Source organism: Ahaetulla prasina, chromosome 8 (genome assembly GCF_028640845.1).
Source record: "Ahaetulla prasina isolate Xishuangbanna chromosome 8, ASM2864084v1, whole genome shotgun sequence".
NCBI classification, from domain to species: Eukaryota; Metazoa; Chordata; class Lepidosauria; order Squamata; family Colubridae; genus Ahaetulla; species Ahaetulla prasina.
This window is the reverse complement of record NC_080546.1, coordinates 5,153,910-5,297,119: the sequence shown is the minus strand read 5'-3', so window position 1 is coordinate 5,297,119 and position 143,210 is coordinate 5,153,910. Positions and strand designations below refer to the sequence as shown.

The 143,210-nt window shown below is 45.7% G+C and overlaps 3 protein-coding genes across 7 annotated transcripts in view; 1 reads left to right on the top strand and 2 right to left on the bottom strand.

The window, feature by feature from the left end:
• Window positions 1-29,245: 29,245 nt before the first annotated feature.
• RNF24 (ring finger protein 24) lies at window positions 29,246-108,302 on the top strand. Of its 3 annotated transcripts, none has more exons than XM_058193518.1 (6): window positions 29,246-29,385; window positions 91,214-91,363; window positions 98,228-98,270; window positions 99,387-99,428; window positions 104,515-104,594; window positions 105,329-108,302. In XM_058193518.1, the coding sequence occupies exons 2-6, from the start codon at window positions 91,221-91,223 to the stop codon at window positions 105,468-105,470; spliced, it is 450 nt and encodes a 149-aa protein (XP_058049501.1). In that variant the 5' UTR covers window positions 29,246-29,385; window positions 91,214-91,220; the 3' UTR covers window positions 105,471-108,302. The 3 variants fall into 3 exon arrangements, with proteins under 3 accessions (XP_058049501.1, XP_058049499.1, XP_058049500.1); XM_058193516.1 differs by lacking the exon at window positions 29,246-29,385 and adding an exon at window positions 57,894-58,079; XM_058193517.1 differs by lacking the exon at window positions 29,246-29,385 and adding an exon at window positions 87,396-87,728.
• Window positions 108,303-114,982: 6,680 nt separating this feature from the next.
• PANK2 (pantothenate kinase 2) lies at window positions 114,983-137,392 on the bottom strand. Of its 3 annotated transcripts, XM_058193509.1 has the most exons (7): window positions 137,097-137,392; window positions 131,139-131,491; window positions 124,270-124,523; window positions 122,468-122,644; window positions 119,949-120,072; window positions 116,936-117,061; window positions 114,983-115,527 (listed from the first exon to the last, which is right to left on the bottom strand). In XM_058193509.1, exons 1-7 carry the CDS (start codon window positions 137,335-137,337, stop codon window positions 115,477-115,479), a joined length of 1,326 nt encoding a protein of 441 aa, XP_058049492.1. In that variant the 5' UTR covers window positions 137,338-137,392; the 3' UTR covers window positions 114,983-115,476. The 3 variants fall into 3 exon arrangements, with proteins under 3 accessions (XP_058049492.1, XP_058049493.1, XP_058049494.1); XM_058193510.1 differs by lacking the exon at window positions 131,139-131,491 and having other exon boundaries at window positions 137,097-137,386; XM_058193511.1 differs by lacking the exon at window positions 137,097-137,392 and having other exon boundaries at window positions 131,282-131,416.
• Window positions 137,393-142,742: 5,350 nt separating this feature from the next.
• The window catches only part of MAVS (mitochondrial antiviral signaling protein), a 24,157-nt gene continuing 23,689 nt past the window's right edge, over window positions 142,743-143,210 (bottom strand). Inside the window, exon 7 of the mRNA XM_058193501.1 lies at window positions 142,743-143,210. This exon is cut by the window's right edge and continues 769 nt beyond it. The gene's annotated coding sequence lies outside the window, so the exon portion shown is untranslated.

The window sequence follows — 143,210 nt, the reverse complement described above, 5'->3', positions numbered from 1 at the left end:
TGAGCAAAACGTAGAAGGCTGGGCGCATGTGCAGAAGGCAGAGTGCGCAGCAAACCAGTAGTAACATAGTGTGAAACCCACCGCTGATTGTTTGCGCAAAAATGGAAGGAAATCTACCATGGAAGAACGGCTGCAGAAACTGGGTAGGTCTAGTTTAATGAAAAGAAGGACTAGGGGACAGATGATAGCAGTCTTCCAATATCTCAGGGGCTGCCACAAAGAAGAGGGAGTCGGGCTGTTCTCCAAAGCACCTGAGGGTAGAACAAGAAGCAATGGGTGGAAACTGATCAAGGAAAGAGGCAACTTAGAACTAAGGAGAAATTTCCTGACAGTTAGAACAATCAATAAGTGGAACAACTTGCCTGCAGAAGTTGTAAATGCTCCAACACTGGAAATTTTAAAGAAAATGTTGGATAGCCATTTGTCTGAAATGGTGTAGACTTTCCTTCCTGGGCAGGGGGTTGGACTAGAAGGCCTTCAAGGTCCCTTCCAACTCTGTTATTATGTTAATTGATGGAGTTGGCTGAAAGGGCAAAATTGACCACTTTGATTAAAGAAAACACAAGTACTTTTGTTTCCACATGGAATCCGCTTCTGAACTTTGTGCTCGATGTGGAAAAGTATGAAACTCTGACTTTGGGTTTTAGAGATTACATTGATAGGTCTTTATGGAAAGACTTGTTCATACTATTCAGAGGTGGTATTCAGCCGGTTCGCACCGGTTCGGGCGAACTGATAGCGGCCTATCCACCCGCCCCGGCTCCAAGTTGTGCTATTTAGGCACGTCTTCGAGGCCAGATACGCACGAGTGAGCAAAGCGCAAGCACGGAAGACTGGGTCCGTGTGTGGACAGCACGTATGCGCAGGAAGCGAGCATGTGTTCGTGCGGCGAACCAGTGGTAGCGGTAAGTGAAACCCACCCGATACTGTTATGGAAAAGCAAAAAGCTGCGATTTGATGCCTTATTCTACTGCAATAGAGAGAGTTGGAAGTCAATGTTTCTTTTTCCTTTTCTTTTTCCTAAATTTCCTCACTTTTCTTTCCCCTCCCCGCTCGCTACTCTTTTATTCACTTTTGCATTTTGTATTGTATAACACTTCGTCACTTAATTAAAAAGCATTTTGTTTTTTTAAAACAAGAAGAGACGGAGGCACCGATGTAAATTTAATCCATTTTCCTGCTCACTTCGAAGGGCAGATCTCTGCCCGATAAACACGACCGGTTTCTTAAAATAAATTCACTGGGCTATCCGAGGACAGAAAAAAGAGCCATGCTTACATATTTTGCTAATTGGGGATTTTCTTTCCTGTTGGGTGAAAAAAACTTGCTTTGTTGGTTCACAGCACTTGGGGGGGAGAGGGCTTCTTTTGCAAGGTTTCCTGGACTTGCCAGCGGATCATGTGATCCAGAAATAACTTTTTAGAAGAGTCCAAACATGTCCAGGAGATTAAAGGCTTTTATTGAAATGATGAAATTAGCATTACGTTGGGCGTGATGCAAGTTCTGTTCCTTTTAGCCATGCATGTGATCGTCTGTGTTGGAAAGGACAGAGTTCGTCTTGCAATGACATAATTCGGGTGGTCCTCGTTTGGTGACCGAAATTGGGAAGCGGTTGGTCACTGTGATAACCATCTGAGTTTAAACTTTCCTTTGCTTTATTTACAGACTTTCGAAGGTCATCAATGCCAAGGATTGGTTGCAAAGTTACTTTTTCATCACCTAATTGGCAATGGTCACTAAACGAGACAGTCACTAAATGAGGACCAACTGTAATGCTTTTGACAGCCGGAAACCTCTGAATGAGCCCTTCCGTGTGGGGGTGCTTTTAGCTGGGAAAACAATGAAAAATCCAAGAATCCAACTCTCGCGTTTACCAAAATGTTGGATTTCCCCCACCTAAGACTAGACAAATTCAGCCCCACTAGAATTTCTTTTCTGCGGATAAACTAGCAAACAAAATTCTAAATCCCCTTTTAGTAATATAAATGATTTTAAATCTCTAATTCTAGGAGACAAAGGGCAAAGGGCAATTCTAGGTTCAAAGGGCAAAGTGGTTAAGGCTAGAAACCAGGAGACGGTGAGTTCTAGTCCTGCCTTGGGCATGAAAGCTGGCTAGGTGACTTTGGGCCAATCACTAGGAGACAGTGAGTTCTAGTCCTGCCTTAGGTATGAAAGCAGGCTGGGTGAGTCTAGCCCAATCACCAGAAAACTCTGAGTTCTAGTCCCATCTTAGGCATGAAAGACAGGTGGGTGACTGTGGGCCAGCATCTGTCTCTCAGCCCAACCCACCTGACGGGGCAGTTGTTGTAGGGAAAGTAGGAGAAGGAAGAAGCGTTGTGTCTGTTCATCACCTTGAGCTATTTATTTAAAAAAGATTAAAGGCAGGATATAAATAGATAGGCAGATAGGTAGGTAGGCAGATGAATTACCATTCATCTGGGTAGGTAGGTAGATACAGACAGACAGAAAGATACGAGATGGATGGATGGATAGATAGATAATTAAATGATAGATAGATATAGATAGACAGATAGACAGATAGATAGATAAATGATAGATTAGAGATAGATAGATAGATAGATAGATAGATAGATAGATAGATAGATAGGGATGGATGGATGGACAATTAAATGATAGATAGATAGAGATAGATAGATAGAGATAGATAGATAGGGATGGATGGATGGATGGATGGATGGATGGATGGATAGACAATTAAATGATAGATAGATAGATAGATAGATAGATAGATAGATAGATAGATAGATAGATAGGGATGGATGGATGGATGGATGGATGGACAATTAAAGATAGATAGATAGATAGATATGGATGGATGGATGGATGGATGGATGGATGGATGGATGGATGGATGGCTAGATAGGCAGGCAGGCAGGCAGGCAGGCAGGCAGACAGACAGACAGACAGACAGACAGACAGACAGACAGATAGATAGATAGATAGATAGATAGATAGAGATAGATAGATAGGGATGGATGGATGGATGGATGGATGGATGGATGGATGGATGGACAATTAAATGATAGATAGATAGATAGATAGATAGATAGATAGATAGATAGATAGATAGATAGATAATGACAGATAACGAAAATGATAGGTAGACAGTCTGTCTACCAGAATCATAAAGAGATTTCACAATCTCTTGGAATGAAAGTGGGGTGGAGTTTTCCAGAGATGGTTGAAGCATCCTACCTATTTTATTCTGCATATTTAGGAACCAGGAAAATTGCTAATTAAGGAAACAAAAGCCTGACATGGCATGCGAAGAAGTCAACACCTTTGTGGCCAGATGCGCTGCGGGTGGCGGTGGTGCAATCCGGGAAAGTAATTTTGCATTGCCAAGGGTAGCAAACAGAGTTTCTGCAGGGCGTGATTGTCTAACCGGCACAGAACGAGGAGTGGCCCTGCTCGCCCAAGTTTCGTTGTTCACACCTGATGCTGTCAACAAGGGTTACTTCACTCTTCCACTGGTCCAATGCATGCTGTAATATTATGTCAGGGGCCCCTCCCAGACTCTTCCTCAAGGCCTCCGTGGGACGCCTGGGCTGGGTCTTCCACCAGGAGGAGACCCAGCTTGTTCCTGGATGGCAGGAACATGGCAAGGTGTTCAGATGGCTGCAGAGACTGATTTGCAAGGCTGTCCAATGTGGATAAATTTAAGAATTCCCCAGGCAGGAGGGAGGGAGGGAGGGAGGATGGAAGTAAGGAAGGAAGGGAGGGAGGTAGAAAGGAGGGGAGGGAGGAAAGTAGGAAGAAAGAAAGAGAGAGAGAAAGAGGGAGGGAGGGAGGGAGGGAGGATGGAAGTAAAGGAAAGAGGAAAGTAGGAAGAAAGAGAGAGGGGGGAAGGAGAAAGGCAGGAAGGAGGGAGGGAGGATGGAAGTAAGGAAGGGAGGGAAGTAGGTAGAAAGGAAGAGAGGGAGGAACGTAGGAAGAAAGAGAGAGAGGGAAGGAGGGAGGAGGAGGAGGGAGGATGGAAGGAGGGAGGAAAGTAGGAAGAGAGAGAGAGAGAGAGGAAGGAGGAAGGAAGAAGGAGGAGGGAGGATGGAAGTAAGGAAGGAAGGAGGTAGAAAGGAAGGAGGAGGAAGGAAGAAAGAGAGAGAAGGGAAAGAGGAGGAAGGAAGAAGGGAGGGAGGGAGGCTGGAAGTAAGGAAGGAAGGGAGGAAGGAAGGAAGGACGGAAAGTAGGAAGAAAGAGAGGGAAGGGAGGACGGAAGGAGGGAGGGAGGATAGAAGGAAGGAAGGAAGTAGGTGTGTGGGAGATGGCAGGGAGGGAAGGATGATAGAAGTAAGGAAGGGAGGGAAGTAGATAGAAGGAAGGGAGGAGGAAGGAAGGAGGAAGGAAGGGTGGGGAGATGGGAGGAGGGAGGAAAAATGGAAGGAAGGCAGGAAAGCAGGAAGAAAGGGAAGGAGGGAGGAGGCAAGGAGGGAGGATGGAAAGAAGGAAGGAGAGGTGGGGGAGATGGGAGAGAGGAGGGAGGGAAGATGGAAGGAAGGAAGCAATAGAGGGAGGGAAAGAAGGAGGAGGAGAGGATGGAAGTAAGGAAGGAGGAGGTAGAAAGGAAGGAGGGAGGAAGGAAGAAGAGAGAGAGGAAGGAGGAGGAAGGAAGAAGGAGGGAGGGAGGATGGAAGTAAGGAAGGAAGGAGGAAGGAAGGAAGACGGAAAGTAGGAAGAAAGAGAGGGAAGGGAGGACGGAAGGAGGAGGATAGAAGGAAGGAAGGAAGTAGGTGTGGGAGATGGCAGGGAGGGAAGGATGATAGAAGTAAGGAAGGGAGGGAAGTAGGTAGAAAGGAAGGGAGGGAGGAAGGAAGGAAAGGAGGAAGGAAGGGTGGGGGGGAGATGGGAGGGAGGGAGGAAAAATGGAAGGAAGGCAGGAAAGCAGGAAGAAAGGGAAGGAGGGAGGAGGCAAGGAGGGAGGATGGAAAGAAGGAAGGAAGGAGAGGTGGGGGAGATGGGAGAGAGGAGGGAGGGAAGATGGAAGGAAGGAAGCAATAGAGGGAGGGAAAGAAGGAGGGAGGGAGAGGGAATGCCTGGCTGGGGAATTCCGGGAGTTGTCCATTCCTCTTAAAGTTGCCAAGGTTGGACACACCTGCGTTAACAGAAAAGGAAACCAGAACCATCGATGACTTTGCAATTTGTCTGCAGGTGGGAGGGCATCCTCGGGGCGGGGTCACCATCAGAGTGCGATTGGATCACCTGCCTGGGTTTTACCTGCCTCGCACTCCTGTCTGCCGACAGTTTCATCCGCCTTTGAAACACCGAGCAAAAACCGATTTGTTCTGAACTCGGAGCAGGAAAACCCCCAGGGCGCCAGGGAGATGCAGGTAGTCCTCAACTTACGACCACAACGGAGCCCCAAGATTTCTGTTGCTGAGTGAGACTAGTCCTTTAAGTGAGCTTTGCTCCCATTTTACGAACTTTTTTTGCCACCGTTGTTAAGTGAATCCGGCTTCCCGGTGGACTTTCTGCGGGTCAGAAAGTGACCCTCCTGGGACCCTGCAACCGTCATAAGTACATGCCAGTTGTTGGGCTTCTGAATTTTGATCACATGACCCCAAAATGAACATGAAAAGCGGTCCTAAGTCCCTTTTTTTCGGGGCTGTTGTAACTTCAAACGGTCACTAAACGAACTGTTGTAAACCGAGAACGGCCTGCATTGCCGCATAAAAATCAAGGAAGATAAGGAGGGGGATCTGCTAGATCAGGGGGTCTCCAAACTTGACAACTTTAAGCCTGGAGGACTTCAACTCCCAGAATCCCCCAGCCAGCAAAGCTGGCTGGGGAATTCTGGGAGTTGAAGTCCTCCAGGCTTAAAGTTGCCAAGGTTTATTTATTTATTTATTTATTTATTTATCAAACTTCTATACCGCCCTTCTCCCGAAGGACTCAGGGCGGTGTACAGCCTTCATTTAAAACAATTAATATACATATTAAAATAACCATTAAAAAGCTTATTCAATAAAAGGCCAAATTAAAACCGTCGATTGACCATAAAAATACCCAATAAAATTACCATTAAAAGTTTAAAATTTAAATTTAGAATTTAAAAAGTCAGGCCAGTCCTGCTTGTATAAATAAATAAGTTTTCAGTTCCCGGCGGAAGGTCCGAAGGTCAGGCAATTGGCGTAAACCGGGGAAGTTCGTTCCAGAGAGTAGGTGCTCCCACAGAGAAGGACCTTCCCTGGGGCCAGCCGACACTGCTTGGTGGACGGCACCTGAGAAGACCCTCTCTGTGAGAGCGTGCGGGTCGGTGGGAGGCATGTGGAAACAGCAGGCGGTCCCGTAAGTACCGGGCCCTAAGCCATGGAGCGCTTTGAAGGTGGTAACCAAAACCTTGAAGCGCACCGGAAGACCACAGGTAGCCAGTGCAGACTGCGCAGGAGTGGTGTTACCCGGGAGGAACGCGGAGCTCCCTCAATCACCCGCGCAGCTGCACTCTGGACTAACTGCAGTCTCCGCGTACACTTCAAAGGTAGCCCCATGTAGAGAGCATTGCAATAATCCAGTCGAGAAGTGACGAGAGCATGAGTGACCGTGCATAAGGCATCCCGGTCAAGAAAGGGGCGCAACTGGCGGACCAGGCAGACCTGGTAAAAAGCTCTCCTGGAGACGGCCGTCAAGTGATCTTCAAACGACAGCCGTTCATCCAGGAGGCGCCCATGGTCGCCCTTTCCGTTGGGGCCAGTGACTCGCCCCCAACAGTCAGCCGCGGTTGCAGCTGACTGTACCGGGATGCCGGCATCCACAGCCACTCCGTCTTGGATGGATTGAGTCTGAGTCTGTTTCTCCCCATCCAGACCCGTACGGCCTCCAAACAACGGGACAGCACTTCGACAGCTTCGCTGGGGTGGCCTGGGGTGGAAAAGTACAGCTGAGTATCATCAGCGTACAGTTGGTATCTCACCCCAAAGCCACTGATGACCTCGCCCAATGGCTTCATGTAGATGTTGAACAGGAGAGGCGAGGTTAGAGACCCCTGTGCTAGATGGCCTCACTTAGGACCCAGATTCTTGGCTTAGTTCCAAGAGAGAAAAAAAAGAGAGAAGCCATCGAAAAAGAAACAAAAAATGGAGCTAATAGGATCCAATATTTGGGGATTAAGGCCGTAATCGTCATTATCTGAATTGTCATGATTGCTAACGGAGCATCCGAGAAAGTTAAGAAGGCCTCCCTCATCACTCGCTAAGCTTCTTCCACCCCATTTAATTTTAATTTTTTTTCGCAGGCCCAACTCCTTTATGCAAAACTTAAGTTTCCCACAGTGCCTGGGAGAAAAGATAGCACAGGTAGTCCTCGACTTTCAACAGTTCGTTTAGTGGCTGTTCGAAGTTACAACGGCCCTGAAAAACATTCCTGGTACAAATCTGAAAAACGGCCGAAGGAGGAGGAGGAGGAGGAGGAGGAGAAAATAAGAAGAGCAGGAGGAGGAGGGAGGAGGAAAAAATAAGAGGAAAAGAAAAGAGGAGGAGGAAAAATAAGAGAAGGATGAGGAGGAGAAAAGGAGAGGAAGTGAAAAGGGCCTCTGGTGGCTCAACAGACTAATGCAGTCTGTTATTAACAGCAGCTGCTTGCAATTATTGCAGGTTCAAGTCCCACCAGGCCAGTGGTAGGATTCAAATAATTTAACAACCGGTTCTCTGCCCTAATGATTTCTTCCCACAACCAATTCACCAAACTGTTCAAAAAGTTAACAACCGGTTCTGCCGAAGTGGTGCGAACTGGCTGAATCCCACCACTGCACCAGGCCCAAGGTTGACTCAGCCCTCCATCCTTTATAAGGTAGGTAAAATGAGGGCCCAGATTGTTAGGGGGCAATAAGTTGACTTTCTTTATAATATACAAATGGATGAAGACTATTGCTTAACACAGTGTAAGCCGCCCTGAGTCTTCGGAGAAGGGCGGGATATAAATGCAAAAATAAGAAGAGAAGGAGGAAAGAAGAAGAGGAGGAGAAGAAAAGAGGAAGAAGAAGTGAAGGATGAGGAAGGGGGGAAAGAAGAGGAGGAGAAAAAAGAGGAGTGTGAGGGGGAGGAGAAAAGAGGAGGAGGAGGAAAATAGAAGAGGAGAGGAGAAAAGAGGACGAGGAGGAGAGGAGGAGAAGGAAGAAAGAGGAGAAGAGGAAGAGGAGGAGAAAAGAAGGAACGGAGGAGAAGAGGAGGGGAAGAAGAGAAGGAAGAGGAGGAGTAAGAAGAGGAGGAGGAGTAAAGAAGGAACGGAGGAGAAGAGGAGGGGAAGAAGAGAAGGAAGAGAAGGAGAAAAGAGAAGGAGGAGAGGAAGAGCAGGAGGAAAGAGGAAGCCGGGAAAGAAGAGAAGGCGATGGAGAAAAGAAAAAGAGAAGGAGGAGAAGGAGGAGGAGGTGAAGAAGAAGAACAACAACAACAACAGCTTTAAGTAGGGGCCAGTAGTACTGTTGCGCATCCACAATCCAAAAGGCATCAATCTCTGATAAGATATTCCTCCTTCATTACGACTGGGACTCAGCCAGCTAAACTCTCTTTGTAAAGTCTTAACAAACCTCAGCCGTTCTTCTGCGCTGCAGCCAGACTATCGATTGCAACCCATTAGGGAGCGCTGCCTTGGAACGGGTTTTTCCTCGACATAGCAAGCGAGCTAAGCCAAGAGACAGAGAGGGGACCAGGATGCCTGCCTTCGGTTGGCCTTCCAGGGACATCTGAAAGGGGGCAGCAGCAGAATTCACAGAATCCGGTCTGCACAGGGCGTCCTTGATTTACGACCGATCCCTTAGTGACAGTTCAAAGTGCATGATGAAAGCTCCCAAAAGACTCTCTTGCCACCTGGACTCGAAGTTATGGCAGCTGCATGCCTTTCGAGACCTTAGCGAGTGGTCTGCGTTTACGGCTGTTTGCAGCCCCCTGGGGTCATGTCACCGCGATTTATGCCTTTTTTTGGGCCAGCAATTGGCATTTAATTCCAGTTTCCATCAAAAAAAAAAACAACAACCCAAAAAAAGCATTGAGGATAATGGGTTTGCTTAAAGGGTTGCAGAGTTCACTTTACGAATGCTATATTCACTTAACAATAGATGCAAAGAAACAACCCCAAAGCTCATTAAATTGCCATGGTCATCATCCTGTCATCATCGTCTCCCCCTCCACCCCCGGCACAATTGTGTAACAACAGTGGCAAGAAAGGTCATAAAATGGAGCAAAATTCACTGACCAGCTGTCTCGCTTAGCGACAGAAATGTGGGGGGTTCAAACGTGGTCGTAAGTCGAGGATCACAAAGGGCAGGGCTTTTAACTGCACAGTCCCAGCCGCCGTCTTGACTTCACCGACTTCATTGACATCAATAGTACCATTAATCAATGAATTACAAAGGCTCAGTGGCGAAGACGCTGAGCTTGTCGACCAGAAAGGTTGGCAGTTCAGCGGTTCGAATCCCTAGTGCCGCGTAACGGGGGTGAGCTCCCGTGACTTGCTCCAGCTTCTGCCAACCTAGCAGTTCGAAAGCACGTAAAAAAATGCAAGTAGAAAAAATATGGACCACCTTTGGTGGGAAGGGAACAGCGTTCCGTGCGCCTTTGGCGTTGAGTCATGCTGGCCACATGACCACATGGATGTCTTCGGACAGCGCTGGCGCTTTGGCTTTGAAACGGAGATGAGCACCGGCCCCTAGAGTCAGGAACGACTAGCACATATTTGCGAGGGGAACCTTTACTTTTAAATGAACTACGTCCATGGACAATAAATGGACATATCCTGTAGACACCTGAGCTCTTAGCCCTGACCTAAAGAGGGAAAGTCCATGCTTAACATGAGAACTGCATGCATGACCATCTACCCACAGCTGCCCAATCACGTTGCTTTGGTCCCCTGCTCGAAGGACAGAAACTAACGATAAGGAAGTGATGGGTGTCAATTTTTTTTTTATTTGCATTTATATCCCGCCCTTCTCCGAAGACTCAGGGCGGCTTACACTATGTCAAGCAATAGTCTTCATCCATTTGTATATTATATACAAAGTCAACTTTTATTGCCTCCAACAATCTGGGTCCTCATTTTACCTACCTTATAATGGATGGAAGGCTGAGTCAACCCTGGGCCTGGTGGGGCTTGAACCTGCAGTAATTGCAAGCAGCTGTGTTAATAACAGACTGTCTTAGTCTGTTGAGCCACCAGAGGCCCTATCATGTGCTTTCCAGAAAGCCCTGCAGGGATGAAAGGAAAAGGTGGTTTGGTCTTGTGAAAGCCATCAGGGCTGATGATCGGGCAAGACAATGCTGGTTGCAGCCGTCATTCGGATCTTAGCCAGGGCTGACTCAGAGCAACCAGATACGGCCACCTCATTATCTTAACAGCTGCCGTCCAGAAGTTAAATCCATGTGCTGTGTTTCAGGGTTGTTAGTCACCGAAGCTTGAAGACTGTTCCCCAAGGAGAGAAACAGAGAATGCTAGGGCTGGAAGGGATCTGAGAGGTCTTCTAGTCCAACCCCCTGCCCAAGGAGGAGTCTGTTGGGAGTCCGCCAGCAGCCTACAGCGTCATCCAAACGAAATCAAAGCAAATTCTTCAAAACACAACTCTTCAGTCTTATCACCAACCTTGGTCTAATTAGGCAAACTGCCAAAGGCTTTTCTTGGCAAAAGTTCAAAAGCAGAAGATGCCAACAAGAAATAAATGCAGCAAGACAAGGAGCAAGGCTATTAATGTTGTTTTCCGGCAAAGAGCCCAAATGCTGTTGCTGGTCTTTTAAGCCTTATGGGAGGGGCCAATCATCTCTTGGCCCTACTCCTGAGTCGTCCTCTTTGCTTTAGCTGCTTTTGCCTTCTGGTAGCTCTTCTCATGCGTGCATTAGGAACAGGCTCCTCCTGTTCCTCTGCCTCTCTACTGTCAGCCTCTGGAGGCTGCGGAGTCCACACATCACTCCCAGATGGCCCTGGCCCCAGCTCTGCCTCCGATGCAGACCCCTCATCCGGGCCTTCCCCAGCCTCCAGGACTGGCCTATTCCTCAGTCTCATCGCTGTCTGACTCCTTTGTCAGCTCCGCAGGCTGCTGGCGGACCACAACAGGCTAGTCAAGTGAAGGACCAGGGGAAACATGATAGTGTCTTCCAATATTTAAGGGGCTGCCACAGAGAGGAGGGGTCAACCTGTTTTCCAAAGCACCGGAAGGCCAGACAAGGAATACTGGATGGAAACTGAACAAGGAGAGATTCAACCTAGAAATAAGGAGGAATTTTCTGACAGTGAGAACAATCAATCTATGGAACAGACGTTGCCTTCAGAAGTTGTGGGAACTTCATTCCTGGAAGCTTTCAAGAAGAGACTGGACTGCCATCTGTCAGAAACGGTGTGGGGTCTCCTGCTTGGGTGTGGGGTTGGGCTAGAAGACCTCCAAGGTCCCTCCCAACTCTGTTAATATCTGTCTTTTTTTTTATTTACATTTATATCCCACCCTTCTCCGAAGACTCAGGGCGGCTTACAATGTATAAGGCAATAGTCTCATTCTATTTGTATATTTATATACAAAGTCAACTTATTGCCCCCCCAACAATCTGGGTCCTCATTTTACCTACCTTATAAAGGATGGAAGGCTGAGTCAACCTTGGGCCTGGTGGGACTTGAACCTGCAGTAATTGCAGGCAGCTGTGTTTAATAACAGGCTATCTTACAGCCTGAGCCACACCGCGGCCCTAAGACCATTCCACCGCGGTCTTCTAATCCAACCCTCTGCTCAAGCAGGAAAACCTACACCATTTCAGACAAACAGTTGTCCAAGCTCTGCTTAAAAACCTCCAGTGTTGAGCAAGGTGACTCGCTACAAAGCCAGCTATGGTTCACCACTTTGTCTGGAGGATCACAATTGTTGGGGGCAATAAGCTGACTTTGTATATAAATATACAAATAGGATGAAGACTATTGCTAACATAGTGTAAGCCGCCCTGAGTCTTCGGAGAAGGGCGGGATATAAATGCAAATAATAATAATAAATAATAATAATACAAGATGGGAGAAGCTGATCTAAAGTCTCTTTTAAGATCTGCCAGGTCCTCTCCTGACTTGCAGTTTCAGCTCTCTGCTCTTCTCAACGTTTCCCTTGGATTACATAATGCAGACTTTCATTTCACATGAAGCTAAACGATGTCATTTGTCACCTTCAGTTGAAACAACTCACACCACATGAGAAGCTTTTCCTGTTTTAAAACGTACGTCACAGAGCCACTGTGCGTCAACCTCACTGCCTTTTCTCTCAACATCCGACATTTCTTGGGAAGAGCCCTCATTAAACGTTCTCAGAGGAAACACCTGATCTTAAGAAGTAAAGAGGAAACCCTACTCATCAACCCAACAGCATCTTCTGAGCGTTCACAGACATACCCACAAGACAGATGTAGGCCCACAAATGTAATTTGGTAGCTTGCCAAGTTAGCAAGGAACATCAAAATCAACAAGACACGGTAGAGTACAGGAAGAGTTGAGTCACCCCAAGGAAGGTCTCCAAGGCACTTCAGGAATGTGACTGGATTCAAGGAATCCATCGTTTCTTCCTGTCCAGATGTTCCTCAGTTTCATCTCTTCTTCTCCGTGAACGGAACTTGGGTGGTGGCCAAGAGTGATGGAACCACAGCGAAGGAGACCAGTTTACCAAAAGGAGAAGCCAATGATGTAAACTCTTTGTTTAGCAACATGTGGACGTTTTCCACCGAACAGGCGGTGTTTCTGGTTGAATCACAGGCAGGAAAGAGTGGAGATTGGCGAACAATCACGTAGAGATAAGAGGCTAGTTCGCCTTGTGATCCGGAAGCACGCGTAAAATCAACAAAAATTCCGAGTAAGAGGGGAGGGGAGACCTCCTCTTTGAAAACATTTGGAAAGGCAAACCGTGAAGCACACACAAAACACAGTTCAAGGCTGAGTTTCACGTCACTCAACAAACCTTCTTTAATTCATGGGTCTTCTCAATATCCTATGACTATCACAAAGTGTTGTATCTTATGATTCTTGACGAATATATTTTATTTTTTCTTTATGTAGACTGAGAGCATATGCACCAAAGACAAATTCCTTGTATTGGCCAATCACACTTGGCCACTAAAGAATTCCTATTCTCTTCTCTTCTCTTCTCTTCTCTTCTCTTCTCTTCTCTTCTCTTCTCTTCTCTTCTATTGTTCTTCTTCTATTGTTCTTCTTCTATTGTTCTTTTTCTATTGTTATACTTGTTATTCTTATTCTATTCTATTCTATTCTTCTTCTATTGTTATTCTTCTATTGTTATTGTTATTGTTATTCTAATTCTATTCTATTCTATTCTATTCTATTCTATTCTATTCTATTCTATTCTATTCTATTCTATTCTTCATTCCAATATTCTATTCCATTCCATTCCATTCCATTCCATTCCATTCTATTCTGTTCTTCATTCCAATATTCTATTCTATTCTATTCTATTCTATTCTATTCTATTCTATTCTATTCTATTCTATTCCAGGCTTCTAACTTTCTCTACCCATGCGGACAGAAGCTGGACTGGGACAACCCAACAATAGCTCAGCAGTTTAGAGATTTTGGACTAAATTTATTTTTTTAGGGAGGTTTTCCAAACTAGACAGAGCCATTTGACCGGGATGGAAGGCCTTGAGTAAGGGGTTGGACTGGAAGACCTCGGAGGTCCCTTCCGACCCTAAGAATCTATATTTTATATTGTGGTGATGTAGCAAAATCATTTAGCAAAATCACGGTTTATTTAGTGACCCTTCAAAGTAACAATGGCACTGGAAAAAGTGACTTATGACCGTTTTTCACACTTATGACCATTGCAGCATCCCCAAGATCATGTGATCAAAATTGGCAACTGACTCCTATTTATGACAGTGGTATCATCCCGGGGTCACATGATCCCTTTTCTGCGACCTTCTGACAAGCAAAGTCAATGGGGAAGCCAGATTCACTTAACAACCAGGTTACTAAGTTAACAACTACTGTGTTTCATTTAACAACGGTGGCAAGAAAAGTCATAAAAAGGGGGCACTTAAGAACTGTCTTGCTTAGCAACGGAAAGCTTGGGTTCAATTGTGGTCATAGGTCAAGGACTAACTTGTATCATAGCCATGACTTTCAAAAAGTATAATAGACTAACAAGAGTTGGAAGGGACCTTGGAGATTTTCTAGTCCGACCCCTTGCTAATTCTATTTTTATTTTATTTTTTAGTTCAATCTATATATAAAACATTTGCTAGACCAATTCTAGAATACAGCTCGCCTGTCTGGAACCCTCACCATATCTCTGACATCAATACAATTGAGTGAGTCCAGAAATATTTTACAAGAAGAGTTCTCCATTCCTCTGAAAACAACAAAATACCTTATCCCACCAGACTTGAAATCCTAGGCCTGGAAAACTTGGAACTCCGTCGCCTTCGACAAGACCTAAGTTTAACTCATAGAATCATCTATTGTAATGTCCTTCCTGTCAAAGACTACTTCAGCTTTAATTGCAACAACACAAGAGCAACCAACAGATTTAAACTTAATGTTAACCGCTTTAATCTAGATTGCAGAAAATATGACTTCTGTAACAGAATCATCAGTGCTTGGAACACTTTACCTGACTCTGTGGTCTCTTCCCATAATCCTAAAAGCTTCAACCAAAAACTGTCTACTATTGACCTCACCCCATTCCTAAGAGGACCATAAGGGGCGTGCATAAGAGCACAAACGTGCCTACCGTTCCTGTCCTATTGTTTCTTTTTTTTTCTTTTCTTTTCTTCTTCCTATATATATATTGATGCTTGTATCTCCTAATATTTACTCATATATATGTTTATATACTATATAATCCTTTTTATATGATGTTGTGACAAAAATAAATAAATAAATAAAATAAATAAAATAAATAAAATAAATAAAATAAATAAAATAAATAAAATAAATAAAATAAATAAATATCACACACTGCCATGGATCCTGTTTTTAATCACGGTCAGTGGTGGATTCCTACCGGTTTGGGCAAACCGGTAGCAGAGACGGGAGAAGGCTCCGCCCACCCACCCATCATCAAATACGTTCTGTGCATGTAAGCAAACTGGTACCACAGGTAAGTGAAACCCATCACGCTTTGACGAAATGTACCACTCTTTGCATGGATATCGTATAAAGTTAAAAGGAAACAATCTGTAGCACGATGGCTTAGCACAAGCCGTGAATCCTGGCTTTCCTAGTAAGGATTTCAGGAAGCTTATAGCACTTTTATGTCCATGAGGTCTAGAAACACCATTTCCTTTTTTTTTAATGGTGAGAAATTAAGGATGGCCATCCTTCGTTTTTCGAGTAGACGGGAAGTCGCGTCAATATCAGAAGTCATAGTCCTTGACTTACGACCGACTGCTTAGCGAACTGAAATTGCAACAGAGCCCAAACCCAGCTTCTTCCATGGACTCCGCTTTTCAGACAACGGCTGGGAAGGTCGCAACTGAGGATTAGGTGACCCCGTGATCGGTGGTGAGTTTCACATTTTGTTACCAGCGGTTCATCGCGCATGCGTGCCTTCCGCACATCCATCTGGCCTTCCACGTATGTCTTTGCTCTCTCTCTCTCGCGCCTTCTGCGCATGTGCTTTGCTCTTGTGCGCGCCTTCCGCGCAGGCGCCTGACCTCGAAAATGTGCCTGAATAAGACGGCATAGCTCTGGGGCGGGGGGGGCAGGCCCTCCCACGATTTCTGCTACCGGTTCGCCTGAACCGTTCCGAACCGTCTGAATTCTCCTCTCTGCCTGTGACGTTTCAAACATCATAGATATTTGCCAGGCACCCAAATTTTCAATCTTGTGACTGCAGGGATGCCGCGACAGTTTTAAGCGCGAGTGTTGTGACCCAGGCCCAAGTAGGTAGGAGGAAACTCAGTCCGTGGAAAAAACAAACAAACTTTATTCGAACAGCTGAGAAGTACTTCATTCTCAGTGTCGTTCAACTCAAATTAAAACAAATTCCTCCCAACACAAATTCCTCAGTCCTATCACAAACCTTGGTCCAATTAGGCAAACTGCCAAAGGCCTTTCTTGGCAAACGTTCAGAAGTCACAGAAATAAATGCAAGACGTAGACGAAGCAGAAGACGAAGCTACCAATGTTGTTTTCCGGCAAAGCCCAAACGCCGTTGCTGGTCTTTTAAGCCTTATGGGAGGGGCCAATCATCTCTTGGCCCTACTCCTGAGTCGTCCTCTTCGCTTGAGCTGCTCTTGCCTTATGTCAGCTCTTCTCATGCGTGCGTTAGGAACAGGCTCCTCCTGTTCCTCTGCCTCACTACTTTCAACCTCTGGAGGCTCTGGAGTCCGCACATCACTCCCCGATGGCCCTGGCCCCACCTCGGCCTCATCGCTGTCTGACTCCATTGCTAGCTCCGCAGGCTGCTGGCGGACCACAACAGTGAAAACCAGTTATAAGTCCCTTTTTCCAGTCACTAAGTGAATGGCCAAATGAGTAACTGCCTTCAGATTTCATTTCCAGCTACTGAACACACAACGTTGTCCGTGTTGGCCCCATATTTTAAGCCTTCCATGCCCCATGAGTTGCATTCCACCCCAAAACATTCAGCTACACAAAGTGACCAACTTTTCTTTGTACGTGCTGATGCATCCGCGGAGTTTTCAACAACTTAATTATGTTGTAGAAACGCAGAGAGTTGTACGTGAGAGACGCTTTGGCAACACACAAGAATGTGCTTAGAGTAAACCGAGGCCAAATGAGATCATACCGCAAACTGTCTCGACTGGTTCTCCCAGCCGGTTGGGAATTCAGAGAGCTGCCAATCAACCGATCTGTTCAAAAAAAAAAAAAAAAAAAAAGCTTTGCTGATTGAGAAGAATGGACGCATCATAAATAAAAATATGGAGGATTTATGGCTCTGGTCTGGCCTAAAAAGAGCCTCTGAATCTCATTTAAAATGAGATTAAAAATGATAAAAGGCTTTTTCCAGCCGGCGGATATTCTACGGCTGGTCCTCAACTTACGACCACAATGGAGCCCAAAATCTCCGTGGTTAAGTGAGAGGTTTGTTAGGTGAGTTTTGCCCCATCTTTCTGGCCACAATTGTTAAGGGCATCACCGCAGAACGTATTAAAGTTGGTAACCTGGTTTGTTAAGTGAATCTGGCTTCCCCATTTGACTTTGCCAGTCAGAAGGTCGCAAAAGGGGGGGGGAAGGGGGGGTGAAATGATACATGGATTGATTATTAATGTACAGTAATTTTTGAAGATATGAAATTAAAATTTTTTAAATGATATTGGGGATGCTCGACTGCCATTTCAGGAAGAAAAGGAGAGAGGAGTAGAAGGAGGGAAGAAAGTAGGTAGGAATGAGTAGAGAAGGAGGAGGGGAATAAGAAGGTTAGATAGGGTGGAAGAAGGGAGGAGTGGAGAAGGAGGAGAGGAAGTAGTAAAGTGAAGGAGATGAAGGATGTGAAAGTAGTAGAGGGTAGAGAGGGAGGTTGTGAAGAAAGGAAGTGGCAATCGGGCAGGCCTGAATCAGTAATAAATAAAAATTAATGATTAATGATGGATAATAGTTTGTACATAAATATGATGTTGGAAAATGGAAATAAAAATTATTTATTAAAAAAAAAAAAAAGAAGGTCGCAAAAGGGGATCATTGCGTGACCACTGGGACGTTGCGACCGTCATAACTATGAGTCAGTTGCCAAGCGTCTGAATTTTGATCAAGTGATCATGGGGATGCAAGCAACGGTCGTAAGTGTGAATAACAGCGGTAAGTCACTTTTTTTCAGTGCCGTTGGCACTTCGAACGGTCACCAAGCAAACTGTTGTAAGTCGAGGACTACCTATATTCCAAAAACAGCTGGTGGGTTAACCAAAAAAACATAAGAAAAATTTCATTAGAGGGTCAATATTGGAAGAAAGAAGACTTACCTATAATTGGAGAATAGATTAGTAAAAGTATCAAATTTAGCAGAAATGGCAAAAATTTCTGCCTATTTGAAAGATTGTACACAAGAAAAATATATTTTGGAATGGAGAAAGTGGATTGATTATATTCAAAATAGGTCTCAGATTAAAAAATATCAATTAGTTTTTGAGTGAAGTTAGGAATTGACATGTATTAGAGTTTAAGAAAGAAGGGAATTGATAGTGTGATGGTGTGAAATGGAATATGTTTTATGTTATATTTTAGATTATGTTTGTTAGTTACAATACCCTGTATTCTGTTCTGGGAAGTCTCGGGGGGGGGGAAATGGGGGGGAGGGGAAGATTATAAATTGATTGATTGCCATTGTACAGGAATAATGGTAGAATTAAACAAGTTGGAATGGTGTAAAGTCGGGACTGCTCGGTAACCACTCCCGAAGGGAAAGGGTAAGGAAAGAGGAGTAAAGAAGGAAGAAAGTAGGTAGGTAGGTAGGTAGGTAGGTAGGAAAGAAGGGAGGGAGAAGAAAGGATAGGAGGAGGAGGAGGAGGAGAAGATAGAGGGCTAGAAAGGATGGTAGTGAGAAGTGGGGAAGAGGAGGGGAAGTAGGAAAGCGAGGAGAAGGATGGTGGGGAAAGTTGAAGAAGGATGAGAAGGGTAGAAAGGATTAAGGGAGGGAGTGGCGGTCGAGCAGCCCGGATTGAGCATAATTTGAGTATAGGATCAATTGTTGTATAAGTGATTGTATTGTACACTGATTAAACTGTGGGAACTATTATGGAAAATAAAAAAAAAATTTTGCCCTAAAAATATATATATATATATTAGAGGGACTCCCTGAGTTACAACAGTTCGTTTAGTGCCACTTAACGACCGTTGCAGTGTTGCTAAGTTAAGAACTGCAGTGATTCACTTTACGACGGTGGCCAGAAAGGTCGTAAAACAGGGCAAAGCTCGCTTAAATGTCTTGCTTAGCAGCGAAAAATGGGTTCACCATTGTGATCGTAAGTCAAGGGCTTTCTATCCGTTTTACACAAGGACGTCATTTTTTTTTTAGTGCATCTTTCATTCGTTGGCTTAGAGCAGAAGTCTTCAAACTTGGCCGCTCTAAGACTTGTGGACTTCTTTTTTTTTAATTTGCATTTATATCGCGCCCTTCTCCGAAGACTCAGGGCGGCTTACACTGTGTTAAGCAATAGTCTTCATCCATTTGTATATTATATACAAAGTCAACTTTTATTGCCCCCAACAATCTGGGTCCTCATTTTACCTACCTTATAAAGGATGGAAGGCTGAGCCAACCTTGGGCCTGGTGGGACTTGAACCTGCAGTAATTGCAGGCAGCTGCTGTTAATAACAGACTGCATTAGCCTGTTGAGCCACCAGAGGCCCTTCATAGACTTCATAGCTATGCTGGCTGGAGAATTCTGGGAGTTGAAGTTCACAAGTCTTAAAGCGGCCAAGTTTGAAGACCTCTGGCTTAGAGTCATGGGTGAAATCCAGCAGGTTCTGAGTGGGGTGGGAATGGGGATTTTGCATATCCTTTCCCTGGAGTGGGGTGGGAATGGGGATTTTGCAATATTTCCCCCCCCAGGAGTAGGGTGGGAATGAGGATTTTGCAGCATCCTTCCCCCAGGAGTGGGGTGGGAATGGGGATTTTGCAGTATCCTTTCCCTGGAGTGGGGAGGGAATGGGGATTTTGCAGTATCCTTTCCCTGGAGTGGGATGGGAATGAAGATTTTGCAGTATCCTTCCCCTGGAGTGGGGTGGGAATGGAGATTTTGCAATATTTTTCCCCCAGGAGTAGGGTGGGACTGGGGATTTTGCAGTATCCTTCCCCCAGGAGTGGGGAGGGAATGGGGATTTTGCAGTATCCTTTCCCTGGAGTGGGGTGGGAATGGAGATTTTGCAGTATCCTTCCCCCAGGAGTGGGGAGGGAATGGGGATTTTGCAGTATCCTTTCCCTGGAGTGGGATGGGAATGGGGATTTTGCAGTATCCTTCCCCCATGAATGGGGAGGGAATGAGGATTTTGCAGTATCCTCTCCCTGGAGTGGGGTGGGAATGAGGATTTTGCAGTATCCTTCCCTCAGGAGTGGGGAGGGAATGGGGATTTTGCAGTATCCTTTCCCTGGAGTGGGGTGGGAATGGAGATTTTGCAATATCCTTCCCCCAGGAGTGGGGAGGGAATGGGGATTTTGTAGTATCCTTTCCCTGGAGTGGGATGGGAATGGAGATTTTGCAGTATCCTTTCCCTGGAGTGGGGTGGGAATGGGGATTTTGCAGTATCCTTCCCCCAGGAGTGGGGAGGGAATGGGGATTTTGCAGTATCCTTTCCCTGGAGTGGGATGGGAATGGGGATTTTGCAGTATCCTTTCCCTGGAGTGGGGTGGGAATGGAGATTTTGCAATATCCTTCCCCTGCCGTGCCCACCCAGCCACACCCACCAAGCCACATCACACCCACCAAGCCACGCCCGCAGAACCGATAGTAGAAAAATACCACCGCTTAAGAGTCACAAAATTGACTTGAAGGCACAAATGCGTCAAGGCATTTAAAGAGCCGTAATTTCGGCTACTATTAAAACGGAGACAGCCTTCGTAGGAAAAGTTTAAGGCTAGTTCAGACAGGTGGTCCGTTTGTCATCGCCACCAGTTCCCACGCCAGCGTCCAAGCCCGTTTAATTATTACCCAGGATAGTTTTCCATCGGTCTTTTAAGAGGTGAGTCAAATACTTAGGCCGGCCTGGGCTCATCGGATTAAAGAAGAATCAACGGATTAAACGGCTGGGTTTATTCTGAAATTATCCAGTCTCCATCCTTGGGCTCCTCGGATGTTTTACTTTATCCTAAGGCAGGGAGGGTTAACCTTTTTGGTGCATGTGTGCGAAAGCACGCACGCATGCCCAGACCCCCAAAATGCAATGTGAGCACACACACCTCGCACATGTGGGGCCCTTGGTGCTCTCTGAGCGTGGCTGTTTTCTTGCAGACGTTTCATGACCCAACTAGATAACATCATCAGTGCTAGAAGGGAGGGTATATAAGGAGGAGGAGGAAGAGATGGAGACTGTGGGGCCCTTGGTGCTCTCTGAACTGGGTTGTTTTCTTGCAGACGTTTCATGACCCAACTATATAATATCATCAGTACTAGAAGGGAGGAGGGTTTATCAGGAGGAAAAGGAGGAGGAGGAGGAGGAGGAAGAGACGGAGACTGTGGGGGCCTTGGTGCTCTCTGAACTGGGTTGTTTTCTTGCAGACGTTTCATGACCCAACTATATAATATCATCAGTACTAGAAGCGAGAAGGATTTATCAAGAGGAGGAGGAGGAGGAGGAGGAGGAGGAGGAGGAGGAAGAAGAGGTGACCGAGACTGTGGGGCCCTTGGTGCTCTCTGAACTGGGTTGTTTTCTTGCAGACGTTTCATGACCCAACTGGGTAACATCATCAGTGCTATAAGGAAGTATGGGAGGAGGAGGAGGGCTGTGGGATCTTTTCTGAGCTTGCTTGTTTTCTGGCAAATGTTTCATTACCCAACTAGGTAACAGGATCCGTGCTAGAAGGCAGTGGTGTATAAGGAGGAGGAGGAAGTGGTGGTGGAGGAGAAGACTGTGCGGTCCTTGGTGCTCTCTGAGCTTGGCTGGTTTCTTGCAAACGTTTCACGACCCAACTAGGTAACGTCATCAGTGCTACTGCACAGGAAAAGGAATCCTGATTCAGGAATTCTGGGAGTTGAAGTCCACAGGTAGGAAAGGGGGTTTTGGTTTCCTAACTCTGCCCTGGGATGTCAACATCCGAGAATACTTGGGCCTTTCTGAGCTTGGCGGTTTTCTTGGAGACATTTCATTACCAAACTAAGTGGCATCATCAGCGCTACAAGAGATGGGTTTGCCCTCTCTCTATACCAGGGTTCTCCAACCTTGGTCCCTTTAAGACTTGTGGACTTCCAACTCCCAGAGTCCCTCAGCCAGCAGGAAGCTTTGCTGGCTGAGGAACTCTGGGAGTTGAAGTCCACAAGTCTTAAAGGGACCAAGGTGGGAGACCCCTGCTCTATGTACAAGTCGCTTCCCGTTCACTATCGATGGTTTTGATTTCTTCTTAGTAGTTCTGTTGTTTACTGTTTGTTTGAATTGATAGCTCCTTCATTGGCTTGCTTTTTTGTACCGCTTAATTGTTGGTCTAGTGTTAATCTTGGTGTTAATTTTTTGCTTATGTGCTTTTTTTTTTTCCCTTCCCAAAATAAGTGAACAGGCAAACCCGACACCGCCCTTAAAGGAGACCATTCGCACCTAAACTGGATTATATCCATTGACGTCAAGTGCTGCTCGGCCAGATTAAATGGACTGCAGATCAGAATGGAAAGTTTGACTTTTCCGGTGTTTCCCAGTTGTGTGTGTGTGTTGGGGGCGGGATGCTTAACCAAGCCACACTCCTTTCCCCAGAAGAAGAAAAAGAAAAAGGCTGGGGGAAATATGGAAACAATTTCCTGAACCAGAAAGGCTGGGTTTTGAGAAGGAGAGGTCTGTAGAGCTCAAGCCTCTTGGTTTTCGCCCCTAAGAACCAGAAGTTAGAAGTCAACTTCTGGTAATTGAAAATTAGGCTGAGCTTTTGCAGAAGCATTGATCAAAAGCAAGGCTGGGTATAGAGAATTAAGGGTATATTTGGGGATATCTTTAAGGGGAACAGGAAGGGAGGGGGCGAGGGAGGAAGGAAGGAAAAAGATGGAAGGGAGGGAAGGAGGGAGGGAGGGAAGGAGAAAGAAGTCAGGAGGGAGGGAGGGAGGAAGGAGGAAGGAAGGAAGGAAAAAGAATTGGAGAAAAAAGAAGGAAGGTGAAGGGAAGAGGGAGGAAGGAAGAAGACAGGAAAAGAAAAGGGAGAGAGGAAGGAGAGAGAAAGGGAGAAGGAAAGAAAGAAGGAAGGAAGGAAGGAAGGAAGGAAAGGAGGGAGGGAGGGAGGAAAAGGATGGATGGATGGAAGGAAAGGAGGGAGAGAGGGAAGGAGGAAGGAAGGAGGGAGAGGAAAAAGAAGTCGAGGAAGGGAGGGAGGGAGGAAGGAGAAGGAAGGAAAAGGAAGGAAGGAAGGAAAAAGAATTGGAGAGAAAAGGTGAAGGGAAGAGGAAGGAAGGAAAGAAGGAAGGAAGGAAGGAAGGAAGGAAAAGAAAAGGGAGAGAGGGAAGGAAAGAGAAAGGGAGAAGGAAGGAAAAGGCGTGCGGGAAGGGTGGATGGCAGGAGAAAAAGTGGAGGGGAAGGAAGGAAGGAAGAAAAGAGAATGGAAAGAAGGAAGGAAGGAAGGAGACAGGAATAAAGAAAGGGAGGGAGGGAGGAGAGACAAAAGGAAGAAGGAAAGAAGAAAGAGGAACAAGGGAAGGAAGGAAGGAAGGAGAAAAAGAAGAGAGGAAGGAAGGAAAGAGAAGGGAAGAGGTTGGAAGGACGGAGGGAAGACAGCTGGAAGAGCCGCTCTTTGTGGAGGCTGATGGTCCTGTGAATTTGGAGAGCATCTGACTTGGAAGCTGGCTTGGCCTCAGGCTCAGCCCATTCCAGAAGTGCTCTGGTCGCCCACCTCGGCCTCCAAGGTCCATTCCACTCAACAGTAACAGAGTCGGAAGGGGCCTTGGAGGTCATCTAGTCCAACCCCCTGCTCAGGCAGGAGACCTGTACGAGGGGATTCGAACCGCCGAACTGCCGACCTTTCTGATCGACAGGCTTGGCGTCTTAGCCACTGGAGCCACCTAGTCAGACTCTTTATGGGCCCCCATTCCCAGGACCCCTCAGCCCCCTTCGGCAGCGTCTTCGGCAGCCTCCGGATGTGTCCGGCTTGCAACCCTTCGAGCCAGCCGGGCAGCTGGCTTGTCCGGCTCTCCGGAGGGGCTGCGGGTGAGGCAGGGCCGGGCCAGGCGCTCCCTCCGGGTCACTTATCAAGGACAGCAGATTGAAGCGCACATAAATCCTTTCCCTGTGATCCCGTTAAGCCCCTTGTGCAATCTGCCCTTTCTAGCAGATGGGAAGGAAAAAAGCTCCCACCACAATCGGATGCTCCCTCCGGCCGGATTCCCAACAACAACAAAGAGGCAGAGGCCAAAGCGTTAGCTTGATTGTCAAATGTACACTCCTTCCTTCCTTCCTTCATCTCCTTCCTTCCTCCCTTTCTTTCCTTTCTTTCTGTCTTCTTTCTCCTTTCCCTCCTCTCCTTCACCCTCCCTCCCTCTCTCCCTTCTTTCCTTCCTCTTTCTGCCTTCTCCCTTCCTTTCCTTTCTTCCTGTCTCCTTCCTTTTTTCCTCCCTCCTTCACCCTTCCATCTCTCCTTTCCTTCCTCCCTCCCTCCCTTTCCTCCCTTCCTTTCCTCCCTTCCTTCCTCTTTCTCCCTCTTTCTCTCTCTCTCCTCCCTCCCCTTCCTTTCTTCCTCTCCTTCTTTTATTCCTTTCTCCCTCCCCTTCCTTTCTCCTTCCTTTCTTCCTGTCTCCTTCTTTTCTTCTTCCTCCCTCACCGTTCCATCTCTCCTTCCTTCCTCCCTCCCTCCCTTCCTCCCTTCCTCTTTCTCCCTCTTCTCTCTCCTCCTCCCTCCTTCTTTCTGTCTCCTTCTTTATTCCTCCTCCCTCCCCTTCCTTCTCCTTCCTTTCTTCCTGTCTCCTTCCTTTTCTTCTTCCTCCCTCACCTTCCTTCTCCTTTCCTTCCTTCCTTCCTTCCTTCCTTCCTTCCTTTCTTTTCTTCCTTCCTTCCTTTTTCTTCTTCCTCCTCACCCTTCCATCTCTCCTTCCTCCCTCCCTCCTCCTTCCTTCTCCTTTCTCTCTCTCCTCCCTCCCTTCCTTTCTTCCTGTCTCCTTCCTTTATTCCTCCTCCTCCCCTTCCTTCTCTCCTTCCTTCCTTTCTTCCTCTCCTTCTTTTATTCCTTCCTCCCTCCCCCTTCCTTTTCTCCCTTCCTTTCTTCCTGTCTCCTTCCTTTTTTCTTCTTCCCTCCCTCACCCTTCCTTCTCTCCTTTCCTTCCTTCCTTCCTTCCTTCCTTCCTTCCTTTCCTTTCCTTTCTTTTCTTCCTGTCACCTTCCTTTTTTCCTCCCTCCCTCCCTCCCCCTTCCTTCTCTCCTTTCCTTCCTCCCTCCCTTCCTCTTTCTCCTTTCTCTCTCTCTCCTCCTCCCTTCCTTTCTTCCTGTCTCCTTCCTTTATTCCTCCCTCCCTCCCCCCTTCCTTCTCTCCTTTCCTTTCTTTCTTCCTTCCTTTCCTTTCTTTTCTTCCTTCCTTTCCTTTCTTTTCTTCCTGTCTCCTTCCTTTTTCCTCCTTCCCTCCCTCCCCCTTCCTTCTCTCCTTTCCTTCCTTCCTTCTCTCTTTCCAAGGAGTTCAAATAACATTCCATTTGATCCCAGGGATTGTTAGTACAGAGAGTCCTGGACTTACGACCATTCGTTTAGTGACCCGTTCAGAGTTACCAGCCCACTGAAAAAAGGGAGACCATCGTTTTTCACACTTGTGGTTTTGCAAGTCCAGGACTGCCTGTATTTGCAAAAGGAGCTCTTTTTTCATGAATCGTTTTGTAGGTTGACTCTCTTAATCAATCTGTTTGTTTTCTTCATTCGCTGACCCTCTTATCAATGAATAAACAGTGTTTAACCAGTTCCCCGTGTGTTGGTTGCTCACATTTCCGTGAATTGAGAATGGAAAAAGAAAGTTTGCTTAAGGGTACAGCTTCTGTCAGTGAAGCATTCGCAAAAATGTTTTAACAATGAAACTACGGATGTTTGCACTGTCAATGTATTACTGTGGCTGTTTTAGTTGTAATGTTTTGGTCTTACAAATCACCAGGAAATATAAATGTACCAATCAATATTGCGCCATCCAGACAAAAATAAGTCAGCGGGGAAGTTTGATTCACTTGACAACCGTGAGATTCACTTAACGACTGCAGTGAATTGCTTAACAACCCTGGCAAAAGGTTGTAAAATCACATGCAATTCATTTAACAACGGCCTTCCTTAGCCACACAAATTGTGCTGCCATTTTTAGTTGTAAGCTGGAGACTATCTTTACTAAGCCGATGTAAAACGATGGTTTGCAAACCATTCTAGAAGCAAATCCAGGCCCATAGCTTTATATTACTACAGGTAGTCCTTGACTTACAACAGTTTCACTTAGTGACCGCGCAAAGTGACAACGGCACTGAAAAAAAGGGACTTAGGACCGCTTTCCACTTACGACCGTTGGAGCATCCCCCTTGGTCACGTGATTGAAGTCAGCTTGGCAACTGACTCATATTTATGACGGTCGCAGTGTTCCGGGATCATACGGACCTTCTGACAAGCAAAGTCAACGGTGAAGGAAGATTCACTTAATGGTTGTGTATCCAGAATGGTATAGTGTCCAGGGCAGTGGTTCTCAACCTTTATAGTGCTGCGACCCCTTTAATACAATTCCCCACGATGTGGCGACCCCAACCGCAGAAGGGGGGAAAAAGCGGCAAACTGTTTTTTTGAATTTATCGCGCCTGAAGCCGTCTTGGCTAGCGATCTGAACTGCTTGCGATTGCCTTGAGGACGGAGGCATTAAAGCGGAGACTCCTCCGCTATTAAGTTTATGGCGCTTGAAGCCAGATTAGGCTAGCGATGGGGAGTGATTGCAGCTGGCTTGAGCGGGAGACATCAGAGCAAAGATTTCTCTCTTTTTTAATTCATCGCGCCTGAAGCCGAATTCGGCTAGCGATTTGAAGAGCCTGCAGCTGGCTTCTGGAGTCAACCATCAGAGCGCGATTCTTCGACTCGCAAGTATACTTCCCATATTTCCGATGGTCTTAGGCGACCCCTGGCAAATCGTCATTCGACCCCCAACGGGGTGGCGACCCACAGGTTGAGAACCGCTGGTCCAGGGGGTTGGACTAGAAGACCTCCAAGGTCCCTTCCAACTCTATTTTTCTGTTAGTCCCTTGCATTACCACTCCCTATAAGAGGTAGGGGGGGAAAAAAACACAGCGTGATAATATTAAAAGAGTTACCGTTTTAACAGGAAGCTACTGCGAAGGGGCAGCGAGTTGGGTTTAGGGTTGATTGCAGGTGAAGGCTGAAGTCCAAAAGTTCATCTGAAACAAAGATGCGAGGAGACACCAAGATTGGAATGTGACTGTAGCTGAAAATCTCCTACACACAGACACACACACACCAAACGGCTCTCCAAAACACAAAAAAAAGTGGGAACACGCTCTGTTATAAGGCAGCACAACTTGTTCCTGAGAAAAGAGACGGGCAAAGTGAGATATAGGCCTCCTCAGGGAACCTGCAGATTGATAGATTTTTTTTCCTTTGGTTTTTTGTCCCTTGTTTTACCCAGTTTTTGCAGCTCCATTTAGAAAGACAATCTGGCTTGGTCTGAGCCCGAAAAAAAAATTGTTGAAGGTAGCGTATACAGCTTACATATATATATAATCCATCTATGTATGTGTCTGTCTGTCTATCTATCTATCTCTATCTCTCTATCTATCTCTCTCTATCTATCTATCTATCTATCTATCTATCTATCTATCTATCTATCTATCTATCGACATACCCATCTATGTCTCTATCTATCATCCATTTCTCTATCTACCGTATATATCTTTTATCTCTGTCTGTCTGTCTGTCCGTCCATCTGTATCTATCTAATTATCTATCTCTATCATCATCTCTATCTATCTATCTATCTATCTATCTATCTATCTATCTATCTATCTATCATTTTACCTATATATCTATCATCCATCTCTGTCTATCTACCTACCAACCTACCTTCCAAATTATCTATCCCTATCATCATCTCTATCTGTCTTTCTATCTATCTATCTATCTATCTATCTATCTATCTATCTATCTATCATCTGTCTATCTATCTATCTATCATCCATCTCTGTCTGTCTGTCTTTCTGTCCGTCCGTATCTATCTATCTATCTATCTATCTATCTATCTATCTATCTATCTATCTATCTATCTATCTATCTATCTAATTATCTAAGTGTATCTCTATCATCATCTATCTATCTATCTATCATCTATCTATCTATCTATCTATCTATCTATCTATCTATCTATCTATCTATCTATCTATCACCTGTCTAGCTATATATCTATCATCCATCTATGTCTGTCTGTCTGTCTGTCTGTCTGTCTATCTCTCTCTATCTCTCTATCTACCATATATATCTATCATCCATCTCTGTATTTCTATCAATCTATCTCCCACCTTTATGGTTTTTATGAATAATGCAATGTGGCACACATATATAACGCTCCTACTTATTTTCCCCACCACAATCCTGTGAGGTAAGTTGGGCCGAGATAGGGGGACTGGCTCAAGGTCACCCAGTCAGGTTACATATCTAACACAGCACCAGAACTCACAGTCTCCTGGTCATTTGTCCAAAGTCACCCAGCTGGCTTTCCTGCCTAAGGCAGAACTAGAACTCACTTCCTCCTGGTCATTGGCCCAAAATCATCCAGATGGCTTTCATGCCTAAGGCAGAACTAGAACTCACTGCCTCCTGGTCATTGGCCCAAAATAAAATCACCCAGCTGGCTTTCATGCCTAAAGGAGAACTAGAATTCACCACCTTCTGGTGATTGGCCCAAAGTCACCCAGCTGGCTTCCCTGCCTAAGGCAGAACTAGAACTCGCTGCCTCCTGGTTCCTAAGCCAGCATGATGATGATGATGATGATGACGACGATAGGGTTGCTTTATAGAGGCAAGTTTTAAAATCTGGGTTCAGTGAGTTTTATGGAACTAATATGGTTTTCCTTTCCTGATTTCTAAACTTCCTAGAGCAGGGGTCTCCAACCTGGGCCACTTTCAGCCTGGCGGACTTCAACTCCCAGAATCCCCCAGCCAGCAAAGCTGGCTGGGGGATTCTGGGAGTTGAAGTCCGCCAGGCTGAAAGTGGCCCAGGTTGGAGACCCCTGTCCTAGAGCACAGGCGCCGTACACATTTCTGCACAGAGAAATACGTGCATTTAAAAAAAAAAAAAAGATTTATTCGTTGCCTTTCTGACAGAAGCCCAGGCAAGCTTCCCCAACCTGGCGCCCTCCTGATCTTGTTGGAGGGCACCCAGGTCAGGGAAAGCTTTACTCCCTCAAATAAAGTCATTTGACCGAAAAATGCATGAAAAATCCAGCTTGGGGATGAATTTGGATGAATTTTTATTATTATTATTATTATTATTATTTTTAAAAAGGAACCTAATTTTTATTCCCTCAACAAAGTCGCTCTGGCGCCTGCGCAGTGGGCGAGGACGAAGCCGTCCGACTTGCCCGTTTCCTGCGAGAGAGTCCAGGGCGGGTCAGAGCAAGGCACGACTGAGAGGGAGGGGCGGGGGGAGGAGGAGGAGGAGGAGGGCGGAGCGATCTACATCCGGGAACCTCCCTCCTCCGTTTGCGGTCTGTCGGTCTGAGTCGGCGGCGTCCTCGCGCCGAGCGCTGTAAAGCGGCATTGGAACGTTCGCGGCGCCTCAGTGCTCTTCCGCCGGCGCAGGAGCTGGAGCATCTTCTGCAGGTAAGGAGTCCCTCCGGCGCCCCGCTTTTCCTTTGAGAGGTTGCGGGGGGGGGGGGAGAAAGGACACGCTTCGCGCCCAGCCCCGCTTGCTTCATTGCCGGGTGGGGGGGCCCTCCCTTCGGTGCACGCTTGCAAAACTGCAAAGGGAGCTTCGATTCATTGCACCCCGGACCTTCGAGCTGCGAGAAAAAGGGGGTGAGTTTGGCCAATTGGGGCAGTGTGTGTGGGGGGGTGGGAATGTTTGAGAATCGGAATTGCGCTGGCTGATCGGCCTCTCTTGTCTTCCAGCGATGGACTGCAATGCCCATCATCCGCGGCTGGTGGTTTGTTTTTTTTCTTCTTCTCCTCCTCCTTCTCCCCTCTTTTTCTTCCTTTGGATTGCAAGAGGGTCAAATTAGCAGGGGGGGGGGGTGGAGGGGGGGGGTCTTCTTCTTGCAGGGGGAGATGGGAGTTGTAGTCCCATCTGGTGCTCTGGGAGAGGGTGGTCCAAGATAGTTTTTTTTTGGGGGGGGGGAGGAGATGGGAAGAAGCTGAAAAGAATCTACTGCTTCTCCCTCCCTTCCTTCCTCTCCCCCTCTCAAATCTACCCCAAAAGGGAGCTTCTGCCTTTGGGGGTAAGGGAATTGGGGAGAGGGGAGGGAGAGCTGGTGTGTGTGGGGGTGTCTGCTAGCAATTTGGGGCTGGCCTTGGCAACTCTATAGGGCAATTGCAAGAAAGTGGGGGGGGATCCGTCCCTGGCTTCCCTTCCAGCCTGGCATGCGGGGGTGGGGGGGCAGATCTATGAGAAGATGCTCCCCCACATCATAGACAGACCCCTTGAGCTGTCAAGATGGGGCTGTGGGGGGTGTGTGGATTTAGCTCCAGGACTTCATAAACTGGATTCTTCCCCTTGGCCCTATCAAGGGAAGCCCCCCCCTTTTTTTTTTCTCTCTTAGGAGAGCAAGAAATGGGGGAGAAGAAGCTCCCAGATTTCTCTTCTCCTCTAATCTTTGCTTTCTTGGGGGACATCTTTCCGAGTACACCTCATTTAGGGGGAGGGGGGGTCGCTGGAGTTGGGGGCACCTGATGGATCCCCTTGATTGTGTGTGTGTGTGTGTGGTGGGGGGGAGCAACCTTCCTTCTCTTTAATTGCATGATTTTCTTAAGGGGGGTGGGTGGCCGTAGGATCACCGCATTGGCATTGGCACCTGCTCGGACTTGCCTCTGGGATCTGGCTAGGAAAAGCATTGTGTGTGTGTGTTTGTGTGTGTGTGTTTGTGCGTGTGTGTGTCCTTCATTCCAGAGCAGTGGGGTGCATCGCTCCGATCAGGTCTGTTGGGTGGGGTGGGGGGATTAAAGCTGGAAAGGTGTAGATAGAAGGTATCTCTGCCTTATATTTATTTATTATTATTATTATTTTGCAATGCACTGTTTTGTCAGCTGGGACATTTTGTAGGGCTGGGCTCTCTTCCCTCTTCCTTGCCTGGGGGGAGGGAGGGAAGGGAGGGAGGGAGGGCAGCTCCCCACGGTACTGTCCTAATTTCTAATTCAGTCCTTGCTATTTGATTTGGCCGGTGTCCGAGCGTGTGCTGTCCGTTCAGCTCCGGGTTTATATTGATTTGGCTTCTAGAGCGAGAAAGCTACTCGAAAGACAATTTATTCCTTTCCCCCCCCCCTCCCACTTGAATTCCAAGAGATCCCTGCTCGCTTCCTCTCCATCTGGGCTTCGAAAGCCACGAAGCAGACAGACCACCCAGCTTCGCCTCTTTCAAAACCTGCAGGAGGAAAAAAGCTTCACCCCACCCAACCCCGGGCAATTTTCCTGGCTTTGGGCAAAGGGAGGCAGACACGAAAGATCCCTTGTGTGTCTGGACAGAGAGGAGGCCAGGCGTTGGCGTGGCAGGAAAGCATCTGCTTTTCTTGCAGGAAGGGGAGGGGAAGGAAGGAAAGAGAGAGAGAAAGAGAAAGAAAGGGAAACGGAAGGAAGGAAGGAAGGAAGGAGAAAGAGAAAGAAAGAAGGATAAAGAAAGAGAAAAAGGGAAATGGAAGGAAGGAAGGAAGGAAGGAGAAAGGAAAGAAAGAAGGAAGGAAGGTTAAAGAAAGAGAAAGAAAGAAGGAAGGAGAAAGAAAGAAAAAGAAGGAAGGAAGGAAAAGAAAGAAAGAATAAAAAAGGAAAAAGAAGGAAGGAAAAAGAAAGAGCAGAAAGAGAAAGGGAAGAAAGGAAAAAGAAAGAGGAAAGAAAAGGAAAGTTAAAGAAAGGGAAAGAAAAAAGAAAGGAAGGGAGGAAAAAGGGGATAGAGAAAGAGAAGGAAGGAAGGAAAAAGAAAAGGAAGAGAGGAATGAGAAAAGAAACAAGGTAGGAAGGAAAAAGAAAGAAAAGAGAAAGAGAAGGAAAGATAGAAAGAGAAAGAAAGAAAAGAAGGAAGGAAGGAAAAATCCATAGGCTGAGCTGAGAGAGGGAATTTTAAAATTGCAGCTGGAGAAAAGCTTAGCAGAACAGCTGGTTTTTGTTCATGGGTGTTCGTGGCTGGTGTGATTCCCATCCTTGAGTTGACTCCCTGATTCTTCCTTGTGCAAATAGCCAGAGTCCTGTCGCACTCAAGGTGTGTGTGTGTGTGTTGTGATGTACGGAGGGGTTAAAAGAACCCTTGGCAAGATTTGGCGATGGCTTAATGCCCTTCCTGCCTTTCCTCTCTTTTCGTCTCCGAAATCGTGCACAAACTGTGCTTAGCAACCCGGGCAAGAACATCGCGCAGGATCATCGTCCCTGCTAAATGCAGAAGAGAACTTTAGGATCTGATTTAAAAATAAAAAATTAAAAATTTGGGGACTTCTGTAGCTGCATTGCCAGACAGCTCTTCTCCTCCTTTAATGTCCGGGGGTCTTCTGTTTGTTTTTCTGTTGCTTTCTCATTTGTAACAAAACAAACAAAAAGGCTTTGAACAGCTCTGTCCGGGTAAATTTGTTTTATTTTTTTCTTAAGATTTTGCATGTCATGATTTACTTACGTGTTTGTTTATATGGCTGAGCCAGTTTGTTTATCTTTTCCAAGATGATCCCTTGGTGCATGTCACTTATTTGGCATAATTATGCCAGAATATTACATTTCAGAAAGTATTTTCTTTCCCTTTCCCCCTTCCTCTTCCTCTGTCTCTTTTCTCTTCCCTTCCCTTCCCCTTTTTTTCCTTTCTTTTCCCTCCTCTTCTCTTCTCTCCTTTCCTCTTCCCTTCCTTTCTTTTTCCTTCTTTTCCCTTCCCTTTTCTTCCTTTCTTTTCCCTTCCCTTCCCTTCTTTTCCCTTCCCTTCCCTTTCTTTCTTTCTTTTCCCTTCCCTTCCCTTTTCTTCCTTTCTTTTCCCTTCTTTTCCCTTCCCTTTTCTTCCTTTCTTTTCCTTCCTTCCTTTTCTTCCTTCCCTTCCTTCTTTTCTCTTCTTTTCCTTCCCTTTTCTTCCTTTCTTTCCCTTCCTTCCTTTCTTTTCCCTTCCCTTCCCTTTTCTTCCTTTCTTTTCCCTTCCCTTCCCTTCCCTTCCCTTTTTTTCTTTCCCCTTCCCTTCTTTTCTTTTCCCTTCCCTTCCCTTCCCTTCTTTTCTTTTCCCTTCCCTTCCCTTCCCTTCCTTTCTTTTCCCTTCTCCTCTCCTCTCCTCTTCCAGTTGTCATCCCTGTAGGGAGTTTACCTCACACCCCTTTTTCCTGCCTCATTTATAGGATGTTTTTTCTGCACACATTGAGAACTCGATGTTTTGTTGAAATTAAACATTAATAAGCGGTATATGGAGTAGATGTGTAGCTCTTTTAACCGGGCCTGGCGAGTTAATTTTCAAACTTCTTCCCCACCTCTGAACTGCTCCGTAAATTTATTTTTCTTCAGAAGAAACGCTTATTTGAAGGGAGTATTGATAAAGTAAACTTCCGAGGAACTAGCGGTCCGGAGTAGTGGTGTTGTATCCCAGTGATAGGAAATCCTTGATATATAGCCACGATAGGTAGTCCTCGACATACAATGGTTCATTTAGTGACCATTCGAAGTGACAACGGCAGCGAAATGCGTGACTTATGACCGTTTTTTCAAAGCTACGCTCTGTGCGGCATCCCCCATGATCATGTGATCAAAATTGAGGCGCTTGGCACCGGGTTCATACTTACGACCGTTGCTGTGTCCCCCCCCCCATGGGTCACGTGATCCCCCTTTTGAGACCTTCTGGCGAGCAAAGTCAACGTGGAAGCCGGATTCACTTAACAACCCGGTTACTAACTTACCAACTGCAGTAATTCACTTAACAACGGTGGCCAAAAAAAGGTTATAAAACGGGGAGTAGGGGGGAGAAATCCCCTTATCCGCTTTCTCGCTTAGCAACAAACTTTGGCCTCGCTTGTGGTCGTAAGTCGAGGACTCTCTGTCGAATTCTCTAAGCCCGTAATGGCGAACAGGTGGCACGCAGAGCCATATCAGTGGGCACATGAGCTCAGCTCCAGCATGCATGCGCTCACTGGCCAGCTGATTTTCGGGCCTTCTGGGCCCATCGGAAGTAAAAAAAAAAAAAGGCTGTTTCCAGCCTCTGAAGGAGAGGCTGATTTCACCCTCCCTAGGCTCCCAGAAAGGCTCTGGAGCCTGGAGAGAGCGAAACATGGGCCTATCGAGCCCACCATGCCAAAAGCAGGGAGGGGGGAGTGCAGAGGGAAGGTCTCGCGTGCATGCGGGGGCGTTGGGGCGCATAGAATTATAGGTGTGGGCACGCATGCACACGACCCCCTCAGCACTCCCCCGCCCCCGCTTATGGCACCCGATGTCAAAGAGGTTAGCTGTCACTGCTCTAAGCTAAAGATAAAAGATCTTGCCTCTGCCCCAAACTCATTACAACGCTTCAGACAAGCGGCTTTAGGTGTAACCAGAGATTCCTCGGAGCTCGATTGTAGGGATGGGCGATATTTTTATGACTGGACAAATGCTTCGTTTCGCGGCGGGGAAGAATTGTATCGATGGCATGACACGATGCTGCCAGAATATTCTGCCTCAGCAGGGATCAATTCGAGGGGATGTTTTTTTTTTGTGTTTGTGGGTTTTTTTTTAAAAAAAAGAAAGAATTCAGCTTATCGTTGTGCTTACACCACAGTTTTTATTATATTCTCCTCTTTTAAAACGGGGGAAACTTTCCTGCTGAATTTTGTCGGCAAAAGTGTAATGCCAGAGCCTCGCTGTGATTCGTCCCGGCCTTCTCGAGGTGGTTGCGAAGCGTCGGAATTGTAGTGCAGGGAGTCCTCGGCTTACGACCCACAACTGAGGCAAAAGTTCCTCCGCTGGGGTGAGCGAGACATTTCTTCCGTGAGCTTGACCTCCCGTTTACGACTTTCCTTGCCACGGTTGTTAAGTGAATCACGGAAGATGTTCAGTTAGTGACACGGTTGTTAAAGCCAACCTGGCTTCCCACGTTGGTTTCGCCTGTCAGAAGGGTCGCAAAAAGGGGATCGTACGACACTCCGACCGTCGTAAATGTGAGCCGGTTGCCAAGCGTCTGACTTTTCGGTCACGTGACCCTGGGGATGCTGCGACGGCCATAAGTGTGAAGATTTGTCATACGTCGCTTTCTTCAGTGACGGTTGTAACTTCGAATGGTCACTGAGGGAATCTTTATAAGTCGAGGACTACCTCTACCGCAGCTCCAAAGGGCCCAGATTTGCAGTGGTGAACTGAAGTTTCGGAGAAGGAAAAAGCTGGAACAAAATAATTTTAATTATCTTCCTAGAAAGAATGGCAAGAGAAGACAGTCTCTGTTGGACGAGCAAATTTTACTCGGAGGAGTGATTTTGAAGGGAGCTGCTTGCCAAATTTCATATCTTAATTCTGGCAGGATTTTAATATTTTGCCATCTTCTTCCCAGCTCGTGCAGTTCAGAAAACAAGATATGGCTATCGCATAACTTTTTTTAGAGTGTGGGTCATGTGCCCACTTCTGTCGTCTGGCAGCAGAAAGGCGAGCTAAAGAATAATAGAATAGAATAATAACTTCGAACGTACACGAATCGGCATATATTAAAATGAAATTTCGTGGCATACAGCTCTCAAAGGGTCACCACCTCCAATATACACTATTGCGTGAACATGACAAAATAAATAAATAAATACACCATTATGTATATACCCGCATATGTTATAGGGCACAGAGAAACAACACAGTCTAGTTCAGATGTATACATGCACGTGGCGAGAAAAATGAGTCTTGCGAATTTACTACACGGATGGCCTAGGGGAGAAAGCTGTTCCAAAATCTGGAAGTCCTGCTAGAAATCCTTTGAAACCCCCTCTGTCAAGTGGGTGTATGGGGGTCTCTAATGATGCTGTCAGCTCTAAGCACATAGCGCTGATGAGCAGTATCCTGAATGACGGGGAGCGAGCTTCCTATAATCTTTCTCCACTGTCCTCACTACTCTCTGTAGGGACTTTCTATCTGAGGCACTTGCTGCCACCATACCAAAAGGGATGCAGTTTGTTAAGGTGCTCTCAATTGCGCCTCTGTAAAAAGTGGCCAGGACAGAAGGCGAAAGATGTATTCTCCTCATCCGACGCAGGAAGTGCAGTTGACGGTTTGCATGCTTCATTAAAGATGACGTGTGGAGAGACCGGTTCAGATTGTTAGTTAAACTGGGGAAATGCATAGGCAGCTTTCAGACAATACAGCTAGTCCTCAATTTACGATCCCAATGGAGCCCAAAATTTGTGTTGCTAAGTGAGAAATTTGTTAAGTGAGTTTTAACTGTTGTAAATTGAGGATTACCTGTACCCTCAATCCAGGTATTAAAGGAACCCCAGGCCTGGCATTACACAATGGGTAATTATACAGTGGGTGTATAAATCTATAAATATGACCTCTGGGCTTCAACTCCCAGAATTCCCCAGCCAGCCTGGGGAACTGTGGCCCAGGAATTCTGGGAGTTGAAGTCTAGAGGTCATAAAGGGGCCATAGTTTCCCATCCCTGTCTCAGATAATCAGTGTATTTATTTTGAATCGGGAGAGGAGCTTGACTGAAGTGGTTAAAGGATGTGGGGGTGGGGACTCGTCTCCCCTCAACTTGGGGCCAGTTACTTTCAGTCCAATCTTTTTGATAAGATTTTTGTGTGCAGGAAGAAAATGAATGTGGGTGGAGGTTGGATGGATGATAAAAAGATACATGAATTGATGGTTGGATAGATGAATGAATGGACACATAGATAATAGATGGATGAATAGCTAGCTAGATGATAAATAATTGATAGATGGTACATAAATGATAGAGGATGGATGATACATTCAGTAGATGATGGAGGATGGATGGATGATAGTAGATAATAGATATAGACATATGAGATGGATGGACAGACAATGGATAAATGATAGATGGATGGGTATAGAGATGGATGGCTACATAGATTATGGATGGATAGCTAGCTAGATAATACATGAAACATAGATATTAACAGAGATGGAAGGGACCTTGTAGGTCATCTAGCCCAACCCCACACCCAAGCAGGAGACTCTACTCCATTTCTGATAGATGGCAGCCCCATCTCTTCTTGAAAGCCACCAGTGATAAAGCTCCCACAACTTCCGAAGGCAACTTCTGTTCCATTGGTTGATTGCGCTCACTGTCAGGAAATTTCTCCTTATTTCCACGATAGATGATAAATAGATGACGGATGGAGGGATGGATTGATAGATAGATGAGTAATAGATAATAGACATATTGGATGCATGGACGGACAGTAGCTGAGCTTCCGGATTCAGTAGAATCTTTCTCCAGGCCTGCTTATATAACTTAGTCCTCCTACACAGCTGCAACTCTCGGTCTTATTCTAATGATTGCATTTCATCTTCTGCCAGCTTGGCTGATGTTGGTCTCATCCCATTCTTTGTTTCTGGCATCTTGAGTCTTTGATGTTGGAGTCTAATCTTTTAGGAATGCTGAGTTGCTGGGAAAATGTGCCTCTGTCTCTAAAATGATCTCTGTTGGCTTCTCCAATGTCTCGGTCTCTTAGATTGTGTTCTCCAGTTTTTGTTCCCATTGTGGAACTCTTTCTGGATGGTACAATTCTGAGTGCATCCTGAGGTATCTCTACCATTGAATTATATTCCATTTTTATTTTTTTTCAAAAATGGCCACTTTCCACACAGGAGGAACTAGATCAGAAAGTTTGCAAATAATACTAGATGAATATAATAGAATAGATTTTTTTATTGGCCAAGTGTGATTGGACACACAAGGAATTTGTCTTGGTGCATATGCTCTCAGTGTACATAAAAGAAAAGATACGTTCATCAAGGTACAACATTTACAACACAATTGATGGTCAGTATATCAATATAAATCATAAGGATTGCCAGCAACAAGTTACAGTCATACAGTCATAAGTGGAAAGAGATTGGTGATGGGAACTATGAGAAAATTAATAGTAGTGCAGATTCAGTAAATAGTTTGACAGTGTTGAGGGAATTATTTGTTTAGCAGAGTGATGGCCTTCGGGGGAAAACTGTTCTTGTGTCTAGTTGTTCTGATGTGCAGTGCTCTATAGCGTCGTTTTGAGGGTAGGAGTTGAAACAGTTTATGTCCAGGATGCGAGGGGTCTGTAAATATTTTCACGGCCCTCTTTTTGACTCGTGCAGAATACAGGTCCTCCATGGAAGGCAGGTTGGTAGTTATTATTTTTTTCTGCAGTTCTAATTATCCTCTGAAGTCTGTGTTTTTCTTGTTGGGTTGCAGAACCGAACCAGACAGTTATAGAGGTGCAGATGACAGACTCAATAATTCCTCTGTAGAACTGAATCAGCAGCTCCTTGGGCAGTTTGAGCTTACTGGCAACGAAAAATTCTAGAAATTTCACATATTTTAGAGATGATCTGGATCAGTGGCTATCATGCTATTCAGGCTATGGAACTTTTTGATTTAAAATAATTCTGGAATTGGGATCAAAGACCTAATGATGGAAAACGGGCTGCATTTTGCCTTTTTGTGGACTTCTGTAGAAAACAGTTTAAAAAAAAAACTGATCTATATATCTGAGCTCAGATATGGTAGCCCTAAAACTCTTGGAAAAGTTCCCAGGTTGGCTGAAGTCCAGATCTCATTCAAAGCAGATCTTAAATAGGATCCAGGAGTCTACTAGAGAACTTAGACAAGGTGAGACTGCATTATTGCTTTATGTCCTACTTATCCATCTCTCTGTGCTTCTATAACTTTATTTATCTAGAACCGATGTGTTAACATCAGGGAGGGGTTATTGGCGCTCTCTGAGCTTGGTTGTTTCCTTGCAGACGTTTAGTTACCCAACTAGGTAACATCATCAGTGTTAGAAGGAGTGGGGTTTGCTCTCAATTAATATTCTAGCGGCTTGCCCTGTCAATACGGATTGGAATGGTCTGGTGTTTTTTGGGCTGGGCTGTTTACTGTTAGCTTGATTGTTGGTCTAGTGTAGCAATGGCTAATCTTTTTGCTGTGGCATGCCAAAAGTAGGGGGAGTATGGAGGGTCACGCGTGTGCGTACCCACATCCATAATTCAATTCCCCTGCGCCCCCCCCGCATGCGCGTGTGGACCCTCCCCCTTCCCACTTTTGGCACACGATGGCAAAATGGTTACCACTAAATGAACTATTGTAAAGAGAGGGATACCAGTAAAATGTCACAGTACCGCTTCTTCTCTTCCTTTTTTAAAAAAAAATATATTTATTAAATTTTTCCAACCTTTAAAACACAAAACACAAATTTACGCTCATTACAGCATATCTATATCACTATCCATATAACATTCGTATTTACATAAATTCTATTTCTGTAATTCGCTATCCTATATTATACCATCGTTTAAATTATAATATCTCCAATCAATGTTATATAGTTCTTATATATTATACATTAGAAGTTGTGAATGCTGAATCCTGCAGAAGCTGTGAATGCTCCAACACTGGAAATTTTTAAGAAAATGTTGGATAGCCATTTGTCTGAAGTGGTGTAGGGTTTCCTGCCTGGGCAGGGGGTTGGACTAGAAGACCTCCAAGGTCCCTTCCAACTCTGTTGTTGCTACCAACCTGACTTCCATTGAGGACCTGTATACTGCACGAATCAAGAAGAGGGCCGTGAAAATATTTACAGACCCCTCGCATCCTGGACATAAACCGTTTCAACTCCTACCCTCAAAACGAGGCTACAGAGCACTGCACACCAGAACAACTAGACACAAGGACAGTTTTTTCCCGAAGGCCATCACTCTGCTAAACAAATAATTCCATCAACACTGTCAAACTATTTACTGAATCTGCACTACTATTAATCTTCTCATAGTTCCCATCACCAATCTCTTTCCATTTATGACTGTATGACTATAACTTGTTGCTGGCAACCCTTATGATTTATAGTGATATATTGACCATCAATTGTGTTGTAAATGTTGTACCTTGATGAACGTATCTTTTCTTTTATGTACACTGAGAGCATATGCACCAAGACAAATTCCTTGTGTGTCCAATCACACTTGGCCAATAAAAATTCTATTCTATTCTATTCTATTGTTATCATTGGTTCTGAAGGAATATCTGCCAATTTCCAATTCTGCGGGAAAACGATTCTGCTTGCCGATAATATGTCTAATATTATGTATTGAAATGTTTTTATCTGTTTTTCAATCTAAAATGCCCAAAAGGAATAGTTCCTGCTTTCATTCAATATTTTTGTTTAGTTATGTCTTCTAACCATTTTCTAATCTTAATGCCAATATTTCTTGGCCTTCTCTTCCAAATAGTTTTTGACACCTTCCTTTTTCAAACAAAGTTTCGCAGTTGGCTTAATTTATTACCTGTCAGGTGAGAAAACTCCCATTGCCGGTTTGCTGTCCCATTAAAGATTAACCCTGACCTCTTGACTTCTTGACAGAATTGGAAAGATTAGTTACAAAGCACATTCTGGGATTTCAAGTGCAAGCGTTGTTGCCCAATGGTGTTTTTATTTGCAAAGAGAATAGGAATGGCAGAGTCGCCTTTGAACCATGAGATAACAAATTTGACAACAATAAGCCGGGTAGTCCTCAACTTAAAGGCCACAATTGAGCCCCAGATTTCTGCTGCTAAGCGAGACATTTGTTAAGTGAGCTTGGCCCCGTTTTACGACCCTTCTTGTCACAGTTGTTACGTGAATCATTGCATTATTATTTGTTTGACACCGCAACCGTCATAAATACAAGTCAGTTTCCAAGCCTCTGAATTTTGATCATGTGATCATGAAGATGCTGCAGTGGCCGTAAGTGTGAAAAACGGCCACAAGCCCCTTTTTCAGTATCGTCGTAACTTTGAATGGTTCCTAAAAACCATCGTAAATCGAGGACTGCCTATAATTGCTCTGTGGATAGACACAAAGTGAACTGATTTCTTATTTTCTGAATGGAGCATAAACGTTAATGTCCTAATATTATAGCATACTTATATCCTTTCCAACTTTCCCAGTGGCATTCTGGCTTTGAGTAACAAGAATGTAGTGTATCCCTTTTATGTGTTTGTAGTGTTAGGTGTCGGTTTATTTATTGCTTTTGTTTTTATTATTATTGTAGTCCGCCAGCCATAGTTGTGTGCTGTAAGGTGGGCAGCTATATAAATCTCTTTTATAAATCAATAATATCTGAAGATCACCAGCCTGGGGAGAGCCGAGGTTTGCATACACAACCGTAGTTAAAATATACAGGTAGTCTTTGTTGTACATTGAAACACAAAATTTCCCCTGCTAAGCAAGGCATTTGTTTGGTGAGGTTTGCTTCATTTTATGACCTTTTTCTGCTACAGTTGTTAAACGAATCAGTACAATTCTTAAAAGAATCACATGATTGTTCCACATGCTGGCTGGGGAATTCTGGAGGTAGAAGTCCACCAGTTTTAAAGTTGCCAAGTTTGGAGACCTTTGCTTTCTGTTAACAGTGATCTGTTTGGTCTAAGGCAGAGGTGGGGAACGATGACCCTTTAATGACATGTGGACTTCAGTACCCAGAATTCCTGAGCCAGCATGGGGAAATATGGCCCCTTTATGATTTGTGGACTTCAATACCCAGAATTCCTGAGCCAGCATAGGGAACAATGGCCCTTTAATGACTTGTGGACTTCAATACCCAGAATTGCTGAACCAGCATGGGGAAATATGGCCCCTTTAATGACTTGTGGACTTCAACTCCCAGAATTCCTGAGCCAGCATGGGGAAATATGGCCCCTTTAAGGACTTGTGGACTTCAACTCCCAGAATTCCTGAGCCAACATGGGGAAATATGGCCCCTTTATGATTTGTGTACTTCAATACCCAGAATTCCTGAGCCAGCATGTGGAAAAATGGCCCCTTTATGTGGACTTAAACTCCCAGAATTCCTGAGCTTCAAAGATTGATTCATCCTCTCCCAGGTTAAATTTTTCTCAACTTGGGAAGAAGGGAAAACTCCGGCCGCATAAGTCACGTATTTCTATCAACCTTGATCTTAAGGAAGCAATTAAATCCATACAATTCCTGGGGTTTGTGCCAGGAAGAAGGTGATGGAGAAGATTCCTGATTTGGCTTTGAGAAACCCACTCAAACAGATGGAGCTCTTCCAATCTTTTCCAGATGTTAGTCCTGGACCACCATCACTTCTCCAGCTGTTTAGTGTTCCAGCCAGACATGTGGAATACTTGAAACTGGCCCAGTTGCCTCAACATTTATTTTGCTTGTATCCATATCTCGTACAATGACATGTAATCCTCAGCTTATGACCATTCATTTAGTGAGCGTTCAAAGTTACAACGCCACTGTAAAAAGTGACTTAAGGACCAGTTTGTCACACTTAACGACCGTTGCAGCCTTCCAAAGCTGACAGTCCCCATGGTCACGTCATCCAAATTTGGACACTTGGCAACTAGCTCACCCAGCTAGCTGAACTAGCTAAACAGCTAGTTTAGCTAGCTCACTTAACAACTGTGGCAAGAAGGGTCGTAAAATGGGGCCACGCTCACTTAAAGTCAATGGGAAAGCCAGATTCACTTAACAACGGTGTTACTAACTCAACAGCTGCAGCGATTGCCAAGGTTTAACAGCCCCAAGTCAATGGGGAAGGCGAATTCACTTAGCTGCAGTGATTCACTTAATAATAATAATAATAATAATAATAATAATAATAATATTTTAATTTGTATACCGCCCTTCTCCCGAAGGACTCAGGGCGGTGAACAGGCAGATAAAATACAGGCATACACAATAATTAAAACAACCCTTAAAAAACTGATTTAAATTTGCCCAAAAATTAAAATAATATACACCCCCATAAAATTACAAAAATTTAAGAATCCATCACATTCAATTAAAATTAAAGGTAAAAATCAAGCTAGTCCAGCCATCCGAAATAAATAGGTTTTAAGTTCGCGGCGAAAGGTCCTAAGGTCAGGTAATTGTCGAAGCCCGAGGGGAAGTTCGTTCCACAGGGTCGGAGCCCCCACAGAGAAGGCCCTCCCCCTGGGGGCCGCCAGTCGACACTGTTTGGCTGACGGCACCCTGAGGAGTCCCTCTCTGTGGGAACGCACCGGACGATGGGAGATAGAGGCCGGCAGTAGACGGTCCCGTAGATAGCCCGGGCCTAAGCCTTAGCAACTGTGGCCATCGTAAAATGGGGCCAAACTCACGTAGCAAATGTCTCGCCTAGTTAGCAACAGGAAATTTTGGGCTCAGTTGTGGTTGTACGTCGAGGACTACCTGGATAAGACTTAAAAAGAGGGTGTAAAGTTGACCTCTTGGTACTGTGTTTCACCGAAAATAAGACCCTGTCTTATTTTTTTTTTGAACCCTGAAATAAGCACTTGGCTTTATTTTTGGGGAGGTCTTATTATTTTGGGGTGCATGGAGCCAGATGGGGGCTCCTCTTGCCATCTTAACCTGATTTCCAGCTCTGTCTCCATAACCCTATCCAGTGGAAATGACAGGGACTGGCTGTGCGTGTGTTTAAATATTTTCGGGGAGGGCTTATTTTCAGAGGAAGGCTTATTCTGGAAGGGAGGGCTTATTATCAGGGGATGTCTTATTTTCGGAGAAACATGGTATATATCCCTGGGGATTTGTGAACGGGACGTTTGCCTTGTGACTCATGTCCACTTTTGATTATGCCTTCGTAGACATTTCTCCCATGTTTAGTCATAACCTTCTTTGGGCAGATCCATGGGTCATTGGGTTGCATTGAAAGTTCAAACCGGCCATATGACCTCCTCCTCCTCCTCCTCTCAAGCGCTGAGGTCAGTTGTGTGTGTCAACAAACCATGGACTAGGAACTGTTTTCCAGGGTGTCGACATTCTGGTCACCGTTTGGGACCTTGAACTTCACACACACCCAGTTGTTTAGTTTCAATGTCCCCTTCAGAAGTTAACGAATTATGGCTTGGTCCTGTCCGAGAACCCAAGTAATGATAGGAAGGAAAAGACCAGAGTGCTCTGAATATTTAACTCCGCTGTTGTATAGCCCAGGGGTCTGCAAACGTGGCTCTTTTAAGACTTGTGGACTTCAACTCTGGGAGTTGAAGTCCACAAGTCTTGAAGGGACCAAGGTTGGAGACCCCTGCAATGGATAGTTTTGCTGTCTGAGGGACTCTGGGAGTTGAAGTCCACAAGTCTTAAAAGAGCCAAGTTTGCAGACCCCTGGTTATAGCCCGTTGACTATTTTTTCCTTTCAGATATGTAATGATGACACGTCAGTTGGATTGCAAATATTTATTTATTTATTTTATTTTATTTTATTCGATTTTTATACCGCCCTTCTCCCGAAGGACTCAGGGCGGTGTACAGCCAAATAAAAATCACAATGTACACTTTAAAACAAGACTAAAACAAAACATATTACAAGATGGCCAAAATTTAAAACAGTTTAAAATCCTAAAATATAAATAGCCCCGTTAAAATTTAGTAAAACTTCTAAGCCAGTCCCGCTTGAATAAATAGGTGCGTTTTCAGCTCACGGCGAAAAGTCTGAAGATCAGGCACTTGACGTAAACCAGGGGGAAGTTCATTCCAAAGCGTAGGTGCTCCAACAGAGAAGGCCCTACCCCTGGGGGCCACCAGCCGACATTGTCTGGCGGACGGCACCCTGAGAAGGCCCTCTCTGTGTGAGCGTATGGGTCGGTGGGAGGCATAGGGTAACAGCAGGCGGTCTCGTAAGTACCGGGCCTAAGCCTTAGCAACTGTGGCCATCGTAAATGGGGCCAAACTCACGTAGCAAATGTCTCGCCTAGTTAGCAACAGGAAATTTTGGGCTCAGTTGTGGTTGTCGTCGAGGACTACCTGGATAAGACTTAAAAAGAGGGTGTAAAGTTGACCTCTTGGTACTGTGTTTCACCGAAAATAAGACCCTGTCTTATTTTTTTTTTGAACCCTGAAATAAGCACTTGGCTTTATTTTTGGGGAGGTCTTATTATTTTGGGGTGCATGGAGCCAGATGGGGGCTCCTCTTGCCATCTTAACCTGATTTCCAGCTCTGTCTCCATAACCCTATCCAGTGGAAATGACAGGGACTGGCTGTGCGTGTGTTTAAATATTTTCGGGGAGGGCTTATTTTCAGAGGAAGGCTTATTCTGGAAGGGAGGGCTTATTATCAGGGGATGTCTTATTTTCGGAGAAACATGGTATATATCCCTGGGGATTTGTGAACGGGACGTTTGCCTTGTGACTCATGTCCACTTTTGATTATGCCTTCGTAGACATTTCTCCATGTTTAGTCATAACCTTCTTTGGGCAGATCCATGGGTCATTGGGTTGCATTGAAAGTTCAAACCGGCCATATGACCTCCTCCTCCTCCTCCTCTCAAGCGCTGAGGTCAGTTGTGTGTGTCAACAAACCATGGACTAGGAACTGTTTTCCAGGGTGTCGACATTCTGGTCACCGTTTGGGACCTTGAACTTCACACACACCCAGTTGTTTAGTTTCAATGTCCCCTTCAGAAGTTAACGAATTATGGCTTGGTCCTGTCCGAGAACCCAAGTAATGATAGGAAGGAAAAGACCAGAGTGCTCTGAATATTTAACTCCGCTGTTGTATAGCCCAGGGGTTTGGCAACGCGGCTCTTTTATGACTTGTGGACTTCAACTCTGGGAGTTGAAGTCCACAAGTCTTGAAGGGACCAAGGTTGGAGACCCCTGCAATGGATAGTTTTGCTGTCTGAGGGACTCTGGGAGTTGAAGTCCACAAGTCTTAAAAGAGCCAAGTTTGCAGACCCCTGGTTATAGCCCGTTGACTATTTTTTCCTTTCAGATATGTAATGATGACACGTCAGTTGGATTGCAAATATTTATTTATTTATTTTATTTTATTTTATTCGATTTTTATACCGCCCTTCTCCCGAAGGACTCAGGGCGGTGTACAGCCAAATAAAAATCACAATGTACACTTTAAAACAAGACTAAAACAAAACATATTACAAGATGGCCAAAATTTAAAACAGTTTAAAATCCTAAAATATAAATAGCCCCGTTAAAATTTAGTAAAACTTCTAAGCCAGTCCCGCTTGAATAAATAGGTGCGTTTTCAGCTCACGGCGAAAAGTCTGAAGATCAGGCACTTGACGTAAACCAGGGGGAAGTTCATTCCAAAGCGTAGGTGCTCCAACAGAGAAGGCCCTACCCCTGGGGGCCACCAGCCGACATTGTCTGGCGGACGGCACCCTGAGAAGGCCCTCTCTGTGTGAGCGTATGGGTCGGTGGGAGGCATAGGGTAACAGCAGGCGGTCTCGTAAGTACCCGGGCCCTAAGCCATGGAGCGCTTTAAAGGTGGTAACCAGAATCTTAAAGCGCACCCGAAAGACCACAGGAAGCCAGTGCAAACTGCGCAGGATTGGTGTTACCTGGGAGCAACAAGTTGCTCCCACTATTACCCGCGCAGCTGCATTCTGGACTAGCTGCAGCCTCCGGGTGCACTTCAAGGGCAGCCCCATGTAGAGAGCATTGCAATAATCCAAACGGGAAGTGACAAGAGCATGAGTGACCGTGCATAAGGCCGGTCACTCATGCTCTTGTTTGATTTATCAGCTTGTACAAATAGATGTACAAGCTGATAAATCAAACCAATGCTGCCCTGGGGAATTCTGGGAGTGGAAGTCCACACATCTTTACATCGCCAAACATTAGAAATTCTAATCTAGGTCTTCGATCTACCAACCTTCTTGTGTGTGTGTATACATATTAGAGAGTGGGGAGGGATGGATGGATGGAGGTAGGAAGGTAGAGATAGATAGATGGAGGGAGGGAGGTACATAGGTACATAGGCCGATACTGGTAGATAGATAGATAGATAGATAGATAGATAGATAGATAGATAGATAGATAGATAGATAGATAGATAGATAGATAGATAGATATAGAGATAGATATATATATATAGAAAGAGATGGAGGGAGGGAGGTAGCTAGCTCTAGATAGAGATGTAGGTAGGTAGGTAGATAGAGATAGATGGAGGGAGATAGGTACATAAATACAGAGGCAGATAATAGTAGGTAGGTAGGTAGATAGGCAGGCAGGCACAATCACACACACACACACACACACATACATACATACATACATACTTATACAAACATATACAGTGTATACACACACAAACATACGCATACATATAGATATTCCCCGACTTACGACCGCAATTGAGCCCAAAATTTCCTGTTGTTAAGTGAGACATTTCAGTGAGTTTTGCCGCGTTGCAAGACTTTTCTTGCCTCGGTTGTTAAGTGAATCACCGCAGTTGCTAAGTTAGAAACACGGTGGTTAAGTGAATCTGATTTCCCCATTGACTTTGCTTATCCGAAGGTCGCAAAAGGGAATCACGTGATCCTAGGGACAAAGCAACGGTCATAAATATGAACCCGTTGCCAAGCATTTCAATTTTGATTACAATGGTGCAGCTTTGCTGGCTGAGGAACTCTGGAAGTTGAAGTCCACAAGTCTTAGAGTTGCCAAGGTTGGAGACCCCTGATTTAGAGGTAGTCCTCAACTTATGACCCTGAGCCCGAAATCTTTGTTGCTAAATGAAACAGATGTCAAGTGATGACATGACAAGCTGTCTTCCAGGACTTGAGGGGCTGTCACAGAGAAGAGGCTGTCACACACAGCAGCAGAAGGCAGGACAATAAATAACGGTTGAAAAATCACTAAAGGAAGATCCAACCTAGAATTAAGAAGAAATTTTCAGTCGGGGAGAACAATCAATCAGTGGAACGGCTTGCCACCGGAAATTGTGGGTGCTCTTATCACTGGAGGTTTTTTAAGAAGAGACTGGACAGCCATTTGTCTGGAATGGTAGAGGATTTCCTGCTTGAGTAGAGGGTTGGACTAGAAGACCTCCAAGGTCCCTTCCAACTCTGTTATTCTGTAAATCTGTTTTCACTGCCCCTGGAGAATTTATTTTATAGGCGTTTTTTAACAAAAACTGTGATCTTGCAAGCCTTGGATTCTTGTTTACCAGTCCTCTTCTTCCCTGGAGCTATTGAAAATAGAGAGTTAATTTCTATGGGATGCATATCCTATGCACTGTTACTCCTCCAGCGACTCAAGACAAGGAACCTTTGATAAGTAAATAAAGACAAAGCAAGCAGTTCGTTTCTGGAATTTTACGATCTGCTTGCTTTAATGTGCCCATCTCCACACAGGATATGAGCTGTATCAATACAGTAATAGGTTTACACGGCTCATTTTCTTTGCTGGAATTAATAAAGAGAAGGTTGTTCTATTTAATACCTCATGCAACAGCTTGTTCCGTCTGTCTGTCTGTCTGTCTATCTATCTACCTACCTACCTACCTACCTATCTATCTATCCGTATCTATATCTCTCTATCCGTATCTATATCTATCTATCTATCTATCTATCTATCTATCTATCTATCTATCTATCTATCTATCTATCTATCTATCCCTATCTATCCCTATCTATCCCTCTATCTATCTATCTATCTATCTATCTATCTATCTATCTATCTATCTATCTATCTATCTATCTACCTATCTATATCTTGTCTGTCTGTCTGTCTATCTATCTATCTATCTATCTATCTATCTATCTATCTATCTATCTATCTCTATACCTATCTATATCTTGTCTGTCTGTCTGTCTGTCTATCTATCTATCTATCTATCTATCTATCTATCTATCTATCTATCTCTATACCTATCTATATCTTGTCTGTCTGTCTGTCTATCTATCTATCTATCTATCTATCTATCTATCTATCTATCTATCTATCTATCTATCCACCGACAATCCAAACTGCCAGCTTTTCAACAATAAAGTCGAAACTGTTTCACATTTAATACGTGAATGCAGCAAAATTGCACAAACTGATTACAAAGCTAGAAACGACCGACTTGCTAAATTAATCCACTGGTCATTATGTAAAAAATACGACTTGCCTGTATCCAAAAAGTCACGGGAACATAAAAGTGGAAAAAGTTATAGAAAATGAAAAGGTGAAGATCTTGTGGGACTTTCGAATACAAACGGATCGTCACTTGAAACACGACACACCAGATATCACAGTTGTCGAAAACCGAAACGTACAATTTATTGACATCGCGGTACCAGGAGATGCCAGAGTCGAAGAAAAAGTGGAGAAAATCGTAAAATATCGCAACCTGGCCATCGAAACTACACGGCTATGGATGAAACGTGTAACAGTGATACCCATCGTCATCGGGGCACTTGGTACCATGTCCAAGAATTTTATAAGATGCATCAACGAATTGCAGCTTCCTGCAATAACACCAGCGGAACTGCAAAAAACTGGGCTACTTGGAACATCCTACATTTTAAGAGGATACTTGGTTGATACCTAGGATGCTGGCAGCAACCTGTACCAACCATCAGCACCAGTCAATGATATTTATTTATTTATTTATTCACATTTTTATACCGCCCTTCTCCGGAGACTCAGGGCGGTGTACAGCAAATAAAACAACAATAATCCAAAAATATTAAAATACAATAACAAGCTTAATATTTGTGATACATTTTAAATGTTCAGTTGACTGAGTTTCATGTTTAATGAATAAAAGTTAATAATAGTAATGAATTCCCAGTGAAACAGAAAGAGGTTAATCTCTGAACCTGAAGTAGCTCATCTTTTAACCAAAAAAAAATCAACCACAGTTGAGAAAGTCTGTTGTAGAATATTTTTCAACATGGAGACCTTCTTGGTAAGAGGACTTCAACTCCCAGAATTCCACACCAGGATTTGGGCTGTTGCTAAGAATTCTGGGAGTTGAAGTCCTCACATCTCTGGATGATACTCGGAGGCTGTTCTAAAGAGATAAATCAGAGTTTGAACCGGGCAGGAACGGTGTAGCTGGCAAAAGGAGGGTGGAGAAGCAGAGGATGTCGGGAACTGAGTACTCAACCCTCCATATTATTTTAAACAATAATAGCTCAAAACTGGGTGGAAGTGCTCCAAAATATTTACACTAGCCTCGAAGTCATTCCAGGACAAGAAACATGGAAATCGGAACTTTGCTCTTAGCCAAAGAGCAGCAGGGAAGCTGGAAAGTAAACAGATTTTTCTAAAAGGGTCTTCAAAAGCAGAAAGGTTGTGTCAGCGTCGCAGGAGTTGTGGGTTACCTTAAAGGAAGTGTTATACAGGTGGTCACAACGTTTGCATGGTCCCTCCCCATCTACAGGGTAGTCCTCGACTTACAACAGTTCATTCAGTGACCGAAGTTAGAACGGCACTGAGAAAAAGTGACTCGTGGCCGTTTTTCACACTTAACGACCGTTGTAGCCTCACATAATCAAAATTCAGAGCCTTGGCAAGTGACACATTTACGACGCTGCAGTGGTGACATGATCAAAATTCAGATGCTTGGAAACTGACGCATATTTAGGATGTTCGTAGTGTCCTGGGGGGGGGTCACGCAATCCGCAAACTCAAATGTCTCACTTAACAACAGAAATTTTGGGCTCAATTATGGTTGTGAGTCGAGGACTACGTATGTATCTTAAGATCTAGATTAGAATGTCTACGGTTTGGTGATTTAAAGATGTGTGGACTCCCAGGATTAGCAACACTTAACATGTGCCCCGCTTAGCAACAGGAAATTTGGTCTCAGTTGGCGTCGTAAGTCAAGGACCATCTGTGCAGGACAGAGAACTGTGAGTCATATCTTCCAAGTTTGGCTTTCAGAAAACAGGAGCAAATTGAAAGGGAGGTTTTATAGGCAGTCCTCGACTTACGAGCACTATTGGAACTGCAACTGACATCACTAAGTAAGATGGTTAGTTTTGAAGAGAATGTGATTTTAAATTTTTTTAAGGGTCACATATCGGTTATTAGTATAAAAAATGGTCCTCAGTCACTTTTTTTTCAGTACCGTTGTAGGTCGCTAAACGAATGGTTTTAAGTCCTGGTGCAAGCACAGGTAGTCCTCGACTTGTGACCCCCAATTGAGCCCAAAATTCCTGTTGTTAAGGGAGACATCTGTTAAATGAACCCATTTATGACCTTCCTTGCCATAATTAAGTGAATCACTGCGGTGGATAAGATAATAACCCGGTTGTTAAGTGAATCCGGCTTCCCCATTGATTTTGCTTGTCAAGAGGTCCGCGAAAGGGGATCACATGACCCCGGGGACAACGCAACCGTCATAATTACGAGTCAGTTGCCAATTTTGTTCATGTGACTACGCAGCTGCTACAACGGTCGCGCCTTTGAAAAACGGTCCTCCGTCACATTTTTCAGTGCCGCCGTGACCCCGAACGGTCACTGAGCGAACTGTCGTAAGTCAAGGACTGCCCGTACATAACTCACAACGCTTGCGTGCTTCCGTCCCTTGTATTCCATCACTCGCCTCCCTCTCAGACGCCATGGGGTTCGTAGTACTAAATGGCGGGCCGCCTTTTTCCTACTTCCTGTGCAAACTCAGGAAATTTATTTATTTATTAATTTATTTATTATTTAGATTTTTATACCGCCCTTCTCCCGAAGGACTCAGGGCGGTGTACAGCCAGATTAAAAAACAGTACAATATACAAATTAAAACAAAAATTAAAATAACATATTCTATAAATGGCCGAAAATTTAAAACCATCAAATTTGACCCATAAAATTCATAAAATACCCCAATTAAAATTATTAAAATTCAAAAGTTTAAAAAATTAAGCCAGTCCCGCTTGGATAAACAAGTGCGTTTTCAATTCACGGCGAAAGGTCCGAAGGTCAGGTAATTGACGCAAACCAGGGGGTAGTTCGTTCCAGAGGGTAGGTGCTCCAACAGGGTAGGTATTGGCTTGAATAAACCACGATTCAGTGAATCGTAGTTTAAAAGAAAGGGGTTGGGAAGCGGGAGCTCGTGTCACTAGCAGGAAACTGTTAGTAATTTAGATGTTGCCACGAGGGCTGGGGATTATGGAAGCATCTGGCAAGTACCAGCTTAGAGAAAGCTGCATGAGGAACGATAGTGTGATTGTGAACATATATACCAGATGTCAAGATTTTATATCTCGGCTAATCTTGAAAAGAGCTAAGCAGAACCAGATTTCCTGGATGCTTGGGTGGGAGACCACCAAGAAGGTACATTAAAGTAGAAATGAAGAAATTTAAGTTGTGCCAAATCTCTTCTGCATGGCTGCCAAAAAAATACATTCCCTTCCAGGAAGAGGTCCCATGATATCCCAGGAAGCAAGCTGGCGTAATTTTTTTTTTCCCTTTCGAACCAAGTTCACATTGATTTAGTCATCTTGATAACTTAGCTTTAAAAGTTGCAAAATTCTCGCGAAAAACCGCGTTTCCCCCTTTTCTTGGTTCTTCGTGCTGGAGGGAGAAAGAACCTTTACAGCTGCATCAGCTGTAAAGCACAAATTCATTTTGAGTGGATATTTATTTATTTAAATCTTGTCTGGATGGATGGAGAGAGAGAGGGAGAGAGAGAGAGAGAGTGGGAGGGATGGATAGGTAGGTAAGTAGGTAGGTACTGTAGGTAGGTAGGTAGGTATGGGTGATTAGACAGACAGATAGATAGATAGATAGGTATGGATGATTAGACAGACAGACAGACAGACAGATAGATAGATAGATAGATAACCGGTAGATGATTGATTGATTGATTGATAGAAGATAGATAGATAGATATAGATAGATAGATAACCAATAGATGATTGATTGATTGATTGATAGATAGATAGATAGATAGATAGATAGATAGATACATAGATGAACCCATTTATGACCTTCCTTGCCATAATTAAGTGAATCACTGCGGTGGATAAGATAATAACCCGGTTGTTAAGTGAATCCGGCTTCCCCATTGATTTTGCTTGTCAAGAGGTCCGCGAAAGGGGATCACATGACCCCGGGGACAACGCAACCGTCATAATTACGAGTCAGTTGCCAATTTTGTTCATGTGACTACGCAGCTGCTACAACGGTCGCGCCTTTGAAAAACGGTCCTCCGTCACATTTTTCAGTGCCGCCGTGACCCCGAACGGTCACTGAGCGAACTGTCGTAAGTCAAGGACTGCCCGTACATAACTCACAACGCTTGCGTGCTTCCGTCCCTTGTATTCCATCACTCGCCTCCCTCTCAGACGCCATGGGGTTCGTAGTACTAAATGGCGGGCCGCCTTTTTCCTACTTCCTGTGCAAACTCAGGAAATTTATTTATTTATTAATTTATTTATTATTTAGATTTTTATACCGCCCTTCTCCCGAAGGACTCAGGGCGGTGTACAGCCAGATTAAAAAACAGTACAATATACAAATTAAAACAAAAATTAAAATAACATATTCTATAAATGGCCGAAAATTTAAAACCATCAAATTTGACCCATAAAATTCATAAAATACCCCAATTAAAATTATTAAAATTCAAAAGTTTAAAAAATTAAGCCAGTCCCGCTTGGATAAACAAGTGCGTTTTCAATTCACGGCGAAAGGTCCGAAGGTCAGGTAATTGACGCAAACCAGGGGGTAGTTCGTTCCAGAGGGTAGGTGCTCCAACAGGGTAGGTATTGGCTTGAATAAACCACGATTCAGTGAATCGTAGTTTAAAAGAAAGGGGTTGGGAAGCGGGAGCTCGTGTCACTAGCAGGAAACTGTTAGTAATTTAGATGTTGCCACGAGGGCTGGGGATTATGGAAGCATCTGGCAAGTACCAGCTTAGAGAAAGCTGCATGAGGAACGATAGTGTGATTGTGAACATATATACCAGATGTCAAGATTTTATATCTCGGCTAATCTTGAAAAGAGCTAAGCAGAACCAGATTTCCTGGATGCTTGGGTGGGAGACCACCAAGAAGGTACATTAAAGTAGAAATAAAGAAATTTAAGTTGTGCCAAATCTCTTCTGCATGGCTGCCAAAAAAATACATTCCCTTCCAGGAAGAAGTCCCATGATATCCCAGGAAGCAAGCTGGCGTAATTTTCTTTTTCCCTTTCGAACCAAGTTCACATTGATTTAGTCATCTTGATAACTTAGCTTTAAAAGTTGCAAAATTCTCGCGAAAAACCGCGTTTCCCCCTTTTCTTGGTTCTTCGTGCTGGAGGGAGAAAGAACCTTTACAGCTGCATCAGCTGTAAAGCACAAATTCATTTTGAGTGGATATTTATTTATTTAAATCTTGTCTGGATGGATGGAGAGAGAGAGGGAGAGAGAGAGTGGGATGGATGGATGGATAGGTAGGTAAGTAAGTAGGTACTGTAGGTAGGTAGGTAGGTAGGTATGGATGATTAGATAGATAGATAGACAGATAGATAGAGAACCGGTAGATGATAGATAGATAGATAACCAGTAGATGATTGATTGATTGATTGATAGAAGATAGATAGATAGATAGATAGATAGATAGATAGATAGATAGATAGATAGATAACCAATAGATGATAGATAGATAGATAGATAGATAGATAGATAGATAGATAGATAGATAGATAGATAGATGATAGATGGATGGATGGATGGATGGATGGATGGATGGATGGATGGATGGATAGATAGATAGATAGATAATAGATAGATAGACAGATGATAGGTAGGTAGGTAGGTAGGTAGGTAGGTAGGTAGGTAGGTAGGTAGATAGATAGATAGATAGATAGATAGATAGATAGATAGATAGATAGATAGATAGATAGATAGATAGATAGCTATAGATAGATAACCAATAGATGATTGATAGATAGATAGATGGATAGATAGATAGATAGATACATAGATGATAGATAGATAGATAGATAGATAGATAGATAGATAGATAGATAGATAGATAGATAGATAATAGATAGATAGACAGATGATAGGTAGGTAGGTAGGTAGGTAGGTAGGTAGGTAGGTAGGTAGGTAGGTAGGTAGGTAGGTAGATATAGATAGATAACCAATAGATGATAGATAGATAGATAGATAGATAGATAGATAGATAGATAGATAGATAGATAGATAGATACATAGATGATAGATAGATAGATAGATAGATAGATAGATAGATAGATAGATAGATAGATAGATAGATAGATAGATAGATAGATAGATAGATAGATAGATAGATAGATAGATAGATAGATAGACAGATGATAGGTAGGTAGGTAGGTAGGTAGATAGATAGATGATAGATAGAAAGATAGATAGTCACACAGCCACTTTTTATGCCTAAGACTAGAACTCACAGTTTCCTGATGATTAGCCCAAACTCACGCAACTGGCCTTCATACCTGAGGCAGGACTATAACTCACCATCGCCTGCTGATTGTCCCAAAGTCACCCAGCCGGGTGTTGTTTTTTTTTATGCCTAAGGCAGCACTAGAACTCACCGTCTCCTGGTTTCTAATCTTATGCCTTAAAACCACTACACCAAACTGGCTTTATGGATTGGGCAGGGGTTGGACTAGAAGACCTCCAAGGTCCCTTCCAATGCTATGATTCCACGATCGCAGGAAGCAACATCCGCCTTGGCCCTGTTTGCACCCCATCCTTAGAGGTAGTCCTCGACTGAACAACAGTTCACTTAGTGACTCTTCAGAGTTACGACATCACTGAAAAAAGTGACTTATGACCCCTTTTTTTTTTGCACTTAACGACCGTTGCCGCATCCCTGTGGTCACATGATCAAAATTCAGACAGTGGACAATTGACACATATTTAATGACAGTCGCAGTGTCCCTGTGTGTGTGTGTGTGTCACACGACCCCTTCCGACGAGCAAAGTCAATGGGGAATTTAAAATTTAAAACTGCAGCGATTCCCTTAAAGGCTGTGGCAGGAGAGGTCGTAAAACGGGGCAAAACTCACCTGACAAATATCTTCCTTAGCAACATAAATTAAGATAGGCTAAGACGATAACTTTTAATGTCATTTTTTTTTTTTTTTACTCTGAGCACACTGGCTCACATTAAAAATCAAATTCTGCTGCCTAATCTCAAAATGAAGTGTGTGTGTGTGTGTGTGTGTATTTGTTTTCTGAGGTTTTCGCGGGTGTTTGTATGTAGGTCTTTGGTTATTCGGGTTTTCTCCCGCGTAAAATTGGAAGTGTCTTGGCGACGTTTCGACGAAGTCTCATTCGTCATCTTCAGGCTTCAGTTTGCTCCCAGAAGCACGAAGCTGAAGCCTGAAGATGATGAATGAGACTTCGTCGAAACGTCGCCAAGACACTTCCAATTTTACGCGGGAGAAACCAAGCCCCCACCCAAACAGGACACACCCCCAGCCAATCAGAGCACAAAAAAACCTCCATCCAATCAGAGCACAGCCAAGCTCCCACCCAATCAGTTCAAACCCCCACTAGCAGTTAAAAAGGAAGAAACAACTGCAATCACACATTGCTCCCAGAAGCACGAAGCTGAAGGCTGAAGATGATGAATGAGACTTCGTCGAAACGTCGCCAAGACACTTCCAATTTTACGCGGGAGAAAACCCGAATAACCAAAGACCTACATATATATATATATGACAGAAAGTGACTTGGAAAGTCACAGCCCCTGACAGAAAGTGACTTGGAAAGTGAGGGGGAAGGGCCATCAGGACTTACCTCGGGAGCACCGGCTTCCCTGGCTCATCTCCAGGAGCCAGAAACAGGCCAGGTGGAGAAGATAACGAGGCCTCCATCCCCTGACTCTTCCCCCCCCAGGCCACGCCTCCAGACCCAGCTGATGGCAATCAGGCCTGGCTGGATCCTAGGTTTCGTAGGCAGGAGAGGCGGGAACAACAGAAGCAGGGGTGGGACAGGCCTAGGAAGTGCTGAGTCATGGAGCCACATCCCACAGGATATAAAGGCAGTGAGAGCTGCTGTGCCTCTTCGTAGCAGGCAAATCAACTGATTAACTAAGAGCTGAAGTTTGTTCCTGGATGACTCTTCAGCGTCGAGGGAGATAACAGAGACACTTGGCAGACGCTCGCTAGTTTGCTGCCAGAGCTGATAGTGCCGGCTAATTAAGCCATCGCTCGGAGGCAAGGGGGGACAAAACACCCATACATAACACACATATACCGTGTTTCCCCAAAATAAGACCCTGTCTTACATTGTTTTGATCGCCAAAATAAGCACTTGGCCTTATTTTCGGGGACATCTTACTATTCTGGGGTGCATGGAGAAAACCAGAAGAAAAGGCGGGAACCAGCTGCTCATGCGTTTAAATATTTTCAAGGGGGGCTTATTTTTTTGGGGGGGGCTTATTTTAGCGCATGCGCTCAAAAGCCCATTTGGGCTTATTATCAGGAGATGTCTTATTTTTGGCGAAAACAGGGTACATATGCTCTACACATACACACACACACACAGAGTTTCCCTGAAAACCAGACCTATCCCAAAAATAAGCCTTAGAATATTTAGGTGTCTGCCTAATATAATAAGCCCTACTTAAAAGCCCGCACAGCCTGCCGGCCTCCTATTCCATCTGGTTTGCTCGCGGTGCCACGTCCATGAGGCAGGGTGGTGATGGAGCTGCCCTACGCGCACCACATCAGTTTACCTCAGGGCCCCCGCAGCCAGGCCGTCCACGCCCTGACACCTGCCGCGCGGCGGCAGCACCGACCACCAAGTCCATGCGGCCGGCCGCCCACTTGCTCTGCTTGCTCGCAGCCGCAACAGAGCAGGAAGCCGAGTGGTGTGTTGGTTGCAGGGGCCCTGAGGTAAGCCGGTGCAAGGCGCATGAGGTAGCTCCCCCGACGCCTTGTGGCGGTAGCACTGGTGCGCCACGCAGCCTGCCCCGCCACGAGCATGCAGAACAAAATGGGCCTCCCGTAAATGGGGGGGGGGAAAAATAAGACTCTGCCCGAAAATAAGCCCTAGGGCTTATTTTGGAGCCCAAAAGAAAATAAAACCCGGTCTTATTTTTAGGGAAACACGGTGCGTGTGTGTAAAAATCACTGTCCAGAGGAAACTTGAGAGTACACAAGGTTTACTTAGGACTTGATCGTGGTCGTAAGATGAGGATTACTGTGTTTGGAAAACGGTGGCCATTTTCTGGGATGCTTCAAGACCGGAGACAGCGCCGTGCCGTGTCCGTCCGCGTCTACTCGGCTGGCTGCAACTATCCTGGAACAGATGTCTCTATCAATCACCCTTACATCGTTGGCAGGACCGGTATTCATTTCCACTGCCGTCGGGTTGCCCAGCCCTGTTTCGCTTCTGCGGCCAGTGGGGCTGGGGGTTAGTGGAACTGTGTCTCGGCTCCCGGCTCTGCGGTGCTTCTGGCGAGGTGGCCGCGCCGTTCGCTCGGAACCTCACCGATGTCCATCTCCATGCAAATGACCAACTTGCTGTAAGTCGACCTCGGGTCCTTATCTCGGGGTTTTTTTCCCTTTCCCTGGAAAGTCAATAAAACAAACTAGTGGGATAATTAAAAATTTTAAACTGGCCTGTGGTGGGATGAGTGAGGGAAGGCGCATGCTACCACGTTCCTTACCTGGAGGGGGGAATAAATGTGCACAATGTAAAAGTTTCTGTGCCGCTTTTATGAATTTTGCTTGCAAAGAAGCAGTTTTGCAAAGCAGAAAGATCAGTGAGGTCCGTTCCTTTCAGTGGATACTTTACAGGTAGTCCTCGACTTACGACCCACAAGGGAGTCCAGTATTTCTGGGGCTGAAGGGAGACCTTTGCCCAGTGAGTTCTGCCCCCAGTTTATAACCTTTCTTGCCACCGTTGTTAAGCAAATCGCCCTGGCTGTTAAGCGAATCTGGCTTCCACCGTTGCTTGTCGGAAGAAGGTCACAAAAGGAGATCGCGTGACCCCAGGACACTGCAAACCGGTCATAAGTATGAACCCATTGCCGAGCGTCTGGATTTTGACCGTGTGACCATGTGGACGCTGGCACAGTCGTAAGAGTGAAAAATAGGTCATAAGACCGCTTTTTTTCCCCCCCAGTTACTTTGCAACTTCAAACGGTCACTAAAATGAAGCTTTGTAAGCCGAGAACTACCTGGTTGGTTATATATTGTTTTCTTATCCTAAACATTTTGGAGACCGGGGGTGGGAACAGTCTACAATTTCTCGAAAGGAGTTGATCTGTTGAAGAATTTGGGGACTTCTGGTGTCGGATAACCTTGGTGCAGTTAGGAGTGACTTGTGTATTGTGGGTCTGGTTTTCTCCGCTGATTCTGCAATCGGGGTGTCGCCCTTTCAATGGATTCGTGACCTGCTGGATTCGTGTTTGTGTGTGTGTGTGTGTGTGTGTGTTTGACAGCAATCTATTGTGTTGATGCCAAGACAGGCAGACGCGTGACTCGTTTTGTGAATTCAGCTCCGTTTCCGAATTGTGTAGAACGGACTAGAAATTTGCCAGGCTTGTCCTCCTATGATGCCTTTTACGTGGGTACTGAAGAGTGAATTTGATCGCTCGTCCTTGCGCGGGGCATGTAAAAACTTTGCTTTTTAACGTTGGCGCTTGCAAAACGTCCCTGAGCAAAATAAAATACAAAATAAAATAAAAATCAGATTTCACTATTTAGTTCTTCTTTCAAGTTCCATGATTTTTTTCCTCAGGGCCCGGCGTTTCCTTATTTACAAACATCGTTTTTTTTTAAATACCGTTAAAAAGAATTGCAAATCCCTTTAAAGGCTGTCCGTTTTCCATAGATTTAGCCCTGCTTCTCATTTTTATTCGATTTAAAAAAAAAAAAAGAATTGCGAATCCCTTTAAAGGCTGTCTGTTTTCCATAGATTTAGCCCTGCTTCTCATTTTTATTTGATTTTTAAAAAAAATAATAACATTTTTTGTGCATTAACTCTCTTACACGCCTGGTCAGATATGGCCGAATGGTAAATCTGGACATTGGCTGCTTAAATAATGCCGTTGATAATTAGAGCAGGAAAGTAGACAAATTGTACCCAATCTTACATGAGCTTTATAAGTGGCTCAGTTAACTCAGCCATTTTACGAAAAAAATCGTACAATGGAACAAAACATCGCTTCACCAATTTCTCACTTAGCAAGTTGGGCTCCATTGTGGTCGTAAGCCGAGGACCACAATTGTAGAATGGTGTCACAAAGAGGAGAGGTGGGGGGTCAGCCTATTTTCCAAAGCCCCCGAAAGGCCAGACAAGGAACAATGGATGGAAACTGACCAAGGAGAGATTCAACCTGGAAATTATGAGACATTTTCTGACAGTGAGAACAATCAACCGATGGAACAGAAGTTGCCTTCGGAAGTTGTGGGAGCTTCATCCCTGGAGGCTTTCAAGAGGAGACTGGACTGCCATTTGTCAGAAATGGCCTAGGGCCTCCTGCTTTGGAGGGGGTTGGGCTAGATGACCTACAAGGTCCCTTCCAACTCTGTTCATCTGTAAAGAACAGAAGTTGCCTCAGAAGTTGTGGGAGCTTCATCCCTGGAGGCTTTCAAGAAGAGACTGGACCGCCATCTGTCAGAAACCTGTAGAGTCTTCTGCTTGGGCGGAGGGGGGGTTGGACTAAATGACCTACAAGGTCCCTTCCGACTCTGTTCATCTTTAAACGGTAACAAAGGCGGGAAGCAAGATCAGATGTTCTCCACGTTTGTCCCGGATGGTTTGTGTGTCTTCGTTGCCTAACTTTTCTGGATGGTTCTAAAATCCCTTTTGGGTTTTTCGCCAGACAGATTACGACTTTACTAAGGAGAGGTATAAATAGGGAGCACCCGAGAGCAGAATCTTAGATCTTGCTTCACTTCCATGAGTTGGCCGTCTTCGGATGTCCTCAGATTTCCTTGGATGGCAGGGTCTTCTCACCCAAGGTCGAAGGGTGAAACTTTGCTTGGATTGGGGGTGGGGGGTTTTCCATGCCCTTGGCATCTTTCCAAAGCGTTGTGATGACGTCCATCAACGTCTCGGGCTACCTTGCAGATGGCTGCAGTCCATCCCGGAGATCTTCTCGATGAGGTTAAAAAAAAAAAATAGAAGAAAAATCCAGCTAGCTAAACCATAATCTCAGGGATCCGATCTCAGTGTGTACAACGGTTCTGTTTAGTGACCATTCGAAGATACACCAGGACTGGGGGAAAAGGCATCCAGGTAGTTCTCCCCCTTCCCTCCTCTGTAAACTCTCCTCTCTTCAAGCACTGATGACGTTACCTAGTTGGGTCATGAAACGCCTGCAAGAAAACAGCCCAGCTCAGAGAGCACCAATGTCCCAACTACTCATTCTTGTCCTCCTCTTCCTCCTCTTCTACACCTGAGGACGTTGCCTAGCTGGGTAATGAGATGTCTGCAAGAAGACCGCTAAGCTCAGAGAGCACCCACAGACCCTTCAGTTCTCCTCCGCTGCCTCTTCCTCCTCCCTGCAATCCCTCCTCCCTTCTAGCACTGATGAGTTTACCTAGTTGGGTCATGAAACGCCTGCAAGAAAATTTACAGTGACAGACCTTATCTGGCTTGGAGAAATGCCAGGCCGATATCTTTAAAACTTGGCAAGGAATCTCAGAGAGTCACGAACCAATTAAGCGAACAAATTGTCTCCTCCAAACTCCCCTCCCCTTTCGCTCTTCTTTATTGCCTCTGGGAGGGGCCATTCACCGTCCACCTGTGGCTTTACTCCTGAGTCGACCCTTGTTCTTCAGTGAATTCCTCTCCAGCAAAGTCTTTCCTCTCCCACAGTCTTTCAAGAGAGTTCACCATTACCGACCTTTATCAGGCTTGGAGAGTGGCCAATACTTGGCAAGAATGCAGGAATAAACTAATTGTCTCCTGCAAAGTCTGCTCCTCTTTCGCTCCTCTTTTATTCCCTCTGGGAGGAGCCCTTCATCATCCACCTGTGGCCTTACTCCCAAGTCGACCCTTGTTCTTTAGCTATTCCTTTCTCCTGGCAGTTCTGCGCATGCGCACACTCGGAACAGGCTCCAGCTGTTCATCTGCCCCACTGATGTCCGACTCCGAAGGCAGCTGACAACTGTCAGATGGCCCTGGCCCTCTCTCTGCCTCTGACGCAGAGCCCTCATCCCAGCCTTCCCCAGACTCCAGGACTGTCCCATGTTCCTCCCCAACCTCCTCACTGTCCAAACCTGTTGCCAGCTTGGCTGGTGGGCCACAACACACAGCAGCCCCCATAAGTTGCACAATCAAAATTTGGACGCTGGTTAGCAACCATTGCTTGTCAGAAGGTCAAAAAAGGATTGACTCCACAACCGTCATAAATAGGAACCAGTAGTTGCCAAATGTTTGAATTTTGATCACAGGATCATGGGGATGCTGCCAAAGTCGTAACTGTGAAATACGGTCATAAGTCACTTTTTCCAGCACCGTTGTAACTTTGAACGGTCACCAAGCAAACTGTTGTTCTCGACTTACGACCACAATTAAGGGCAAAATTCCTGCTGCTACCCAAGGCGCTTGCTAAGCGAGCCATGCTCAGTTTTATAACCCTTTTTTTGGTCATGGTTGTTAAGCAAATCATTGAGGTTGTTAAGTGAATCACACAATGGTGAAATGAATCACATTGTTAAATGATTCTGGGTTCCTCCGTTGATTTTGCTTGTTGGAAAGTTACAAACGGTGATCACATAACCCTGGGATGCTACAACTGTTTAAGTACATGCCAGTTGCCAAACCTCCAAATTTTGATCACACGATCATGGGGATGTTGCAACAATCACATGAAAACTGATCATAACTCACTTTTTTCAGGGCTGTCGTAGCTTTGAACAGTCATTAAACGAGGACTACCTGCACTTGGGAATCAACTCTTATTTCCCCCAAATAACCATATCCTATAAGGCAGGGGTCACCAACCTTTCAGACCGCAGGGGACCACTACATTCATAATTTTAAATCTCGCGGACCACTAATATGAATTTTGAAAAAAGATAAATAGTATTTAGTGCAACATAAAAATGCAAATAATTTTTCTGCGGACCACCAAAATTTTCCACGACCACCAGTCGGTGACCACTGCTATAAGGCCTCTCTCTTTGTACTTCTCTTTCAAAATATAGAATTTTGCTGAGGGGTGGGGGGGCGGATCCCATTTTTGTTGTTGTTCTTTTTTTAAATCATCCAACTTGTTTTTCTTGTTTTTGTGTGATTTTATTTCTGGCTGTCACAATCTTAGCTCTGCCGCCCCGGATGTTCTCGCTAGCATGGGTGTGTTGCCTTTCTAATAATAATAATAATAATAATGAGGATGATGATGGTACTTGGTCGATATCTAGGATGCTGGGCAGCAACCCGCATCAACCATTAGCACCAGTCAGTGGTATTTGTGATGCATTTTTGAATGTTCAGTTGTCTGAGATTTATGTTTAATGAATAAAGTAAATAATAATAATAACAACAACAGCAGCAACAATAATAATGTACTTGGTCGATATCTAGGATGCTGGGCAGCAACCCGTATCAACCATTAGCATCAGTCAATGGTATTCGTGATGCATTTTTGAATGTTCAGTTGTCTGAGTTTCATGTTTAATGAATAAAGTAAATAATAATAATAATAATAATAGTAATAATATACACAAAGCAAAGAGTGATATCTTCAGTATGGAGAGGGAGAAAAATTTTTTTAAGATCGGAGCTTCCTGAGCCAGTTTATTTTAGAGCATGCCAGATGTGGCGATGTGGGGCAGATTTCTCTTTCTGTTTTGCTTAATGACCACTGCAAAACAAACAAACAAAAAAAGGCATAAGATGAAGTTGAGTTTACAACCGGTACAATGGACCCGTTGGAGGTACGGTACTTGCGACCCAGGTTCGAATTCTCGTGGTCGCCTCACAGTCACGTGACTGACTGACTGCGCTTCAGGCCCTGGGCCGTGATCCTTTTGTCAAAACCGAAACCGTCGGTTTGCTTAACGACTGTGTCGTTCGCTTAATGACCGCCGCAAAAATGGTTTAAAATCGTGACCGCACACCACCGGCTTTGCAGCCGTCCCAAGTTAGGAATGCGAAGGGCACGCTCCGTTACGATCGTAACTCGAGGACTAGCTGTAAACCAATGGATTCTTGATCGGTTTGGGAGATCTGGCCAGTTGGGGTCTTTATTTATTTATTTATAACTTTGTAGGTAGTTAGATAGAGATAGATAGATAGATAGATAGATAGATAGATAGATAGATAGATAGATAGATAGATAGATAGATAGATATGGGAAAATTGGCTAGTTGGTGTCTTTCTTCCTTCCTTCCCTCCCTCCTTCCTTTCTTTCTTTCTTTCCTCCCTTCCTCCTTCTTTCCTTTCTTGCCTCCTTTCTATTATATATTTCTATAATATCTAATACTATTCTATTCTATTCTTCCCCCCTCCCTCCCTCCTTCCTTCCTTCCTTCCTTCCTTCCTTTCTTTCTTTCCTCCCTCCTCCTTCTTTCCTTTCTTGCCTCCTTCCCTCCCTCCATTCTTCCCCCCCTCTTTCCTTTCTTTCTTTCTTTCCTCCTCCCTCCCTCCCTCCCTCCCTCCTTCCTTCCTTCCTTCCTTCCTTCCTTTCTTTCTTTCCTCCCTCCTCCTTCTTTCCTTTCTTGCCTCCTTCCCTCCCTCCATTCTTCCCCCCCTCTTTCCTTTCTTTCTTTCTTTCCTCTCTCCCTCCCTCCTTCCTTCCTTCCCTCCCTCCCTCCCTCCTTCCTTCCTTTCTTTCCTCCTTTCTTTCCTCCTTCCCTCCCTCCCTCCTTTCTTTCCTCCTTCCTTCCTTCCTTCCTTCTCCATCCTCCCTCCCTCCCTCCTTTCTTTTTTCTTTTTTCTTCATTTAAAAAAAAAAACGGAAACAAATTTGGAAGAATTGGGCCAGTTGATGTCCTTTCCATCGCCGCTATCAATTCAGGGTAGCTGAAGTCCAGCCCGTTTTGCGAGACCACCTTCCCGCCCCTCCCCATCCAGAAGGCTGGGGGTATCGTAGAAGTGACGCTCTAGGGCTTACGACCTGACTCAGTTTCCCTATGCCACCCTGACCTTTTGAGAGTAATCTCTCGGGCCCCTGACCCTTCAATGGCTCCAATGGGGGTGAATTGGAGGCGTGCTATCATTCCATTTTGAAGCATTTCAAGGTTCCGGTTACATAAAACCCAGCAAAGGTGTAAAAATAGCTCCCCCAGTGACTCCGGCTGTCAATTCAACCAGGAGCCAAACGCATCTCCTCTTACAACCCTTTGCAGGCTTTTTGATTGGCTGGCCGGAGGGCTCCCCCTTTAGTTTGAGTTTTCCAAAGTTGTAAAAACTGGAGTCAAAGATTACTCCATCGGTTTAATTTTAACAAACTGGGTTTGTGTTTCTTCGCCTTCTAGCTCAGGGGACGGGTGGGAAGCGAAACCAACTTTACTGGCAGGCAAGGGGAAAAACAACAACAACCCTCTTTATCAATTTGATACTGATTTGAGGATCAGGAGCCAGCAGATTAAAGAGATCCGTTTGCTCCACACCCCTCCATCCACCAATCAGAGCTATGGAAAATACACCTTGGTCCATCCGCCCCGATTAGGTGTAAAGTTATCCCGTGGTTCCTTCTAATTCCTTCTTCCAAGCGACATCAGGATGGATTACTCTTCCACTGGTTGGATTAAATATGAAGTAGGCAGGGGATTTCCAGGTGCTTTTAACTATTATTTATTGCAAGCTTTGTTTGTTTGTTTGTTTTTAGTAACCACGGGCAACCACGTGCTGATCGATTTCTTTATTTGTTTTCCAAGTCCGGAACACTTTACATTAAAAAGAGAAAACATGGTCTTTAAAATTCGTATAATAACCTAGATAAAGAAAATAACTGCATGTTTAAAAATGTAGGCACGGAATTCAAACATATTTGCCGATCATCTAAACGGGGATTTCGGAGGACCAAATCAAGGAGCATAAAAATATGTACGGATATACAAGTATTCCTTGATTTACGACCTCAGTGGAGTCCAAAATTCCTGTTGTTAAAACGAGACATTTGTTAAGTGAGTTGTTAAGTTATCCTAACCCTAACTTTTCCCCCATTTTACGACCTTTCTTGCCACGGTTGTAAAGCGAATCAAGGCCGTTTTTTAAGCGAGTCGCACGGTCGCTAAGCGAATCTGGCTTCCCCATCGACTTTGCTCGCCAGAAAGTCGCAAAAAATCACGTGAGCCCGGGACACTGCGACCGTCATAAATACGAGCCAATTGCCAGGCGTCTGAATTTTGATCAGGGGACCACGGGGGAATTCTGCAACGGTCGTTAAGGGTGAAAAACGGCACCTTTTCCCAGTGCCGTTTAGTGACTTCAGACGGTCACTAAACGAATTAGGTCTTAGCTTAGCAGTCTCCTCCAGAAATCCTGAATTTTAACCCCGCGCTTTTAGAACGAAGGCAAATTCTTTTGCAAGCGGCGATTCTGAAAAGTTTGCGAAATCTAAATTATACTTCCTTACTATTACTATTATTATAGCGATTTCTCAGGGAAAGCAGTATTTTGTAGCTCCAGGAGGGTTGTTGCATAATCTGGGACAATACCCTCCCTCTCCCCCCCCCCCAATTTGTCCTCTTCCTGCCAAGGTTGGCTGCTGTGTGTCCTCTTCCCCTGTATTTTAATGTCCCCCCCTCCCTCGGGTGGCATTATCGGCTTATAGATAAACATAAGAGCAGCCTCAGGCGCTGCTGAATTTTCTGGGAGATGGGATACATCATTTTCTGTCCTTTCCCTTGTCATGTGAAGAAAATTTGGTTTTTAGCCTGTGGGGGGGGAAACGGGACTGGATGGCGGGGGGGGGGGACGGGAACGAATGGAAAGCCAACCATAAACATCTCGGCCTAAACCTTTTGAGATATTGATCAGACCGTTTTTTCCAAGCTTGCTTCGGCTTGCAGAGATGCTCTCCGGAGGTTGATATCCTGCATTATTCGGTGGGCTCGACGCTGTGTCCCTGCAGAATTTCAACGGATGGGTCTGTGCACAATCCGTGAGAGGGACCTTGGAGGTCTTCTAGCCCAACCCCCTGCTCAAGCAGGAAACCCCTTCACCAGTTCAGACAAATGGCTGCCCAGTCTTCTTCTTGAAAACTGCCAGTGATGGAGCACTCGTTAACTTCTGGTGGCAAGTCGTTCCACTGGTTAACTGGTCTCGCTGTTGGAAATTCCAGGTTGCTTCTCTCCTTGATGAGTTTCCATCCGTCGCTTCTTGTCTTCAGGTGCTTTGGAGGATAATTTGACCCCCCCCTTCTTTCGTGGCAGCCCCTCAAATATTGGAACTCTGCTATCATGTCACCCCTACTCCTTCTTTTCTTAGACTAGCCTTACCCAGTCCTTGCAACTTTTCTTCATATATTTCAGTCTTCAGGCCCTTAATCGTCTTTATTTATTTATTTTATTAAATGCGATTTCTGGAGAATTTAAGATCCAGACACTTGTAAAATGCCTTTTTTCCACTTAACGGAGGGGTCATCCGTGAGTCTTGCATTCTGAAAAACTGATTTTTCAAGTGGAATCAAATCCTCTGTTCCTTTGATAAGGAGAGAGAGAGAGAGAGAGAGAGACGGGTGGGGGGGGGGAGAATAAGGAAGAGGGTGTATCAAAGAAATGTTACACAGTTGTATAGCCCAGGGGTCTCCAACCTTGGTCCCTTTAAGACTTGTGGACTTCAACCGGGCCACCCCAATGAAGCCATCGAAGTGCTGTCCCGGTGTCTGGAAGCCGTACGGGTCTGGATGGGGAGGAACAGGCTCAAGCTCAATCCCTCCAAGACGGAGTGGCTGTGGATGCCGGCATCCCGGTACAGTCAGCTGAGTCCGCGGCTGACTGTCGGGGGCGAGTCATTGGCCCCGATGGAGAGGGTGCGCAATCTGGGCATTCTCCTGGATGAACGGCTGTCTTTTGAAGACCATTTGACGGCCGTCTCCAGGAGAGCTTTCCACCAGGTTCGCCTGGTGCGCCAATTGCGCCCCTTTCTAGACCGGGATGCCTTGTGCACAGTCACTCACGCCCTTGTGACGTCTCGTCTGGACTACTGCAATGCTCTCTACATGGGGCTCCCCTTGAGGGGCATCCGGAGGCTTCAGTTAGTCCAGAATGCAGCGGCGCGGGTGATTGAGGGAGCCCCTCGTGGCTCCCGAGTGACACCTATCCTGCGCCGGCTGCACTGGCTACCTGTGGCCTTCCGGGTGCGCTTCAAGGTGTTGGTGAATGTCTTTAAAGCGCTCCATGGCATAGGGCCGGGATACTTACGGGACCGCCTGCTGCTACCGAATACCTCTCACCGACCCGTGCGCTCTCACAGAGGGCTCCTCAGGGTGCCATCGGTAGCGACAGTCTCGTGTGGCGACACCCACAGGAAGGGCCTTCTCTGTGGGGGGTCCCGCCCTCTGGGACGAACTGCCACCAGAGCTTCGTCAACATCCGGACCTCCGAACCTTTCGCATGAGCTTAAAACCTATTTATTCATCTGCGCTGGACTGGGTTAGTGTTTTAATGGGTTTTAATGGGTTTTTAGTTCCAAATTTTAATTCTGGCCAATTTTAATAAGTTTTTTAATTGTATTTTTAATTTGTATTTATAGTATTGTATTTTTACTTGGCTGTGAACCGCCCTGAGTCCTTTGGGAGAAGGGCGGTATATAAATGTAAATAATAAATAATAAATAAATAAACTCTGGGAGTTGAAGTCCACAAGTCTTAAAGGGACCAAGGTTGGAGACCCCTGGTATAGCCTGCTAATCAGAAGGAAGTGAATTTGGGATTCAATTCAACCGATGGAGTGGGGGGGAAGAGAATGGGAATAGGCTGCCTGGGTAATTCCCAGTATAAGAATCGATTGTAATTTATTATAAATGACTGAGTAGTTTAGTGGCTTGCCGGGCAGTGGAGAAGTGAAAGCAAAAACACAGCTGGAAAAATTGCCTTTTCCCATCACCGGTCAGAAAAGCAAAGAAATGGAAAGTGGAACAAGGGAAGGGAGGCAGTTTAGAGGTGGAGGGAGGAGGCTGGGGTTGGGGAGGGAGGGAGGGAGGGAGATAAATCCACTATCCATCATTCTGGAGAAAAGGAAGCAGATAGGATAGGATAGGATAGGATAGGATAGGATAGGATAGGATAGGATAGGATAGAATAGAATAGAATAGAATAGAATAGAATAGAATAGAATAGAATAGAATTTTTTATTGGCCAAGTGTGATTGGACACACAAGGAATTTGTCTTGGTGCATATGCTCTCAGTGTACATAAAAGAAAAGATACCTTCATCAAGGTACAACACTTACAACACTTAATAATGATAGTGTTAGGGTACAATTTAACAATGATACAACACCTAATGATAATCATAGGGTACAAATAAGCAATCAGGAACAATCAATATCAGTATAAATCATAAGGATTGCCAGCAACAAAGTTACAGTCATACAGTCATAAGTGGAAGGAGATGGGTGATGGGAACGATGAGAAGATTAATACTAGTGCAGACTTAGTAAATAGTTTGACAGTGTTGAGGGAATTATTTGTTTAGCAGAGTGATGGCCTTCGGGAAAAAACTGTTCTTGTGTCTAGTTGTTCTGGTGTGCAGTGCTCTATAGCGTCGTTTTGAGGGTAGGAGGTGAAACAGTTTATGTCCAGGATGCGAGGGATCTGCAAATATTTTCACGGCCCTCTTCTTGATTCGTGCAGTATACAGGTCCTCAATGGAAGGCAGGTTGGTAGCAATTATTTTTTTTTTCTGCAGTTCTAATGATCCTCTGAAGTCTGTGTCTGTCTTGTTGGGTTGCAGAACCGAACCAGACAGTTATAGAGGTGCAAATGACAGACTCAATAATTCCTCTGTAGTTGAGGGAGGGAGGGAGGGACGGAGGGAGACAGAGAAAAAGGAAAAGAAAGAAGAGGAAAGGAAAGGGAAAAAAAGGAAGAAAAGAGGGAAAGGGAAAGAAGGAAGGAAGACAGAAAGAAAGAAAAAGAGAGATAAGGAGAGCGAAAGATAGAGAAGAAAGAAAGGTAGAATCAAGATCAAGGGAGGTACTAATACCACTCTATAAAGCCTTAGTAAGGCCACACCTAGAGTCCTGCATCCAGTTTTGGTCACCACACTATAAAAAAGATCTTGAGACTCTGGAAAAAGTGCAGAGAAGAGCAACCAGGATGATGAGGGGACTGGAGAATAAAACATACAATGAAGGGTTGCAGGAACTGGGCATGGCTTGTCTAGAGAAGAGAAGGACCAGGGGAGACATGATAGCATCTTCCAATATTTGAGGGGCTGCCATAGAGAGGAGGGGGTGTCAAAGCTACTTTCCAAAGCACCCAAAGGCCAGACAAGGAATAATGGATGGAAACTGAGCAAGGAGAGATTCAACCTAGAAAGAAGGAGGAATTTTCTGACAGTGAGAACAATCCACCCATGGAACAGAAGTTGCCTTCGGAAGTTGTGGGAGCTTCATCCCTGGAGGCTTTCAAGAGGAGACTGGGCTGCCATCTGTCAGAAATGGTGTAAGGTCTCCTGCTTGAGCGGGGGGTTGGACTGGATGCCTCAACAGAGTAAGTGTTTCTCAACCATGGCAACTTTAAGGTATATGGACTTCAGCTCCCAGAATTCTCCATTCGGCTCCCAGAATTCCCCATTCGGCTCCCAGATTTCCCCATTCAGCTTCCAGAATTCCCCCATTCAGCTTCCAGAATTCCTCCATTCAGCTCCCAGAATTCCTCCATTCAGCTCCCAGAATTCCCCCATTCAGCTCCCAGAATTCCCCCATTCAGCTCCCAGATTTCCCCATTCAGCTTCCAGAATTCCCCCATTCAGCTCCCAGATTTCCCCCATTCAGCTTCCAGAATTCCCCATTCGGCTCCCAGAATTCCCCATTCGGCTCCCAGATTTCCCCCATTCAGCTTCCAGAATTCCCCATTCAGCTTCCAGAATTCCTCCATTCAGCTCCCAGAATTCCTCCATTCAGCTCCCAGAATTCCCCCATTCAGCTTCCAGAATTCCCCCATTCAGCTCCCAGAATTCCCCCATTCAGCTTCCAGAATTCCCCATTCAGCTCCCAGAATTCCCCCATTCAGCTTCCAGAATTCCTCCATTCAGCTCCCAGAATTCCCCATTCAGCTCCCAGAATTCCCCCATTCAGCTTCCAGAATTCCCCCATTCAGCTCCCAGAATTCCCCATTCAGCTCCAGAATTCCCCATTCAGCTCCAGAATTCATCCATTCAGCTCCCAGAATTCCCCATTCAGCTCCCAGAATTCCCATTCAGCTTCCAGAATTCCCCATTCAGCTCCAGAATCCCCCATTCAGCTCCCAGAATTCCCCCATTCAGCTCCCAGAATTCCCCCATTCAGCTCCCAGAATTCCTCCATTCAGCTCCCAGAATTCCCCCATTCAGCTTCCAGAATTCCCCCATTCAGCTCCCAGAATTCCCCATTCAGCTCCCAGAATTCATCCATTCAGCTCCCAGAATTCCCTCCATTCAGCTCCCAGAATTTCCTGCCAGCAGAATTCTGAGATCTGAAGTCCACATATCTTAAAGTTGCCATGGTTGAGAAACACGGAAAAGAGGGATCGCATCAAAATCCCAGGAAGTGATTGTCCTGCTTTGACATTTCTACATTTAAGGCCACCCTTGGAAGTCTTCAACTTACGACCACAATTGAGTCCCACGTTTCTGTCCCTCAGCAAGACAGTTAAGTGAGTTTTGCCCCTTTGTTGCCACGGCTGTTAAGCGAATCCCTGCAGTTATTAAATTAGTAGCCCGGTCATTAAGCGAATCTGGCTTCCCTGTTGATTTTGCTCATTGGAAGGTCGCAAAAGGGGATCGCGTGACCCCGGGGGGACAGTTCAACCGTCATAAACACTATGCCGGTTACTTCTTTCAGTGCCGTTGTCACCGGTCACTAAATGAATGGTTGTAAGTTGAGGATTACTTGTACTGAGTCCAGTTGGGGTCACCGTGATACAAAAAAGATGCTAAGACCTTAGAAAGAGTGCAGAGAAGAGCAGCAAAGCGGATCTGGAGGCTAAAATATACAATGTCCGGTTAAGGGAACTAGGTTTACAATGAGAAGGACTAGCGGGTGATATGATTAGCATTTTCTGGGCCCACCAGAAGTAGGGAAACTGGCTGTTTCCTGCCTCTGGGAGGCCTCGGAGGGTGGTGGGGAGGGCCTGTTTTCGCCCTCCCCAGACTCCCAGAGAGGCTCTGGAGGCTGGGAACAGCAAAAAATGAGCCTTCCAGTCCCACCAGAAGTTGGCAAACGGGCTGTTTTTGGCCTCTGGAGCAGGGATCTCCAACCTTGGTCCCTTTAAGACTTGTGGACTTCAACTCCCAGAGTTCCTCAGCCAGCTTTGCTAGGGTTGGAGATCCCTGCTCTGGAGGATCTCCTGGGAGGTGGGGAAGGCCGTTTTTGCCCTCCCCAGACTCCTAGAAAGGCTCTGATGCCATGTGAGAGAGAAAAACGGGCCTACCGGGCCATCACGTGCCAGGAGCGGGGGGAGCCGCGCGCGCATGCACGGTGGCGGGGCGCATAGAATTATGGGTGTGGGCACACATGTGTGCAACCCCCCACCCCGCCCCTCCTGGCAGGCGATGACAAAAAGGTTAACCATCCCTATCTTAGAAGAATTAACCAGTGGAACAGCTTGCCACCAGGAGTTGCGGGTGCTCCATCACTGGAAATTTTCAAGTAGACGGAAAAAAACCGGACGGCCACTTGTCTGAAATGGTCTAGGGTTTCCTGCCTGAGCAGGGGGTTGGACTAGAAGACCTCCAAGGTCCCTTGGAACTGATGATTCCATCCCCCAGGTTGTTCTCTAGGCTTTTCCCCAAACTTGTGAAAAGAATGTACGATGTTGAAAATGCAGCGTAGACATTTTTGGCAGAGGAAGATTCTAGTCCAGGGGTCTCCACCCTTGGCCACTTTAAGACTCGTGGACTTCAACTCCCAGAATCCCTCAGCCAGCAAAGCTGGCTGAGGAATTCTGGGAGTTGAAGTCCACGAGTCTTAAAGTGGCCAAGGTTGGAGACCCCTGCTCTAGTCGGCTGTCAGCGATATTCCTGATTAGACTAACATACACTAACAAGAGTTGGAAGGGACCTTAGAGATCTTCCAGTCCAACCCCCCCTCTTCAACTGAGCAGGTTGATTATACAATCTTCGACTATCCATTGGATATCCTTTTTTGTCCAAAAACAGTAGTTGTGACAATACACACAACGCATAGTGTTGTTGTTTTTTTTAAATTGTCTTGACTATTTCCTGCATGCAAACCAGCCTTGCGTCTTTGGAAATGACTCACAATGTTTACAAATACTCAGATGACAATGGTGTGTGTCAGGTGTGTGTGTGTGTGCCGGTGTGTATTCGGTGCTAGTTTTGTGACTGTTGTTTGTTTTGATCCTGGCTGGTTGAGTATGTGCTCATGATTTGTGTTCAGGGTATCTCTTGAGGAGGTTCATAAATACAGACAGAGACACAGACACAAACACAAACAATACACATACACAAACACACCCCTCCAGTGTTTTCCCAACGAAGCAAGCTGAGGCTTAAAAGGGACTGTTGGCACTAGGTGCAAGATGGTAGTTGGGAAGGAGAGATTTACTCCTACGTGTAAGGTAGGTGAAGGAGAAGAGAGGGAACGGATAGCCCTTTCACCTTTTATTATTTTAAATACATTTTTAATAAAATGTGTTCATTTTATTGGAAAGAAGATTGGACAACCATTTGATTGGAATGGTGTCGGCCCTATGCTGTAGGGCAGGGGTCTCCAACCTTGGCCCCTTTAAGATTTTTTTTTTTTAATTTTGCATTTATATCCCGCCTTTCTCCGAAGACTCAGGGCGGCTTACACTATGTTAGGCAATAGTCTTCATCCTATTTGTATATTTATATACAAAGTCAACTTTTATTGCCCCCAACAATCTGGCTCCTCATTTTACCTACCTTATAAAGGATGGAAGGCTGAGTCAACCTTGGGCCTGGTGGGACTAGAACCTGCAGTAATTGCAAGCAGCTGCTGTTAATAACAGACTGTCTTACCAGTCTGAGCCACAGAGGCCCAGCTGGCTGAGGCATTCTGGGAGTTGAAGTCCACAAGTCTTAAAGGGACCAAGGTTGGAGACTCCTGCTGTAGGGTCTCCTGCTCCAGCAGGGGGTTGGATTAGATGACCTCTAAGGTCCCTTCCAACTCTTGGTTATTCCGCGTTCTAGGGACGGGCCGAATTGGAGTTTGCTGACCTGCATATCTTGGAGAATCTTTGCCGATGCCGGGACTGACTGTTTACTCAGCCCCATATAAATGTGTTGAATAAATCAAAATAAACCAATGAATTCTGGTCCTTGAACCGGTGTGTGCTCCTCCTTTCAAGGGCCTGGTGGATGGATTCAACCGAAGCCCTGCTGAGCCAGGATCCAAGTTAAATCTTTCAAACCGCTGTTTTGCCTCTGCCCTTCCCGGCAGGTGACAGTTGCCAAGTTAAAAAATAGCAAGAGGTTGAAATCGCAGCCAGCCGGGGCTGCGGAGTTGAACTTTCCCCTTCTTTAAATAACACCCGCCAGCATTCCTCAGCCTTTGGGTCACTCCGTTTGGAAACAGGACGCCATACATGCACCCTCCCTCCAAATTCCGCTTTGCAGCATTCTCTTTCTCTTCCCTTCCCTCCTCTTCTCCTCTTCCCCTTCTCTTTCCCCTTCTTCCCTTCTCTTTCTCCTTCTTCCCTCCCCACCCTTCTCTTTCCCTTCTCTTCCTCTCCCCTCCTATTCCTCTTCTTTTCTCCTTCCCTTCTCTCTCTCCTCTCTCCTCCTATTCCCCTTTTCCCCTTCTCTTTCCTCTTCTCCCCTCCTTACCTGTCTCTTTCTTTTCTTCTTCTCCCCCTTTCCTCCCCTCTTCTCTTTCCCTTCTCTTCCTCTTCCTCTCCCCTCCTTTTCCTCTTCTCTTCTCCTTCCCTTCTCTCTCTCCCCTTCTCTTCCTCACTCCTCCATTTCCTTTCCTTTCCCCTTGTCCTCTCCTCTTCCCCTTCTTTTCCCTCTCTTCATCCTTTCTCTTCTTCTTCCCTTTCCTCTCTCCTCTCCTCTCTCCTTCTCTTCCCTTCCTCCTCTCTCTCTCTCCTCTCCCCTTCTTCCTCACTCTTCCATTTCCCTTCCTCCCCTTCTCTTCTCTTCTCCTTTCCTCTTCCCCTTCTTTTCCCCTTCTCCCCTCCCCTCTTCATCCTTTCTTTTCTCCTTCTCCCCCTTTCCCTCTCCCCTCTCCTCCTTCCCTTCTCTTCCTCTTCCCTCCCCTTCTCTTCCTCACTCCTCCATTTCCCTTTCTTTCCCCTTCTCTACTCTCTCCTCCCCTTCCTTTCTCCCCATTTTCCCTCCTTTCATTCCCTCTCCTTTCTTCCTCTTTTTCTTCTCTTCTCTTCTCTCCTTACTTTCTTCCTTCCCCTCCCTTCAGTTAATTTTATTCACTTTTTGTCTGCATTATAAGGCCTTTTTTTTTTTTTGCCTTGATATAAAATTCGCCAGTTGGGGGAAAATTGCTACCAAACCAACTTTTTTTTCAATTGCTGGGGGCCCCATTCCACACACACAAGAAAAACTTTTTAAAAACTTCTCACTTGCCCCAAATTTTAACAGGCATTATTATATAACCTGGTTATTTTATCTATCTATCTATCTCTCTATCTATCCAGGTTATATGGGCTGGTTTCTCAGAAAACATGCCAGAAGTCTTGCTAAGACTCTTAGAAATTTTGTGAGAATGTATGGGAGGGTGTAAATCGAGATGCAGTGAGATTTGTATTTCTTTGGCCCTGATATCAAGGTTCTTATTTTCAGATTAATTTAATTTGAGGAATCTGCTGGTGCCTGCCTTTATTCCCCCTATAGCAGGGGTCTCCAACTTTGACAACTTTAAGTCTGGAGGACTTCAACTCCACACTTCTGGGAGTTGAAGTCCTCCAGGCTTAAAGTTGTCAAAGTTGGAGGCTCCTGCCCTGTAGGACCCAGGATAAAGAAAAATTGAGATCTGTAAGCAATTGAAATTATTCACAATAAGTAACTAAAAGGACCTTTCTTTTCTTGCAAATCCCTTATATAGTTGGCCCTAGTTTTCCTAAACCCGTCTTTCTGGCGTCCTACAAGGGAAACTTTAAAGAATGGGACACCTTGGCTAGAAACCCCCCCCCTTTGGAATTTTTCCCGAGGAAACAGCTTCTGGTGAAAAATCCGCTGGAAATTTCCGTTCATTTCGGGCCACCGCCGTGGAATTTTCTCTCTGGGTCACAGTTCCTGTTTTGCCCGAGTGTCGTATTTCTCCAGAATTTGGCTTACAAAAGTGGTTTCCCAACCCAGCATGTCTCAAACTTGACAACTTTACGATTGATGGACTTCAGCTCCCAGGGTTCCCCCGCCAGCATATTGGCTAGGGAATTCTGGGAGTTGAAGTCCACACTTGCTGACTGAAAAATTCTAGGACTTTTCACTACAGGTGCTGGCTGGGGAATTCTGGGAGTTGAAAGCCACACATTGGCTGAGGAATTCTGGGACTTAGAGTTCAGATATGCTGGCTGGGGAATTCTGGGAGTTGAAGTACACTTGCTGACTGAAAAATTCTAGGACTTGAAATCTACAGGTGCTGGCTGGGGAATTCTGGGAGTTGAAAGCCACACATTGGCTGAGGAATTCTGGGACTTAAGAGTTCAGATATGCTGGCTGGGGAATTCTGGGAGTTGAAGTACACTTGCTGACTGAAAAATTCTAGGACTTGAAATCTACAGGTGCTGGCTGGGGAATTCTGGGAGTTGAAGGCCACATGTTGGCTGAGGAATTCTGGGACTTGAAGTTCTGATATGCTGGCTGGGGAATTCTGGGAGTTGAAAGCCACACATTGGCTGAGGAATTCTGGGACTTAGAGTTCAGATATGCTGGCTGGGGAATTCTGGGAGTTGAAGGCCACACATGCTGACTGAAAAATTCTAGGACTTGAAATCTACAGATGCTGGCTGGGGAATTTTGGGACTTGAAATCCACATGTGTTAGCTGAGGAATTTTGGGACTTGGAGTTCTGATATGCTGGCTGGGGAATTCTGGGAGTTGAAGTCCATACTTGCTGACTGGGGAATTCTGGGACTTGGAGTTCACACATGCTTCCTGGGGAATTCTGTGGGTCAACATGAGTGAGTAGGCAGCTATATAAATTTCCCAAATAAATAAATAAATAAACTAAATGGGAGTTGAAGTCCACTTATTCTGGCTGAGGAATTCTGGGAATTGAAGTCTACACATGTTGGCTGAGGAATTCTGGGAGCTGAAGTCCACTTATTCTGGCTGAGGAATTCTGGGAGTTGAAAGCCATACCTAATGACCAGGGAATCTCCTTGAAGTCTCCTGTCCTAATTCATCCTGTTTGTTCTCTTCCCTCATAAAAGTTTTGATAATGACTATTTTTTTGCTCAAGGGGAAATAGATGAAAACTGGTGAATATAAAAACTTACGGAAAGCCAAAATAAATAAATAAATAAATAAAAACGAAGAAACTCCCTAGAAGAGGCCCTTTTAGTATACTGGGTGCCAAATGTGGATTTTTAATGGCCCTGGAACTGTGTCACAGACCACCAGTTCCTCCCGTTCCATCATTAGACACGGAAAAAGGCTTTCAGGGCCAAAGGATCCCGAATTCAACTTTGAAATTTCCAGTATAATGCTACAAAAAGGAAGATTGTCTATTGTGTCCAACGCTTAATTGATGGAAGCCTTGTTCTGCATTCTTGAATCTAAGTAATAGAAGGAGGCCTTTGCAAAATTCTCTGGGCTTGGCAACTGCTAGAGGCAGTCATGCAAGGTTTTTGGATAGACAAACCAGCAGGAATTTTCAGGGTTGTGGGAAATTGGAAATATATTTTGGAGAAAGCAATGAAATCCTTCTTGCATTGCTCCCCAGGGGATTGTCTGGATAGGTCCATGTACTCATTAGAATTTCCTTTCCTTTCCTTTCCTTTCCTTTCCTTTCCTTTCCTTTCCTTTCCTTTCCTTTCCTTTCCTTTCCTTTCCTTTCCTTTCCTTTCCTTTCTTCCTTTCCTCCCTTCTCTTTTTCCTTTCCTTTCCTTTTCTCACTTTTTTCAATCTTCTTTTCCTCCTTTTCTTCCTTCCCTTCCCTCTTCCTTCTCTTTCCTTTCCTCCTTCTCTTCTCTTTTCTTCCTTTCCTTTCCTTTCCTTTCCTTCATCTCTTCTTCCTTTCCTTTCCTTTCTTCCCCTTTTCTCCTTTCCTATCTTCCTTTCCTCCTTCTCTTTTCCTTTCCTTTCCTTTTCTCACTTTTTCTATCTTCTTTTCTTCCTTCCCTTCCCTCTTCCTTTTCTCTTTCCTTTCCTCCTTCTCTTCCTTTCCTTTCCTTTCCTTTCCTTTCTTCCCTTCCTCTCCTTTCCTATCTTCCTTTCCTCCTTCTCTTTTCCTTTCCTTTCCTCACTTTTTCTATCTTCTTTTCCTCCTTTCTTCCTTCCTTCCTCTTCCTTTTCTCTTTCCTTTCCTCCTTCTCTTCTCTTCCTTTCCTTTCCTCCCCTCCCTTTCCCTTCCTTCCTCTCATTTCCTATCTTCTCTTCCTTCCGTTCTTCTTTTTCTTTGCTTTCCTCCCTCTTTCTTCTCCCTCTTCCTTTTTCCCCCCTTCCCTTGTCCCTTTCCCCCACTCTCTTTTCTATCTTCCTTTCCTTCCTCTTTCCTTCCTTCCCTTCCCCCTCCCTTTTCTCTTCCCTTCCCTCCCTCTCTTTTCTTCCTTGCCTTTCCTCCCTCCTTTCCTTGCCTTGCCTTTCCTCCTCCCTTTCCTTTCTCCTTTCCTTAATTATAAACGGTTAGAAACCAGCAGTCAACAAGAGCATGTGCAGAGTGGAGGACGTGCCTGTCACAGTTCCAAAAAAACCCTACATTTTACAAGCGGGCTCCGACTGGTAGCAACAGCTGTGCGAAGAAAAGTACAGCAATGCATCTCTCTCTCTCTCTCTCTCACACACACACACAGGCATCTCCTGGTGTTAACTCGCCTCTTGTCAAAGTCCTCATCTCCCCCCTGCCCCCCCCATTCTTTCTTCCCACAATAGGGTCCACGTGGCTCAGCCACCCATTTGCCGAAGCTACAGCTTTCCCCAGCTTTTTTTCTCATTTTTTTTTTGCTCTGGATTCAATCCAAAACATTAGCAACAGAGATATATTTGGTTCCTCGCTAATCGGGATTTTAAATATATTAATAAACTCCCCAAACAGCAGAGATAGCCAGTTGCAAACTCTGGGAATGGCCTAGAAAATGTTGGAAGAATAATCTTAGAAATGCAGAGGGCGGACGGTTGGCATGGAACCAAACAAAACCTGCTGGGTTTTTATCTGCCGAAAATGAAACTTTCCAAAGTTTTATTGTCTTTGGAGTTTGTCACAGCTGCTCTGAGCTGTTTTGAGCTTATCGTTCCTTCTCAGCTGTTCTGGGAATCAAAAGTTTGGAAGGGAGCTTCAGAGGCCATCCAGTCCAACCCCTTGGCTCAGGGCAGGATCTGCACAAGCAAAGCAGGGATATTGTTCTCTAGATTTCCCCTGTTTTTAAAACTGTGATAAGGGAACCTTAGGACTTTATGAAGCAGCCTGTTCAAACAGTGGACAATCCTTATGGTTGTTTTCTTTCGTTTGGTTTTATCGCTTTTTTATTTATTTGTATTCTGCCTTTCTTAAGTGGAACAGATTCCCACAAACCTCCCTCCTCTTATTTTCCTTATAACATCAACCTTGTGAGGTGGGTTGGGCTGAAAGAGGGGGTCTGGTCCCCTGGTAATCAGCTGGTTAAGGCTGAATTAGAACGCACCATCTCCTAGATACTTAAACTCCCAATATCCTAGCAATTGGCCCAAAGTCACCCAGTCAGCTTTCATGCCTAAAGTGGGACTAGAACTCACCATCTCCTGGTAATTGGCCCAAAGTCCTCCAGCCAGCTTTTCTGCCTGAGGCAGGACTAGAACTCACCATCTCCTGGTGATTGGCTGAAAGACACCCAGCCACGTTTATGCTAAAGAGGGACTAGAACTCACCGTCTCCTGGTGATTGGCCCAAAGTCCTCCAGCCAGCTTTTCTGCCTGAGGCAGGACTAGAATTCACCGTCTCCTGGTGATTGGCTGAAAGACACCCAGCCACGTTTATGCCTAAAGAGGGACTAGAACTCACCGTCTCCTGGTGATTGGCCCAAAGACCTCCAGCCAACTTTTCTGCCTGAGGCAGGACTAGAACTCACCGTCTCCTGGTGATTGGCTGAAAGTCACCCAGCCAGGTTTATGCCTAAAGAGGGACTAGAACTCACTGTCTCCTGGTGATTGGCCCAAAGACTTCCAGCCAGCTTTTCTGCCTGAGGCAGGACTAGAACTCACCGTCTCCTGGTGATTGGCCCAAAGACCTCCAGCCAGCTTTTCTGCCTGAGGCAGGACTAGAACTCACCATCTCCTGGTGATTGGCTGAAAGTCACCCAGCCAGGTTTATGCCCAAAGAGGGACTAGAACTCACCGTCTCCTGGTGATTGGCCCAAAGTCCTCCAGCCAGCTTTTCTGCCTATGGCAGAACTAGGACTCACCGTCTCCTAGTGATTGGTTGAAAGTCACCCAGCCAGGTTTATGCCTAATGAGGAACTAGAACTCACCGTCTCCTGGTGATCGGCCCAAAGCTGCTTAACAACCGCTGTGTCCACTTAATGATGGCAGCATTCACTTAAATGACCTCCGCCCTAAAAAGTCGTATTGGATTCAGTTTGGATTTGTGACCTTCAAGACTCAACAATGGAAATTCCAGGGTGTGTTACAGTCGAAAGCCAAGGACTATCTCTGTTCATGAAACCTACCATATTTCTTCCCCATATTGTCTCTTCTATAAGTCAAACATCTCAAAATCCTTTCATTGCTCCCCCCCCTTTTTTTTTTGCATGTCTTTCTGGATGCTGGGGGCGTCCAGAACTGGCACAGTTTTGCAAGAGGCAACTGACCGGGGCATTTGCTTCTCAGGGTCTGGCTTCTGCCTTCCTGTTAATACATCTCAAAATAACATCCGCCTTTTTAGCGCACAGCAGCCGTTCGGTGGCCTTGTGTTCAACTTGTGGTAGATCTTGCTCAACCTAAAGCCACCTCAAGATAGCTGGACTTCAACTCCCAGAATCCCTTGGACGCCATGCGTGGCTTTCCAACTCCCAGAATTCTGGTCTGGGGAATTCTGGGAGTCGAAGTCCACAAGTGTGAGAATTGCCAAGTTTGAAGACCATGGCAATATAGAACAGGGGGGGGTCGACCTTCCAACCTTGGCAACTTTTAAAACTTGTGGACTTCAACTCCCAGAGTTCCTCAGCCAGGAGTTGAACTCCATGAGCCTTAAAGTTGCCAAGGTTGGAGACCCCTGATATAGAACATAGAGTAATAGTAGTTCCGTGTTGATTTGGGAAGTGGGGGGGCCCCTCTAGATTTAAGCCCCACAGGAGATCTCTGCAACCACCCAGATCTCTGAAATTGACTCCCCAAGGAGGCCCATTCATTTCTATAGGCCAGAAATCCGACTGTAGGGTCATGCAGCCACATCTTCGCCAGCTGTATTGGCCTAAACATGTAGCCTTGTGGTGTGGATTATAAACTGTTTTCCAGCTGGGCTATCTGGGAAGTGCAACCCAAGTACCCAGCGGGAACTTTGTCCTGGAGGACGTTTCCTCAAAAATATCCCAGTGACCTCGGTCCAGTTAGGTACCACGTGTCCACAGGTCTTGTCATCTTGGATCAATGCAGGTGACGCCGGTAAGAACTCATTGGAGAAGACGGGAATCCAAACTATAGACCCGTGATGGCGAACCTACGGCACACGTGCCACAGGTGGCACGCGTAGCCATATCTGAGGGCACGCGAGCGTTGCCCTAGCTCAGCTCCGGTGCGCATGTGTGCACCAGCCAGCTGACTTTCGGGCCTTCTGGGCCTACCGGAAGTCGGGAAACGGGCCGTTTCCAGCCTCCGGAGAGCCTCCAGGGGGGTGGGGAAGGCCGTTTTTGCCCTCCCCAGACTCCTAGAAAGGCTCTGGAGTCTGGGGAGGGCAAAAAACAGGCCTACTGGGCCCACTGGGCCATCACGTGCCAAAAGGAGGGGGAGCGCTGGGGGATTGTGTGCGCATGCACGGAGGGCGGAGCGCATTGAATTATGGGTGTGGGCACGCACGCGTGTGACACACACACACACGTGTGTGCTCCCCTGCTTTGGGCATGCAACGGTAAAAAGGTTAGCCATCACTGCTGTAGACTCTTCTGCTTGGACAAGGGGTTGAATTACCGTGTTTCCCCGAAAATAAGACCGGGCCTTATATTAATTTTTGCTCCAAAAGATGCATTAGGGTTTATTTTCTAGTTAGGTCTTATTTTGGAGGAAAATACGGTACTAACTGCACCCATCTGGCTGACAACCTTAACTGGGTCTTATTTTGGGGGTTGGCGCTTAGATTACGAGCAATCTTAAAAAAATCACGCTAGGACTTATTTTCCGGTCGGGTCTTATTTTCGGGGAAACAAGAGTAGTAGATTTCCAAGGTCCAAGGCAGGACAAGAAGCAATGGTGGATGGAAACTAAATCAAGGAGAGAAGCAACTTAGAACTAAGGAGAACTTTCCTGACAGTGTGAGCCATTAACCAGTGGAACAACTTGCCACCAGAAGTTGCGGATGCTCCAACACTTGGAAGTTTTTAAGAAGATGTTGGATAACCATTTGTCTGAAGTGTTGTAGGGTTTCCTGCCTAAGCAGGGGGTTGGACTAGAAGACCCCCGAGGTCCCTGTGTGGTTGTTCAGTTAGTAACATGGTTGTTAAGTGAATCCGGCTTTCCCCTTGACTTTGCTTGTGAGAAGGTGGCAAAAGGGGATCACGTGACCCCGAAACTGTCCTAAATACTGTATGAGCCAGTTGCCAAACATCCGAATTTTGATCACGTGACCCTGGGGATGCAGCCACGGCCAGAGGTGTGAAAAATGATCATAAATTGCTTTTTTCAATGTCGTAACTTTGGATGGTCACTAAATGAACCGTTGTGAGTTGAGGATTACCTTTAATTGGCCTTTTGGCTCTCCGTAAGAAGAGATCTCCATGTTAGCTGGCAGAGTTGTCTTGGACGTTATTTATTTATTAACCAGGTTGTATTTATCATGCTTTCTTTATTCTTCCTCTTCCTCCTCCTCCTTTTTCTCTTCTTCCTCCTCCCCCTCCTGTTCCTAAACTTCCTCCTCTCCCTCCTCCTCCTTCCCTTTCTTCTTCCTCCTCTTCCTTCTCCTCCTCCTCCTTTTTCTCTTCTTCTTCCTCCTTCCCCTCCTCCTCTTTTCTTCTCCTCTGCCTCTTCCTCCTCCTCCTCCCTCCTCTTCATTCTCTTCTTCCTCCTTTCCTCCTCCTCCTCTTTCTCTTCTTCCTCCTTCCTCTCCTTTTTCTCCTCCTCCTCCTCCTCCTCTTTCCCATCCTCCTCCTCCTCCTCTTTTCTTCCTCCTTTTCTCTTCTCCTCCTCTTCTTTCTCTTCTTCATCCTCCTTCCTCTCCACCTTTTTCTTTTCTCCCCCTCCTCTTCCTTCTCCTCCTCCTCCTTTTTGTCTTCTTCTTCCTCCTTCCCCTCCTCCTCTTTTCTTCTCCTCTGCCTCTTCCTCCTCCTCCTTCCCCTCCTCTTCATTCTCTTCTTCCTCCTTTTCCTCCTCCTCTTTCTCTTCTTCATCCTCCTTCCTCTCCTTTTTTCTCCTCCTCCTCTTCCTCCTCCTCTTTCCCATCCTCCTCCTCCTCCTCCTCCTCTTTTCTTCCTCCTCCTTCTTCCTCCTTTTTCTCTTCTCCTCCTCTTCTTTCTCTTCTTCCTCCTCCTTCCCCTCCACCTTTTTCTTTTCTCCTCCTCCTCTTCCTCCTCCTCCTTCACCCCCCCTCCCCCGTCCTTCCACTCCTCCTCCTCCTCCTCTTTCTAGCCTTAAGCCTCTTCTTCTTGGCTTTCAAACCCAACACTTGTTCACAACTGTAAAAGTAGCTGAGGTTGGAATTTGGGTTGGCTCCAGATTCCAACGTAATATCTCCTTCCAGGTGCTCCTAAATTTGAAGCCGTGTGCAAAAACGCTAATAAGCAATGAAGAGTGTGTGTGTGTTTGTGTGTGTGTGTGTGTGTGTGTGTGTGTGTGTGTGTGGATAGATAGATAGAAAGATAGATAGATAGATAGGTCTTTGATTATTCGGGTTTTCTCCCGCGTAAAATTGGAAGTGTCTTGGCGACGTTTCGACGAAGTCTCATTCGTCATCTTCAGGCTTCAGCTTCGTGCTTCTGGCTTCTCGTGCTTCTTCATCTTCAGGCTTCAGGCTTCGTGCTTCGTGCTTCTTCTTGCTCCCAAAAGCACGAAGCTGAAGCCTGAAGATGACGAATGAGACTTCGTCGAAACGTCGCCAAGACACTTCCAATTTTACGCGGGAGAAAACCCGAATAACCAAAGACCTACATACAAACACCCGTGAAAACCTCAGAAAACAAATAGATAGATAGATAGATAGATTTTCTACTGTTTTGAAAAAACGGTGGAAAAGTGAACGGAATGGAAGAACTTGCACGAATTTGAAAGAGCCACAACCTTATACACCCTGCCTTGCTCTTCCTAGCTCGCTCGGTCTTCTTTTGTGTCGTCCTGAAGGGAGAGGGGGAAAGAAATGATCTGGTTGTAAGTCGAGGACTGCTTGTGAAGGCAGGATATAAATACATAAATAAAAAGCTAACGACATGCCTTAGGAAGGAAAGAATCGGGACAAGACGCGGTTGTTTCTGGAAGGCGACACGAATCCGACACACCTTACGACAACACTTGCCAGGTTTTTTTAATCCTTGCACCGTATCTTAGATTGCGCTTCCGTGAAGAGTCAGCGGTTCCAGCGCTTTTGCAGACAGGAAGTCTGTGCAGACGATGTCTTTGTGGGTGTGAAGAGTGTGTTGCTTCCACGCTTCCTGGAATTTGCCAGTAGGCTGTGCTGTCATGCTTTTTTTAACTCCTTTGTTTTCCTACCGCCTCTTCCACTTATTTCTCGCTTTGCGCAAAGCCTTGTCGAGTAAGGAAGGTGACCACATCGTTTCCTGGTGGTGGTGTCACCTTTCCCCGCCTTACAAACACACAGACCAAAAACATGCAATTCTAGGTTGCATTAACAGAGGGGAAGACCACGTGAGATATTAGTACCGCTTTATAAAGCCTCAGTAGGGCCACACTTGGAATACCGCACCCAGCTTTGGTCAACGCGATGTAAAAATGATGTTGAGACTCTAGGAGGAGTGCAGAGAAGAGCAACCAAGATTAGGAGGCTAAAACCTACGAAGAACGGTTGCAGGAATTGGGGTATGTCTCGTTTTAATGAAAAAAAGGGACTCGGGGGTGACACGATAGCATCTTCCAATATTTGAGGGGCTGCCACAAAGAGCCATGGGTTCTCCGATGCGCTTGAAGGCAAGACCAGAAGAATGGATGGATGGAAACTAATCAAGGAGAGAAGCAACCTAGAACCGAGGAGAACATTCTTAGTGGTTAGAGCAATCAACCAATGGAATTGTTTGAAATTTTTGGCTGCTCCATTCCTGGAGACTTTCAAGAAGAGGCTAGACAGCCACTTGTCAGAAATGATATAGGGACTCCTGTTTGAGCAGGGGGCTGGACTAGACAACCTCTGAGGTCCCTTCCCACACTGTTCTGTTCCGTTCCGTCTTTTGTTTTAAGGACAAAAGAAATATATATTTCCCTCCTATGGGATGAGCCACATTTTTTTTTAATGCCGTGAATAAATTCCTTGGTTCTGACAAGCGATGCCTCCTGACGATGTCTTTCTTGTAGCCTAAATGTCCTTTTTTTTTTTTTCTTGGGATGGAAAGAATTTTTTTTGGGTCGTGTGTTTTTCTCTTTGAACCGTGTGGGAAAAAACAACAACAATTCCGTTGATCTGCTCCTATTTTAGAGAGGAAATAAGGGTTTGGCTGAGCAAAAGTTGTGGAGTCCCTTTTCGCCGCGAAAGGTGTGTCCCCATTTGACTTGATCAGTCTGTCTGCCTACCTACCTACCTACCTACTTACCTACCTGCCTGCACTATAAGACCAGGGTTCTCTACGGCTGGCTGGGGAATTCTGGGAGTTGAAGTCCCACAAGTCTTAAAAAGTGGTCAAGTTTGGAGAAGAACCTTCCTACAAGATGCTAGCTTGCCGTAGCCATGGGGGCTCATTCAGAAATTACTTGGCAGTGGAGTGCGTTGTGAGTTCCCAGCCATCGGCATCCGTGCAGCCTTTCTGGGCATACAAGCCATATCGTACTTCCCAGGTCCTACCCAGGGGTGGGCTTCAAAAATTTTAGCCAGGGGTTCTCTGCCTGGTTGCTGGGTGGGCGTGGCCATGGTGGGCGTGGCCTAATCAGCCTCCTGCATCATGGCAGGGGGGCTTTTTGCCCTCCGCAGGCTCCGGAGGGTTTCCTTGAGCCTCTGGGAGGGCAAAAATGGCCTCACCAAGCTCTGGAGGTCCTCTGGAGCAGTGGTTCTCAACCTTTATAGTGCTGCGACCCCTTTAATACAATTCCCCATGATGTGGCGACCCCAACCGTAAAATTATTTTCGTTCTGAATTTATCGCGCCTGAAGCCGTATTGGCTAGCGATCTGAACTGCTTGCGATTGCCTTGAGGACAGAGGCATTAAAGCGGAGACTCTTCCCCTATTAAGTTTATCGCGCCTGAAGCCGAATTCGGCTAGGGATTGGGAGTGATTGCAGCTGGCTTGAGAGGGAGACATCAGAGCAAAGATTTCTCTCTTTTTTAATTCATTGCGCCTGAAGCCGAATTCGGCTAGCGATTTGAAGAGCCTGCAGCTGGCTTCTGGAGTCAACCATTGGAGCGCGATTCTTCGACTCGCAAGTATACTTCCCATATTTCCGATGGTCTTAGGCGACCCCTAGCAAATCGTCATTCGACCCCCAATGGGGTCGCGACCCACAGGTTGAGAACCGCTGCTCTGGAGGCCGGAGAACCGGCCCGTTTCCAGCCTTCCCAAACTTCCATTAGGACTGTTTTTCGCCCTCCCCGACCCTCCACGCCCACTCTGCACTTATCTGCATCCAAAACGTCCCTGCCCTGCCCACCCCTCCCAGGAGTCCCCACGCGGCCCGTTTTGGATGCAGGTAAGTGCAGGGCGTGCGCTTGGATGCTGGAAACAAACTGGCCGTGTGGGGACTTCTGAGATGGGCAGGGTGGGCGGGGCCAGCCAGGGGTAGGATTTGGGGGTTTTCTCCGAACTGCACAGAATCTTAGCTAGAGGTTCTCCCGAACCCCCAGCAGCCCAGCCCTGGTCCTACCAATCTACTACTTGTAGGACTTGTAGCACGCCTTCTACGTCCTTCAAGGAAGCCATGACGCTGGAGTGGAGAAGTTGGAGACCTGTCGGAGGGGAGCATTCTGGACCGGCCTACCCCCCACCCCACCCCAATTTAGCCATGTTTTGAGACCGAGCGCACTCGGAATAAGGAATTCAGCTGAAAACCTGCTAAGCAGCTGTGTGGCAAAAGGGGCCTGCGGAAAGAAAGAAAAAAAAAGTCTATTTTTAGGGTGGTTTGGAAATTTCCTCTTACAGCTTCACATGCCCTGTGGAAATCTCCTCTCCTCCCTTCCTCCTCCTCCTCCTTCTCTTCCTCCCTCCCTCCCTCCTCCTCTTCTTCTTCTTGCAAACGGCACATAAGCAAGGACCACGGTTGGGAAGGCTACGCCTGTGCAAAGACAGGAATGCTTTTGAGCTTCTGGAAGGAAGCCAAGTTAGGGATCTAATTCACGAAGAGGACGGGCAGACGGTCCGTCGAGCCGCCCAGGAGAAGAAGCAGCCCAACCCAAATTAAATTAAGACAGCCCCCTGAAGCATTCTCGGGAGGGTGTTTTCGACCGGATGCAAAGCTAGTCCTTGCCACGCTGACAAGCACCGAGATCTTGCAGCTGCTGCTAACTCTGCTGGTTGGTTTGCAGGAAAACCAACTTTCCCTGCAGCTTTGCATTAAAAGCAACTTTTGCCGTGTTGCCGGCCTTGTGGAAAAATTTGCTGGGAGGGTCTCGGGACCATGCCGCACAACATGTAAGTTTCTTTACCGGTTTTCGGAGCCTGCTGGCCAGCATGTCACCGAGGTGTCCCTTCCACCGAAGGGAGGTTGCACACCTGACAGCTTGCCAAAGGCTACCCCGCTCATTGTTGGGGCCGTGCTGGGTTCGAGGGACGCCGTCTGCCTGCAGATTCCCACGTTTTTTTGGGGGGGGGGCTGCCTTCAGAGTGAGGCCGAAGAATATTGTCTTCCCCTTTTATGGAGTTCCCTATCTCCAAGGATTTGGCAGCTTGTGGACTTCAACTCCCAGAATTTCAGGTTGGCTGGTTCAGGAATTCTGGGAGTTGAAGTCCACAGGTCGTCGAGGGGGGGGGCTGTGCTTGCCCATCCCTGCTCTGTTTTGTGGTTCAAATAGGGTGGGGGGGGGTGAAGGAGAGGAGGCCAGGGGAAGCGACGGAGCAGTCCATAGGGCTGGGACATGCCTGGTATGCAGTGTGTGGGTTCTGGAGTCCTGTGCTGGATTTGAAATGGGGAGGGGGAGTCTGTATTTTGCTATTTAGGGCTTCTTGGCTTTCAAGATGGAGGGGTGGGGGGGACCCCTTTTCTCTTTCCCTTCTGGTCTTTTATTTGCATTTTACATTATCACAGAGTGCGGAAAAAAACCCAAAATGTGTTTCTAACTAGAGCTAGAAGCCGAATCTGTAACTTCGGTTATAGAAATGTCTTGTATCGATTAGAAAAAGAGAAAGTTGAGGGTGTAACTCTCTTTTATGTTCTACTCAAAGGATCAGAATCCTTTCCCTTTCTCTTCTTCTCTCCTCCCCTCCTCTCGCTCACCCTTCTCTTTCCTAAGTGTCTTTTTCTTCCTTCCCTTCCCTCTCTTTTTTTCCCTTTCCTTTCCCTCCTCTACCCTCCCTTCTTCTCTCCTCCCCTCCTCTCCCTCACCGTTCCCTTTCCTCCCTGTCTTTTTCTTCCCTTCCCTCCCCTCTCTTTCTCTTTTCTTCATTTCCTTTCCCTTTCCCTTTTCCCTTCTCCCCTCCCCTCCTCTCGCTCACCGTTCTCTTTCCTAAGTGTCTTTTTCTTCCTTCCCTTCCCTTCCCTCTCTTTTTTTCCCTTTCCTTTCCCTCCTCTACCCTCCCTTCTTCTCTCCTCCCCTCCTCTCCCTCACCGTTCCCTTTCCTCCCTGTCTTTTTCTTCCCTTCCCTTCCCTCCCCTCTCTTTCTCTTTTCTTCCTTTCCTTTCCCTTTCCCTTTTCCCTTCTCCCCTCCCCTCCTCTCCCTCACCCTTCTCTTTCCTCCGTGTCTTTTCCTTCCTTCTCTTTCCTTCATCTCTCTCTTCTTCCTTCCCTTCCTTTCCATTTTATGCTACCGTAAACTCGAATAAAACCAAAATACTAACTCCTGTTACAGAAATAGCTGTTCTCTATTTTTTTTTTAAAAAAAATGTACCGTGTAAAAATATCAAGGCTATAATTTTGTACTTTACCACACCAAAAAATAAAAAATAGGAAGTCCTTTTCCTCTTTCCTTTCTCTTTTTTTTTTACCCTGAATTCTTTTTGTTCCTCTTCCCCCTCTGATCTTTATTTCTATTTTATATTACATAATAAATTCTAATTTAAAAAATGCTTTAAAAAAAAAAACCAGGGGACCGGAGCTATGTCAACAATCCCTTTCTCTCGCACACCTGGTCTTGTTTCATCTAACGTGGGTCTTTTTCCTTTTTTTTACCTGCCACAATCCAACACAATTTCGATTTCCATCCCGTCTCTTGGTGCGCCCCTCCGAATCCTCTCTTAAAAACGTTGTTCAGTTTTGGACAAACAGAATCAACATTTTCTCCTACTGGTAGAATTCAATTTTTTTTTACTACCAGTTCTGTGGGCGTGGCTTGGTGGGCGTGGTGCGGCTTGGTGGGCGTGGCTTGGTGGGCGTGGCAGGGGAAAGATACTGCAAAATCCCCATTCCCTCCCCACTCCTGGGGGAAGGATATTGCAAAATCTCCATTCCCAACTCCACTCTGGGGCCAGCCAGAGGTGTTATTTGCCGGTTCTCGGAACTATTCAAAATTTCCGCTGCCGGTTCTCCAGAACCTGCTGGATTTCACTCCTGCTCCTGGCCTTTCACTGTGGCTGCTGTTTTTTATTTATTTATTTATTTACATTTATATCCCACCCTTCTCCGAAGACTCAGGGCGGCTTACAGTGTGTAAGGCAATAGTCTCATTCTATTTGTATATTTACAAAGTCAACTTATTGCCTCCCCCAACAATCTGGGTCCTCATTTTACCTACCTTATAAAGGATGGAAGGCTGAGTCAACCTTGGGCCGGGCTTGAACCTGCAGTAATTGCAGGCTGCTGTGTTTTAATAACAGGCTTCTTACAGCCTGAGCTACCACGGCTGTGTAGTTGTCTTCTCCTGCTGTGCCAACGGCCTCCCTCTGCTCGTTCTCCATTCTATTTTTTTGTGATGCTTCGAGGTCCCCTCTCATTTTTCAGCCTTCTACGGGCGGCCCTCGACTTACGACCCATCTGAGCCCAAGCATGTCCGTCGCTAAGCGAGACCGTTGCTAGGCGTGAGCCGTGCCCCAGTATACAACCTCTCTGGCCTCACGGTTGTTAAGTGAATCCTTGCAGCCGTTAAAGTGAGTCACCCGGGTTGTGAAGTGAATCGGGCTTACCCATTGTCAGAAAGTCGAACGAGGGGATCACGTGACCTCGCGACATTGCAACCGTCCCTAATTACCCTGTTTCCCCAAAAATAGGATCCAACCGGAGAACAAGCCCTAGCATGATTTTTCAGGATGCTTGTAATATAAGCCCTACCCTAAAAATAAGCCCTAGTTAAGATCATCAGCCAGGCGGATGCATTGAGTACCGGGTTTCTCTGCAAATAAGACCCAACCGGAAAATAAGTCCTAGCATGTTTTTTCAGGATGCTCGTAATATAAGTGCCAACCCCAAAAATAAGCCCCAGTTAAGATTATCAGCCAGACGGATGCATTTAGTACCATATTTCCCCCAAAATAAGACCTAACAAGAAAATAAGCCCTAATGCGTCTTTTGGAGCAGGGGTCTCCAACCTTGGTCCCTTTAAGACTTGCGGACTTCAACTCCCAGAGTTCCTCAGCCAGCAAAGCTGGGAGTTGAAGTCCACAAGTCTTAAAGGGACCAAGGTTGGAGACCCCTGTTTTGGAGCAAAAATTAATATAAGACCCGGTCTTATTTTGAGGAAAACACAGTACATGCCAGTTGCCAAGCCTCTGAATTTCGATCACACAATTGTGAGGATGTTGCAACGGCCGTAAGGTAGTAAAATCGGTCCCAATTCCATTTTTGCAACTTCGAGCGGACACTAAACGAACTGTCGTAAGTCGAGGAGTATCTATATCCTCTTTTTTGTTGTTTCTTTTAAGAACGATAGAGCTGCATTGAAGGATGGGGCATAAACCTCCCACCCCAGGAGTTTTGAATTCTCACCGTGTGGTTTTTCCTGTTTTTTTTGTCTTGTTTTCCCTTCAGACCATCCATGAGCTCAGATTTCCAGCATTATAGTTTCAGAATGCCAAACATTGGATTCCAAAACTTGCCTCTCAACATATACATCGTGGTCTTCGGCACGGCGATTTTTGTCTTTATCCTCAGTTTACTTTTCTGCTGCTATTTGATAAGGTAAGAAACAAACACCCCCCCCCCTTTCCTTTTCCTTTGGTAAAAAATGAAAAACGTAGTTTATTGAAAGACGGTGAAGAACGTTGAAAGATTTTAAGATTTGAAGTTAAGAAAGTTGAAAGGTTTTTAAGACCGGATAGGTAGTCCTCGACTTAAGGCCACCGTTGAGCCCAAAATTGATGTGCTGCTGAGTGGAAAAATTCGTAAAGTGAGTTTTGCCCTGATTTTACGACTTTCCTTGCCACGTTTGTTAAGTGAATCGCCTTCCCCATTGACTTTGCTTGTCAGAAGGCCGCAAAAAGGGATCATGCACACACACCCCTCCCCGGGACACTCAAAACCGTCATAAATATGAGCCAATCAGGTGACCTGTTACAGTCATAAGAATGGAAAACGGTCATAAGTCACCTTAAGTCACAAAAAGGGGCTCACACACCGCTCCCCTCCGGGACACTGCAACCGTCACAAATACGAGTCCGTCGACGAGGTTCCAAATTTTGATTGGCGGATGCCGCAACACTTATTTATTTATTTATTTATTTTATTCAATTTTTATACCGCCCTTCTCCCGAAGGACTCAGGGCGGTGTACAGCCCAGTAAAAAATCACAGTATAAATATTAAAAGAAATTAAAACAAACATATTATAAGGTGGCCAAATTTAAAACGATTTAAAATATTAAAATATAAATAACCCCAATAAAATTTTAGGCCAGTCCCGCTTGAATAAATAGATGCGTTTTCAGCTCACGGCGAAAGGTCCGAAGATCAGGCACTTGACGTAAACCAGGGGGAAGCTCGTTCCAGAGCGTGGGAGCTCCCACAGAGAAGGATCTTCCCCTGGGGGCCGCCAGCCGACATTGTTTGGCGGACGGCACCCTGAGAAGGCCCTCTCTGTGAGAGCGTACGGGTCGGTGGGAGGCAAAAGGTAACAGCAGGCGGTCCCGTAAGTACCCGGGTCCTAAACCATGGAGCGCTTTAAAGGTGGTAACCAAAATCTTAAAGCGCACCCGGAAGACCACAGGAAGCCAGTGCAGACTGCGCAGGAGTGGTGTTACATGGGAGCAACGAGTTGCTCCCACTATTACCCGCGCAGCTGCATTCTGGACTAACTGCAGCCTCCGGGTGCACTTCAAGGGCAGCCCCATGTAGAGAGCATTGCAATAATCCAGGCGGGAAGTCACGAGGGCATGAGTGACCGTGCATAAGGCATCCCGGTCAAGGAAGGGGCGCAACTGGCGCACCAAGCGTACTTGGTGGAAGGCCCTCTTGGAGACGGCCGCCAAATGATCGTCAAACGACAGCCGCCCATCCAAGAGGACACCTAAGTTGCGCACCCTCTCCGTTGGGGCCAATAACTCGCCCCCCACAGCCAGCTGCGGCTGCAGCTGACTGAACCGGGGTGCCGGCATCCATTTCACTTACGTGAAAAACCATCACGCGTCGCTTTTTTCAGCGCTGTTCTAACTTCGAACAGGTCACTAAACGAACTGTTGTCATTACTGCCTGTTTGAAAATGCAAATGCTGATTTCAGGTTAAGTCATAAACATCTGCAAATGTTTAAGCAAATTATTAAGGAGGCTTCCTTGACTTCAGGAATGATTGGCTCAGCTGTTTGCCTTCCTCCTTCACATTCCCCAGCAATGAGTGAGCATTTGTTCAAATTCTTTTGAGTTGGGAAATCCTCATAACTTGTCTCCAACCCGCTCAGAACAATCGGTCGCTTTGAGAAAAATGGTCGTTAGTCTTGGATCTAACCCAAAACCCGGGTTTCATTGCGAAGTTAAGTCTTGGGTCTAATTGCAAAATTGTGAAGTGACTCTTGGGTCTAAATATTCAAGACCTGGCTCTAATCTGGTCACCACGCTAGAAAAAAGATGCTGAGACACTAGGAAAACGTGCAGAGAAGAGCAACCAGGATGATTAGGGGACTGGGGGATAAAACATATGAAGAACGGTTGCATGGCTAGTCAGGTGAAGAGAAGGACCAGGGGGAACATGATAGCAGTCTTCCAGTATTTGAGGGGCTGCCACAAAGAAGAGGGAGTCAAGCTATTCTCCAAAGCATCCGAAGGCAGGACAAGAAGCGACGAATGGAAACTAATGAAGGAGAGATTCAAATTATCTTATCTATCTACGGTATCTATCTATGTATCTATCTATCTATCTATCTATCTATCTATCTATCTATCTATCTATCTATCTATCTATCTATCTATCTATCTATTTATCTATGGTATCTATCTATCTATCTATCTATCTATCTATCTATCTATCTATCTATCTATCTATCTATCATCTATCTATCTATCTATTTATCTATCTATGGTATCTATCTATCTATCTATCTATCTATCTATCTATCATCTATCTATCTATCTATTTATCTATCTATGGTATCTATCTATCTATCTATCTATCTATCTATCTACCTACCTACCTGATTAGGGAACTGGAGACTAAAACATATGATGAATACAGGAACTGGGCCTGGCTAGTCTAGTGAAGAGAAGGACCAGGAGAGACATGATAGCAGTCTTCCAATATTCGAGGGGCTGCCACAGAGAGGAAGGGGTCAAGCTATTTTCCAAGGCACCTGAAGGCCAGACAAGGAATAATGGATGGAAACTGATCAAGGAGAGATTCAACCTGGAAATGAGAAATTTTCTGGCAGTGAGAACAATCAACCCATGGAACAGAAGTTGCCTTCAGAAGTTGTGGGAGCTTCATCCCTGGAGGCTTTCAAGAAGAGACTGGAGGGCCATCTGCCATTAATGATGTAGGGTCTCCTGTTTGGAGGGGGGGTTGGATTAGATGCCCTACAAGGTCCCTTCCAACTCTGTTGTTCTGCTAATTGCAAGGTTAGTTTTAGGTCTTAATTGCAAAATTGTAAAGTTAATCTTGGGTCTAACTGCAAAAATTGCCAATGATTTCTTTGGTTTTAATCCTAGAGCTAGGTCTAATTGCAAAGTTAGTCTTGGATCTAATTGCAAAGTAGTTTTAGGTCTAGTCCAAACCCAATCCCACCTGCTCGGGGGCACCTGGGTCATTGCTTTGGAGGAAAATGGCCAAGTTAGTTGTGGGTTAAGCCGAGGTTTGTCTTAAGAGGAAGTGCAGATGGGTGATTTGGGGGAGGGGGGCACGGTCAGGATTTTAGCAGGGGTGAAGCTGGAAAACGATCAGATCGCTTATAGCTTTGCCTCCGGTTTGCAAAGTCCCACGTTCTGAAGTGTTTTGAAACAGGGGGGATTAAGCAAGTGTTTTGTAGCACAGGCGCCTGGTCAGTTGGCTTGTCTCTTGCTTCAGAGTCACTTCAGTAAAGTTGTGCTTGCTAAGTGCCCAGTTGCACAACAGGGAACCAAGATTAAACCAAAGCAAGTTCCTTCCCGCACTGGAACCGATGAGGAAGTAGAAAGGAAAATTATGTTCGCTTAGCAGACGGAAGAGAAAAATAATGCAAGTTTCACTATATCCTAACCCAGATGGCATGCAGGGTGCTAATGGCTTGGGACTTGGGTGACTGACATTGTAGGCCCTGAGCAACCTAAGAGAGAAAACTTGAATCCTTCCCCAAATAGATGTCAGCTCCAGGGGCCCCAGAATTCCTCACTTTGGGGCCAGTCTGGAGATAAGGATGGGCTTCCTCCATTAGAACTTCGGAAAACAACAAAAGCCAGCTCTTTAGGAGGAAGTGAAACATGAGTTGTTCTCTTGAAGGTTGAAGGACCTGTTGGTGAGATGATGGTTGTTGGTCTTGGGAGTGGGGTGGGTGTTTCAGTCTTCGCTACTGTAGGGTTTTTGGAAACTTCTTGGAGTTGATGGGAGCAGGGTTGAAGCAGAAGAGAAGAGCAAACAAGAAGGTGATAGAGATGTGAAGGAGAGGTGATAGAGATGGAAATGGAGATGGAGACAGAAATGGAGATGGAGAAGAAATGGAGATGGAGAAGGAAATGAAGGAGATGGAGAATAGAATAGAATAGGAATAGGAATAGGAATAACTATAGAATAAGAATAACAGAAGAATAACAATAGAATAGAATAGAATAGAATAGAATAGAATAGAATAGAATAGAATAGAATAGAATAGAATAGAATAGAATAGAATAGAATAGAATAGAATAGAATAGAATTCTTTATTGGCCAAGTGTGATTGGACACACAAGGAATTTTTCTTGGTGCATATGCTCTCAGTGTAGAAGGAAATGGAGATAGAAATGGAGAAGGAGAAGATGAGGCGGAGAAGGAAATGAAGGAGATGGAGATTGAGAAGGAAATGGAGAAGATGAGACGGAGAAGGAAATGAAGGAGATGGAGAAGGAAATGGAGATAGACATGGAGAAGGAGAAGATGAGTTGGAGATGAAAAAAGAAATGGAGATTGAGGAGGAGAGAGATGGAGATGAGATGGAGAAGGAAATGAAGGAGATGGAGAAAGAAATGGAGATAAGAGAAGGAGAAGATGAGATGGAAATGGAGATGAAGAAGGAGATGAGATGAGATGGAGAAGGAGGGAAATGGAGATAGATGGGGAGGGAGATGCAGGAGATGGTGATGGAGATGAGATGGAGATGACAAGCAGGAGGAGGAGATGAAGAAGATAAAAAACAGGAAAGTGATGGAGACGAGATAGAGAAGGAGAAGGGAGGACGGTTGGGTTTTGTTCGTGAGGTTCATATCTAGACTTTGGAAAGGCCCAATCGCAAAACTTCAGGTTCAACTTTCAGTATTGCAGTTTACAAGATCTAGGTACCAGATGGTCAGCGGGAATCTTTCAAAAGCAAATTCTGAATTAATCCCGTCCGATCCAACCGAGACGCTCAGCTTTGTCCGTTCTGTTGCAAAACGGCCTTGCGCACCCGTGACCGCCGACCTGTCCTTCTTTTAATGAGTCCGGAGGCTCCTCAGCTATTCATAAGAGAACGGCTGCTGCGGTATTTCATCGCGGGATCTGTGCCCCAAAACGGCACGTTCTGTTTTTTTAAAAAAATATACATCATTGAGGCTGTGAAACAAAACCAGCACGAAGAGGCCCTTTTAATATATAATTTAAAGAAGAAAGATCTCTTTTCTTACTATCGCAACCTAATATCTCCACCTCTTTGTACTTTTGTGGTACTCCAAAGCCCATTATGCTTGTTATTCACTCTGCTCCTTCTGCATCTTTCAGTCACGGCTGACGTTCCTCCTTTGTTTCAAAGCCGAGTGACTCACCGGATTACTTAGTGGAATCTTACTTTATTGTTCTCCCAAGATAATGTCTACGTCGCACCAGGTGCAGAAAAGGTTTGATGTTCCAGGCGTGGCCCTTTGTCCCGAAGAGTAATGTTTTTTGGCAGCGTGCATGTGCGTTTTTTATTCACGGAAGGGGGCAAACCAGAGCTATAAATTCCATTTACACAGAACACCGAGTTTCACCGATGGGACAATGCTAAAAAAAAAACCGGTGTCCTATATTTTGAGGGAACCCTTCTGTTTCCAGCTCCTCAACCGCTTTTATGTTTTCTCTCTCAGGAAAAAAATGAGACATTTTGAGTGCCAGAAACCTTTAGTATCTTACTTGTGTTGTGGCCAGCTAGCGGAGCTGGCAGCAGATTCGGACAGTGAGGAGGTTGGGGAGGAACATGGGACAATCCTGGAGTCTGGGGCTCTGATGAGGGCTCTGCGTCGGAGGCAGAGAGAGGGCCAGGGCCGTCTGACAGTTGTCAGCTGCCTTCGGAGTCGGACATCAGTGGGGCAGATGAACAGCTGGAGTCTGTTCCAAGTGTGCGCATGCGCAGAGCTGCCAGGAGAAAGGAATAGCTAAAGAACAAGGGTCGACTTGGGAGTAAGGCCACAGGTGGATGATGAAGGGCTCCTCCCAGAGGGAATAAAAGAGGAGCGAAAGAGGGGCAGACTTTGCAGGAGACAATTAGTTTATTCCTGCATTCTTGCCAAGTATTGAAAGGTATCGGCCTGGCCACTCTCCAAGCCTGATAAAGGTCGGTAATGGTGAACTCTCTTGAAAGACTGTGGGAGAGGAAAGACTTTGCTGGAGAGGAATTCACTGAAGAACAAGGGTCGACTCAGGAGTAAAGCCACAGGTGGACGGTGAACGGCCCCTCCCAGAGGGAATAAAGAAGAGCGAAAGGGGAGGGGAGTTTGCAGGAGACAATTCATTCACTTAATTGGTTCGTGACTCTCGGAGACTCCTTGCCAAGTTTTGAAGATATCGGCCTGGCATTTCTCCAAGCCAGATAAGGTCTGTGACTGTAAATTCTCCCTTGAAAGACTTTGCTGGATGTGAATGAGAGGAATTCACGGTGACTTAATAAAAAGGGATTTTTGTCGGGACAAGGAGTCTGCTTCATGCTCTTGGGAAAGCCTAGGTCAGAACAACTTGGCCATCCTGTCACCCGATATAAGAAAGATAGGAGATCTTTGGTGTTCTCTAAAGCTGGGTTGTTTTCTTGCAGGCGTTTCATGACCCAACTAGGTAACGTGATCAGTGCTAGAAGGGAGGAGGGTTTGCAGAGGAGAACTGAAGGGTCTGTGGGTGCTCTCTAAGCTTAGCAGTCTTCTTGCAGACATCTCATTACCCAACTAGGCAACGTCCTCAGCTGTAGAAGGGGATGGGGTTTGCAGAGAGGAGGAAGTGGAGGACAAAAATGAGTAGCTGGGACATTGGTGCTCTCTGAGCTGGGCTGTTTTCTTGCAGGCGTTTCATGACCCAACTAGGTAACGTCATCAGTGCTTGAAGGGTGGAGAGTTTGCAGAGGAGGAGGGGGGGGAGGAGGAGAACTGAGGGGAACTACCTATATTTTGTGTGTGTTGACCTGTGTGCGTGCATCTTCTTTCACATATATGTATATTTGTTTTTGCTTTCCAGATTAAGACATCAAGCTCATAAAGAACTTTACGCCTACAAACAGGTGAGCCCGAGCTTCCTTACCCTTATCCAGGCAATGCAATGGACAGTAAATTCTCATTGTTTGCATCAGTTATGTTCTAATGCCTTGGTAAGGCCACACTTGGAATATTGCATCCCGTTTTGGTCACCGTATTATAAAAAAGATGTTGAGACTCTGGAAAGAGTGCAGAGAAGAGCAACAAAGAGGATTAGGGGACTGGAGGCTAAAACATCTGAAGAACGGTTGCAGGAACTGGGTAGGTTTAATGAAAAGAAGGACTAGGGGAGACAGGATAGCAGTCTTCCAATATCTCAGGGGTTGCCACAAAGAAGAAGGAGTCAAGCTATTCTCCAAAGCACCTGAGGGCAGGACAAGAAGCAATGGAGGGAAACTTAATCTAGAAGAGAACCAATCTGGTGCTCCATCGCTGGAGGTTTTGAAGAAAAGATGGAACAACCATTTGCCTGGGATGGGGGTTGGACTAGAAGACCTCCAAGGTCCCTTCCAGCCTTAGGATTCATCTCTTTCCAGCAGGGACTGAAGCAAACAGAAGTTGCCTTCAAGAAGTTGTGGGAGCTTCATCCCTGGAAGCTTTCAAGAAAGGACTGGACCGCCATCTGTCAGAAACGGTTTAGGGTCTTCTGCTTGGGCGGGGGGTTGGACTAGATGACCCACAAGGTCCCTTCCAACTCTTGTTAATCTGTAATTTTAAAGAGGACCACTGGATGACTCTGCATTTGTCCTATAAACAGAACAATCAAGGAGTCCTCAGTGAGGAAGCCATATCCATCGGCTGTCAGTTTCTAAACTTTAAAACAGGGGTCTCCAACCTTGGCAACTTTAAGACTTGTGGACTTCAACTCCCAGAGTCCCTCAGCCTAGCTTCGCCAGGTTGGAGACCCCTGTTTTAAAACATCTTTCATGAGTCACCCGTGGATTCCATCTCCCAGAATTCCCCCAGCCCTTCATGATTATTGCTGAGAATTCTGGGAGTTAATCCATGTGGTAGACTTCCTGGTTGGGGAAAGTTTTAATTTATAAAGACTTCAGAAAACACTGTGCTTCTGTTCTGGTTTTTCTTCGCTTTCGCATTGATAAGCATATCCCCTGACGACATACGATTCCTTTTATTTTCAGGTTATCCTAAAGGAAAAAGTCAAAGAACTCAATTTGCACGAGGTAAGCCGGTCTGTCGGTTGCTTAAACTACCATTGATTAAGATCTCACCATCTCGGGCTAAACCATACGATGAACGATTGAGGGAAATAGATACGTTCTAGTCCAGGGGTCTGCAAACTTGGCTCTTTTAAGACTTGTGGACTTTTATTTTTTTATTTGCATTTATATCCCGCCCTTCTCCGAAGACTCAGGGCGGCTTACACTATGTCAAGCAATAGTCTTCATCCATTTGTATATTATATACAAAGTCAACTTATTGCCCCCAACAATCTGGGTCCTCATTTTACCTACCTTATAAAGGATGGAAGGCTGAGTCAACCTTGGGCCTGGTGGGACTAGAACCTGCAGTAATTGCAAGCAGCTGCTGTTAATAACAGACTGCATTAGCCTGTTGAGCCACCAGAGAACCCTGAGGAACTCTGGGAGTTGAAGTTCACAAGTCTTAAAAGAGCCAAGTTTGCAGACCCCTGGTCTAGTCGAACAAGAAGGCTTAGGGGTGACATGATAGCAGCCTTCCAGTATCTCAGGGCTTGCCCCATAGAAGAAGAGGGTCCACCTTATCCTCCAAAGCACCCGAAGGCAGGGCGAGAAGCAATAGATGGAAACTAATCAAGGAGAGAAGCAACCTGGAATTTATCTCCACAATTAACCAGTGGAACAACTTGCCACCAGAAGTTGTGGGTGCTCCATCACAGGAGGGTTTTTTTTTTAAAGAAGAGATTGGATGACCATTTGTCTGGAATGGTAGAGGGCACTAAAGGCTAACCTTTTTCTCGTCGTGTGCCAAAAGTGCGCGCAATAGCGCACGTGCGTGTGTGCCACCCATAATGCAATGCAGGAGGGCCTGCACATGCGTGCACGCTCCCCCTGCCCCCCCATGCATGCTCCCCCCACCCATTCACATGTGACCCCCCCCCAGACCCCATGTTGGGCCTAGTAGGACTCCCTGCAGCCTCCTGAGCCCAAAAATGGCCATGGGGGGGTGGGGGTGGCGCCTCCTGCATGTACCCCGCCCCCCCGCATCTCAAAAATCAGCTAGCTAGCGGATAGGGTGCGCGCATGTGGGGTGGAACGGAGCTGGGTGGCGGCTCACGTGCCCGCAGAAAGGGCTCTGTGTGCCAGCTGTGGCAGGCATGCCATAGGCTTGCTATTACGGGTATAGGGTTTCCTGCCCGAGAATGAGGTTGGTCTAGAAGACCTCCAAGGTCCTTTCCAACCCTATGAGTCTATGTTCTATTTTGTTATAAGTCATGCTCCACCTCCATTGTCACGTAATTTAGCCTGGGTAACAAACTGCATTTGGAGTGTCTGTCTGTCTGTCATCTATCTCTATCTCTATCATCTCTATCTATCTATCGATGTCTGTCTACTTATCTATCTATAGTGTCTGTCTGTCTGTCTATCTATCTATCTATATCTATCTATCGATGTCTGTCTACTTATCTATCTATCTTATCTACAGTGTCTCTCTGTCTGTCTATCCATCTGTCTGTCTGCCTGTCCATCTATCTATCTATCTATCTATCTATCTATCTATCTATCTATCTATCTATCTATCTATCCATCCATCCATCCATCCATCCATCCATCCATCCATCCATCCATCCATCCATCTACAGTGTCTGTCTATCTATCTATCTATCTATCTATCTATCTATCTATCTATCTATCTATCTATCTATCTATCTATCTATCTATCTATCTATGTCTGTCTACTTATCTATCTATCATCTATCTATAGTGTCTGTCTGTCTGTCTATCTATCTATCTATCTATCTATCTATCTATCTATCTATCTATCTATGTCTGTCTACTTATCTATCTTATCTATCTATAGTGTCTGTCTGTCTGTCTGTCTGTCTGTCTATCTATCTATCTATCTATCTATCTATCTATCTATCTGTCTATCTATCTATCTCTGTCTACTTATCTATCTTATCTATCTATAGTGTCTGTCTGTCTGTCTCTCTGTCTGTCTATCTCTCTCTCTCTCTATCTATCTATCACCTCTGTCTGTCTACCTACCTACCTATCTACCTATCATCTACTCTTTCTCTCCCCTCTCTGTCTCTCTAATCTATCTCTCTGCCTATCATACCTGTCTGTCTTGCCAAACATAGAAACCGACCCATCTCATTCACCGTAGCAAAACAATGCAGAATTACTTTCCCCAAACCAGTTTGACGCATCCAGCGAACTCGCTCCGAACGGGTCTCCATCCAACGGGACTTTGGTCTTAGCATATGGAGAGATGTTGTCATCTACGATGACTTTGGCTTACCTCATAAAAGGCAACCAAGGTTTGATCAGACAGGAAACCCCTCACGAAAATGCAGAGTTGGAACGAAGATTGGGAAGTTGAAAACAATATATATATATCTCCCTTGGAACTAGTTGTATATATATTGTTTTCAACTTCCCAATCTTCATTCCAACTCTGCATTTTCGTGAGGGGTTTCCTGTCTGATCAAACCTTGGTTGCCTTTTATGAGGCTGTATATATATATATATGTTTTCTGAGGTTTTCACGGGTGTTTGTATATAGGTCTTTGGTTGTTCGGGTTTTCTCCCGTGTAAGATTGGAAGTGTCTTGGCGACGTTTCGACGAAGTCTCATTTGTCATCTTCAGGCTTCAGCTTCGTGCTTCTGGGAGCAATGTGTGATCGCAGCTGTTTCTTCCTTTTTTTATATATTTTTTATATATATATATATATTTTATATATATATATATATATATATATATATATATACAGGCTGGTTTTCCGTTTTTTTCTCCCAAATCCGGGAAGAAACCCAGAAACACTTTAAAAAGTAGGAATAAGAATCCGAGAAAATTCCCAGCAAAAAAATAATAAAAATAACAACCATGAATCATTCTTCCTCAGAAGTTGAGGGAAACCCAATTGCGTTCGCCCTAATGCCTAAAATGTAACTTTAATGAGCTTTGCCAAGCTTTTGAATCCAAGCCATGTTATGCACTGGAAGTGTTTTCATTGCGCAGGAAAAAGAAAAGAGATTTTCCTAAAAGAGATGCCTTTTTTTTATAGACGCGCGGAGAATTTCCCTCAAAGGCACCTTATTTGATCGTTTTCCAGAAAATTCCTTTTGGCTATTTTATTAACATCCCCCAATCACCTTCTTGTCCCATTTCTGTGCTTCTGAGGTTCCCTTGCAAACTCTGGTTGTCTGTAAAATCGTAAAAAGACAGGATTGATTTTTAAAAAATCAAACAGGGGGGAAGAGAGGGAGGGAAGGAAGGAAGGAAGGAAGGAAGGAAGGAAGGAAGGAAGGAAGGAAGGAAGGAAGGAAGGAAGGAAGGAAAAAGAAGGGAGGGTCAGGAAAGAAGGGAAGGAAGGAAGGAAAAAGAAGGAAGGGAGGGAGGGAGGAAGGAAGGAAGGAAGGAAAAAGGGAAGAAAGGGAGGGTCAGGAAAGAAGGAAAGGAAGAAAGGAAGAAAAAGGAGGAGGGAAGAAAGGGAGGGTCAGGAAAAAGGGAAGGAAGGAAGGAAAAAGGAGGGAGGGAGGGTTAGGAAAGAAAGGGAGGAAGGAAGGAAAAAGGAGGGAAGAAGGGAGGTTCAGGAAAGAAGGGAAGGAAGGAAGGAAGGAAGAAAGGGAAGGGAGGGTCAGAAAAGGAAGGGAGGAAGGAAAAAAGGAAGGAAAAAGGGAAGAAAGGGAGGGTCAAGGAAGGAAGGAAGGAAAAAGGAGGGAAGAAGTTGCTTTATTAGTTGCGTTGGCCATCTTGCCTTGTCCTTTCAGGTATCCACATATATCTCGGCACAAATGCAGGATATTCTGCATGTACCCATCTAGCTGATAAAATAGAGAGGGATCTTAAAGATCCATCTCATCCTGGGCACCCTTTTTTTTTGGAACTATTACCATCTGGCAGCTGGTACAGGACAATAAAAACAAAGACAGATAGGCTGAAAAAGAGCTTCTATCCCAGAGCAGTAACTATATTGAATTCTTCTGTGTAGTGCAATATGAATGCAGTATCATTTCAATTCAGTGGTATAGAAATGCGAAGGATGTGTGTTCTCGTTTTATTTTTTATGTATAATGTACACTGAAGACGGCATTTCATTCATTTCGTTGTACGAGATGCAATGAGAATAATAGAATAGAATAGAATAGAATTTTTATTGGCCAAGTGTGATTGGACACACAAGGAATTTGTCTTGGTGCCTATGCTCTCAGTGTACATAAAAGAAAAGATACCTTCATCAAGGTACAACATTTACAACACAATTGATGGTCAATATATCAATATAAATCATAAGGATTGCCAGCAACAAAGTTACAGTCATACAGTCATAAGTGGAAAGAGATTGGTGATGGGAACTATGAGAAGATTAATTGTAGTGCAGATTCAGTAAATAGTTTGACAGTGTTGAGGGAATTAGTTGTTTAGCAAAGTGATGGCGTTGCGGAAGAAACTGTTCTTGTGTCTAGTTGTTCTGGTGTGCAGTGCTCTATAGCGTCGTTTTGAGGGTAGGAGTTGAAACAGTTTATGTCCAGGATGCGAGGGATCTGCAAATATTTTCACGGCCCTCTTCTTGATTCGTGCAGTATACAGGTCCTCAATGGAAGGCAGGTTGGTAGCAATTATTTTTTCTGCAGTTCTAATTATCCTCTGAAGTCTGTGTTTTTCTTGTTGGGTTGCAGAACCGAACCAGACAGTTATAGAGGTGCAAATGACAGACTCAATAATTCCTCTGTAGAATTGGATCAGCAGCTCCTTGGGCAGTTTGAGCTTACTGAGTTGGCGCAGAAAGAACATTCTTTGCTGTCCTCTTTTAATGATGTTTTTGATATTAGCTGTCCATTTTAGATCTTGCGATTGATAGAACCTAGAAATTTGAAGGTTTCTACTGTTGATACTGTGTTGTCAAGTATTGTGAGGGGTGGAAGTATGGAAGGGTTTCTCCTAAAGTCTACCACCATTTCTATGGTTTTGAGTGTGTTCAGTTCCAGATTGTTTTGGTTGCACCACAAGGCTAGTCGTTCGAATAAAGTGAAACTAAATCTAAAAATCTAAATCGAAAACAATGGCTTTTTTTTTTAACCTTTTCTTTTGCTGCTTTTTCAGATCTGCGCAGTTTGTTTAGAAGAATTCCGACCCAAAGATGAACTGGGAATTTGTCCGTGCAAACATGCGTTCCACAGAAAGTAAGTCCCGATCGGCTAGGAGTGGGCTCTCCAAATTGGGCGACGTTTAAGGCTTGTGGACTTCAACTCCCAGAATTCCCCAGCCAGCATGTGACCATGTGGGGGGTGCTGTTGGCAGCATCTCTGCGATCACATGATCAAAATCCGGGCACTTTGTTAACTGGCAGGTGTTTGTGACACGTTTGCGGTGTCCCACGGTCATGTGATCACCATTGGTGACCTTCCCAGCTGATCTCCCGACAGGCAAAGTCTAATGGGGGGGAAACTGGATTCCCTTAACGACCGTTATGATTCATTTAACAACCGCAGGCATTCGCTTAACAGCTGTGGGAAAAAGTTAACCAAATGGGGCCAAACTCATTTAACAAATACCTTGCTTGGCAACCGAATTATTATTATTATTATTATTATTATTATTATTATTGTCTTTTAATGATCCCATAATCCCTTGCAGGGTGAAGTTGGGGCAACTGAATGTTTACTGGCCGGATGCCCTACCTGTCACCAGTGTGGAATTTTGTTCAGTAGATGTATTCTCATCGCGGCCAGAGAGAGGGAAATATTAGCCTCTAGTTAGGATCGAACTCACAGTCTCCTGATTGTGAGGCGAGAGCTCCACCTCTAGGCCACCGCCCCACTCTTGCTTAGCAACAAAAACGCCAGGCTCAGTGGTGGTCGTAACCCGAGGACTATCTGTAAAGCTTTTCTCTTTCTCTCTCTCTCACTTTTGACAGATGCCTCATTAAATGGTTGGAGGTCCGGAAAGTTTGTCCTCTCTGCAACATGGCCGTCTTGCAGTTGGCCCAGCTCCACAGCAAACCGGATCACCCCGGACCGCCGCAAGAACCCCTGCCCGGCACAGCCAACATCGTATAGCTCCCCGCCGGCTGCCCCTTTGTCCTCCCTAACAGACTCCAATTCCCACAGTGACTCGTCAATCTTTGACGCTGCTGCTCACGGCCTCCAAGCATTTTCCCGGACCCCCTTTATCTCATGAAAAACGTCCGGGACGCACCGAAGGGGAAACCGATGCTCCAACTAGGGGGGGAAAAAACCAAACAACCCCGACAGGACAGGAGCTGCAAGGACACAGGAACGCCGGCAAGTCTCCGGTTTTGTTTGTCTCTTAATTTTTTTTTTTTCCTTTTTATACGTGCACTTTACCGAGAGATGCATGTGGAGAAACTCAGTTGCCGGTCTTGGATTCAGATCAGGCGGCCAGAGAGAGAGGGAGAGGGAGAGAAAGAGAGAGAGAGAGAGAAAAAGGAAGACTCCAAAGATAGAAGATGCCATGGGGAGCAAGCGCCCATTTTCAGAGAGAGAGAGAGGACGCGACGTGAGGAAATTGCTTTTTGATTCCAGCATTTGGGATGATCTTTTTTGCGAATTGCTCGGGGATCCTGGAGCTGAGAAAATCCTTACTGGAAGAGAAGAGCCAGGATAAGGAAAGATTTTTGTGTCGTTCGTTGTAATTCCCGGAACTTTTGGATCGGTTAAAGGAGTTAGTTGCCTCCAGAAGGAAACACAGCTTTGTGAAAAAAACAAGAATGGGGTTCTGCTGGAATGGTGACTTTGGGGAAGGGGGGCCATCGACGATCTACCCGAGCCTCGGGAATCCCCGTTGAAAAGGGAAAGGAGGGTTCTCGCCGACGTCGGCTATTTTAAGAGGAGACATTGTGGAACTGATGAGGTCCCTTTCAGCCCAAATAAATTCCTTGGACTTTGGGGCAGGCCCTGCGACCTCCGTCTCTCGTTTCTCCTAATGTGAATTCTTTTTCGAACGGTTTGCCGGCACAGAAAGGCGTCTGCGGAATTCGCGTGGATTTGATTTTCTTTCTTTTTTAAAGTTGAGATACATTTCGGGGGCCTGGATGGAGTGTTTTATAAATGGGTTTTGCGAGAGTTACAGGGCAGATTTGGGTAGTACGGTTCCTCCCGAGTAGAGAGTGGCGGTCGTTAAAAAAAAAATAGTCTTCCCAGCCCAGGCTTCGATTGTACACGTTGGTCGACCAAGATGGAAAATAAATATGCGAGGGAAAGTTGAGGAATGGTGAAAACACCCACCCGTATCTTGCCTGAAATCTCGTGATATTGCCGAGAATCATGTTTTCCTCTTGTGCAAAATCAGCCAGGACTTGTCAGATTTTAGCAAATGTTTTATTACAATTATGGGGAAGCAACTGGAATGGCTTCTACCCATTGCACTTATATCATCATCATCTTCTTTTAATGACTCCCATAATCCCTTGCAGGGTGGAGTCTGGACAGTTGAATGGAGGTGAGTGTTTACTGGCCAGATGCCCTTCCTGTTGCCAATGTGGAGTTATATTCAGCGGATACATTCTCATTGTGCTCAGAGACAGAAATATCTGCCTCTACCAAGGATCGAACTCACAGCCTCCCGGTCGTGAGGCAAGAGCTCCACCTCTAGGCCACCGCGCCACTCCCCCATGGCACTTACGTCCCATCTCCAAACTGGGGACTACCTGGGTGTGGGACTACAGCTCCCAAAATTCCCAGCCATTCCAAACTGAGAATTCTGGGAACGGCAGCCCACAAATATCTGGAGGGGGCCAGCAAGCTACCGAAACGAGAAACGCTTCCTTTCCACATCCTTTATTTTCCGCTCACCAAAATCTGGGCTTCCATCCGATTTATGCCCTTTTTTTTTTAATTAGGTTTTTTTTTTTCTTCATTAGAATCCATTAAATTGATGGAGAGAATTGACCTTAGCGAATTGGACGTCTTGAAAACACCTGCTTGCGTTAGAATGAGCAAGTTTCTAGACCTCATTGTCCCCGAGAAAACTTTGGGTGCATTTCATATAAGCGAGGCGGGAAGCGACCTCTTAAGTTTGATTCTTTCTTTTTTTGTGTGGGGCGGTGTTATTATTTAATTGTTTCGAATTGTTCGGAGGATGCAAGGAGGAGTTTCCTTATCCAGTGTTATAACCATCAGTGTAAGTTTTTTTTCTAATTTTGGGATAGACCAGGAGTGGTATTCACTTACTTTCGCTATCGGTTCGCAAGTGTGAGTGTGTGCGCCCAGTGTCAAAAACGGGATGTAATGACATCCGGGTGGCTGGGCGGAGCTTCCCACAGAACGCTACCGGTTTGCCCGAACCGGATGCCACCGCTGGGATAGACCATGGGCATCCAATCTTGGCAACTTTTTAAAACCTGTGGACTTCAACTCCCAGAATTCCCCAGCCAGCCATGTCAAAGCTGGGACACAGTGACATACGACTCTTTTTTCGGGCCCGCCGATAAGAAAATTTCCTGATTTCTGGCACAAAATTTAGTGGAGGTGGCGAGAACGGCCTAGGCACATAATTTGAAGATCCAAGTCCAGTGGTACCCCTTCTTTCTCCACCACCCCCCAAAAAACCATCATTTTGTAAATTGTGTGACTCTTGAGAGTTTATGAACCTTAGGGAATCCAACCTGGATTCATAGACACATTTGTACACTAAAATATATATATATATATATATATATATATATAATTCTGCAGCAGAATTTTTTTTTTTTTTTAAGAAAAGGACAAAGAAAACAAGTCGCTGGGGTTTTATTTTGTAAGCTCTATTTTTGTATATTTAATTGCTATTTTAAAATTCTAATGTGTCTTTTTTGCTAATCGCAACACTCTTCTTAAAAAAAAAAAAAACAGCAACCCCGAACGGGGCAGGTGGGGGGGGGGAGGCGGGTTGTTCGCATGTGATTTGACTTGAAATGTAAATAAAAGCAAATTTTGGACATCACGGTGTTGAAGGATTTGTATCGCAAAGGCGCTTTGGATAATCCGCCGGGGATAATCTTCCTGTGGTTGTGGGAAGAGGAGGAGGGGGGCTGCTACACCGACAAAAGCAGGCGTTTCCCAGTTTAGTAACGTCGTCGTAAGAGGAAACAGCAAAAAGAGGAGAATTCTACTCGCAAGGTAAAGGTAAAAGTAGAGGTTCCCCTCACACATATGTGCTAGTCGTTCCCGATTATAGGGGGCGATGCTCATCTCCGTTTCAAAGCCGAAGAGCCAGCGCTGTCCGAAGACGTCTCCGTGGTCATGTGGCCGGCATGACTCAACGCCAAAGGCGCACGGAACGCTGTTCCCTTCCCACCAAAGGTGGTCCCTATTTTTTCTACTTGCATTTTTTAGCTGCTTTCGAACTGCTAGGTTGGCAGAAGCTGGGACAAGTAACGGGAGCTCACCCCATTACACGGCAGCACTAGGGATTCGAACCACTGAGCTGCCGACCTTTCGATCGACAAGCTCAACATCCTAGCCCCTGAGCCACCTCACAAACGTAGTAGCAATACAGGTAAGTCCTCGACTTGCAACCGGAAATTGAGCCCCAAATTTGTGTCTGGTGAGAAATTGGTTACATTCTGGCCCATTTTACGACCTTTCTTGCCACACTCGTTAAGCCAATCACTGCAGTTATTAGCTTAACAACTAACTGTTAAGCTTAAAACGGTTGTTAAATGAAACATTGCAGCTGCAGCTGTTAAGCGAGTAACACGGTTGTTAAGTGAATCCAGCTTTCCCTATTGAGTTGGCTTGTCAGAAGGTCGCAAAAGGGGGTATCACGAGATCCCGGGACATGGCAACCGTCATAAGTGCGAGTCAGTTGTCAAGCAACCGGAATGTAAATCACGTGACCTTGGCGATGCTGCAACAGTCGGAAGTATGAAAAATCGTCCTAAGTAACTTTGTAACTTAGAACGGTCACTAAACGAACGGTGTGTAAGTGCGAGGACTACCTGTATGTTGTCAAACCACAGAAAATAGACTTAATTCATTAACTGGGTTAAGCACATTGTGTGAACCCTGCAAAATGGACATTCCAAAGCAAATGTCTTCGGTTTTGTTCTATTCCTTGCACAAGGAATAGAGCTGGAAGGGACCTTGGAGGTCTTCTAGTCCAGCCCCTGGTCAAGCAGAACCTATACCCGCGATGGCGAACATATGGCACACGTTCCAGAGGTGACATGCAGGACCCTCTCTGGTGGCACGCGAGCCGTCGCCCCAGTTCAGCTCCGCCACGCATGCCTATGCGCGCTGGTCTTCGGATCGGCCACACATACGTGGCGGGCGTGGCAAGGGGGGTCACGCGCAGGCATGGGGAACTGGGTACATGCAGGGAGAGTGTGCATGTTGTGACTCGTCCTCCCTCCTCTCCTCAGCTGGGCCCCTCCGGTCTCCAACCGGGCCTTTTATCAGACTCCGAGTCTGATAATGAAGATGAACGGCCTGTCATGACTCCAGCCCCCGGCCCTGGCCCCATGCCCGGAGAGGATTCAAGGAATGAAAGGAGAAGCCCAATAAACCTCACTCATACAGCATGTGTTCCTTTGGCTCAGCCTTCAGAGCAGGAAGCCAGCCAGGTGGTGGAATTACTCGGGTCTACTCCCTCTGACCCCTCCCTTTCCCAGACGCTGTCAGCAGATCCAGCTGAAGACAATTCAGTGTGGGTGGACCCTCGCTTCCCGAGATCTGAGAGGCGATGCCAGCAGAAGGAGGGGAGGGGCAGGCCTGGATAAATGCTGAGTCACGGAGCCACCCCACAGCCTATATAAAGGACCTGCTTTTGGCATTCCAACCTTGAGTCAAGTCTTACCTAGTTTGCTGATACCAGACCCTATTGCTGAAGTCACAACTTGGACTCCTGCCTGCCCTGATAAACCTTGAAGGAACTTGGCAAGCTGCAGAGGCTTCGTTGCCAAGTTTGTTACAGACTTCCTTGACTCGTTCGTCGGAGTGGGGGTGGGACACGACAGTGCACATGCATGGGGGCACAGCACATGCGGGAGGTGCCTGCGAATATACAAACGTGGGACGCATACAGGGGTGGGGCGTGCACACGGGGCCTGCGCAAACATTGCATTTTGGGGGTTCGGGCGTGCATGCACGCATACGCATGTGCTTTGGGCACTCGGTCCTGAAAAGGTGAGCCATCACTGATCTATACCATCTCAGGCAAGCAACTGTCCAGTCTCTCCTTAAAAACCTCCAGTGATGGAACACGCACAACTTCTGGTGGCAAGCTGTTCCACCAGTTAATTGTCCTCCCGGTCAGGAAGTTTCTCCTTAATTCCAGGTTGTTTCTCACCTTGATCAGTTTCCATCCGTCGCTTCTTGTCCTGCCTTCGGGTGCTTTGGAAAATAAGTTTTACCCCCTCTTCTTTGTGGCAGCCCCTCAAATGCTGGAACACTGCTATCAAGTCCCCCCCTCCCCCTTAGTCCTCCTTTTCTCTAGGCTGGCCAAGGTGTTCAAGGGCATTTGCAAACATTTTGCAGAAAGCAGAATGAAGTGCAAACGAGGCTGGAAGTTGGAAGAACCTGGAACGCTTTCAAATCTGGAGGGAGGAGACGAACCGTGTTTTGCATCTCCGACTGCTGGAACACTTTGCGAGCTCAGCCTTTTGGGATCTGGTCTTGCACGTATCTCGCACAGAACTCTCGATCGGACAAGTACAAATGGGTGCTTACACCCCTCCAACATGCAGCCCAGGGCAGTTCCTGGAATACAGGTGGTCCTCGACGTACGACTTACAATCCTGTCCAAACTCTGCACTGCTAAGCAAGGTAAGTCGTTCAGTTGAGTTTTGCCCGGTGTCACTATTTTTCTTGCCACGGTTGTTAAAGTGAATCACTGCGGTTATTAGGTTAGCGTGTTAGAATGGAGCTGGAAGGGACCGTGGAGGTCTTCTAGTCCAGCCCCCTGCTCAGGAAGGAGACCCTGTACCAGGAGTTGGCAACCTTAAACACTCGAAGAGCCACTAAGGTCTTAACCGGAAGCCCCCCGTTTAATTCTGGAGCCGACCGGAAGTCCAGTTCTCCCATCATAGTCTCCTCCTAGAGCGGCGTCCTTTTTCTTCTGTTGACCGGAAGTCCGGTTTCCCCACCATAGAGTCTCCTCCTAACACGGTGTCCTTTTTCCTCTACCTGTCCTAACCGAAAGCCCTATCAATTGTGGAGCCGCAGCAGAGTGACACGGAGCTGCAGCAGAGTGACACGGAGCCGCAGCAGAGGGATGAAAGAGCCACATGCGGCTCCAGAGCCACAGGTGGCTCCAGAGCCACAGGTTGCCGACCCCTGCATCCCTATATCATCTCAGACAAGTGACTGTCCAGTCTCTTCTTAAAAACCTCCAGTGATAGTTGTAAGGTTATTAAGTGAATCTGGCTTCCCCCATTGCTTCTCGGAAGGGGGATTGCATGACCCCGGAACATGCAACCGTCACAAGTACCTGCCGGTTACTAAGAGTCTGAATTTTGATTGCATGAACACGGGGATGCTGCAATGGTCATAAGTGTGAAAAACGGTCATATATCGCTTTTTTTCAGTGCCGTGGTCACTCTGGACAGTCATTAAACAAACTGTTGTAAGTCGAGGACTAGTATGCTCCATAATGCAGGTGCCAAGTGAAGAAATGGTCGCTGACTGTAGGCCAAACAGGATCTCTAAGGGATCTGTAAAATGCTGGTACGGTTCCCCAGAGTTTATCAGCCTTTGGCGCAACTGGTTTTGTAATACAAGTAATCCTCAATTTACAACCTTTTGTTTTGTTTTGTGATTAAAATTCAGCGGCTTGGCCTCTGTCTCGCATTTATGACGGTCGCAGTGTCCCAGGGTCATGTGACCCCACTTTTGTGATCTTCTCCGAGCAAAGTCAACGGGGAAGCCAGATTTGCTTAACAACCGTGTTATTACATGAACAGCTGCAAGGATTCACTTAACAACGGTGCCGAGAACATCGTAAAATGGGGCAAAACTCACTTATCATCGCTTGCTTAGCAATAAGAGATGTTGGGGCTGATTCGTGGTCGTAAGTTGAATTCTCCCTGTACTCATCGGCTATCTTTCTATTAATATTTGGACTTGAAACATTTGAAGAATATTTGAAAAAGATGGGGGATTTAAGCACCAAGAACTGCTCATTCGGGGGTTTTTTTTGGAAAGGACTAGCCTGCCCCCTACAGGCCATGGATGAAAAGAGTTGAGCTCAACAATAGGTAGTCCTCGACTTACAACAGTTCATTTAGTGACCGTTCAAAGTTGCAACATCACTTTAAAAAGTGACTTATGACCGTTTTTCACACATATGACCGGTGCAGCATCCCCAAGGTCACATGATCAACGTTCAGAGGCTCGGCAACTGACTCATATTTATGACGGTCGCCGTATCCCGGGGATCACGCCATCCCCTTTGGCGACCTTCTGGACAAGCAAAAACAAGCCAGATTCGCTTAACAACACTGCTACGAACTGAACGACCTCAGCGATTCACTTAACGACCGGGGCAAGAAAGGTCGTAAAAATGGGACAAAACTCACTTAAGGTCTCGGTTAGCCAACGAGAAATTTTGGGCTCAATTGTGAATGAGGACTTACCTGTCTGTACGGAACTGGGCTGTGAATTCAATATATTTGTACGTTACTTTTAATTTACTTTTTAGGTTAAAAAAAGATTTACTCCTCCAGGGAATTATGAAGAGTTCTAGGTCAGGGGTCCCCAACCTTTCGGACCTCAGGGACCGCTAAATTCATAATTTTAAATCCCATGGACCACTAATATGATCTGCCTAATGACTTGCTGGGTGGGCGTGGCCAACTCAATGTCACTCACATCCAGGGGCGCCTCATCAACCTCTACTCGCCTCTCCCCTGACAGTCACTCCTCGCCTCCACACCTGGGCTCCTTAGGGCCCCAACAGGAAGCAGTTGTTGGAGCTAAGCAGCCACCACCAGAAAGAGTTGGCAAAACAGCTCAGTTCAGATTGGATCTGACCGAGAAAGAGGCTCAGCAGAAGCACCTCACTCAGGACTAGGAGCATAGATTTTCCAAGCAGAGGGAAGACCTGCGGGAATGCAAGGCCAGGTACCAGGGCCTGGAGGCTCACTGGCTGAGATGGTCAGTCAGTTCCAGGCCCCACTGGAACGAGGCCCTCCGGCTCTTTGCCACCAGCACAACTTCCCTCCAGCCTTCGCCCAAAGCCCCACACCAGGAGGCTGAAGCAGACCCCGAGTCAGAATTTCTGTCCCCCCTCCAACCCGCACAAAAAGACCCCGAAGGGGGAGACTCTCTGCAGCAACACAAACATTCATTGCATGTATCTGCCCCAGGGACTGTAGTTGGAGAACCTCCGATTTAGTGCAATATAAAAAAAATGCATATAATTTTTCTGTGAACCACCAAAATTTTCTCATGGACCACCAGTTGGTGATCGCTGTTCTAGGTTGTGCTCTGGGATGGGACAGGGTGGGTGGGTGGGGGGTGGGATGTGATAAAATTTGCTCCAATCCACACCGATACCGAATCTGTGTTCCCATCTCTGCTCCGTAGGTGATTTGTAAATGGAGAGACGCTCTCTGTGAATCAGAGAATAATAGCAATTGTCACTAAATTGATATTCAGAAGCTCCTCGCAGGAAACAGCTAGGAAAAAAGCCATTTTTTTTTCCCCAGTGTTCTGTAAATCTAAATTATGGCTTTCAGAGAAGATTGTGGCAAATTGGGAAGCAGGAAAAGGAAGGTCGTTGAAGCAAGGAAGGAAGACCCACCGAAAGACCAAAGTATGATTGAATTGATTCAGTCGTTTCGGGGCTTAAAAAGCCAGAGAAGAGGGCCTGAAGGCATTTCTGTAACACCAACACCAAGACCCCCGTTAGATGTAATATAACGTTAGACTCCAGTCGGGTTAGACTTGAACTCATGGCACTATTGAATAGCACTCCTATTCTATTCTATTCTATTCTATTCTATTCTATTCTATTCTATTCTATTCTATTCCATTCCATTCCATTCCATTCCATTCCATTCCATTCCACTCTTCTATTCTATTCTGTTCTGTTTTGTTCTGTTCCGTTCCGTTCCACTCTTCTATTCTATTCTGTTCTGTTTTGTTCTGTTCCGTTCCGTTCCACTCTTCTATTCTGTTCTGTTCTGTTCTGTTCTGTTCCATTCCATTCCATTCCATTCCATTCCATTCTATAACTCAACTCTATTTCTCTACTCTACTCTATCTGTTTCATTCCATTCCATTCCATTCCATTCAATTGTTTTTCTATTCTATTCTATTCTATTTTATTTTCTATCCTTCTCTTCTATTCTGCAAACTCTCACCTTGGCCACGGTGGTTTCTGTGATCGATTTTGATCTATGGCAAACGGGTCAAGAAAATAAACACCAAAATGTCTGACACCCATCTCTTCCTTTTTCTGTAGGAGATGGTTCATTGTAGCGTTGTAAACAAAACTGTGAACCCAGGTTTCATTTTTATCTTTTTTTTCCTTTTGCCTCTCCTTTCCTCTCGCTTCCCAATCCTTTGCCCTGGGTTTATTCCTTGGGAGACCAGCCTCCGCAGTCGCAATCAAGGGACGGGAACCGCTCTTTTTAAGAAAACCGATTTAATATCATAGCTGGGTTTCCGTATTCTGCACTTCTTGACGCCACTGTGGAAAAGGCAGCCGGCCTTTCAAGAGTCCACACAAAACAGAACAACCCTTAAAAATAATTCTGAGGAGAGCACAAACCTTGGATGACGTGACCGCTGGCAGCCATTTCGAAGTCCCCCCGAAAGATTTGTGGCTCAACACCAGCGGGAGCAAACGCAAATCTTTTTAACATCTGTGCAATCCACACAGTTATCCTATCCAGAGAAGCGTTCTGACCAGCTAACCTACATCCGCCGTTACCTCCGAGAACAAAAAAAAAACTCCATTTGTCCGTCTCGGCAAAGACGGCTGACATCGTTCACGATTCCTTGGTTTCCGCTGTGACTAGGCCGTTGTTTTTACAAAATGAAATGAAAATGGACACAGAGGTTCCATCTGGGGTAAAAATGCCCTGTTGAATCTGGGATATGCCCGACTCTCTTCGGGGGTTCAGGATAACTCCAAAAGCTCCAGGAGAGCTCCCACTGCTCCGAAATATCCCTGTTTTAAAACAAAACAAAACGCCCCCGCAAAAAAATGATTAAATGCATTGTTTAAAAACAATTAAATGCATTGTTTACATGTCATGCCACATCTTCGCCTCGTACGGGTGATGGATGGTGTAACAATTTAATCAATAAACTAACAACTAATCACTCGCCTGAGAACCCTTACTAAATTACAAAACTTTCAGGAGACAGTTAAAGGATATAAATCCAATTATTTATCTATTTATTTATGTTATTGTTTTTCAGTGAACAACTTAAGGAGGCAAACACATCCAACCCACCTTCCCCTCCTATTTTCCCCACAACAACAACCCTGTAAGGTGGGTGGGGCTAAGAGAAGCAGACTGGCCTTAACTCACCCAGACAGCTTTCATACCTAAGGTGGAACTAGAACTCAACATCTCTTGCTGGTTGGCCAAAATCACTCAAATCACGGCAGGACTAGGCAGGACTAGAACTCACCATCTCCTGGTGATTGGCTCAGTCACCAGTCATTCATGCCTAAAGTGGGACTAGAACTCACTGTCTCCTGGTGATTGGCCCAGTCACCAGTCATTCATACGTAAGGCAGGACTAGAACTCACTGTCTCCTGGTGATTAGCCAGTCACCCAAGTCACCATTCATGCCTAAGGTGGGACTAGAACTCACTGTCTCCTGGTGATTGGCCCAGTCACCAGTCATTCATACATAAGGCGGGACTAGAACGCACCATCTCCTGGTAATTGGTCCAGTCACCAGTCATTCATGGCTAAGGTGGGACTAGAACTCAACGTCTCCTGCTGGTTGGCCAAAATCACTCAAATCACTATTCATGCCTAAGGCAGGACTAGGCAGGACTAGAACTCACCATCTCCTGGTGATTGGCCCAGTCACCATTCATACATAAGGCAGGACTAGAACTCACCGTCTCCTGGTGATTAGTCCAGTCACCCAAGCCACCATTCATGCCTAAGGCAGGGCTAGAACTCACCGTCTCCTGGTGATTGGTCAGTCACCAGTCATTCTACGTAAGATGGGACTAGAACTCACCGTCTCCTGGTGATTAGTCCAGTCGCCCAAGTCACCATTCATGCCTAAGGTGAGACTAGAACTCACCCTCTCCTGGTGATTGGCCCAGTCACCAGTCATTCATACCCAAGGCAGGACTAGAACTCACCATCTCCTGGTGGCTAGCCCAAAGTCACTCAGCCAACTTTTCACACCTAAATCACAACTAGAACTCACAATCTCCCAGTTTCTAGCCTAGTGACTTAACCACTAGACCAAACTGCCTCTCTTCTTACAAGAACCAGGATGTGATCTTTTAAGGTTATTGCGTTGTCCAAGTCATATCATCAACATGATGACGGAAAGAAAACAGGGGTGTTTCTGTTGTCCGACCCAAAGCGTGACTTTTTACCTCATGTTCCAGGAAAAGAGCCTTCAGTTGTCCCTTGGACCAGTAGTCCAAAGCGTAGGCCAGAAACTTCATGGAGATGGTGTTGATTCGCAAAAAGTTCCCCACAAAAACCACTTTATTAATGTTCTGGGGGGGGGGGAGAGAAAGAGGAAAAAATATATATTAGAAGCTGATGCTGAGGAAGAATGCATTAAGACAGCAGGGACCAGCGGTTCATTTAGGTCAGGGGTCTCCAATCTTGGCGACTTTAAGACTCGTGGACTTCAAATTCCAGAATTCTGGAAGTTGAAGTCCACAAGTTGTGGGGAATTCTGGGAGTTGAAGTCCACAAGTTGTGGGGAATTCTGGGAGTTGAAGTCCACAAGTTGTGGGGAATTCTGGGAGTTGAAGTCCACAACTTGTGGGGAATTCTGGGAGTTGAAGCCCATAAGTTGTGGGGAATTCTGGGAGTTGAAGTCCACAAGTCTTAAAAGTTGCCAAGATTGGAGACCCCTGATTTAGGTCAAAGAGACGAGGACAAGAAGCAGCCAGATGGATGGATTCGATTACGAAGGTGATGGGTGGGACAGGTGGGAGAGCCGAAGCACCTGCAGGAGGGTCAGATCCAAAACTGGAGGAAATCTGGCCAGGTGGTTGTTAACAGTCAACAGTTATGGGCCACGGTGTGGCTCAGGCTGTAAGAAGCCTGTTATTAAAACACAGCTGCTTGCAATTACTGCAGGTTCAAGCCCCACCAGGCCCAAGGTTGACTCAGCCTTCCATCCTTTATTAAGGTAGGTAAAATGAGGACCCAGATTGTTGGGGGGGCAATAAGTTGACTTTGTAAATATACGAATAGAATGAGACTATCGTCTTACACACTGTAAGCCGCCCTGAGTCTTCGGAGAAGGGCGGGATATAAATGTAAACAAAAAAAAACAAAACCAGTTGACGCGGATTTGATGGCACACAAATCAATCAGGAAGTTGTGTGTTTTTTTTTTTCAGAATAACAGAAAGGTTGGAAGAGACCCCTGGAGGTTTTCTAGTCCAACCCGCTGCTCAGATAGGTTTTGATCTCCCAAGTTAACCCACAGGCTCACTGACCTACAGGTAAGTCGCAAAAGGGGATCGCGTGACACACACGTGCCGCGGGGCCGTTGCCGAAGACGTGCTTGGGGTCTTTCATAGCCCTGTACAATGCTGCTTGACTGGTCGCAACAAGGCAGCACTGTAAAGAAGCTGGAAGCACCCAGCTTCATTCCCACGGTGGAAACAGGCGCAGGGACTTCCAGCTGTTCAGGGAGTTGTGTTGTCCTGCTCGTTCTATCTTTCTCTCTCTCTCACACACACACACACATTCCCCAACTCCCTTCGCCCAAACCCTGGAACTGTCCCAATGAAGTCCAGCCACAAGAAGACCCACAGAGCAATTGTCCAGGGGTTGCTGCAACGGTCGTAAGTGTGAGAAACGGTCATAAGTCGCTTTTTTTCAGTGCCATTGTAACTTTAATAACAACAACAACAACAGAGTTGGAAGGGACCTTGGAGGTCTTCTAGTCCAACCCCCTGCCCAGGCAGAAAACCCTACACCATCTCAGACAAATGGTTATCCAACATTTTCTTAAAAATTTCCAGTGTTGGAGCATTTACAACTTCTGGAGGCAAGTAGTTCCACTGATTGATTGTTCTCACTGCCAGGAAATTTCTCCTTAGTTCTAGGTTGCTTCTTTCCTTGATTAGTTTCCACCCGTTGCTTCTTGTTCCACCCTCAGGTGCTTTGGAGAATAGCTTGACTCCCTCTTCTTTGGGGCAGCCCCTGAGATATTGGAACACTGCTATCATGTCTCCCCTGGTCCTTCTTTTCATTAAACGAGACATACCCAGTTCCTGCAACCGTTCTTCATATGTTTTAGCCTCCAGTCCCCTAATCATCTTGGTTGCCCTTCTCTGCACTCTTTCTAGAGTCTCAACATCTTTTTTACATCGTGGCGACCAAAACTGGATGCAATATTCCCAGTGTGGCCTTACCAATGTCTTTGAATAGACATTGAATGATCTGTTTTGAATTTAAGGACTACCTGGAGAGGTGGGTCATGAAAAGTCTGCAAGAAAACCACCAGGCTCAGAGAGCACCAAGGACCTCACAGTCTTCCCCCTCTTCCCTATAAACCCCACTCCCTTCTAGCACTGATGACGTTACCTAGTTGGGTCATGAAAAGTCTGCAAGGAAACAGCCAAGCTCAGAGAGCACCAAGGACCCCACAGTCCTCCTCCCGCTCCCTATTCCATACCCCACTCCCTTGTAGCACTGATGACGTTCCCTAATAATAATAAATAATAATAAAATAATAAAATAATAAAAAATAATAAATAATAAAATAATAAATAATAAATAATTGCTACCAACCTGCCTTCCATTGAAGACCTGTATACTGCACGAATCAAGAAGAGGGCTGTGAAAATATTTACAGATCCCTCACATCCAGGACATAAACTGTTTCAACTCCTACCCTCAAAACGACGCTATAGAGCACTGCACACCAGAACAACTAGACACAAGAACAGTTTTTTCCCGAAGGCCATCACTCTGCTAAACAAATAATTCCCTCAACACTGTCAAGCTATTTACTAAATCTGCACTACTATTAATCTTCTCATCGTTCCCATCACCAATCTCTTTCCACTTATGACTGTATGACTGTAACCTTGTTGCTGGCAATCCTTATGATTTATATTGATATATTGACCATCAATTGTGTTGTAAATGTTGTACCTTGATGAACGTATCTTTTCTTTTATGTACACTGAGAGCGTATGCATCAAGACAAATTCCTTGTGTGTCCAATCACACTTGGCCAATAAAAAATTCTATTCTATTCTATTCTATTCTATTCTATTCTATTCTATTCTATTCTGTTCTATTCTATTCTATTCTATTCTAGTTGAGTCATGAAACGTTCGCGAGAAAATCACCAAGCTCAGAGAGCACCAAGGACCCCACGGTTCAACCCCGAGCTCCAGATATTCTGTACCTCATTCAGCGCGCACATCCGTGCGATGGAGCCAATGTTGTTGGTGATGGTGATCAAAGCTGCCCGGGCCAGGTCCTCCTTACTAGCCGCGTCTCGTTTCTCTTTGCTCATCATGTTTCCAAAACTGGATGGAAGAAGGAGACGCAGGCAGGTTTTAGGAGAAGAGTTGAGCCCCACCACATGCAACACACATCCACAGCCACACCGTCAAAGCAAGAGGAGAAATCCAGGCGCAGATTCATTAATCAAAAGAAGCTAATCCAGCCACGGAGGCTGGCTAGAGCAGGGCGACAACAGCGCTACACCTCCCTCTGCTAAAAAAAACAAACAACAACAACCAATCTAAAACCTTCACTGCAAAGATTTCTGGGTAAAATGGCTGAACTCAAAACTTCAGGGGGGAGAAATTAAAAAGCACGAGACTCCTTCTAGCCAGCCTGAATTTGAGAAACAGAAAAAGGTCAGAGCTGAAGCCTGCAAAAAGATGCCAGGAAGAGTCTATACAGGGTTGTTGGTTGTTGTTGTTTTGCATTCATTTGCATCCTTTTTGGAGAGTCGCTGAGGCCACTTGGAGGGTTTGTCTGGGTCCTCAGGGTCACCTGAGTGGTGCAAATGGGCGCGGAGCCTTCTTGGAACTGCGGAAAGGAACTGTATTGTTGTTCTGTCCTCCCTCGCCTCCGAGTGATGGCTTAATTAGCTGGCACTATCAGCTCTGGCAGCAAAATAGCGAGCGTCTGCCAAGTGCCTCCGTTATCTCCCTCGACACCGATGAGTCACCCAGGGACAAACTTCAGCTCTTAATCAGTGGTTTTGCCTGTTACAAAGAGACACAGCAGCTCTCGCTGCCTTTTATATCCTGTGGGGTGTGGCTCCATGACTCAGCACTTCCTGGGCCTGCCCCACCCTTGCTTCTGTTGTTCCCGCCTCTCCTGCCTACGAAACCTAGGGTCCAGCCAGGCCTGATTGCCATCAGCTGGGTCTGGAAGCGTGGCCTGGGGGGGAAAGAGTCAGGGAAGGGAGGCCTCATTATCTCCTCCACCTGGCCTGCCTCCGGCTCCTGGAGCTGAGCCAGGGAAGCCGGTGCTCCCGAGGTAAGTCCTGATGGCCCTTCCCCCTCACTTTTCAAGTCACTTTCTGGCAGGAGGTCCGGCTCCAAGTCACTTTCTGGCAGCAGGCCCGGTTCCAAGTCACTTTCTGGCAGGAGGCCCGGCTCGGGGGGCGCAGACACAACAATTGTGGAGCTGTGCTTTCTGCAATCTTTTTTTTGGGGGGCCTGGAAATCCACTCATACTCCCCCGTCTTTCGAAGGGCGTTCGTCCCAAAGTGCATACAGCTAATCGTCTAGTACTCAGATGGCCCTGAGGACACAGACAAACCTCCAAGAGGCCTCAATGACTCTCTAAAAAGGATGCAAATGTCCAGCTGTTTGCAAAGAATAGAAATCCTTCCGTCCGTCCCCCACCATCCAGTCAGAGCTAAGGAAGCTTCTGGGATGAGAAGCGAAATGTCTTCAAAGACAAAACAAGAAAGTCTAGTTGCCTCTTGAAAAATCACCTTTGGGACTCTATGCTAGTAGTTCTAACTTTTTGGTACCAGGGATCAGTTTCGTGGAAGACAATTTTTCCACAGACCAGTGTGTGTGTGTGTGTCTCTGTGTGTCTCTCTCTGTGTGTGTGTCTGTGTGTGTGTTTGTACGCAACCTAGATCCCATTCATGCGTAGACTAAGCTTCACTTGCTCGTCCACCGCTCACCTCCAGCTATGCGGCTGTTGTGGCCCGCCAGCGGTCAGCGGAGCTGGCAGCAGATTCGGACAGTGAGGAGGTTGGGGAGGAACATGGGACAGTCCTGGAGTCTGGGGAAGGCTCTGGTGAGGGCTCTGCGTCGGAGGCAGAGAGAGGGCCAGGGCCATCTGACAGTTGTCAGCTGCCTTCGGAATCAGACATCAGTGAGGCAGATGAACAGCTGGAGCCTATTCCCAGTGTGCGCATGTGCAGAGTTGTCAGACAGCTAAGGGACAAGGGTCGACTTGGGAGTAAGGCCACACAGGTGGACGATGAAGGGCCCCTCCCAGAGGGAATAAAAGAGGAGCGAAAGGGGAGTGGAGTTTGCAGGAGACAATTAGTTCATTCCCACATGCTGGCGTCTGAAAGATATCGGCCTGGCCACTTTCCAAGCCTGATAAACGTCGGTAATGGTGAACTCTCTTGAAAGACTGTGGGAGAGGAAAGACTTTGCTGGAGAGGAATTCACTGTAAATGAAATAAAAGGGGTTTATCGGGACGAGGACTCGGCTTCGTGCTGCTGGGGAAGCCTAGGTCAGAACAGCGGCCTGGTTCCTAACCAGACTGTTACCAACCCATGGCCTGGGGGGTTGGGGACCTCTGGTCTCTGCCACCCATGTGGCATTTACTAAACCACCAACACAATGTTGACTTGTGAGGATCCTAGCCTAACAACCGAGAAGGGTGATCCGGGTTGCGTTACGCTCTCACCTGAAGCCACCTCCAGGGGTACTTACCTGGATGCAATGGTCCAACCCGGCAACCCAAAGCGCTCGTAGTCCCCTCCGTAGATATCCCGCACGAGTTTGTCCACTTTGGTGCTGTCTCCCCGGGATGCCATATCGAGAGCCTCTTCGAAAGTGGAGCAGCCGGTCAGAAGACAACAGAGGCCGAAAAAAGTCCCCCCTCCAAGACTGGCAAAAGAAGACATTGATGAGTCATGGCTGGTGTCCAGTGGAAGACGGCAAGGGGGTTTCATTTCTCAAATGTTCAGCCCGCTTGGTCTTAAGTCCTCGTTAGCTAATTTTGGATATCCTGCTAGCCGGCAAACATCTGCCTAGTCAGCTCTGCGTGAGGTTGCATTTCCGTGGGGACAAACTGTTCTTGCAATTACATCTCGAAACAATGCCAGGAAATAATTCAGGCTCTTTTTAACGATTTCATTTTTGGTGCCCATTTTCTGGGACGTTAAGTCCCGTTACGGAAGAGATGGTTTATTTCTATGTGTGCTCTTGCTTTGTATCCCACCTTCATTACGTTTTAATAATTCACCCAACGCAGCAAATGCATGCAATGCTTCTTCCTCCTCCTATTTTTCCCACAGCACAATCCTGTGGGGCTGAGAGGGAGGGACTGATTCAAAGTCACCCAGCTGATCTTCATGGGTAAAGCGGGATTAGAATTCACCCTCTCCTGGTGATTGGCCCAAAGTCACCCAGCTAGCTTTCGTACCGAATGAGGAACTAGAACTCACTGTCTCCTGGTGATTGGCCCAAAATCACCCAGCTGGCCATAATGCCTAATAATGAACTAGAACTCACTGTCTCCTGGTTATTGGCCCAAAATCACCCAGCTGGCTATAATGCCTAATAATGAACTAGAACTCACTGTCTCCTGGTTATTGGCCCAAAATCACCCAGCTGGCTATAATGCCTAATAATGAACTAGAACTCACTGTCTCCTGGTTATTGGCCCAAAATCACCCAGCTGGCTATAATGCCTAATAATGAACTAGAACTCACTGTCTCCTAGTGATTGGCGCAAAGTCACCCAGCTGGCTTTCATGCCTAATGAGGAACTAGAACTCACTGTCTCCTGGTGATTGGTCCAAAGTAATCCAGCCAGAACTCACCGATTCCTGATGATTGGCCCAAAGTCACCCAGTCACCATTCATGCCCAAGGCTGGGACTAGAACTCATTCTCTCCTGGTGACTGGCTTAAAGTTACCCAGCCAGCTTTCATGCCTGAGGCAGGACTAGAACTCAGGGTCTTCTGGTTTTTAGCCCGGTGCCTTAACCACTAGGCCAAACTGGCTATTGATTTATCAAGTCATCCGTATAGTGCACCAACTGCACCCAATCAGCTCTCTTCAATTTAATTACAGGTAGTCCTCGACTTACAACAGTTCATTTAGTCACCGTTCAAAGTTATAACAGCACTGAAAAAAAGGGACTTAAGACCGTTGCAACATCCCCATGGTCACGGGATCAAAATTCGTATTTATGGTTCCTATTTATGACAGTTGTAGTGTCCCGGGGTCACCCGATCCCCTTTTACGACCTTCCGACAAGCCAAGTCAAGGGGAGGAATCCAGAGCCACTTAACAACTGCGTTACTAACCTAACCTATGCAACGGTTCACTTAACGGCGGCAAGAAAACTCGTAAAATAAGGCAGACGCACTTCGAACCAATGTTTCACTTTAGCAAATGGCGGGCTCGGCTGTGGTCGTATCTCGAGGACTACCTGTCACTGAAGGTTCCGAGTCTCGACATCAAACCTTCAGGGGCAACGACTAGCCTCGGGGGTTGAGCCTCACCTGGTTCCCGTCACCCGCTTGTAATTGTCTTTGGAATAGACCGCCAAGATGCTGACCCCGGAGCCGATGTTCACCAAGAGGAGAGGGTAGGGGTTCTCCAAGTTGAAAGGGACCTTCTGGCATTTCTCGGGATCCGTGGGGTTCTCAAAATAGTAGCACTCCGAGTGTCCGTTGAAACCCACCGAATCAATGTAGAGAACTCCCTTGATGAGGCAGTCCAGCTCGTCCATTTTACACAGCTGAAGGTCACCCATCTGTTTGGAGAGACAAGCTTTGAAGAGAGGCAGAGAGGAAGCTTTGGGGAGGGGGCGGGAATGATGGGGGTGGGTGGGATCATTCTCTAATACAGCGGTCTCCAACTTCTTTAAAGCTTGTGGACTTCAACTCCCAAGAATTCCTCAGCCAGCAAAGCTGGAAGTTAAAAGTCCACAAGTTGTGGGGAATTCTGGGAGTTGAAGCCCTCCAGGCTTAAAGTTGCCAAGGTTGGAGACCCCTACTCTAATAAACAGAATATAGACTAACAGAGTTGGAAGGGACCTTGGAGGTCTTCTAGTCCAACCCCCTGCTTAAGGCAGGAAACCCTACACCACTTCAGACAAATGGTTATCCAACCTCTTCTTCAAAACTTCCAGTGTTGGAGCATTCGCAACTTCTGGAGGCAAGTGGTTCCACTGGTTAATTGTTCTAACTGTCAGGAAATTTCCCCTTAGTTCTAGGTTGCTTCTCTCCTTGATTAGTTTCCACCAGGGGTAAAATCCTCCCCGGTTTGCAACCGGTTCGCGGCCCGCGCATGCGCAGTGCATATCAAACACGTGCTTCGGGCGGAAAAAGGAAGCTTGGGAAGGTAAGTAGAACAGTGAGGGGGGGAAAACAGCTGTGCCACCCAATTTAGATTCACTAGAACAGGGGTCTCCAACCTTGGCAACTTGAAGACTTGTGGACTTCAACTCCCAGAATTCCTCAGCCAGCTTTGCTGGCTGAGAGATTCTGGGAATTGAAGTCCACAAGTCTTCAAGTTGCCAAGGTTGGAGACCCCTGCACTAGAAAGCAGAATTTCCTGCTTTCAAGCAATTTTAAATCGTCAGAAATACCCAATCGGCTGGTCGTCAGAAATACCCAATCGGACCAACCGGTAGCATTTTTTTTTTTACTACCGGTTCACTGAACCGGTAGCTTTTTATCATTTATCAGTTCGCCTGAAGTGGTGCGAACCGGTAGGATTTCACCATTGGTTTCCACCCATTGCTTCGAGTCCTGCCTTCAGGTGCTGTTGTGACTCCAGCCCCTGAACCTGGCCCCATGCCCGAAAGTGACTCCGAGAATGAGGGGGAAGGGCCGGTAAGGCTTACCTCGGGAGCACCAATTCCTTTGGCCCGGCTCCAGGAGCCAGAACCAGGCCAGTCGGAATATGTAATGAGGCCGTCATCCCCTGATTCCTCCTTTCCTCAGGCTACGCCTTCAGACCCAGCTGATGATAATAATCAAGCTTAGCTTGACCCGCGCTTCAGGAGATTAGAGAGGCGGCACCATCAAAAGGAAGGGTGGGGCAGGAGCCCCACCCCACAGGATATATAAGGAGCTTTGGGACTGCTCTCAGTTCCACAGGAAGCAAAAATTTAGCTGAACCGTTTCAAAAAGAGCTGAAAGTCTTGCTACGTGAGTCCTTTGTTTGAACTTTGGCAGGCAGCTGCGATTTCTTTGCCAGGACTGATAAGAACCGTGAATCCACTGGCTGAAGGCCAGCTCCTGGGTCTGAAGTGGGGAAGGAGACAGAACAGGTGCTTTGGAGAATAGCTTGACTCCCTCTTCTTTCTGGCAGCCCCTGAGATATTGGAGCACTGCTATCATGTCTCCCCTAGATCTACTGGACCGATTCCAATCCTACAAATGCCCTAGCTTGCGCACCCCAATATTATCCGTGCTGCTAGAAACTGTCTGCATTCATCTCTTTTCATTTAGTCGGTATGAAGTACAGAGGCCGCTGATTGTGATCCGGTCTGTGGACAAATTATTGTCATCTGACGGAGAGATAAAGAGGGGGTATCAGTGCCATTCTAGGCTGTTCTGGGGGGGAAAAAAACTCTGCAAGGGAACACGCACAACCACATTAAAGCAGCGCCTTCCAAGTCAACAGAAGAGACTAATCAAAGAGAGGAACGGTGTTCCTATGGAGCGGACAGAGGATCCAAGGCCCTGGGAGGTCTTTTGGGTTTTAGGGCAGACAAGCTACAGGGCTCTGAAGGGCTCTGGTGGCTCAGCAGACTAAGTCTGTCTGTTATTAACACAGCTGCTTGCAATTACTGCAGGTTCAAATCCCACCAGGCCCAAGGTTGACTCAGCCTTCCATCCTTTTATAAGGTAGGTAAAATGAGGACCCAGATTGTTGGGAGCAATAAGTTGACTTTGTATATAATATACAAATGGATGAAGACTATTGCTTAACACAGTGTAAGCCGCCCTGAGTCTTCGGAGAAGGGCGGGATATAAATGCAAATAAATTAAAAAAATAGGGTGGCAATCGTGGACCAAAGATGCTCTAAAGTTGATTAACAGTATTGCGTTTTAACCACTGTGCAGTACATTCTAACCGCACGTGTTCTAAAACATACAGAAGGGTTGCAGGATTTGGGTTTGGCTAAAAAGAAGGACTGGGGGAGACATGATAGCAGCTTCCAGTATTTGAGGGGCTGCCCCAACCTATTCTCCAAAGCCCCTGAAGGCAGGATAGGAAACAATGGGTGGAAACTAGTCAAGGAGAGAAGCAACCTGGAATTGAGGAGAACTTTCCTAACGTCGAGAACAATGAACCAGGGGAACAGCTTGCCACCAGAAGTTGTGGGTGCTTCATCACTGGAGGTTTTTAAGAAGAGACTGGACAGTCACCTGTCTGAAATGGTATAGGGTCTCCTGCTTGAGCAGGGGGCTGGATTAGAAGACTTCCAAGGTCCCTGCCAGCTCTAATCTGATTTAACCCTCAACAGCTCCCAAATGTGAACATTTCCAGAAAAAAATGGCAGACTAGAAGAACCATTTGCACTTCAGTTTGAGATGCAGGCAAGACGGACACATCACCAACAGCCTGCGCCTGGGTTCAACAGGGAAAGGACACAGGGCAGAAGACAACTCGCAGAAAGCGCAGCTCCACAACACAACTCCTTTCCGCAGTTCCAAGAAGGCCCCCACACCCATTTGCAGCACTCAGGTGACCCCGAGGACCCAGACAAACCCTCCAAGTCAGGGGGTCTCCAACCTTAGTCCCTTTAAGCTTTGCTGGCTGAGGGACTCTGGGAGTTGAAGTCCACAAGTCTTAAAGGGACCAAGGTTGGAGACCCCTGCTCCAAGTGGCCTCAAGGACTCGTTAAAACGATGCAAACGACCAGCTGTCTGCAAGGAATATAAATCCTTCCATTCCCCACCATCCGGTCAGAACAGAAGAAGCTTTTTGGATGAGAAGTGAAACGTCTTCAAAGAAAAAAAAGAAAGAAGTCCTGTTGCCTCCTGAAAAAACATCTTTGGGATAACCATGACCTGGTTGACCGAGAATCCCCATAGACAAATCCTCAATAGAACATTATTTTAAAAAAAGAAGGGAAAAAAATGGCAAAGCTGGCTGGGGGAAGGGAAGTTTCCCTATCAAATACACCCTCAAAGGATCTGGTGATCCTTCGGTGCAGATTACATGGAGGGAAGGTTTGCTGGAAGGCAGCAGTAAATCATTTTATTTATTTATATTCCGCTTTTATTCCGCTTTTTACAAGTAACTCAAAGCGGAGAACGTCTCCTTCCTCCTATTTTTCCCACAACAACCCCCTTGTGAGGTGGGTTAGGCTGAGAGAGGGAGGGACTGGCCTAAAGTTACCCAGCTGGCTTTCATCCCTAAAATGGGACTAGAACTCTCCGTCCCGTTTCTTTTAGTCCTGTTTTTTTTTTTTAGCAGAATACACTAATATTTATATATCAAACTGAACCACTAGCCTAGTTAAGAAATTGTGAGTTGGCTTTTCTAATCTTGTTGCCACCAGATGTAGGGAGAACGTCTTCAGGGATTCAAACAGCATTTCCTAAAAATAAAACAAGTGGACCCGGAACACTGGCCCACAATGGAAGGTTAATCCACGGCTTGAAATATATATTTATTTTGCGTCTTCTTTAAAGAATAGCTAAACTATTCCTGGAAGTGGGATCGCGGAGACGACCGGAATTAGTTAAAAGTCTCTGGTTACAGTTAGCCCTCAATTTACGACCACAATTTGAGCCTTGCTAAGCGAGAAGAGTTGTTAAACCGAGTTTTGTCACCTTTTACAGACTTTCTCGCCGCGGTTTGTTAAGTTAGTGACCCGGTCGGTAAGTGAATCCGGCTTTCCCATTGGTGTGGCTTGTCAGGAGGTCGCAAAAGGGGATTTATGTGACTTCAGCACATAGCAGCGGCCGTCAGTATCAACCAGTTGCTGATGAATTTTGATCACGTGATCACTTCATTATGTGAAGTGTGGAAAACCGGTCTCATAAGGCAGGGGTCTCCAACCTTGGTCCCTTTAAGACTCGTGGACTTCAAATCCCAGAGTCCCTCAGCCAGCAAAGCTGGCTGAGGAACTCTGGGAGTTGAAGTCCACGAGTCTTAAAGGGACCAAGGTTGGAGACCCCTGTCATAAGGCATTTTTTTTCACGTGCTGTTGCAAACGGTCACTGAACGAATGGTTAAAATTTAAGGACTACCTGTATTGAGGGGGTGGGGACTGTAACTGGGCTTAAAGGGCACAGATTTGCAAGGTATGGCCAGGTACACCAAACCTCCACTCCTAAAGTAACAACAAAAACAAGTACTCCATAACTAACTCACCACAAAGATTTGTAATCTTTGAATTACAAATTTGTAATTTGTAATTACAAAGTTGAATGAAGCCATCAGTCAGGCATGGCAATAAGGTAGAATTAGTTAGAGAACTGCCTCCGCTTCTCTTGAATACGATAAACTTGAGGTTTTACAACAGGGGTGTCAAACTCAAGGCCCGAGGGCTGGATCCAGCCCATGGAGGCCGGGGCGGGGGGTGTTGCTTAGATCTGGCCCGTGGGGCTGTCCTGGAAACAGTGAAGAATTGACCCGCGATGCCTCTGCCAGCGAAAACAGAGCTCGGGAGGTCCATATGCGGCTCCCCCAAACTCCGTTTTTGCCGGAGATCATTGCAGCCAAAAACGGAGCTTGGGAGCAGAGGTGGGGTTTTACCTAATTTTACCACCGGTCTGCCATGCACCGAAAATGCGAGCGCACACCTTCCATGCATGTGTGCGGCCTACCGTGCATGTGCTTTGCTCGTGCGCGCGGGGCTTGCATTCATGGACGCGGCTTAGAAAACGTGGCTAAATAGGATGGCATAGTGCCAGGACAGGTGTGGGGGGCCACCCATAGGTCACCACTAGCGGTTCGCCCGAACCGGTTCAAACTGGCTGAAGACCACCACTGCTTGGGATCCTGTTTTCGCTGGCGGAGAGCTTGAGCCACCACAGCCGCCCCCGACATGAGTGACGGTGAGCTGGCCACACTCACCTTGGCCACGCCCACCCTGACCCCCCGAAGGTCAAGCACAACCGTGACACGGCCCTCAATGAAATCGAGTTGGACACCCGTTTTACAACTAATCCATGTATCTGCTGAAAAGAGGGTGACCCACCGTCTCGCACCCAGATCACCAGATTAGGTGTGCTTAAAAGGGATCACAAGGAAAGCTGCCATTGGCAAATGACAGCAACTTTAGTCCTCGACGTACAACAGTTCGTTCAGCGACCGTACGGAGTTACAACGGCTTTCACGCTTACGACCGCTGCAGCATCTCTGCGGTCGCGCGATCAAAATTCAGATGCTTGGCGACCGACTCGTGCTTACGACCTTGGCTTGGTCCCGAGGTCACGTGATCCCCTTTTGCGACCTCCTGACGAGCAAAATTCACTTAACAAACGGTGCTCTTGATTTATCAACGGCGGGGATTCACTGAACAACTGACGCAGGAAAGGTCGTAAAAGGGGGGCAAAGCTCACGTGACAAATGTCTCACTTAGCAAGATAGAACTTGGGCTCCGTTGCGGTCGTAAAGTCGAGGACTACCTGTGCAAGTGGTCCTCAACTTACAAAGAGTTCATTTAGCGACCGTTCGAAGTGACGACGACACTGGGAAAAGGGACTTAGGACCCGTTTTTCACGCTTACGACCGCTGCAGCATCCCTGGGGGGGGGTCACGCGATCAAAATTCAGACGCTTGGCGACCGACTCGCACTTACGACCTTGGCTTGGTCCCGAGGTCACATGATCCCCTTTTGCAACCTCCCGACAAGCAAAGCCAATGGGGGGGGGGAAGCCCAGATTCCCTTAACAACGGTGATTCGCTTAGCAAGGGAAGTCGGTAAAATGGGGCGAAACTCCCTCGAACCATTTTTTTTTTCGTCCACATTGTATTTTCCAGCCGCATAAACTGCGTAGGGCTCTCTCGTGGGTCGTAAGTCGAGGACCACCTGCATCCACACACAACACATTTTCAATATCTTGTTTCTTTCCCGTTGGCCCGGGATAGCTCAGGCAATAGAGAAGCCTGTTATTAGAACACAGAGCCTGCAATTACTGCAGGCTCGAGTCCCACCAGGCCCAAGGTTGACTCAGCCTTCCACCCTTTATAAGGTAGGTAAAATGAGGACCCAGATTGTGGGGGGGGCAATAAGTTGACTTTGTAAAAAAATATACAAATAGAATGAGACTATTGCCTTATACATTGTAAGCCGCCCTGAGTCTTCGGAGAAGGGCGGGGTATAAATGTAAACAAAAAAAAAAAATGGGTGGGGGGCTGAGGGGGGGGGGAAATAGAAGCCAATAGAATTGCCTACTCTGCGGAAGTCCTGCTCAAATTTATACGCTCCGCCTCCAGTGGCACACAAAGTGGTGTGGAGGCTGGAGAAATGTTTCTCGCTGCCCATCTGAATAAAAGCGGGCATGTCGTGAGTAGGGAAGCGAACAAAATGCAGATTGCCTTTACGTCCACACAGCGTAAGGTCCCTGAGCTCCAAGTGGACGTCGCGAAGGCCGGTGGCTCCGTAGGCCGTGTTGGAGGTCAGGTACTTGCGGATGCTTTTCAAGTTCTCCACTTCCTCTTCCTCCTCCTCCGTGGTGATGTCCTTGGGCTCGAAATAAACCAGCTTCACCAAAGTCCCGCCGATGTCCAAGCCGAACCAAGGGAAAGCTGAAGGAGGGAGGAAAAAAGAAACAATGGATTGAAAGCATGACATGGTGTGTGTGGGTGCGAGGATTCGTCTTCGACGTATTATCGCGATCGAGCCTCAAAATTTCTGTTGCGAAGCAAGGTGGTGGCTAAGGGAGCTCTGCTCCATTTTACCACCTTTCTGGCCACAATTGCAAATCGATTGTTAAGTTAGCGACAAGGTTGTTAAGTGAATCTTGGCTTCTCCGTGGGATCCCAGGAGGCTGCGACCGTCATAAATATGAATCAGTTGCCAAGGGTCTGAATTTCACCGTGGACATACTGCAGTGGTCTTAAGCCTGAAAAACGGACGTAAGTCATTTTCTTCACTGCCGTTGTACGTTTGAACCGTCACTAAATAAATGGTTGCAAGTCATGGAATCTATCTATCTATCTATCTATCTATCTATCTATCTATCTAATCTATCTCTACCTATGTTCTATCTTTTTGTCATCTATTATCTATCTACCTACTATCCATCCATCTAACTTATCTAATCTATTCCTATCTACCTACCTATACATATATGCATACATATATACCAGTACCATCTGCCTATCTCTGTGTCTCTATCATCTCTCTCCCTCTCATCTATTTTATATCAATCTATCTACCTATCTACTTTCTATCTTTTTTTAGCTATCATCTACTTAACATTCATCCATCCAGCTATTATCTCTGTCTGTCTGTCTCTGTCTGTCTGTCTGTCTGTCATCTATCCTATCTATCCTATCTAATTCTATTATCTGTCTGTCTATCTATCTATCTATCTATCATCTATCTATCCTATCTAATCCTATCTATCTATGTATCTATCTATCTATCTATCTATCTATCTATCTATCTATCTGTTATCTATCTATCTATCTATCATCTATCCTATCTAATTCTATCTACTATCTATCTATCTATCTATCTATCTTTCTATCATCTATCGTCTATCTATCTATCTATCTATCTATCTATCTATCTATCTATCTATCTATCTATCATATATCTATCCTATCTAATCCTATCTATCTATCTATCTATCTATCTATCTATCTATCTATCTATCTATCATCTATCTATCATCTATCTATCTATCTATCATCTATCCTATCTAATTCTATCTACTATCTATCTATCTATCTTACACACAAAGACACACAGACACTCTCTATTTAAAACCATAAATCAGCTCTACATTTTAACGCAGCTATTTCAGCACTTCACAAAACAAAGGCAGAATGGGGATTGGGGAGGGGAGAAAGAAAGGGAAGGGGAGGAGAAGAAAAGGGAAGGGAAGCTTTATTTGGCTGTGATTAAACACACAAAAAAATTATCTCCAGTGGATTTTGTTCTGTTCTGTTTTTTTCACTGCAGACACCCCAAACCAAGGAACGAAAGGGAAAATACTGGCTTTATTTAAAAATCTCCAGATATCTCAGGCCTCCAGAAACACAGTAACCCATGATGGTCACTTTGCAACTAAGGGCTGGCTCAGGAATTCTGGGTATTCCGCTAGAACTTCTACAGTTTCCCAAACAGCAAATACTACAGACGTACCTTCTACCCTCCATATGTCAGCATTATCTTTCAGTATGGCACTGTACACCAATTTATATAACATTTTGTCTTTCTGGGCCTCAGACAATTCTATTCATTCCCATCCAGAATGGATATTGACCTCTATAGTGGGAATTATCAGTAGTAAAACCTAACACCTAAAATAGAACAGAACAGAACAGAACAGAACAGATTAGAATAGAATAGAATAGAATTTATTGGCCAAGTGTGATTGGACATACAAGGAATTTGTCTTGGTGCATAACATATTCATGGTTATGTTAGAGTCAATCACCTATTTTGCATTAAAATACGGATATACGTGTCAGCTGCCATCTTATCCTTGCTGTGCTTCGCTGCTAAGCAGTAACAGACTGTCATGAACTGCGGGGAGGGGGAATGGAGGAGGAAACGCTTGGGAAATAGAAAGTAGAGACTCTACTTTCTCGAGATGCTGCCTCAAGGGCACCCACCTTGGAACTGCATTTCAACCTGCGTTTGGACTGACCGTTCCGAAAACATCTTGCATGGACTGGATTGGTTACACCGAGGTGGGAAATGAGATAAATTAATGGGGGGAGGAGTAGAAATTTTGGGCCAGGATTTACAGTTCTGGCTCTGCAATGCTGCGATACATTTCATCTCTAATAAAATTATACCTTTCTCAAAAAAAAATGGAGCCAACGATCATTTTTATTTAGAGGTTGAAATTCTGGGCAGTCTGACTATACGTACATAACATACAACTCAGGAGCAATTTATGATACAAATGTTTTCAATGCCATTGTTCTGTTTACAGTCCATTTTACAATTGATCAATGGCAGCAGGAGAATTCTCTCCTTCCTCAATCCAATATTCAAACTTTTGGGCAGGGGAAAAAAAAATCAAGAAGCTGTTGATAATTACAGGGCCTCTGGTGGCTCAGACTGCTAAGACAGTCTGTTATTAACAGCAGCTGCTTGCAATTACTGCAGGTTCAAGTCCCACCAGGCCCAAGGTTGACTCAGCCTTCCATCCTTTATAAGGTAGGTAAAATGAGGACCCAGATTGTTGGGGGCAATAAGTTGACTTTGTATATAATATACAAATGGATGGAGACTATTGCTTGACATAGTGTAAGCCGCCCTGAGTCTTCGGAGAAGGGCGGGATATAAATGCAAATTAAAAAAAAATTACAGTCTTTCCAATGTGACAGTTGACAGATAATCCGTCCATAAAAATCTATAATTTTGGAAAGGTGTGTGTTTTAACTATGTAAGCCGCCTAGAGTCACACAAGACAGTGAGATGGGTGTCTTATAAATTTGATAGAGATCAAATAGAAATAGCTAGAGATAGATAGGATAGAGACAATAGAGATACAGAGTTAGAAATAGAGATAGAGAGATAGATACTGTTTCTCCAAAAAAAAGACGAACCACCTTGAAAAGACACTCTATCGTGTTTTGGAGCACATGCAATCAAATTAAGCCCCACCCACAAAATTAGCCCTAATGAAGACCCCGCCCACCGCAGGGTGCAGGGGGTGGGGTGAAGCATACAGGTAAAAAATAAGCTAGAGTGGGGATGGGGAGCTGCCCAACTTACCGAGCCTCGCACACCCCGACACCTGCCTCGTCTTCTTCTGTGGCCGCTTGCCGTCCCTCGCACACATCGCCCCAGCCTCCGTTTCGCCTGAAGATGTCTGCCAGAAGGCATCGGCTGCAGATGCCTTCCGGCAGGCATCTGAGGGCAAAACAGAGGTCGGGGCGATGCGTGCGAGTGGCGGCAAGTGGCCGCAGAAAAAGTGGGCCAGCAGCGGGCTCCTGCACGGCGAGGCTGGTGGTGCCACTGCTGCCAGGTAAGTCAATAATTAGAACCCTCCAAAAAGGCGGCTTAACTCATTTTTTTTGGGGGGGGGGAATCAAAAGACAGTAAAACCCAGCCTTCTTTTTGAAGAAGTACGATAGATGATAGATAGATAGACAGACAGACAGACAGACAGAGATAGATGGATGGATGGATGGATGGACAGATAGAGAGAATGGATAGATAGATAGATAGATAGATAGATAGATAGATAGATAGATAGATAGACAGACATAGATGGATGGATGGATGGATGGATGATGGATGGATGATGGATGGACAGATAGAGAGAATGAGTGGATCGATAGATAGACAGACAGACGGAGATAGATGGATGGATGGATGATGGATGGACAGATAGAGAGAATGGATAGATAGATAATAGATAGATAGGATTAGATAGGATAGACAGACAGACAGACGGATGGATGGATGATGGATGGACAGATAGAGAGAATGGGTGGACAGATAGACAAGACAGACAGACTAGATACATACATACATACAGCAGGATGTATGAATGAATAATAGATGATAGATTGGATAGATGGATGGAAATATACAGAGAGATACATGGAAAGATAAGGTATAAATGATGGCTTGATGATGTATAGATAGATACATGATGGATGAATGAATGGATGTATATAGATGATAGAGAAAGAGAGAGTAGGATGTATGAATGGATGGCTAGATGATAGAATGGCTAGATATATTCAGATATATGGAAAAATAGCTATAAATGGATGGATGGACGGATGGATGATGATGGGTGGATGGATGGATAGATACATACATACATACAGTAGGATGTATGAATGGATAATAGATGATAGAATGGATAGATGGATGGAAATATACAGATAGATACATGGAAAGATAAGATATAACTGATGGCTTGATGATGTATAAAATACATGATGGATGGATGGATGGATATAGATGATAGAGGAGAGAGAGAGAGTAGGATGTACGAATGGATGGATAGATGATAGAATGGATAGATATATAAAGATAGATACATAGAAAGATAAGATATAAATGATGGCTTGATGAAGTATAGATAGATACATGATGGATGAATGGATGGATGTATATAGATAAAGATGATAGAGAAAGAGAGTTGGATGTATGAATGGATGGCTAAATGATAGAATGGATAGATATATACAGATACATGGATAGCTAGCTATAAATGGATGGATGGATTGATGGCTGGATGATGATGGGTGGATGGAGGGATGGATGGCTAGATACATACATCCATACATACAGTAGGATGTATGAATGGATAATAGATGATAGAATGGATAAATGGATGGAAATATACAGAGATACATGGAAAAATAAGATATAAATGATGGCTTGATGATGTATAGATACATGATGGATGTATAGATATAGAGGGAGAGAGAGAGAGAGAGGCTAGGATGTATGAATGGATGGATATATACAGATAGATAGATGGAAAGATAGATATAAATGGATGGATGATGGTTGGTTGGCTGGATAGATAGATACAGAGAAAGAGAGAGAGAGATACAGAGATAGATAGATAGATAGATAGATAGATAGATAGATAGATAGATAGATAGATAGATAGATAGATAGATAGATGGTGAGACAGAGAGAAAGAGATACTCCCAATTAATAATACTCCATGAACAAAAAAACTCTAAAAACAAGTATACTAGCCAGGCCAAGAAAAGATATCCAGACAAATCTTGTATGTATACATAAGTCTGCACACACACATATGTACATCCATTCCATACCTTATACCACACTCCCTTCTAGGATAAATAGCACTTTGCAATAAATAAATAAATAAAGCAGAAAAGACACAAACACTAATTAGCTAAAGTGATCAAAGGTATAAAACAAAAGGAAGCTCTCTTACCCTGACATCAAACTCGTCAGAGTCGGGATAAGAAGAGAACAAGGCCTACCTGGCAAGACTGTTGTGCATTTTCAAATAACCCTATCATCCCCCATCAATGCTCTGCTCTTGGGGCTGTAGGACCCCCTTTTAAAGAAAGGTGCCCCCAATTTCCCATTGATCTTCTATTACTGAGCTGCAGCTTTAAAGAAAGATTTTTTTAAAAAAAAAAAATTGCACGAAGGCTCCGCCCCTTTCCTTTGGGCCCCGCCCACGAGCGGTCCCGCCCGCGCCCTCTAGCGGCCACTCACGGGGGCGGCTCTTGCGGAGGGAATCGAGGCGCGGCCGGGGGGCGGGGCCAACGCGCTCTTTCTCGCGGCCCGCGGCGGCCTCCGCCTTGCTCGGCCCGCCTCCGCGCCGACGGCCCCCTGAGGCCGATATCCGCCGCCGCCGTTCCTCGGGGGATCCTCCGGCTTCGCTTCCCGTCTCCATGGCGGGTGGCGGCTCCTCGTCAGCTTGCCGCTTGCCACTTCCATTCTGCAGCGGCTCCATCCGCCGCGGCGACAGCAGCCAAAGCGGGCACTGCGCCTGCGCCGAAGTCTATTCCTCGCCTTCCCTTTCCTCCCTCAGAGTACGGGGGGGGGCCTTCAAAAGAAAAAAAAATATGTCCAATCGGAAGCATTCGCCTTTGCGGCGACGGATAAGCGAGCCAATTAGAATGAAGCGAAGCTTGTGGGGCTGGGATGAAAGGGGAATCCCTCCAATGAGCATCCGTCTGCCTTGGTTGAGCGACAAAAGGAAAGAAGAAAAAAAAAAGCCCCGCGCGCAAAGATGTAGTACTGAGAGTTAAGGCCTGAAGGGGCGGGGTGAATAACGGAATCGCCGTAGCCAACCCGCTGTTCCGCAGGGGAGACTGACAGCCCGCCTGCCCAATGAAGAAAAAAAACACAGTGCTAGAGGCTGGACTTATGGAGATAAGCCCGGCCAGGCCAGGTCTCCATGGCTACCTAGCAGGGAGGGAATTTGCTGTAAGAAATAATTGCAAGCATGTTAATCGAGCTGCAAATATAAGCTCCTCTAGATGTGTGGGCCGTTAGTTTGGCCTTCTTTATATTTAATATGAATTCCACCTTTTTCATTCTGCGCCTTGAGTTTTATTACTAGACTTTGCAGATCCTTTGCATATTTAACCTATCAAAGTATATAAGATAACTTTTATCTTTTTTTTTGATGTGAGCACACTGGCCCACATTGAAAATGAAATTGTGTTACCTGCTCTCAAGAGGAAGTCTATATCTACCCAAACACATACATAACACACACAAACACACACATAAACATGCTATATAAATATACCTACATATAACTACATCTATCCATATATATATATATATATGAAGGTCTTGGCATATTCGGGTCTTTTCCCGTGTAAGGTTGAGAGTATCTTGGCGACGTTTCGACGAGGTCTCACTCATCATCTTCAGGCTGATGTTTGCGGCTTCGTGCTTCTGTGAGCACAAAGCATGATCAAGATGCAACCACACAGCCAACCAACCCACTCACAGTAACACTCCCCACCTCCTCACCAGTATTTATAGAGACGGCAGCTCCGACCACGCTTTGCTCGCACAAGCACGAAGCCGAAAGCACCAGCCTGAAGATGAGTGACACCTTGTCGAAACGTCGCCAAGATACTCTCAACCTTACATGGGAAAAGACCCGAATATGTCAAGACCTTAATACCTATACCCGTGAAAACCTACAAATATATATATCCTCCTGGATGCATGGCTGTCGTTAAAAGAGCATATGACGGCCGTCACCAGGGGACCTTTTTATCAGGTGCGCCTGATACGCCAGTTGCATCCCTTTCTAGACCGGGTTTCCCTCTGCAGAGTCACTCATGCCCTCGTCACATTCTGCCTGGACTACTGCAATGCTCTCTACATGGGGCTCCCCTTGAAGGGCACCCGGAATCTCCAACTGGTCCAGAATGCGGCTGCGCGGGTGATAGAGGGAGCACCTCGAGGCTCCCATGTGACACCTCTCCTGCGTGGTCTGCACTGGCTCCCGGTGGTTTGTCGGGTGCAATTCAAGGTGTTGGTTACTACCTTTAAAGCGCTCCATGGCATAGGACCGGGTTACTTATGGGACCGCCTACTGCCACCAGTAGCCTCCCATCGACCTGTGCGCTCCCATAGGGAGGGTCTCCACAGGGTGCTGTCGGCCAAACAATTTCGGCTGGCGACCTCCAGGGGGAGGGCCTTCTCTGTGAGGGCTCCGGCCCTCTGCAATGAGCTGCCTCTGGGGCTTCGTCAACTCCCCGACCTCCAGACCTTTCTCCGTGGACTGAAGACGCTTTTGTTTCATCGCGCAGGGCTAGCTTAAATGTAGTTTTAAATGGGGTTTTTATTCTTATTTTAGTTTTTATGCCATATATTGAATAAGTTTTTTATACTGTTCTTAATCTGTATTATATGCATTTTACTGGCTGTGAACCGCCCTGAGTCCTTCGGGAGAAGGGCGGTATACAAATCGAATATACATATATATATTCAAATCATATATAAGATAACAGGTAAAAGTATAAGCACAATTTGGATACATGAAAAGAGCAGGGGTGAAATGCTCCCGGTTCGAACCGGATCACCTGATCCGGTAGCAATGGTGGCAAATGGTTCGGAGAACTGGTAGCAAATATCCCTGCCCCTCTCCGCCCCAGCTGAGCCGCATGATCATCAGAGGGTTTTTTTATTTTTAAAAGCATTTTTTCTTCAGCCGAAAAAATGCTTTTAAAAGTTAAAAAAAAAGCCTCTGATGATCGCGCGGCTCAGCTGGGATCGTCAGAATCTTTTCAAAGCATTTTTTTCTACTTCTTCGGCTGGAGGCTGTAAAAAATGCTTTTAAAAGGCTCTTCTGGCGATCCCAACTGAGTTGCCTGATCATCAGAGGCTTTTAAAAGCAATTTTTTACAACTTCTTCTGTTGAAATTTTTCTTTGCTTTTAAAAGTAAAAAAAAAAAGTTGGCCATGCCCACCCAGTCACATTCACCCCCTCTTTAATTTTAATAAATTATATTCCTTGCCCTTAATGATAATTTGACCTGGAAATAAAGGAAGGAAATCTTTTCCCTCTATTTCTCTCCTTGTTGAGAAAGTCGCTAATTTTTCTTTTTTTAATTATTTTCATTATATTGGGTGTGTGGATTTTTTTTTTTTTTAGAAAATTTTGTTCCTTACAAGCCGTCCTTGATCTTGAATTATTGTGAAGCGGAAATTGCAGCAGATAATTTACACAACAAACTACATCTCTGCTTGCAGTTGAAAAATGTATTTAGAATCAATTAAATATCCTTTTTCAACTTAATCTAAGGAAAAATACCCTCTTTATGTAGAATACTCATGGCTGCGGCATGAACATAATTGCTTTTTATGCATATTCCCCATTGTGCACCTGCTTACTCTCTTATAATCCCATTGGCTCCAAACTTTGACTGGAACATTATATTCTCCTGCTTCAGCAGGGAGTTGACTAGAAGACCTCCAAGGTCTCTGCCAATGAAATAAATTTACTAGGGAATAGGTTTATTAACTGAAGGGTTAGTACACACTATTAAAATTCTTAATAAAAATTATATTTAAAAAAGGACTATACACAGATAGGATATTAAAAAACAGTTTGACCAGAGCAAGTGCCTTCCATTTGTGTGAGTGGAGCTTCACGCGTGTGCCCTCCCTTGCCCGCTGCTGGTGCGAGTAGAGCTTCATGCGGGCACACACTCGCCCATTTCTCCCGCCCGACACTTTTTATCCTGGCGGTCTATCTTGGTGGTCATTCAAGAGTCAACATGGCACACTTACCAATTAATCATCCGTTCAGTCCATCTGCTGCAAAAACCCGGGGAAAAGCTTGGAAAAGCACGACTATCAATGTATTTACGGATCCAAATCTACGTTTCTTTCTAGCTCAGTTCATACACACTGTCAGAAGAAAGTTCGTTTCGATTGCCATAATGGCCACAGTGTTGGGATTCAGCCGGTTCGCACCAGTTCGGCCGAACTGATCCCTAATTTTTTTGTTGAGTTCGGCGAACCAGTTATGATAAATTTGTGTTTTCCGGAACACATCTGGTTTTCGTTCAACTCCCTTCCAGCTGGGGAAAGAAAAGAAAAATCCTCCCAAAGGTCCAAGAAAGGAGCGACGGAAACCAAACAGAGACGCGGCGCCTTTGTTCACATCACTCAGACAAAAACTGTCTTACCTTACAGCAGATGGCAGGGCCGGGGCGGAATCTGCGCATAAGGCAGAAGCTCGGGGCCAAAGAGCTGGCGGAGCGCCAGAGGGTCAGGGAGGGTGATGAAGCGAGCCGGCATCCTACAGCGGTAAAACCCTCTGAAGTCTGTTACCGGTTCTGTGAGTCTGCTACTGAGTGCACGCTTTGCACACGTGTGCCTGAGGTGTGCAGCCCTAAAAAAGGAACATTTTGAAGCCTTCCGAGTCTGCAAAGGTCAGTTGAACAGCGAGGGGAGGCGGGAAATCTGCTGTGCCATGCAATTTAGATTAGCTAGAAAGCAGGGAACCCGATGATTCTAGCTAATATACTGTAAATCGCGCATCACAGCTGATCATTGCCCAGCTGATTGTTGGAAATACCGATTCACCCAAACCGGTAGCATTTTTTACTACCGGTTCGCCCGAACCGGTCGCATTTCACCCCTTACTATTCATGTATAAATCTGTACCATTGGAAGGTTCTTCCTCCCACCCATCCAAAATTTATCTATACAACAGCTTATTGTCACGAACAAAATAAAACAACCTGGAAATAACGACACATTTTTCACCCAATAACTTTTTTTTTTAATCAGCATGTGAAAGACCAGTTTGGTGAGCAGGTGTACTGGGAAGAATGGGAAGGAACTCTACTAGGAATTCTCCATTTTGTCAAGGGCTCTATAATTTTGCCAGGCACTCTATAATTACAGAGTTTAGCTTAGTTTAAAGCTAATAAGAATGAAGCTTTTGAGCATATTTTCTACGTATGACTCCTCCTTATTTATTTTTGGATGTTCTGCATATCTGAAAATTATTTTTCCCCCCTTCGTTCTTTCTGCTGGTTAATGACCGCAAGAAAGTTATTCGATTCGGAAGCCTCCGTGTTTTAATTTTCCCAAACGCTATAGAATATCGGAAAGAAATAAAGTAAGAAAGCTGGAACTTGGTTTGACTATCTGTCAAGAAGTAGAAAAAAAACCGCTACTTTTTCTTTTAAAAAAAAGGAACCATAATTGGTATGAGTCCACATACACACAAGTAGTGTGAATGGACACACCCCGATTAACTCCTGGGGAGATGGTGCATATGTGGGTACACACAACACATTGAATCAGTGTTTCTGTGCAACTTGTGGCTTTCCGTTCCCAAAATTTCCTACCCAGCCTCCCTCTTATTTCAAGGAAAACTTGCTCATTAAGCAAAGGCAAGCAACTAAGCCTTCATGTCCCCCCAAATTCTTGGTAGAGTGGAATCTGGCCTTCTTGGCTGCCAGGTAGTCCTCGCCTTACGACCGTTTCGACCACAGGAACGCTGCAGCAGACTCATCCCAATCTATCATCTTTCATAACAGTCATTAAATCGAAGACTACTTGTCATTTAATGGCCGGGAACAAAACGACTGTCCAAATATCACACCTTAACCTCCTTCTCCGCAGAAGAAAAAACATCCACAAAAAAAACAGAACGAAGTAATTCCGTTTCCATTGACATCAACGGATAGAATTCCAGACGGCGGCAATCCGTCTGTAATAATCAAAGAACGAACATCTACGCTTCTTCTTTCCAAGAAATGGAAAAGGAAAAACAAGGGTTCCCAAACAGTTCGGTGAAGTCCACCGCTTTTCCCTAAATTCCCTAAGCGGGCGTTAATTCCAGAAAAACGGAGCTGGACAACTGGACGCTCGTTTCTAAGGGTTCAGCAATAACATCTTGCGTATCCAAAAGAACGTCGGGACATAGTAAAGATGCTACTTGCTTTTTTTCTTTTCTAAGCCCCATCAAAAAAACCTACCCACTGGAATCACGAAGGCGGTCACTCGTCCACGCCAGCCGGCGTATTCTTTGCGATGTGACCGTTTTTTTAAAAAAAACAAAAAAACGAAAATTTGCCGAGATCCTGCAATTATTTCCTTGCCAACTATGTGGAAGCGAGCTTTCAGGATTTTGCAAAGATGTCCAGATTTTTTTGCTTTTCTGGTGATTTCTCAGAAAAGTCCTAGGTCTGATCCGCTGGGCTATTTGTGGGGGAATGAGGCCACCGAACTGACCGATCTAAAATAACCTAGGTCGAAAGTCGTCATTAATGACTCAAAGGCAGACTACAGGAAATAAGCAAGGCGTATTGTGAGGATAAGAGTTCAACCCTGCAG

Coding starts and splice junctions, on each gene's coding strand:
- RNF24 (XM_058193516.1), top strand. CDS start 58,048: ATGTCCATCTCCATGCAAATGACCAACTTGCT. Junction 58,080..91,213: donor ATGCAAATGACCAACTTGCT/GTAAGTCGACCT, acceptor TTTTCCCTTCAG/ACCATCCATGAGCTCAGATT. Junction 104,595..105,328: donor AAACATGCGTTCCACAGAAA/GTAAGTCCCGAT, acceptor CACTTTTGACAG/ATGCCTCATTAAATGGTTGG.
- PANK2 (XM_058193509.1), bottom strand. CDS start 137,337: ATGGAGCCGCTGCAGAATGGAAGTGGCAAGCGGCAAGCTGACGAGGAG. Junction 124,524..131,138: donor TTGAGCAGGACTTCCGCAGA/GTAGGCAATTCT, acceptor CTCTCCAAACAG/ATGGGTGACCTTCAGCTGTG. Junction 115,528..116,935: donor CTCTTTTCCTGGAACATGAG/GTAAAAAGTCAC, acceptor GTTTTAAAACAG/GGATATTTCGGAGCAGTGGG.